This window comes from Oryza sativa, chromosome 6 (genome assembly GCF_034140825.1).
Source record: "Oryza sativa Japonica Group chromosome 6, ASM3414082v1".
In the NCBI taxonomy this organism is placed as follows: domain Eukaryota; kingdom Viridiplantae; phylum Streptophyta; class Magnoliopsida; order Poales; family Poaceae; genus Oryza; species Oryza sativa.
Genome location: NC_089040.1, coordinates 29,763,255 through 29,896,965, shown reverse-complemented (window position 1 = coordinate 29,896,965; position 133,711 = coordinate 29,763,255). Strand labels below are relative to the sequence as shown.

At 44.4% G+C, this 133,711-nt stretch overlaps 24 protein-coding genes, 1 long non-coding RNA gene and 1 other non-coding gene across 53 annotated transcripts; 12 read left to right on the top strand and 14 right to left on the bottom strand.

The window, feature by feature from the left end:
• Nucleotides 1–1,810: 1,810 nt before the first annotated feature.
• LOC4341933 (peroxidase 16) lies at nt 1,811–3,343 on the top strand. The gene is made up of 3 exons (XM_015786575.3): nt 1,811–2,294; nt 2,439–2,598; nt 2,693–3,343. The coding sequence occupies exons 1-3, from the start codon at nt 1,887–1,889 to the stop codon at nt 3,067–3,069; spliced, it is 945 nt and encodes a 314-aa protein (XP_015642061.3). The 5' UTR covers nt 1,811–1,886; the 3' UTR covers nt 3,070–3,343.
• A 3,449-nt stretch (nt 3,344–6,792) lies between these two features.
• LOC4341932 (peroxidase 16) lies at nt 6,793–8,605 on the bottom strand. Its single transcript, XM_015786592.3, has 3 exons — nt 8,131–8,605; nt 7,521–7,680; nt 6,793–7,426 (listed from the first exon to the last, which is right to left on the bottom strand). Exons 1-3 carry the CDS (start codon nt 8,536–8,538, stop codon nt 7,050–7,052), a joined length of 945 nt encoding a protein of 314 aa, XP_015642078.1. The 5' UTR covers nt 8,539–8,605; the 3' UTR covers nt 6,793–7,049.
• Nucleotides 8,606–10,945: 2,340 nt separating this feature from the next.
• LOC136357105 (uncharacterized) lies at nt 10,946–12,198 on the bottom strand. The gene is made up of 4 exons (XR_010742181.1): nt 11,979–12,198; nt 11,823–11,888; nt 11,601–11,732; nt 10,946–11,537 (listed from the first exon to the last, which is right to left on the bottom strand). It is a non-coding gene; the product is annotated as an uncharacterized lncRNA (long non-coding RNA).
• A 14,388-nt stretch (nt 12,199–26,586) lies between these two features.
• On the top strand, nt 26,587–28,092 carry LOC4341930 (uncharacterized). Its single transcript, XM_015785965.3, has 2 exons — nt 26,587–27,182; nt 27,659–28,092. The coding sequence occupies exons 1-2, from the start codon at nt 26,842–26,844 to the stop codon at nt 27,885–27,887; spliced, it is 570 nt and encodes a 189-aa protein (XP_015641451.1). The 5' UTR covers nt 26,587–26,841; the 3' UTR covers nt 27,888–28,092.
• Nucleotides 28,093–30,810: 2,718 nt separating this feature from the next.
• On the bottom strand, nt 30,811–31,464 carry LOC107276667 (putative ribonuclease H protein At1g65750). Its single transcript, XM_026026053.2, has one exon. It carries the CDS (start codon nt 31,462–31,464, stop codon nt 30,811–30,813), a length of 654 nt encoding a protein of 217 aa, XP_025881838.1.
• A 1,470-nt stretch (nt 31,465–32,934) lies between these two features.
• On the top strand, nt 32,935–34,389 carry LOC4341929 (pentatricopeptide repeat-containing protein At3g61360). Its single transcript, XM_015786942.1, has one exon. It carries the CDS (start codon nt 32,935–32,937, stop codon nt 34,387–34,389), a length of 1,455 nt encoding a protein of 484 aa, XP_015642428.1.
• Nucleotides 34,390–35,371: 982 nt separating this feature from the next.
• On the bottom strand, nt 35,372–36,496 carry LOC4341928 (nifU-like protein 3, chloroplastic). Its single transcript, XM_015788287.3, has 4 exons — nt 36,316–36,496; nt 36,153–36,237; nt 35,769–36,058; nt 35,372–35,621 (listed from the first exon to the last, which is right to left on the bottom strand). Exons 1-4 carry the CDS (start codon nt 36,406–36,408, stop codon nt 35,430–35,432), a joined length of 660 nt encoding a protein of 219 aa, XP_015643773.1. The 5' UTR covers nt 36,409–36,496; the 3' UTR covers nt 35,372–35,429.
• Nucleotides 36,497–37,315: 819 nt separating this feature from the next.
• Nucleotides 37,316–44,533, bottom strand: LOC4341926 (pentatricopeptide repeat-containing protein At5g44230). Of its 17 annotated transcripts, none has more exons than XM_066311623.1 (8): nt 40,938–44,533; nt 40,535–40,653; nt 39,777–40,450; nt 39,584–39,697; nt 39,388–39,502; nt 38,278–38,438; nt 38,121–38,198; nt 37,316–37,747 (listed from the first exon to the last, which is right to left on the bottom strand). In XM_066311623.1, the coding sequence occupies exon 1, from the start codon at nt 44,387–44,389 to the stop codon at nt 42,443–42,445; it is 1,947 nt and encodes a 648-aa protein (XP_066167720.1). In that variant the 5' UTR covers nt 44,390–44,533; the 3' UTR covers nt 37,316–37,747; nt 38,121–38,198; nt 38,278–38,438; nt 39,388–39,502; nt 39,584–39,697; nt 39,777–40,450; nt 40,535–40,653; nt 40,938–42,442. The 17 variants fall into 17 exon arrangements, with proteins under 17 accessions (XP_066167720.1, XP_066167719.1, XP_066167721.1 ...); XM_066311622.1 differs by having other exon boundaries at nt 38,278–38,407; XM_066311624.1 differs by having other exon boundaries at nt 38,121–38,203; nt 38,278–38,404.
• Nucleotides 40,211–42,061, top strand: LOC4341927 (uncharacterized). Its single transcript, XM_015788286.3, has 3 exons — nt 40,211–40,359; nt 40,582–40,829; nt 41,254–42,061. The coding sequence occupies exons 1-3, from the start codon at nt 40,341–40,343 to the stop codon at nt 41,716–41,718; spliced, it is 732 nt and encodes a 243-aa protein (XP_015643772.1). The 5' UTR covers nt 40,211–40,340; the 3' UTR covers nt 41,719–42,061.
• A 2,299-nt stretch (nt 44,534–46,832) lies between the features above and the next one.
• LOC4341925 (acetylajmalan esterase) lies at nt 46,833–49,185 on the top strand. The gene is made up of 4 exons (XM_015787694.3): nt 46,833–47,218; nt 47,392–47,604; nt 47,749–47,894; nt 48,264–49,185. Exons 1-4 carry the CDS (start codon nt 46,951–46,953, stop codon nt 48,774–48,776), a joined length of 1,140 nt encoding a protein of 379 aa, XP_015643180.1. The 5' UTR covers nt 46,833–46,950; the 3' UTR covers nt 48,777–49,185.
• Nucleotides 49,186–49,471: 286 nt separating this feature from the next.
• LOC4341924 (uncharacterized protein At2g39910) lies at nt 49,472–52,770 on the bottom strand. Of its 2 annotated transcripts, none has more exons than XR_010742040.1 (7): nt 52,227–52,770; nt 51,883–51,969; nt 51,612–51,749; nt 50,672–50,867; nt 50,471–50,535; nt 50,239–50,340; nt 49,472–49,728 (listed from the first exon to the last, which is right to left on the bottom strand). XR_010742040.1 is itself a non-coding variant. In XM_066311619.1 (7 exons), exons 1-7 carry the CDS (start codon nt 52,731–52,733, stop codon nt 49,617–49,619), a joined length of 1,260 nt encoding a protein of 419 aa, XP_066167716.1. In that variant the 5' UTR covers nt 52,734–52,770; the 3' UTR covers nt 49,472–49,616. The 2 variants fall into 2 exon arrangements, 1 of the variants encoding a protein (XP_066167716.1); XM_066311619.1 differs by having other exon boundaries at nt 51,559–51,749.
• Nucleotides 52,771–55,718: 2,948 nt separating this feature from the next.
• On the top strand, nt 55,719–60,747 carry LOC4341923 (adagio-like protein 1). Of its 2 annotated transcripts, NM_001421773.1 has the most exons (3): nt 55,719–56,228; nt 58,666–60,275; nt 60,366–60,747. In NM_001421773.1, the coding sequence occupies exons 1-2, from the start codon at nt 55,945–55,947 to the stop codon at nt 60,272–60,274; spliced, it is 1,893 nt and encodes a 630-aa protein (NP_001408702.1). In that variant the 5' UTR covers nt 55,719–55,944; the 3' UTR covers nt 60,275; nt 60,366–60,747. The 2 variants fall into 2 exon arrangements, with proteins under 2 accessions (NP_001408702.1, NP_001408701.1); NM_001421772.1 differs by having other exon boundaries at nt 58,666–60,747.
• Nucleotides 60,748–61,014: 267 nt separating this feature from the next.
• Nucleotides 61,015–62,447, bottom strand: LOC4341922 (putative cyclin-dependent kinase F-2). Its single transcript, XM_026026641.2, has one exon. It carries the CDS (start codon nt 62,316–62,318, stop codon nt 61,452–61,454), a length of 867 nt encoding a protein of 288 aa, XP_025882426.1. The 5' UTR covers nt 62,319–62,447; the 3' UTR covers nt 61,015–61,451.
• Nucleotides 62,448–62,667: 220 nt separating this feature from the next.
• On the top strand, nt 62,668–63,534 carry LOC112939445 (probable mediator of RNA polymerase II transcription subunit 26c). Its single transcript, XM_026026639.2, has one exon. The coding sequence runs from the start codon at nt 62,668–62,670 to the stop codon at nt 63,532–63,534; it is 867 nt and encodes a 288-aa protein (XP_025882424.1).
• A 1,176-nt stretch (nt 63,535–64,710) lies between these two features.
• LOC4341921 (uncharacterized) lies at nt 64,711–67,707 on the bottom strand. 2 transcript variants are annotated; one of them, XM_015787866.3, is made up of 3 exons: nt 67,556–67,707; nt 65,705–66,688; nt 64,711–65,083 (listed from the first exon to the last, which is right to left on the bottom strand). In XM_015787866.3, exons 2-3 carry the CDS (start codon nt 66,631–66,633, stop codon nt 65,062–65,064), a joined length of 951 nt encoding a protein of 316 aa, XP_015643352.1. In that variant the 5' UTR covers nt 66,634–66,688; nt 67,556–67,707; the 3' UTR covers nt 64,711–65,061. The 2 variants fall into 2 exon arrangements, with proteins under 2 accessions (XP_015643352.1, XP_015643351.1); XM_015787865.3 differs by lacking the exon at nt 64,711–65,083 and having other exon boundaries at nt 65,558–66,688.
• A 2,191-nt stretch (nt 67,708–69,898) lies between these two features.
• On the bottom strand, nt 69,899–72,104 carry LOC107277228 (cytoplasmic 60S subunit biogenesis factor REI1 homolog 1). 2 transcript variants are annotated; one of them, XM_015787867.3, is made up of 5 exons: nt 71,751–72,104; nt 70,938–71,031; nt 70,778–70,848; nt 70,451–70,661; nt 69,899–70,300 (listed from the first exon to the last, which is right to left on the bottom strand). In XM_015787867.3, exons 2-5 carry the CDS (start codon nt 71,006–71,008, stop codon nt 70,144–70,146), a joined length of 510 nt encoding a protein of 169 aa, XP_015643353.1. In that variant the 5' UTR covers nt 71,009–71,031; nt 71,751–72,104; the 3' UTR covers nt 69,899–70,143. The 2 variants fall into 2 exon arrangements, with proteins under 2 accessions (XP_015643353.1, XP_066167715.1); XM_066311618.1 differs by lacking the exon at nt 71,751–72,104 and adding an exon at nt 71,585–71,709.
• A 347-nt stretch (nt 72,105–72,451) lies between these two features.
• LOC4341920 (cytoplasmic 60S subunit biogenesis factor REI1 homolog 1) lies at nt 72,452–75,677 on the bottom strand. Its single transcript, XM_015787864.3, has 5 exons — nt 75,404–75,677; nt 73,983–74,531; nt 73,721–73,890; nt 72,970–73,185; nt 72,452–72,852 (listed from the first exon to the last, which is right to left on the bottom strand). Exons 1-5 carry the CDS (start codon nt 75,506–75,508, stop codon nt 72,693–72,695), a joined length of 1,200 nt encoding a protein of 399 aa, XP_015643350.1. The 5' UTR covers nt 75,509–75,677; the 3' UTR covers nt 72,452–72,692.
• Nucleotides 75,678–76,835: 1,158 nt separating this feature from the next.
• On the bottom strand, nt 76,836–79,497 carry LOC112939446 (uncharacterized). Of its 2 annotated transcripts, XM_066311115.1 has the most exons (3): nt 79,364–79,497; nt 76,971–77,297; nt 76,836–76,861 (listed from the first exon to the last, which is right to left on the bottom strand). In XM_066311115.1, the coding sequence occupies exon 2, from the start codon at nt 77,279–77,281 to the stop codon at nt 76,985–76,987; it is 297 nt and encodes a 98-aa protein (XP_066167212.1). In that variant the 5' UTR covers nt 77,282–77,297; nt 79,364–79,497; the 3' UTR covers nt 76,836–76,861; nt 76,971–76,984. The 2 variants fall into 2 exon arrangements, with proteins under 2 accessions (XP_066167212.1, NP_001411079.1); NM_001424150.1 differs by having other exon boundaries at nt 76,836–77,297; nt 79,364–79,468.
• Nucleotides 79,498–79,664: 167 nt separating this feature from the next.
• LOC9266781 (replication protein A 32 kDa subunit C-like) lies at nt 79,665–83,348 on the top strand. Of its 2 annotated transcripts, none has more exons than XM_015787070.3 (10): nt 79,665–79,882; nt 79,966–80,097; nt 80,190–80,287; nt 80,371–80,412; nt 80,509–80,586; nt 81,707–81,785; nt 81,880–82,383; nt 82,639–82,742; nt 82,820–82,888; nt 83,009–83,348. In XM_015787070.3, exons 1-10 carry the CDS (start codon nt 79,760–79,762, stop codon nt 83,091–83,093), a joined length of 1,314 nt encoding a protein of 437 aa, XP_015642556.1. In that variant the 5' UTR covers nt 79,665–79,759; the 3' UTR covers nt 83,094–83,348. The 2 variants fall into 2 exon arrangements, with proteins under 2 accessions (XP_015642556.1, NP_001411080.1); NM_001424151.1 differs by having other exon boundaries at nt 79,692–79,882; nt 82,660–82,742; nt 83,009–83,345.
• A 3,219-nt stretch (nt 83,349–86,567) lies between these two features.
• Nucleotides 86,568–89,048, bottom strand: LOC4341917 (probable receptor-like serine/threonine-protein kinase At5g57670). The gene is made up of 6 exons (XM_015786691.3): nt 88,316–89,048; nt 88,053–88,213; nt 87,710–87,789; nt 87,489–87,624; nt 87,251–87,400; nt 86,568–86,922 (listed from the first exon to the last, which is right to left on the bottom strand). The coding sequence occupies exons 1-6, from the start codon at nt 88,782–88,784 to the stop codon at nt 86,740–86,742; spliced, it is 1,179 nt and encodes a 392-aa protein (XP_015642177.1). The 5' UTR covers nt 88,785–89,048; the 3' UTR covers nt 86,568–86,739.
• Nucleotides 87,946–88,048, bottom strand: LOC112939464 (U6 spliceosomal RNA). Its single transcript, XR_003243176.1, has one exon. It is a non-coding gene; the product is annotated as a U6 spliceosomal RNA (small nuclear RNA).
• Nucleotides 89,049–99,559: 10,511 nt separating the features above from the next.
• Nucleotides 99,560–103,173, top strand: LOC4341916 (putative disease resistance protein RGA3). The gene is made up of 3 exons (XM_066311868.1): nt 99,560–99,705; nt 99,788–100,294; nt 101,057–103,173. Exon 3 carries the CDS (start codon nt 101,064–101,066, stop codon nt 102,624–102,626), a length of 1,563 nt encoding a protein of 520 aa, XP_066167965.1. The 5' UTR covers nt 99,560–99,705; nt 99,788–100,294; nt 101,057–101,063; the 3' UTR covers nt 102,627–103,173.
• Nucleotides 103,174–106,363: 3,190 nt separating this feature from the next.
• LOC4341915 (cysteine-rich receptor-like protein kinase 44) lies at nt 106,364–111,669 on the bottom strand. 3 transcript variants are annotated; one of them, XM_015785635.3, is made up of 8 exons: nt 111,145–111,669; nt 110,741–110,793; nt 110,200–110,285; nt 107,918–108,099; nt 107,639–107,840; nt 107,167–107,398; nt 106,926–107,079; nt 106,364–106,847 (listed from the first exon to the last, which is right to left on the bottom strand). In XM_015785635.3, the coding sequence occupies exons 1-8, from the start codon at nt 111,571–111,573 to the stop codon at nt 106,503–106,505; spliced, it is 1,683 nt and encodes a 560-aa protein (XP_015641121.1). In that variant the 5' UTR covers nt 111,574–111,669; the 3' UTR covers nt 106,364–106,502. The 3 variants fall into 3 exon arrangements, with proteins under 3 accessions (XP_015641121.1, XP_015641119.1, XP_015641120.1); XM_015785633.3 differs by having other exon boundaries at nt 106,364–107,079; XM_015785634.3 differs by having other exon boundaries at nt 106,364–107,079; nt 107,918–108,093.
• Nucleotides 111,670–115,314: 3,645 nt separating this feature from the next.
• Nucleotides 115,315–120,019, top strand: LOC4341914 (uncharacterized). Of its 2 annotated transcripts, none has more exons than XM_015788558.3 (12): nt 115,315–115,634; nt 115,746–115,884; nt 116,309–116,392; nt 116,672–116,788; nt 116,877–117,107; nt 117,202–117,396; nt 117,491–117,975; nt 118,269–118,368; nt 118,675–118,734; nt 118,823–118,915; nt 119,005–119,124; nt 119,447–120,019. In XM_015788558.3, exons 1-12 carry the CDS (start codon nt 115,549–115,551, stop codon nt 119,768–119,770), a joined length of 2,034 nt encoding a protein of 677 aa, XP_015644044.1. In that variant the 5' UTR covers nt 115,315–115,548; the 3' UTR covers nt 119,771–120,019. The 2 variants fall into 2 exon arrangements, with proteins under 2 accessions (XP_015644044.1, XP_066167896.1); XM_066311799.1 differs by having other exon boundaries at nt 117,476–117,975.
• Nucleotides 120,020–121,217: 1,198 nt separating this feature from the next.
• Nucleotides 121,218–124,827, top strand: LOC4341913 (receptor-like protein 2). 3 transcript variants are annotated; one of them, XM_026026317.2, is made up of 3 exons: nt 121,218–121,451; nt 122,228–124,051; nt 124,610–124,827. In XM_026026317.2, the coding sequence occupies exons 2-3, from the start codon at nt 122,383–122,385 to the stop codon at nt 124,618–124,620; spliced, it is 1,680 nt and encodes a 559-aa protein (XP_025882102.1). In that variant the 5' UTR covers nt 121,218–121,451; nt 122,228–122,382; the 3' UTR covers nt 124,621–124,827. The 3 variants fall into 3 exon arrangements, with proteins under 3 accessions (XP_025882102.1, XP_015644040.1, XP_015644041.1); XM_015788554.3 differs by having other exon boundaries at nt 122,228–124,652; XM_015788555.3 differs by having other exon boundaries at nt 121,218–121,478; nt 122,228–124,652.
• A 3,527-nt stretch (nt 124,828–128,354) lies between these two features.
• Nucleotides 128,355–131,881, top strand: LOC4341912 (tyrosine-sulfated glycopeptide receptor 1). The gene has a single exon (XM_015788552.3). The coding sequence runs from the start codon at nt 128,487–128,489 to the stop codon at nt 131,685–131,687; it is 3,201 nt and encodes a 1,066-aa protein (XP_015644038.1). The 5' UTR covers nt 128,355–128,486; the 3' UTR covers nt 131,688–131,881.
• Nucleotides 131,882–133,711: the final 1,830 nt, after the last annotated feature.

The following is a 133,711-nucleotide window of genomic DNA, read 5'->3' as shown; positions in this document are numbered from 1 at the left end:
TGGCAAATTTTCTGTACTTTACTTTTAAAGATTGGTATTTGCAATGTATTAACTCAACTGTCACCTACCATTCACCGTGATGTACAAGAGGAATAAGTGCCAAGTTGTAGCAAAAATTAACACTAGTATATACACTAGGTGATCTAGCTCTTAATATTAACTCCAAAGTCGAAATAATAATAAAGAGCATTGCCACAAGTACTTAATAGAAATTCTTGTCACAAAGAAACTTATCAACCGTTTGATGTAGTTTGTTGGGAGTCATAGAAAATCAAGACCCATTAGTAGTGTACGGTGTACGACATCATCGTTTGTAAACGTTTTGTAAGAAAAACAAATGTACATACAGCTTTCCTAACAAAAGAAACTCATGAACATAGGCTACTCTACAAAATATACACTATACCAGTGAAAGGGCATGTAGCCTAATAGTTGCAGTGACCTAAATAACACATTAAGGTCCTGAGTTCAAATCTACATAAGAGCGAATTTCAGATTGGATTATTTAAAAGCTAAGTTTCATGTTTGATAGGCTAGGTTTCTAAATTAAAATGGTTGCATATATCCGATTGAATATAGAGACTGGGTAAAAAATAATCTTCTCTTTAAAAAAAATACACTATGATTGAACATAGAGACTGGGTAAAAAATACCCTTCCCTTAAAAAAAATAATACGCTCTACCGAACTTCCGTGTGTGCATGTCCTTAAATCCAACGAACAAATGCATCGCGTCACATTCATTAGAAACCGTCCGATCAAAGATGAACGGCTCAAATTAACTTGAGTGCACCTTAAAAGTTTCCAGTAAAAGTAAAAAAAATATATTATGGACGAGTTCAGTGCCCAGTGTGACGTCCTGCAGCTCACAGTTTTGCACCCATTTTGTGATGTGTTCGTCTTAATGTTGACACCTGCGTGTGGCGATATGTACCAGGTCAGGTCTACCCACAGATTGCGATTGAACTTATAGTTTTCAAAAAAAAAAAAAAACTGCACTTATAAGCCCCTCGTCACCAAAGCAAATCATGGAGGTACACGTTACAGAACGAGTATGCAATGGGTTTTCAAACTCTGTGCTAGTCAATCATGCATGGCTATATTCTTCAACGGAAGCTACTTCAATTTCTTTTGTGAAGGTACAATATAATGGAAGCTGCTTTCTGGAATGCAGAACAGATGAATTTATAAATGTTTGTTTTAAGGGTGGAATTCAGAAATGCTGTTCCATCGATCCAAAGTTGAGAGAAACAAAATATCATCATTTTGTTTTTGTTACGGAATTACAGTAGTAGTATGATCAATATTCAGAGGGACAGATCTCACAAAAAAATTTCCAAAAAAAAAAAAGAATCCTACAAAAAAAATAATGTTTGTACACCGAAGAAGTGTATCATACCCGGATCTCAGTTCATCAGAGACATTCAGATCCGTAGGAATGTTGATTCACAAAAAAACAAAAGAGATTAAGATCTGTAGGAATGTTCATCTGATCAGAGCTGGATTAGTATATGCAGAAATGCAGAGAGTATATATAATAGAGCAGAAAGCCAGGACCCACAGTTTTGCCCATCTCGAAATCAGGTTTTGAGCTTAGCTGTGCGTGATTAATCATGGCCATTAACTACCAGTTGCAGATTGACCAGTTAAACCTCAGTTAAACAAATGATCATTTGCATTATCACCTTCTGAGTCTACTCACAACGAGGCAAAACCCTAATTAAACAAATGGATCAGAAGCTCTCAGAGCGAGGACGACACACGCCCTCACTCTCCTATATAAACGCCACTCACCCATCGCTTGCAAAACCACCTCGAGCTCAAACACAATTTATTACATTTCAAGCTTGTTTAAGCTCAAGTAGTGAAGAGAAAAACATCGACAGGATGAGGAGCTTCCATTTCGTCGTCGTCCTCGCGCTGGCGGTGGCGATCTCGTCGCCATTGGCGGTGGCGCAGCTGAAGCAGAACTACTACGCCAGCATCTGCCCGAACCTCGAGAACATCGTGCGCGGGTCCGTGCAGAGGTCGATGCAGCAGTCGCCGATCGCGGCGCCGGCGACGCTGAGGCTCTTCTTCCACGACTGCGCCGTCCGCGGGTGCGACGCGTCGGTCATGATCATCAACCCGAACGGCGACGACGAGTGGAGGAACCCCGACGACCAGACGCTGAAGCCGGAGGGGTTCACGACGGTGATAGCCGCCAAGGCCGCCGTCGACAGCGACCCCCAATGCCGGAACAGGGTGTCCTGCGCCGACATCTTGGCCCTCGCCACTAGAGACTCCGTCTTCCTGGTAACTCACACTCACTTATCTGTATCGAGTTGCATGCACCGACCAGTTTAACTCAAATGTTTTAGCTCATAAGAGAAAACTGGCAATTTAGTTTATATTCGAACACGCACGAATGGCCATTGATGGGTTGGCTGCATGATGCAGAGTGGAGGACCGGACTACGCGGTGGAGCTCGGCAGGTTCGACGGCAGGGTGTCGACCAGGAACAGCGTCAACCTGCCTCATGGCAACTTCAACCTCGACCAGCTCACCGGCTACTTCGGCAGCCTCGGCCTCAGCCCCACCGACATGGTCGCCCTCTCCGGTACGTTGCCATGGCAGCAGCTACGTGCACAGCAATGGCGGCGGCGGCGACGCGTGTGATGTGACAACGATGTCTTGTGGAATTTGTTTTTCAGGGGGTCACACCATCGGGGCGGCGTCCTGCAGCTTCTTCGGCTACAGGCTCGGCGGCGACCCGACCATGGACCCCAACTTCGCGGCGATGCTGCGCGGCAGCTGCGGCTCCAGCGGCTTCGCGTTCCTCGACGCCGCGACGCCGCTCCGGTTCGACAACGCCTTCTACCAGAACCTCCGCGCCGGCCGCGGCCTCCTCGGCTCCGACCAGACGCTCTACTCCGACCCGAGGTCCCGCGGCCTCGTCGACCGCTACGCCGCCAACCAGGGCGCCTTCTTCAACGACTTCGTCGCCGCCATGACCAAGCTCGGCAGGGTCGGCGTCAAGTCGCCGGCCACCGGCGGCGAGATCCGCCGCGACTGCAGGTTCCCCAACTGATGACATGGCACACGATGCGTTGCACACGTGCGACGTGACGTGATCTACCTCGAGGGGGATGCAGGCCTCTGCACTTGTGCAGGTTGCATGTTCTTGGAGGGCAATTGGGCGATAGATGGCAATCTTTCCTTTTGGATTTGGGGAAAAAACAATCGGTAGTACATTATTGTGTGTTCAAAAATTTAAGTTGTTTTTGTCAACGATCCGAATAAGTTGTAATATACAACGATGTAAAAGTGATTTGTTCGATTAATTTGTGTTTGACTTGACTTGACGTGCAGTTTGCCACGATTTCGTCGTTGCTGTTTTGTTTCCATATTTTTGAATTCGTTAGTCCTGACACACTGACACGTACTGGGAAGGAATTCGTTAGTTGAATTCGTTGCCTCACTCAACTCATGTACATGGTTGAATGGCAACCCTTAACGGTAAAACAGGTTATAATCCGTCCTCCAACTCTTAAAACCATTCCAAATCGACTCCTCGGGTGGTTACAGAGGTGGTTTTGTCTCACGTGGTATATTTGACCTTGTTGATTGGCTGAATCAGCTTGCAGGACCCCACATGTTAATGACAAAGATTAAAAAACGGTGGGCCCACTGTCACTGCCCACTGCCGTCGGACACGATCCCCACGCATTGCCTGCGCCGCCTTAACCGCATCGCCTTCGCCATGTTTCCCTCTTCCAATCCACCACCGATGTCGCCGGCTGATGCCCTCTCCTCCCCCAACGTCATCGCCACCGCCACCGCAGTCGAGGATGAGGCCGCGGTAGCAGCGGGCAGCGCCAAGACCTTAGCGGTGCCCCTCAGCAGCAAGAGTCCCCCCCCCCCGCCACCATGGCAACCCCAACCTAGGGATTGGCTTTGCCTCCTCCGATCACATGGTAGCACCGCCACCTCCTCCTTCACGCCGCGCCCTGCGTTTGCCCAAGCGGTGCCACGCAGGGGTCACCTCCTCGTCCCGCTCCTACCAGCCACCACCGGCGTCTCTCGTTGTGGCTCCGTGGAATCAGTTCAGCCACCTCCATCGCACGTGTCGCCCCCGCCATGCCGTGGGCCGTTACCGGCCATCCATTTGCGTTGCTGTGTAGACGAAGGTGCGGAAGGAGGAGGGAAAAGCGCGGTGGGAGGAACATACAAGTCATAAATCAGAATACAATACAAGATATGCATGATACTTCATCCGTCCCCTAATATAAGGGATTTTAACATTTTGCTTGCACTGTTTGACTATTCGTCTTATTCAGAAAATTTGTGCAAATATAAAAAACGAAAAGTTATGCTTAAAATACTTTGGGTAATCAAGTAAGTCACAAATAAAATAAATAATAATTTTAAATTATTTTAAATAAGACGAATGGTCAAACAGTGTAAGTAAAATGTTAAAATCTCTTGTATTAGAGGACGGAGGGAGTAACACATGAACTTACCAGTCAATCAACGTCTGCACTCTGCAGTCTGGACTTGCAAGTTGAAATAGTACTATCATATTGTACTACTGCTCATTGCCCAACTGATGAAAAAATTGCATAAATAAGTAACCGCTGATCTGACTTGCTTAACCGGTGCAAGCAGTCGTTCACCACCAAGAACTGGTTGTAATAGTAGCCGTCGTACTCCGCCTGCCGCTCGGATGTCCTGCTCCTGCACCGTGAGCCGCCCGGCACGGACCCACGGATCCAACACCGCCTTCACCTCCGGGTTGACGCCGCCGGCGTCATGGAAGACGAGACGTAGGGCTGGAGCTGCCACAATGCGACGAACAAATGTGAGGAAGGCGAGCGAGAGCACGAGAACGACTTGATGTTGACGCACGGGACTGACGAACACTCTGCCGCCCGCGTCTTTCATAGCTACTTATACCCTGCTGCGCGCCCGATCGACTCCCTTGCCGCCAGGCGCCGCCCAGCACGACCAGTGGCGGAGCCAGAAAATTTCCACGTCTAAGACTGAGCTAATGAGATCTCAAATATTTTCATAAATTATATAGCATTTTTTAAGATTATAATGGGTATTATGGAGCTAGGCATGGGGCCCAAGCCCTAGCTGCCCCATGCCTGATTCCGCCCCTGAGCACGACGAACCATGAGGCAAGGCAGATCGGCGGGCAGAGAAGGCAAGGTATATATCAAGACTCAAGAGGACGCGAAGGATGTGGATGGTGATGATGGGAGAGGCGGAAGGGGACGGGAGCGAAAGGGTGATAAGAGTATGAGACCGTTGGTGTTGCGCGTGAACTAAAACCCATTGTTTTCATTTTTATCCTCATCCCTGACATGTGGGCCCCATAAGCTGACTCAGAATCAAATATGTCATGTGGGACAAAACTACCTTCAAAACCGTTCAGGAGTCAATTTGCAACGGTTTTGAGAGTTGGGGGATGGGTTATACCCGGTTTTACGGTTGAAGGATGTGATTCAACCAAGGATGTGAATTGAGGGATAGAAATTGACTAATTACTACTGGAAATATAATACGAACTGGGCCTAGTGCGCCAGAATCTGGATTCGAGTTACGGGCTGTGGCCTATGATTCGGCAGCTTTGGAAGCCCATCGCATCTCATACTGTTGTTGCTGTTAGTTTCAGAAAAAGAAATGTGACTCCCATACAAAATGAAATTTTGAGCAAATTCAAAATTTCGAAAAAAATAAAAAATAATCATGGACGTAGTGCTTGATTTGCAGTGTACTATGGTGAATAAATTTATTGAAAAAGAGTAAGATAAATTCAAATTTGAGAGCAAAATTAAAAGTCAATTAGGAAATAGGAAAATGAAATAATGAAATGGGCCTAAGTTTGCACTGGTCATGCGGCCCTTTAAGGCCCATGTGGAGAAAATATCTCCTGGTATTCTCATCTCTCTAATTTTCTGTTATTATCCCTAAACTCTACACACATTTAAGTATTTCTCCAATTTAATTTTTACATTTTTTTTCATTTTGTTCTTCTTTCGGCCAAACATCTCGCGGTTACCACGCAAATACTACAGTAATCGCCTCAAACCGCGCGGTAACCGTACCAAAACTATAATACCGCAGTTTTTTTTGAATTCAAATTTTTGAAACCGAAATTTACAATGTTTTTCACGGTTATTGCGCGGTTACCGCGGGGGGTCGGTAACCACCCCAAAAAAAGGGTAAGGGGAACCGTGGTACCACATCACCGTTTGTAAATGTTTTGAAAGAAAAAAAAAGTATATATAGCTTTCCTAATCCTAACAAAAGAAACTCATGAACATAGGCCACTCTACAAAATACACTCTACCGAACTTCCGTGTGTGCATGTCCTTAAATCCAACGAACAAGTACATCGCATCACATTCATTAAAACCGTCCGATCAAAGATGAGCGGCTCAAATTAATTTGAGTACACCTAAAAAGTTTCCAGTAAAAGTAAAAAAAAAATACATCAGAGAAAAAAAATATGCTTCCTTTTGTTGCTCGAGGCATAGCATAGTACTGTATATTTGTACACATTTTGTATGGGAGTCACATTTCTTTTTCTGAAACTAACAGCAACAACAGTATGAGATGGGCTTCCAAAGCTGCCGAATAAATAGGCCACAGCCCGTAACTCGAATCCGATTTCTGGCCCACTAGGCCCAGTTCGTATTATATTTCCAGTACGTGTCAGTGTGTCAGGACTAACGAATTGAAAAGATGGAAACAAAACAGCGACGACGAAATCGATCGTGGCAAACTGCACGCCAAGTCAAGTCAAACACAAATTAATCAAACAAATCACTTTTACATCGTTGTATATTACAACTTATTCGGATCGTTGACAAAAACAACTTAAATTTTGAACACACAATAATGTACGACTACTACCGTTTCTTTTTTTTCCAAATCCAAAAGGAAAGATTGCCATCCATCGCCCAATTGCCCTCCAAGAACATGCACCCTGCACAAGTGCAGAGGCCTGCATCCCCCTCGAGGTAGATCTCGCACGTGTGCAACGCATCGTGTGCCATGTCATCAGTTGGGGAACCTGCAGTCGCGGCGGATCTCGCCGCCGGTGGCCGGCGACTTGACGCCGACCCTGCCGAGCTTGGTCATGGCGGCGACGAAGTCGTTGAAGAAGGCGCCCTGGTTGGCGGCGTAGCGGTCGACGAGGCCGCGGGACCTCGGGTCGGAGTAGAGCGTCTGGTCGGAGCCGAGGAGGCCGCGGCCGGCGCGGAGGTTCTGGTAGAAGGCGTTGTCGAACCGGAGCGGCGTCGCGGCGTCGAGGAACGCGAAGCCGCTGGAGCCGCAGCTGCCGCGCAGCATCGCCGCGAAGTTGGGGTCCATGGTCGGGTCGCCGCCGAGCCTGTAGCCGAAGAAGTTGCACGACGCCGCCCCGATGGTGTGACCCCCTGAAAAACAAATTCGACAAGACATCGTTGTCACATCACACGCGTCGCCGCCGCCGCCATTGCTGTGCATGTAGCTGCTGCCATGGCAACGTACCGGAGAGGGCGACCATGTCGGTGGGGCTGAGGCCGAGGCTGCCGAAGTAGCCGGTGAGCTGGTCGAGGTTGAAGTTGCCATGAGGCAGGTTGACGCTGTTCCTGGTCGACACCCTGCCGTCGAACCTGCCGAGCTCCACCGCGTAGTTCGGCCCTCCACTCTGCATCATGCAGCCAAGCCATCAATGGCCATTCTTTTTTCACGAACGCGCAAAAAGATTGCACGTCAATATATTGGAAGGAGAAGAGTTTTTTTTCTACACAACGTAATTGGTCAGACAGACCTATGTTAAAAGAAGAAAGAAAAAGCAAAACAAAAACTGTAGCTAGGAAAAAGAAAAACTACTGTGGCAGCTAAACGGAACTCCAATCAGCGGAAAGGAGGGCAGAGCCACACTACACTACCAACAAACCCCTCAAAATAGCAACATCAGCGGAAGACCACATACGGCCCTCCGAGAGAATGAATTCCAGAACCATTTGTGCGTGTTGGAATATAAAGTGAATTATTCGTTTTTTCTCATCAACTTAGGCTTTTAGATTGTAACTCGATACCGCGCAAAAATGGGCCGGTAAGGTAGGGTAGATACAGGCAAGTGAGTGTGAGTTACCAGGAAGATGGAGTCTCTGGTGGCGAGGGCCAAGATGTCGGCGCAGGACACCCTGTTCCGGCACTGGGGGTCGCTGTCGACGGCGGCCTTGGCGGCTATCACCGTCGTGAACCCCTCCGGCTTCAGCGTCTGGTCGTCGGGGTTCCTCCACTCGTCGTCGCCGTTCGGGTTGATGATCATGATCGACGCGTCGCACCCGCGGACGGCGCAGTCGTGGAAGAAGAGCCTCAGCGTCGCCGGCGCCGCGATCGGCGACTGCTGCATCGACCTCTGCACGGACCCGCGCACGATGTTCTCGAGGTTCGGGCAGATCTTGGCGTAGTAGTTCTTCCTCAGGTTCGCCGCCACCAATGGCGACGAGATCGCCATCGCCAGCGCGAGGACGACGAGGAAATGGAAGCTCCTCATCCTGTCGCTGTTTTTTTTTTCCTTCACTACTTGAACTTAAACAAGCTTGAAATGTTATATAAACTGTATTTGAGCTCGAGGTGGTTTTGCAAGCGATCGGTGAGTGGCGTTTATATAGGAGAGTGATGGCGTGTGTCGTCCTCGCTCTGAGAGCTTCTGATCCATTTGTTTAGGGTTTTGCCTCGTTGTGCGTAGACTCAGAAGGTGATAATGCAAATGATCATTTGTTTAACTGAGGTTTAACTGGTCAATTTGGAACTGGTAGTTGATGGCCATGATTAATCACACACAGCTAAGCTCAAAACCTGATTTCGAGATGGGCAAAACTGTGGGTCCTGGCTTTCTGCTCTATTATCGTACTCTCTGCATTTCTGCATATACTAGTCCAGCTCTGATCAGATGAACATTCCTACAGATCTTTATCTCTTTTGTTTTTTGGGAATCAACATTCCTACAGATCTGAATGTCTCTGATGAACTGAGATCCGGGTATGATACACTTCTTCGGTGTACAAACATTATTCTTTTGTAGGATTCTTTTTTTTTTGGAAATTTTTTTGTGAGATCTGTCCCTCTGAATATTGATCATAGTACTGTAATTCCGTAACAAAAACAAAATGATGATATTTTGTTTCTCTCAACTTTGGATCGATGGAACAGCATATCTGAATTCCACCGTTAAAACAAACATTTCTAAATTCCTCTGTTCTGCATTCCAGAAAGCAGCTTCCATTATATTGTACCTTCACAAAAGAAATTCAAGTAGCTTCCGTTGAAGAATATAGCCATGAGCCCATGATTGACTAGCACAGAGTTTGAAAACCCGTTGCATACTCGTTCTGTAACGTGTGCCTCCATGATTTGCTTTGGTGACGAGGGGGCTTATAACTGCAGTTTTTGTTTATTTTTTGAAAACTATAAGTTCAATCGCAATGTGTGGGTAGACCTGACCTGGTACATATCGCCACACGCAGGTCGGCAGGTGCCAACATTAAGACGAACACCGCACAAAATGGGTGCCAAACTGTGAGCTTAAGGACGTCACACTGGGCACCGAACTCGTCCATAATATATATAGTATCCTGCTGAATTTTTTTTTGTTTTTTCAGCTGAATTCCTAGCCACTAGATCGCTCCATGATTCATGCAACTATTACCGGGCCCGCAACTTGATTTGGGTTTGGATGAGGACGGATTTGGGTTTGATTCCCTGGCATCCCCGCCGGCGAATCTAGCCGTTTAGAGCCGAGGGATGTGAGCTACCGTCCATCTCGAGGACGAGGACGGAGGTGGAGCAAGGAGAGCGTAGCCAAGTGGTGGCATGAAGACGATGGGCTTCTTTTATGATTTCAAGCGCTTTTCTTTTGTGTGCGTGTTCTCTTCCGGGGTGGTCAGGGAGGCGGCTTATGTGGCCGTCGCTGATGAGAGTTCTACGGCAGTTGGCTTGGTGGATCAGGTAGTAAGCTTGGCGGCTTCCGTGGCGGCTGGTAAGGCATTCACACTGGTTCTTGCTGGATTTTTTTTTATTTTTAATTTTTTTTATTAAAAGTTTTACAAAAATAATTTTCCATTTTGAAAATTGACGGAAGTAGTCGCCTACCGCCCTCTGGGAAGGCGATTTTTAAAAATCGCCCTCCCAGAGGGCGGCGAAAATGACGTGGCAGACGGCCGTTCGCTCTCGGGCGACGGCCGTCAACGAAATTTGCAGGCGGCCCCCTTGCCGCCCTCCGCGAGGGCGATTTTGTACTGGGCGGGGGGCCGCCTGCAAATGGGCGGCGAGGGGGGGCATGGAATTTTGCAGGCGGCCCCCTTGCCGCCCTCCGCGAGGGCGATTTTGTACTGTGCGGGGGGCCGCCTGCAAATGGGCGGCGAGGGGGCATGGAATTTTGCAGGCGGCCCCCTTGCCGCCCTGGGGAGGGCGATTTTGTACTGTGCTCTATATTTTTGTATAAATATCAATAGTTATCAAATCTTTTTATATTGAAAACTATACAAGATTAAAATCTCCAAGACTGGTAAAATATAATTTTATTATTTTTTAGGGCATATTTGGATTGTTACCGTACAAATATTTTGTTACCGTACAAATATTTTATTAATTTTTAGGGCATATTTGGATTGTTAGTGCCAAATTTTTCTTCACGACCAAATATTTGGTAAGGTAAAATTGCATTTGATCATATTTAGTTTGCTGCCAAAATGTAAAATTGTAGTGAAGAATGTTCTACATAATCTCAAATATAGATTACGTATTACCAATGAATAGGCTTCCATTTTCGTGTGTTGTGTGCTAGTGGGAAAGAAGATATGAAGAGGTTGCCTTCAGATTGTCAATTATATAGCGTCGTTTTCACTGCAATATATGTGAACTCAATGAGATACATTATTCATTAGATGTGACAAGACGATCACGCGTGGGCGTGATTCACTTTATGTAAACAGGCAGCGCCGAAAGTTGATAGTGATAACTCGAGCTGCCGCTTTTCATGTGTGCTGTTGTGGACTGTGCGCGCTACTGGATCTGACACTACCGTGCAGCGCCGAAAGTGTGTTGTCGTGAGCATAAGTTGTTCTAGCACCATATGAATGAAAAGAACTATGTAGACGAGACAAACACAAGTAGTACTGCAGTAGTAATAGCAAAAGTAGTACTGCTTTACAAGTTTGTAAGCCAAAAGAAACGGTCACATAAGGACTGAAGAGGTAGAACACTACTGACGAGGCCTCTTACCCCTGTCCCTCCTACCCTGCGCCCTAATGTGCCCGTGGGAGTACGTGAGTCGGTCCGGGGGTATGGCACGGCCAACCCGTCCTGCCTGTACAGGTGTGACCTCTGGCTGCTCCTGAGTGTGCGCCTCTGGAGCTCCTCCAAGCTGAGAGGAGCCTAGTACGTCGTGGTGGTCTGCACCGTGCAAGTCGTCGTCGTAGAACTGGCTAGTAGGACCAGTCCTACCGGCGTGAGACGAAGAGGCCCCAGTACCGAAGATCCCGGCTGCAAATCCTGCTGGACAAGGACCATCAGTTTCGTACAGGTATTTAACAGTATTAATAAAAAGTAAAGTACCGTGTGGGCGAGGGATCGACGCTCCGTGAGAGTAAGAGCTGGCGAACGCGCCCGAAGAGGTGGCGAACGCCCCTGCGGAGCTCGTGGAAGCGCCGGTCGTGCCTGCGAACGCGCTCGAAGGCAGACGAGGTCCTGCGATGAGGAAACGTGCAGTTAAAACATGGTGACATAATCGTGCAAAAGCTGAAACAAAAATGAACTAATATCTGGGCTGAACTGTACCGTGCGAAACCGGTGCTGTAGGTCGCACTGATCCGAAGCTAGGGGCGCTCGAAGGCAAACGAGGTCCTGCGAGGATGGATGATCAAGTTACGACGGGGTGATGTTTTCGTACAAAAACAGAAACAAAACTTAAGAAACCTCTGGGCTGAGCAGTACCGTGCGAAATAGGTGCCGTAGGTCGAGGTCCTGCTCCGACGGTAGGCGCGCGAGGCCGTGGTTGTACCGGACCAGCTGGAGGTACGACGTCCACGGCGCTGCGACAGGAGAAGACGCGCATGACCGCACGCATCTTCTCCTGCATCCGGTCGAAGGTCACCCTCTGCTCAACGTCAGTCAAGTGCAAACCTCTGTTCAACCTCACTTGGACTGCGGTGATATCGGCACTAATATCCCGTGCGGCATCAGCCTATGCAAGATGGAAATAACAAATTCAGTAGTTGTCCTATATTATGCAAGATAAATGAAATAATTGTAAGAAGTAATACAAATTGGACGTACCGCCACGAAGTAGTCTCGGTCACGGTGCGTGGGATACGCGTCCGTGACAGCGGCAACGTGCGGCTCTGGGGCGTCTGGAGTGAAGGTCACACGCGCACGAGTGCGAGGAAGGTACCAGCGAAGGTAGTCACGGTAGTTCTCCTCCGTGTGTGGGAAGAGCTCGTTGATCACCTCCTCTGTAGCTAACACCCAGTCGTCAACGTACTGCTGTACACGTGGAGCCCAAAGTGCGCCTGCTAGCTGTCCCCGTCGAGTCAACCTGTGAAGAGAGGTAAATTATATGGCTCGATGAAGTAATTATCATAAAAATTTAGAAATGAACAATCCGAACTCACGAGTGGTCGGCAGGGAGGACGGTCGGCTGCACGTTGCCCGGAAACACCTGCCTAAGTCCGAACTGTCTCATCACACGCTGCGGGCAGTGAGGCTCAACGAAAATGTCGAACACCATCGGCAGGATGGTGAGCCAGTAAGCCTGGTCGCGTGTGCACAAGGACGAAAGTTCTAGCGGTGCTCTCGCAGCGACGGCCTCTTCTGTGTACGGCTCCCAGATGACGTCGCTCGGCTGGAGACGGTCAAACTCGAACACGAAGTCCGGGTAACCACGTCTCACCTGGACGTGAGCGTAACGACGCTGCAATAAACATGATCGGAATTAGACATGTTATGTGAAGAAAAAAAAAAAGACGACTGATAAACTTATAACGCAGCGAAGTTGCACTAACCCCACGTCGACACCAGTAAGTCCCCATCGTGGGACCGTCCTCTGGCCACTGCGCGCTGCGACCAACCCCGTAGGGTGCGCTGTCCACCACTGGTCGACCTATGGCAAACCTCTCGGCTGCCCAAAGCTGAAGCAACATAGGGCAGCCAGCGATGATCGCTCCCGCGTCAGTCTTCGTGCACGCCTCACAGAGGGCACGGTACGTGGCTGCTAGCACGGCAGAACCCCAGCTCCACTGCGGCACGTCCTGTGGCTGAGCATCCGCGATGGACCGTGCGTAGTGGACCAGCCGGAAGTCCACAGCGTGCCCGTGGGTGCTAGTGAACATCACCCACCCGAACAACCACAACAGGTACGCCTCAAGGGAGCGTCGGACCGAGTAATCATCAGCGTCAGGGTGCAGAAGGTCCGCCTACAATTAAGAATGAAATGTTAGTACAAAACACTCATTCGGTCGCAAATAAGCACGTATGATAATAACAACTTATTTACTTACAGTGAACTGGAGCAACCAAGCCTTGCTAGGCCCGACTGTAGAGTATGGAGGAAGGGTGGTGGTCGGTCCTAGGTGTGGAAGGCGCATCACCTGCTCGAAGCGCGCAGTGATATCCTCCTTCCACCCAAAAACACCGTCCACGGGACCAACTGCTGCTCCCGCCAGCGGTAGCCCGAGCAGGTACGACACGTCCTGCAGTGTCGGAGCCATCTCCCCACAGGGAAGGTGGAACGTGTGCGTCTCAGGTCTCCAGCGGTCTACAAGAGCGGCAAGGAGTGACCGATCTGCATCCCACCGCTTCGCTGGGTCACGGTCGTCCGCCGCCGCCTCAACAAGCCTACAAAGTGGTAGAAGGCCTGCCGCACGCAACCTGTATAGAGCAAACTTCAAACATAAGTACAACACAAAGCAAAGTTGAGTTGAAATGTGAACATACGCGTACCAAGGAACGTGACGGGGGTCGACACGCAACCACTCGCGCGACGTGCGTGGACGGAAGGTGCCGAGCTGTGCACCCTCGACTGCTGACAGGAACGAGCGGTGGTTCCTGTCAATCCCACGGTTCAACAGCACCGGTGTGTCGTACGCCATACCTGCATCAAATACGTTGATCAGAAACATATAAATAATTAGTTCAACATAAGTAATAAATGTTCATAAGCGAATTACTAACACATATTAAACAAGAGTACAAACAAACAAAAGTGTTTAGTCCGAACACTCATCACGATAACATTATGATACAACACCGAATAATTCGCAATACTACTAGTACAACAATAGTCGGAGGTACTCATTACAACAACATTGAATTGAAATTACACGATAGAAGTATTTAGTCCGAACACTCATTACATCACAACAGCATTTTATTTCCTAAATCGAAAGCATTGTTACACCATGGAATCGCCTGCTGCGCGACGACGCCTTGGCCTTGCGCGCCTGCTTGTTGTTCCTTCACCAGGTGGTCGCCTACCATCACTTGCCTGTCCAGATGGACTAGCATCTGCGCCGCTTGGAACTTCTGCATTCTTCGGGCATTTCTTGTAAGTATGGCCGCGCAGATCACACTTGCTGCAACGTAAAGTCCTCCCACCTGCTTCTGACTCATCCATATCATTTCTGATGCATCTAGTTTGGCGTCGACCCTTTTTCACCCTTAACTTAGATGGATCTGGAATATAAAAAACTTGGGCACTCAGCGTTGTGTAAGATCCTGAGATCCCGAACCCATATATCTCCTCACTCCATGTATGAAAGATTGCTTCTTTCCTGAAATAATTTGAGACGTACACATTGGGAGATATGCCACAATCACCGGCAGCAGCAAGAACGTGTGAGCAAGGAAGGTGATGAAGCTTCGGCTTCATACAACTGCAGGTACATCCACCATCCGCCTTCAAGACACATTCCTGCACGGCTTGCTTGTGATAGATACCACGCCTGCTCCTATCAACACACATTATTTCATACCGATGCACTTGTGTGCCTTGAGCAACAACTCGATGTCTCCGTGCCTTTTTGATTTTATCTTCCATGTACTTTGTCACTACGTTGCCAAACACTATGTTGTCATCGGCCATGGACGGACCAATTTTCTTGTATCAATCCCTAAAGTACGCTTGCGTGCCGTGAAGTATGAATTCAACAATAGCAACCAATGGAAGTACCCGAACTCCTCGCATTACCCAGTTGTACACCTCTGCCAAATTGGTTGTCATTATGCCATACCGAGATCCATCGGTGTCGAACAATAGAGACCACTTCTCCTTAGGCTCATTCTCAATCCACTGAGTGAAATTTCTTATGGACGACCCTGACCTCCTTCTCATTGTTGGTGGGTCATCATGTAATGCACCAAGAGGTATGGGAGGCTCGTCACCTTCAACTAGTGGTCTGCGAGATTGCTCATCTGTTTGCTTCGTTGTCAACTCATCCAACTTGTCCCACAACTCATTAAATTTCTTCTCTTGGTTCTGTGCACAGAGCCTCTTAAAGAGCTCCATAAGATGCTTGTTCTTGAATTGCTTGTAGAAATTTGCACCCATGTGACGCATGCACCACCGACTCCGAACATCAGGCCACTTAGCTGGAAGTCCCTTCTCATCCCAACCGTTCTGCAAGTAGTCAATAGCCCGCAACATACCCGCATGACGATCATGTATAAGGCAAACGTTGGGCCTCATACGCACCACTGCATTGTGCACTCTCTCTAGGAACCAGTACCAGCTTTCAGTGTTCTCACTCTCTACAAATGCAAAAGCCATAGGTAGAACCTGGTTGTTCCCATCACACCTAATTGCTGTCAATATCTGACCTCGGTATTTACCTGTCATAAAAGTTCCATCTATGCATAGAACAGGTCGACAATGCACAAAAGCATTGATGCAAGCACCCAATGAGAAAAAGGCTCTTTGCAGCACACTCTTTGTTCGATCATCAACCGATGTAAATGTATGTAGGTCATAGTACGTATTATTATTCCTCTGGGCAATGGTGGCTAACAAACGAGGCAAATTATCATAAGAAGCTTCAAATGTGCCATACCTCATCTCAATGATCTTTTGTTTGGCTCTCCAGGCCTTTGCATAGCTTATGGTGTACTTGAATTTGTTCTCGATGTGCCTAATAATTGATTTTGGTTCAAAGCCAATGTTACCAACAACACTGCTGTACATCTCACTTGCCACAAAAGCTGAAGTGATGTTTCGGTGATACTTCTCCACCCCTTGTAAGTAGCACTTGTGCTCGGTCACAATGCTAACTTTCCAATAATCATTCCATTTACCCTTATATGCATGGACACGCCACGGACAATCTTCCTTCATGCACCTCACTTCATACACATAATTTGTTGACTTGACCACCCTAAACTCTCTCTGCAAGGAAACTGCCCAATGCTTCACCGCCTCCTTCATCTCATCCTTATGAGCATATCTTGCACCCTCAATTACCTCGTTCTCCTTATACTCCCAGGGTACATGATCACCCTCTGATATAACAAGTCCAGAGAAGTCCTCATTTGCCCAATCAGTGGCCATTACATCACCTTCCTCATCGGATGATGCGTCGTCGTCCACTTCCTCATTATCCGAATCTTCCCTCTCCATTTCATCAACAATTATACCGACTCTCTCCCCCTCATCCGCCATGCCCATAGCCTGCTCCTCCCTTGGTTGATTTTCCTCATTTTGCATCGATGGTCCAACAACATCCCCTGCATTGATAGGACCCTCTACATCTTCGGTTTGCATTGAAACATTTATATCTTTCTCTTGTACCGACACAAATATAACGAGGGGCCATGACCGTTCAAAAGCCATTTCCACATACCGTCTCCAAGCATCAGTGCTGTCCATCGGCATTAGTTCCCAAAAATAACCTTCTGCTGCACGACTCACTACAACTGACACTGACATTGTGTAGACTTCTTGGTCTATTCTAAATCCTCTCAACAACCAACTATAAATTGACTGAAATGTTCTCTCCGCAGGCCTATCGATGCCCTTAGATGTCATTACAAAATCTGACAGATCAACACCATCTGGACCAAATCTAATATTTCCTTCACCGTGAACTATCTGAAATGTGACCTTACTTGACATTGTGCCTGATGAAAACAATAACTGCGTTAACCTCGCATTTCTGTACTACGCCCTAAGTTACATTCTCTACAATATTGTTCTCTAAATTTCTAAAATTACGTTACATTCTCCAGATCAAACTAAACTACATCTTACAATTAACACTACTGTCTATGTCTCAATTCATACTATTATATTCTATGCTCTGGATCTACACATATGTGCTGTGTGCTACAGATGTGCTAAAATATATGGAACTAAAACTAAAACGCAACATATATACTCAAACATAACATATTAGTACAAATACAAAAGATGTATGGGAGCATACCTGTGATGAATTGAGCGAACCAGCAGGGCTTCGCCGCTCCCCTTCTGCTGCCCTCCCCTCTCTCTCTTTTGTTTTTTTTGGATTTTTAGTGAATATAATGAAATTTCACAGAGGAGGGACTGGGCTTTATAGGGGGAGAGGCAAAAATCGCCCTCCCCCAGGGCGGCAAGGGGGCCGCCTGCAAAATTCCATGCCCCCTCGCCGCCCATTTGCAGGCGGCCCCCCCCCACAGTACAAAATCGCCCTAGCGGAGGGCGGCAAGGGGGCCGCCTGCAAAATTCCATGCCCCCCCTCGCCGCCCATTTGCAGGCGGCCCCCCGCACAGTATAAAATCGCCCTAGCGGAGGGCGGCAAGGGGGCCGCCTGCAAATTTCGTTGACGGCCGTCGCCCGAGAGCGAACGGCCGTCTGCCACGTCATTTTCGCCGCCCTCTGAGAGGGCGATTTTAGGGCGGTAGGCGACTCCTTCCGTCAATTTTCAAAATGGAAAATTATTTTTGTAAAACTTTTAATAAAAAAAATTATAAATAAAAAAAATTCATCTTGCTGCGGGGGCAAGGTGCGTATAGATGGCCAAACGGGTGGCACGGCCTGGCGGCCCGACCTACACACCGGGTCATGCCGTGCCAGCCCACGGGCCGCACACACAATCTAGGCACGGCCCAACACGACTCGGGTCGTGCCGGGCTGGCCCGAAGGCATGATGGCCTATCGTGCTTTTCCACAGAATAAGTCTAATTTTCCTCCCTCCTCCTGGACTGTAACATACCTAGCTAAAAAAGTCTATATTTTCTCCCTCTTCTTTGGGCTGTGACATATTAATAGCTAATAAGTCTATTTTAGGTCCCTATTCTTTGGACAGTGATATTCATATGTCTATTTTTAGTCCATATACTTTGTGTGCCGGGCCTAGCCTACCGGCCTATCGTGCCGGGCCAGCCCAACGTGTCGGTGGAGAGGCCCAAGCACGGCCCGATGGTTGGGCTGGGCTATCACGGGCCCGACCCAAGTCGTGACGTGCCGTGCTTGGGTCGGGTCAAAATGTCGTGCCGTGGGCCGGGCCTTCGGGCCTCGGGCGTTATGGCCATCTATAAAGGTGCGGGGAAAAGTACACCGAAGGTCCCTCAACTTGTCGTCCGGATAAAAAATGTCCTCGAACCGCAAAACCAGATATGCGAGGTCCTTCGATGGTTTTGAACCGGTTTTGGTCTATGTGGTGGCTGAGTCAGCGTGGGACCCATGTGAGCCCCACATGTCAGGTGTCCACGTCACCCTCTCTCTTTCCTATCTTCTCTCCCTTCCTCATCTCTCTCTCTCACTTCTCTGCAAGCTCGCGGGGGCAAGGCGGGAGGGCGGCGCCGCAACGGCCGCCGGCGGAGGCGGCGTGCGAGCGCGGCGGCTTCTCCGCTTTCTTCACCTCCTCGTCCCGCTCGGGCGACGTGGGCTGAGCATCTGCGGCAGCAATGCGGTCGCGGCGCCGGCGTTGCCTGCGGACGACGACATCGACTCCGCCGCCCCGCGCGAGGAGGAGGAGGAGGAGACGGGCACCGCGCGCGCCGCCGGCGCGTCGTCATCGGGCGGGTCGGGGAGCAGGAGCGGGAGCTACCCGCCGTTCAAGCGGGGGAGGGACGAGCTTGTTGACAGCCTTAGCAAGTTTGCCGACGAAACCCGGCCGTCGAAGCGGCCGGCGGCGAAGCACCGGACTCGCGCCACCGAGGTCCATAACCTGTCGGAGTGGGTAAAACCTCAAGAACACCAACCAACCATTGATGGATAGATGGTGTTGCCTCATTTGCAACAAGGTGAATGTTACTTGATTTTTTCTGTTCTTGCTGCAGAGAAGAAGGGATCGGATCAAGGTAAAATATTTTTTGCGAAAAATTGTGGGAAATTTTGTTATTCTGTTTCTGAAAGGGTTTTTGTCTAGAGCAATTATATGGTCTATGAGGTACCAAAAATTTAGTGTAAAATTTGGTACCTCATAGTACTTGGGTACCTAAGAGGTACTAAATTTACAATAGAAAAAATGATACCTCATGGTATCTTCTTAAGGACTGTAAAATTGCTCTTTTGTCTATGGGAGATGAACTGGAGGATCCCTTTGCATAGATAATCAAGACAACAGGAAAATGCTTCATATGATGCTACATGTATGGAAATGACATGCACCGGCAATATATGAAGAATATAGTGGCTGTGTGGATTCAGCTTGAGCCGGCATAGCAGCAGCTGCACAAGAACATCATAACAGTGACAGTTTCACTCTTCTTTTAGCTGATGTTACAGTTATATGATGCCTGAGGGACCTGCATCTGGTGAGTCCTTACAAGAAAAATTCTAGGAACCAAATGACAGTTTTGGTTGCTATGTTGATTTTTCAACTGGATAAGCATAACCATCGGTTCTTCAAGATTGCACATGGTCTGAAGCAGAAAGAACCTTCAAGAACTTAGGTAGACTGAACCATGTGCGGAGCGCGGCGGCTTCTCCGCGAACGCCCGGCACCCCACCACCGCGTCCCACCGCGCGTACGCGTCGCCGGCTCCGCTGACAGGGCTGACGCGTTCGTCGGCGCGCGCGACGACACGAGCGCGCCCACGTCGGCCGAGCGGGACGAGGAGGCGGAGAAAGTGGAGAAGCCGCCGCGCTCGCGCGCCGCCTCCGCCGGCGGCCGTCGCGGCGCAGCCCTCTCACCTCGCCCCGGGCAGCTTGCCGTTGCAGAGAAGTGAGAGAGAGAGAGATGAGGAAGGGAGAGAAGAGGGGAAAGAGGAAGAGGAGGATGACGTGGACACCTAACATGTGGGACCCACGTGGGTCCCACATTAACTCAGCCGCCACGTAGATTAAAACCAGGGTAAAATCATCGAAGAACATCGAGTGACCGGTTTTGTAAAGTTAAGAAACCCCGTATATCTTGTTTTATGGTTCGAGATGTTTTTTATCCTGATAACAAGTTGAGGGACCTTCGGTGTACTTCTTCCTAAAGGTGCGTATGACTCCTTTTTTGCTTTGCAGATGCTCTCTTGTTATTGTTTGTTCCCTGTGATCCATGTGTTTTGTTGCTAATATTTGTATATAGTAGTGTGGGTGATGTTCATAAATATATGGATCAGACTATGCACTTGTATATGGTAGCGGGCTGATGTTCTGGTCTAGTAGCGTCTCGCAGATCTGAAACCTTCTGATGAGTTCATGTTTTTGGGGTTTCTGTTTGGGTTGAAACTGAATCGAAGCATTAATTTTCTAGCCATGATGTAGGATTGAAATTTTTGCTTTTTGTTCAGCCAAAACTAGCTGGGTGGCCCGTGCAATTGCGCGGCTAGCACTTAAACAAAATCATATATTTTTAGTATGATTTTATTTAAAATTTATTAAATAGCTATCTCATTTTCTTAAGAGTTTGAAAGACCAAACCTTATCATCTCTGTGTTTCTAATTATATAGTTTTTTAAAAGTCACACCAATTGCTACCCCTTATGTCATCTCCTTTTTTATTTGCTTGTTCGATCTACCACTATTTCTATTCATTCTTCTTGGAACCTTTAAAAATTGGATCTTATAGTTTTTAGAGTTTTTTTTTGTCACGTTGGGTTTTGTTTTTATAATTTCTAGGCGTCCCGTCAAACGTTGCCATTATACTCCTCTATGGTCCGTTCACTATCTCTTCTCTTTATTGTCATTGAGATTTTAAAAATCGAACATAATTATCGTTTGGGTTCATTTTTACTTTCTAAAAGTCCTGTCAAACCGTCAGCGGCTTTGCCATTGTACTTCTCTATGGCTCGCCCGCTGTCTCCCTTCTTTATTATCATTGAGATTTTAAAATTAAACATGATTATCATTGTTTTTGTTTTACTTTTTAGAAGTTCCGAACCTTTAAAAATTGAACCTTATAGTTTTTAGAGTTTATTGTCTTGTTGGGTTTTATTTTTTATAATTTTTAGAAGTCTCGTCACACGATGCCACTATGCTCCTCTATGGCCCGTACGCCGCTTACTCTTTATTGTCATTGTGATTTTAAAAATCGAACATAACTATCGTTGGAATTCATTTTTTATTTCCTAGAAGTCCCGTCAACCGTCGGCGGCTCTGCAACTATACTCCTGTACACCCCGCCCGCTGCTTCTCCTTTTTATTATCATTGAGATTTTAAAAATCGAATATGATTATCATTGGGGTTTTTTTTTACTTTTTAGAAGTCCCGACAATCACCTTGTTCGTTTGCTTCACGGCCTTCCTACCGTCCCTCCTTTTAATCGTTATTAGGATTCTATTTGGTGTTTTATTAACAGTTTTTATATGTTGTATCAACCGCCACCACTCTACTCTACTATAGGCCTATTACTTAATTTATCTCGTCAGGTCTTTTAGATGGTCTTTTCTTTCAATAGTCTTTATTTTTATCATAAATTTTATTTAATTATAAATTGAAAAGTTATTTTTTGTTTTGTAATTTTATAAAAATTTTTCCTAAATTTTAATTAATATCGTATTGTGTTCTTTTAATATTTTTATTTTTTATTTTCAAGAGAAAAGCCCGTGCGCTGCAACGGATGACAACTATTTTAGTCTTAATTCACTGTGAGAATTCGCTTGGATCTATATATTTCTATAAAATCATAAGCTGCGGTTAGGAGTCTGTTCGTCTAAAGTCAGCATGCGAATTTTTTTATACGACTCCTATATTTCCAAAAGCGGACGAACTTAAGAATCAACTCAAAGGATATATATTTTTTCAAAAGCGAACAAATTTATAAACCGACTCATACACGGATGACATACCAAAATACCGACAAAAGAACATCTTAAATTTTTCATAATAGTAGAGGTTTTTTCAAAAAAAAAAGTAGAAGTAGAAGAGAAGAGAAGATTACGGACAAAAAGTCATTTTCGAGGCAATCGTACTTTTTTTTGAGGAATCGGTCGTTTTTATTTTTTTTATACGGTAGAAGTTTTTTTTCTCTTTTTTTATTTTTTCTTGCCTTTTTTCTCCACAGATAGTCGGACTTTTTTATGGAGTCGGACGTTTTTTTTTAACATAGAATTTCTTTTTCTCATTTTTTCTTTTTTTTCCACCGGAGGAGTCGGTCGTTTTTTTAGATAGAAGTTTTTTTTTTCTGTTTTTTTGATACCGGCAAAAACATCTTCAATTTTTATAATAATATAGATTTCGGTTGTTTCAAAATTGTATTCCTACTTGAACTCTCTTTTAATTTATCTAATTTTGGATATTATTTTATTTTTTATTCTGAATTTTAATTAATCACATATTGGGTTCTTATGTGGATTCTTCTTTCAATATTATTTTTTTTAATTCCGAATTTCAGCTAATTTTAAATTGTACTCCTATTTGAACTCTTCTTCTTTTTTTTCTAATTTTGGATTTTATTTTTATTTTTATTCCCAATTTTAATTAATCTCGTATTGTGTTCTTATATGGACTTTTCTTCTAATATTCCCTATTTTTAATTCCGAATTTTAGCTATTTTAAAATTGTATTCCTACTTGGACTATCCTTTTTTTTAATTTTGGATTTTATTTTATTTGTATTTCGAATTTTGATTAATCTCTCGTATTGGATTCTTATATTGAAACTTCTTTAAATATTGCTTATTTTTAATTCCGAATTTCAGCTATTTTTTAAACTGTATTTCTACTTGGACTCTATTCTTTTTCTAATTTCGGATTTTATTTTATTTTTTATTTCGAATTTTGATTAATCTCATATTGGGTTCTTATATGGACTCTTATTTAAATATTGCATATTTTTAATTCTGAATTTTAGCTATTTTTAGATTGTATTTCTACTTGGTCTCTCCTTTTCTTTTTTTTCTTTTTCTCCGATTAATGTGGGAATTTCTAGCCCTTACAGCGAACGCGGTGCCTCTTTTCAAAGCTGTTTTAATAATATAACAAATGTTAGTTATTAATTATTTTTAATATCAAATTTTAGTTATTTGTAAATTATATATATTCCTACATGGACTCTAGACTCGTCTTTTAATATTTCTTTTTTTTAATTCCAAATTTTCTGTAAATTGTATTTCTATATAGACTCTATGCTCTTCTTCCAATATTATTTATTTTTATTTATGAATTTTTATTATTTATAATTGTATTTCTATGTGGACTCTAAACTCATCTTTCAATATTTTTTAATTTTAATTTCGAATTTCAGTTACTTCTAAATTGTATTTCTATATTTGTATTTCTATATTGACCTTAAATTCTTCTTCCCATGTTTTTCTTAATTTCAAATTTTACTTATTTGTAAATTGTATTTTTATACATACTCTAAACTCTACTTTTAATTTTATTATGTTTATTTCAAATTTTAGTTAGTTTTAAATTCCTATATGGACTCTATACTCTACTTCTAATATTCCTTATTTTTTAATTCCGAATTTCTATTTTTTTTCTAAATTGTATTTCTATATGGATTCTATACTTTACTTCTAATATTCCTTATTTTTTAATTCTAAATTTATATTATTTCCTATTTGTATTTCTATATGTACTCTATACTCTACTTCTAATATTCCTTATTTTTAATTTCGAATTTCAGTTTTTTCCTAATTGTATTTCTATATGTACTCTATACTCTACTTCTAATATTCTTTTTTTTTTAATTCTGAATTTCAGTTATTTCCTAATTGTATTTCTATATGAACTCTATACTCTACTTCTAATATTCCTTTTTTATAATTCCGAATTTCAGTTATTTCCTAATTGTATTTCTATATGGACTCTAGTCTCCTCGTCCAATATTCCTTATTCTTTAATTCCGAATTTTAGCTATTTTTAAATTGTATTTCTATATGTACTCTGTCTTTTCTTTTTCTCCGATTAATGTGAGAATTTCTAGACCATGAGAGCGAACGTGGAGTCTCCTTTTTCTATTCCTTTAATAATATAATAGATAGATTTGAACGATGTGTAGCTCTAGCCCCTTTAGTAGGTCTCATTACCTTCTGAGGAAGAGCTAAACTCATACTCCTACATGTCTGTTGTGTGCCAAAATATTTGCTTTTTTTTTTGCTCAGCGCCAAAATCAATGCCTCTTTGGCACAGGTCAGCGCGGCTACAACAGTCATCAAGGCAGGCATAGCGTGATAGCGACTCCCTCCGTGAGTCCTGATTGATTTTGTTTATAATTTTGTGGCATTACATTCATCATCAGAAATGAGCATAGTTTCTGTTCAGACCAGTGTCAATTTTGTATTTTTGTCATTTTTTAAAACTTCTAAAAATAAGTGGTTTTGTCATATTTGTATTTTTATATTTTGTTGTTGTCAAAAAATAAGTGGTCGCAAATCCATTTATTTCTCTGTCTTTGTTTTTGTATTTGTTTTTGTCAATATTTTGTTTTTGTCTTTGTTAGATTTTTATAATTTGGTACATATTAATCAGTTTATCGCTTATTTAGGTCATAGCCTAACCACTTGAAATCGTTCTTAATGCCGCTGTTTGCTTGCCATAAAAATCTCTCAATTCTTAGTCCATGTTTTTGTCATAAACAATCTTATATCAAAAATAAGTGGTTGCAGATCTTGTTTGTACTGTCCTTTTCTTGGTCTTGGCAATCAATAAGCTGAAATTAAATGCCTTTTGACCATTGTTTTAAGTGATCTAGGATTTTATGTTTTGTCTTACCATATACTTAAGTTTAGCATCAAGTTAGGACCATTTGTCCCTAAGCTACACCAACCCATATGTTTCAGCTATATCTGACTGTCGGCAAGAGAAAACATAGGAGTAACATGGTTTCTCCTACCTAATTAGCAATTTTAGAAATAAGTATATAAGTAACATAGTTTACCTGTATTTTTCGCTGATAAGATCCTAGATTGTTCTATAGGAGAGCTTAGTGACTTTGTATCTTAGTAGCTGTTTTTGTTTCAACTTTATGTTGAAGCCCCATGGAGACTTAAATAATTCGTGGTTATTTGGATTATACAAATACACTTGTTCAACTTGCTCCAAGACAGTTATTGACATGATACATCAGTGAACGTTGTTAGATCAAGAGGTATCTATTTCTTCTCTACAGATTATATGTGAAGTGGCATGGACGTCATGCAAACTTGGTAATGACTACTAACTGAAAAGATAAGCATATTCACACAGCTGTGCTCCTGCTACCGCTTTCATGGCTCAAGTTTCTGTTTTTTGGTTTGCTGTTACTTCACACTGTGCAAAGTGCAAAAGCAGGAATTGTTTCAATTCTTAGGAATTGTTTCAATTCTTCTGTTCAGATATGCCTGATCATTGTGCAAACTACTATTTTGTCCTGTGTTTTTGCGGTGAGCATTTGTAAGCATCTTGTGTTGTCCTCTTATTTTCAGCCAAACAAAACGGATTTGAGGTTTTGTAAGTATATTGTGTTGGCCTCTTATTTTCAGCCAAACAAAACGGGTATTAAGTCCAGATCCAGCAAGCTGGGCCATATGGGGGACACGTAGACTTATTGGGCTACCGGGCTCTTTTGAAATGACAAAACGGGCTTTTAAAAAATTACCTAACCCAACAAAATGATCGGAGACAAGTACACCACGCACATCATGCTCTACGCGCACGTGAGGACAGGCAGGGGATGAGCGACACGTGGGGGTATCCTGCGGTAGAAAATTCGGCTGCAAACTAAAATTTTTTCAGCTGGCTGTCAGCTACTCCCTCCGCTCAAAAAGAGACAACCTAAGTGGAGATTTGACCTCACCTAAAACAACGAATCTGGACATAAGGTTATCTTTGGGGGGGGGGACGGAGGGAGTAGACAGTCCCGAAATTTTCCCCTTTTTTTCTCTGAAAGAAAAAAAGACGGAAATTTATTCACATTGCATGGGAGTAACAATGGGCCTGTTCGGCTGGCTGGTACAGCCACTATACGCAGCCGTTACTACTGCAGCTATAGACTCAACTTACTGTTTGTAAAGTAAAGTTAAATGCAGCCGAACAGGCGCAATGTCGATAGCACCGTAAAAACAACAGTCTGAAAGACTGAAACGCAGACTGTTTCTATGGAAGGTTCTGGAGATTTCAGAAAGACTCAAGCAAAAATGAATTTTATTTTCATAAATTGACGAAATTTAAGTGAAAAAGTACCGGACGAAGCCGTGCCAAGCCACAGTGTTCAAAACAAGTTGAGCTACGCAACAAAAACGAGCGCTCAAAAGATCTCTCTCTGCTCTAGAACGTTTCACCAAAGCCATTCGCATTTGGCCACGTGGTCGTTTTCTCATCTCAAGATAAGCCTTCTTCTACTACCTAAGCTTCGAGTTCTCTTCTCCCTCTTCCTCGCTGCAGCAATCCAAGACGAAGCTGAGAGAAAGAAGACGAATCGAGAGCAAAAGCTCAATCTAAGCTCGCAAGAAAGCTCGAGTAGCAGCCATGGCTTTAGCACCCACGTCTCTCCGGTGCTTCCTCACCGGAAGGCCACTGTGCAGTGCGGGCAGCACGGCGGCCGTGCTCCCGGCGCCGAAGCCGACGAGGCGGCGGCCATCGGCGAGGCTCTCGTGCAGGGCGGCCAATGAGGCGCCGTCGACGCGGGGTGATCTTCCGGTGAAGCTTGGCAAGCTGGCGATGGTCGCGCTGGCCGCCGGCGTGCTCGCGCTCTCGCCTGTCGACGATGCCATGGCGGCCAAGTCCGGCGGGAGGGTCGGCGGGCAGGCGTTCCGGTCTGCGCCACGGTCCGCGCCACGGCCGTCTGGTCCACGGATAAACAATTCGAGGTAATAAACGATGATTGGTTCCATGTCAAATGAAAATTTCATCACATTCACCATGGATAAACAATGATTTGTTCAGGCTAGTTGTTGTTTCTTTCAGTACGAGATCGATCAGATTTTGACTGAATGTTCACATCGTAGTAGTGTTGATTCATATCGATCTCTCAATTCGTTCTCAACTCGATCATGAGCAGCTGAAAGTCTGAACCCTCGAAAGATCAAAATTTTCGTGATACGAGTTTCTAATATCTGAAGGTTGTATGCTAATGTTCTGAATATTCAGTCTGGTTGATTTTTAATTTTCAGTACGAAGATCTGACTTAACTGAATGTTACAATTGTATGTTTTGCTCATCTCGATGATGAACAGATAAATGAAAGTCTGAAACCTCGAAAGATAATGGTTTTCTTCATGATATATCAATTTCTGAAACCTGAAGGCTGCTGATGCTCTGAACATTTTGTGACGCATTGGCGCAGGACGAACATCTACATCAACCCACCGGTGGCGCCGCCTCTGGTCGGCGGTTACGGCTATGGCTACGGCTACGGTTGGTCGCCGTTCTCGTTCTTCGCTCCCGGCCCGAGCGTGGCCGTCGGTGTCGGCGGCGGCTTCGACACGCTGGTGCTGTTCATCGTGCTCGGAACGATCGTTGGCGCTGTCAGGCGGTTTCTCAACAGGAACGACGACGACTACGATGATTACTGAATTAATTACTGTGTTGCTGATACTGTTAGGAACGATGTCATCAGATCATACCGTGTGTAATGTGATATAGCGAGGCTATTTTTTTTCATGTCAATTCTAAGGGAACAGATCGGTAAGCTAGAAGTGAAATACATTAATTGGTGCATGAGGAGCAACCTGTATGTATAATTTTGTTCTTGTGGAGTAAAACGAGAGTAGATTTGTATATCTGGAGTTAATCGATCTGAAATTGTCTGAAGAACTGATGGTTTAATTTGCACCAGTGTTTCCCTAGTATTGCAGCGGGCGGTGCAGCATGTCGTATAATTGTATAAACATCACGGCATTCGTGTCAGTTTCAACAAGCCATTAGCTAAAACCGTACGTAGATCAATTCACAAAATTACTGCCCACCTACTAACAACAAGCATAAGTGCAGAAGATATGGGGATTTTTTTCACACAACTAGAAAGATAACTCGCGCATCGTAGATTGTATTTGGAAAACTTATATAGATGGGATATCAACCGGATGATACCTACCATGTTTGAAAAGCAATATTTCTCAATAAATTTTCTACATCGCATTGCTTAGATAATTTTTCCAAACTATTTGCTAGCTTATAAAATATATGATATTTAATACATCCCTATAAATAATTATCTATGATCTCTTCAGTACATAGCTATATTTAATTTGTTTAGAAACCATTTCTAATTTAAAAGTAAGGTGTTTTGTCTTATTTAATTGAATGTTTAGTGTCATTTTTTTAACAAATCAAAAAAAACTATTATTATTAGTAAATGTGTTTTATTTGTAGAATCAAGTTAGTCATCCTTTTAGTTGGTTCTTATTGACGCAAGTTATTACATACTTAGTATACACTGCTACCTTAGTGTGGCTTCTTATATATGTAACAATATGTGGAAAAACTCATAGTCCTATGGTATGGTACAGTATAGATGTAAGGCCATTAATATCTAAACATTTAAAAATTGTTATGAAAATAAAACATGCAAAGGTTGGTCCAATTTTAGTAAAAAGTAAGAACTATTTTTTTTGAACTTATTAGACTTTCTCCAAATAATTCAATTTAGTCCTTTTGGCATTTGGCATTTTACTTCTATCATTATAGATATAATTTAATTATTGTGCAGTTATATACTCCGTAGAACGATAAAATATATATCATTTTTTTCATAATTTCATAATTGTTTGAATGTCATGGTAAAGTAAAAAAAAATATAACCCCAAAGTGGCATATGAAAAGTTAAATTACAGTGAATATGGGTTTCTAAATGTAAAACAATCTAAAGACATGAATGGATCGCGTGATTTAGATGCTATAGTTATTTATTTTGTAGTATAAGTTTGGCAGCATTGCTCATAGTTATATTCATTTTGCTTTTCTGATTGTAAATCTAATTTAAATAATGAAGTTATGTACGATTATTATTATTATTATTATTATTATTATTATTATTATTATTATTATTATTATTAAAAGTCTAAAAATAAAACCCAAAATGACATTTCTTTTCAGAGTTGAATTATAGTTAAATTTGTTCTTCAATCGAAAATTTAGTCATAAGATATAAGCGGATCAAAATTAGTTATATGATTTAGATTTTATAAAACATAATTTTTGCTTTTCTAACTAATAAAACATGAAAATAGGAGAAGTAACAGGGAGAAAATAGGTCATATTTTTCCTTAAAAAAAGTAACATACGTAAGTACATACATGCCTAGGTGGGCCCAATGTTAGGAGGTAACTTTTTTTCTTTAAGATAATTATAGGTTGTTACAATTTCAAGTTTTTCTTATCCATAATATTGACATACTTATATAGTAAATATGAGTTTTTAACTGTAAATTTTTTAATGATAAATGATTTAGATACTATATAAATAATCTAACAACATAAGAACATAAGCATATAAGAATACACGTATTATTTAAATGCTTTCGATGGTTATCATAGGGGTAGGGTATCCGTGTATGCGTCTTAGGGGATGAGTGTGTGCATGTTGTGAGTGTCTGCGTTTGTTTTGTGTTTCTAAAAAAAGTACTATAGTTACTTAAACGTTTAGATATAAATTTTGCTTTCCAACTAATAGAAGGAAAAAATAAGAGAGATAATGGAGTGAAAAGAGAAGAACATAATAGGATGGTACGGAGTACGTACATATACAAACGTCCATACAAATAGGGTGGGTTCAGTTTAGAGGTAGATTGGGTTTTTTTTTCATTCTAATCTAACGGTTTAAAGAATGGATCCATCAATTTAAATGAAAATCGATGGTTATATAGTTTTCTTCCACGTGACAGCTTAGGACCGTTTGTAGGGTGCCACATAACGGTCTAGGAGCGTTTGTAGAAAGTTTAATAAACTTTTTAATATATAATAGATTGCAATAGAAATTAATTGGAGACAAACAGTTCAATTCAATATCTCATACATTATACATTCATACATAAGTGGATGAATTGAATGCTTTGTAAACAAGCATTGATGTTACATCAGTGTGACGTTCAGACTTCAGAATCGATCATACGGCTGCTGCAGCTGGCCGACTCCAACAAGGGTCTTCTTCCTCCTCTGGTTCTCTCTGTTCCATGTGAGAACTTCTCCCATGAGACCTCCGAGCAAACCGTCGCCACCTTCGTCTTCCAATCATGGAGAGGATTCCATTTTGCTAATCCAAGAAGATCCAATAACTCTCATACATTCGCATCAACCAACGTCACAATTTAGCTTCTTCTTCCTCTTTTTCTTGGTCTGTTCTTGTGCTGGCTAGCTCCGATGTGAGTCAGTATAGATCACCATGTCACCAACACCACAGCAGCATCATCCAAAAGCTTCTTTGATGATCTTTGCACGCGCAGCAATTGCAGTTGACTCCGATCAAACGATCTTTGCGCCAATCCATGCTGATCAGTGATCACGCACGGACTCGCTGGTGAAGCACGCCGCGCCGATCGTCCTCGAGCTTCTCCCAGACGGGGAACGGGACCATGGCCGTGCCGGGCGTCCAGAGCCTCGCCGCCGGCGCCGCCTTGTACGCCTCGTGGCACAGCGCGTCGGCCACCTGGTTCCCCTCGCGGTAGGCGTGCTGCACCTCGCACACGCGGAAGGAGTCGAGCAGCCAGAGGATGTCGTCGAGCATCGCCGGCGGGATGCGGGTGTGGGTGGACTCGCATCGGAGCAGCCGGACCAGGGTCAGGTCGTCCCCTTCCACAAGCAGCCGGTCGTTCCAGCCGTGGTCGAGCGCCAGCTGCAGGCCGCGGATGAGCGCTCGCGCCTCCACCACCCCGATCGTGGCGTGCGGCGTCCGCTCGGCGAAGGCGAGGAGGACGCGGCCGTGGTCGTCGCGGATGACCCCGCCGATGCTGGCCCTGCCGGAGCCGTCGTTGTGGACTGAGCCGTCGAAGTTGAGCTTGACCCAACCGTGGCGAGGCGGCGTCCAGCGAACCAATGTGATTCGTGTGGGTGGGGAGAAACTGTGTCCAGCCGCCGGACGAACACCTCGGCAGTGGTGGTGGGACGATGGATGTGAAGCAGCAGCAGCGGGACATGAGCTCACCGGCGACGCCATGAGAGGGAGAGAGAGACCGAGGGAAGGAGAAGTGGAGTGAGATGTGCGAGAGAGTGAGACGGAGATGGTGGCCGAATGCTTGGAAATCAGGTGAAATTTATAGAGATGAGCTGAAACCGAATCAAACTTGGAGTCGGATTGTGTTACGAATCGGAGTCGGAGATCGGGCTACTCCCGCGCTCGATCACGCCGCTACGTCCAGGTGCCGAACGCCGTCTCGTACTGCGTGAGGATGGACGTCCAGGATTTTTGCTTAGATGCTAGGAAGGGAAAATAGAAGAATTCAAAGGATTTGTTGGATTCAAATTTTGAACTTAACTTTGAACCAGGGTTTCGGAAGAGGGGCTTTTGATGGAATTTTTAAACAAGGAGGTATTCAATGAATGATTTCGGAGGGGAAATTTGAATAGCAAAAATTCAAATTTCGAGATTTGAATTCGGATATGGTTTTTTGAATTTAGTACTAAGGAGGAATCTAATTGAGATATTTGGCGCTTATTCCTTAATGACACAGAGAGAACCAACTTTTTGTAATTAGGGTTTATGTAAAATATAGTATTTTTTAATGACTTAAAAATTGGGGTGTTACATATATCAAGAAATTAAAAAAAAGTAACACCCCAATTTTCAAGTCATTAAAAAAAGTATATCTAGTGCACAGCCCAATCTATATTTGTTTTTCTCCCTTTAATATGTACGTTGATTTTAAAGATGATTTTTTTGAACGACTCGCACGAGACGATGTGAAGTTCTATTAATAGAGTAGGAAAAAAAATACAAGATTATAACCCAGGAAGGTCGTAACCAGAAAAAAAAGAAAAAAATATACCACCACCCACACACCGACAGCACCAACACACAGGTCCAGAAGAAGGCTAGAACCAGACCGGCCGTAACTAAGCGTAACCGGACGCCGCTAGGCCAACAACGGATCACAGACGAGATCACCCAAAAAAACGCCCTTACAACCAACACAAAGCCCAACTCTATCCACATCTTCCGGATTTAGGGAGAAAGAGTGAGAGAGAAGATGGAACACCTCTCCCCCTAGGCCCTCCGACGTGGCCAACTTGTAGAAACTAGGACACCGTCATAAGAGGATGAGAATCTAGAGCGTGCTTGCACCAATTGCTCGAGTGGTTTTAGCAAGGGGATGCCTAAACGACGTCTCCAAGGACAGAAGCGACGGAAAACCGCCGTCGCCGTCCATCAAGGTCTCAAAGGAGCTAAGACTAGGCTTTTGCCCGGCAACCACCCTTTTGAAGATGATTTTTGGTCGAGTTAGATGTCAGTGTCACTATACTCTACAGCCAATTTTTTTAATCAAATTTATTTTACAATCACTTAGTCGAATTTGAATGAAAACGTTATACAAGTAGTACAACCCCCTTGAGTATCGGCAAAATTAGTAGTAGTAGAATCAATTTCCAAGTTTGCAACAGATCGGAAAGGTGTTCGCGCCGCGTCCTCATGCCCCTCTTGCTGGCGCCGCCGCCGAGCGCCGCCCGCCCGCTGCTCGCCCCGACCGTGCCCCACCTCGCGCGCACCCTCCTCGCCGGCGCGCCGGAGACCCCGCCGCTCCTCCTCGCGATACTCCAGGCCTCGCCGCCTCTCCTCACGCCGCTCCTCTCCCACCTCCTCCTCTCCCACTCCCCGCCCCTCCCGGCGCTCTCCCTCTTCCGCCGCCTCCTCGCCCTCCCGGGCTTCCCCGTCCCGGAGGCCTCCCTCCCCGCCCTCCTCCGCCTCCTCGCGCGCTCCCGCCGCCACGCCGTCCTCTCGTTCCGCCTGCTCGACTCCCTCCCGCCCACGCACCCGCACCTCCTCTCCACTCCGGCGCTCGCGGTGCTCCTCTCCACCGCGCTCTCCGCGTCCGCCCCGGGCGCGTCCTTCGACGCCGCTGTCACCTGCTTCGACTCCGCCGCGCGCGTGTGGGCGCGCGCCGGGCGCGAGTTCGGGGTCGCCGAGCTCAACGCGCTGCTCCGCGCGTTCTGCGCCCGCGGCCGCGTCGCCGAGGCCCGCGCGCTGTTCCACCGGTACTGCGACGCGTACCCGCCCGACGCACGCACGTTCAACACGCTGCTGCTCGGATTCAAGGAGGCAGGGAACGCCCAGGCGCTGGACCTGTTCTACCATGACGCCGTGCTTCGCGGCTTCGTGCCGGACGCCGTGTCGTACTGCGTGAGGATGGACGCCTACTGCAAGAAAGGGAGATTCTTGGACGCCCTCGACCTGCTCGACGAAATGCGTAAGCGGGAGAACTGCAGGCCGACACTGCAGGTGTTCACCACGCTGATCTATGGAGCTGGGATTGTGAGGAATGCGATACGTGCGCGCCAGCTTTTCGATGAAATGGGGCAGTGGGGAGTGACCCCAGACCGTGGCGCTCACAATGCGCTCATGGGCGCATATGTTAGGGCGAGAGACTTGCAGTCTGGGATGACAGTCATGAGCGAGATGGAGCGCAAGGGGATTGGTCTGGATGACGTTAGCTACAATACAATGTTGTGTGGATTTCAGAGAATTGGGGATTTGGAGGGCATCTGGAAAGTGTATAGCAAGATGGTTGGTTCAGGGTTCATGCCGAGGACTAGGACAACAATGTTGCTTATGAAGGTCTTCTGCGAGAATGCACGACCAGATCTTGGGCTAGAGCTGTGGGATTATCTGCTGGGGAAGGGATGTGTGCCTCACCGGCATGCATTGGATGTTCTGGTCACTGGTTTATGCTGCAGAGGTGTGGTTTTGGAAGCATACAGGTGTTTTAGGGAGATGATTGAGATGGGGATGACTCCTACAGAACGAGCTTTTAGGGTTTTGGAAGGGTTTTTGAAGCGGAAGCGGGAATTCGAAAAGCTTGAGGAGATTAGGCAAATGATGAAGGCAGCCCAATTGGATGAACATCAATGTGATGAAGAGGCTGCCTGAAGCCATGATTGGTTATTTTTAAGGAAACATTTTTAATTGTTTCCTGTGAAATTTGATTGCATAAAAACCGCAAGCCTCAATTTCTTAATAAGGCCAATACAATTGTTTGATGAACTGTGATGTCAAGGCCTTTAAAGGGTGAAATATTGCAATGACTAAACTCGTATCAGCAAGGAAAACAATGGGGATAAGGAGTTGGCCTGTGGTCAATTTGAGAAGCATAGATATGGCTAACCTTGAAATTATGAAGAGCTTTGGTACTACCCTAATAGGAATTTTGTGGTGCCAGGTTCCACTGAAGAGGCTGATGTTTCTAGTTTTATCAGAACATTTGCCCTTGCCAAGGAAATGCACTGAAAATCCGACAATTCTATGATACACAGATGTAAAACGCATATCTATTCAATGAAGTAACATTGGTTTAAAGTTTTATTGAATTATTTATCTTTCTGACATACAAAGTGCTGTGGTCTTTTTTCTTTTCCTTTTTTTTTTTGGTTAGAATTCTTCTGCATAAAGATTGGTACTGATCATCTCAGTACTTCGGTGTATACGACTGGAACCGAATATCGAAAAGTAACTCGAATTAACAGTACTTGTCATGCACTAATGTCTAATGCATGACTATTCCTGCCGATAATTTACCCCATGAGATCACTAGCAGCTATTCCTAGTGAAGCTGAAGGCGGAAATAGTGGAACAGTGGGTTCAGGAAGACCCTGGTGTGCCTCATTGCCAAGGAAATGCACTGGAAGTCTGACAATTCTCTGATAACCTGATGTAAAATGGGTTGTTGTTCTCTTCATTGAATTAATAGATGCTGAATGTTTTGTTGGATTATATCTTACAGACAAGAGACTTCTGATTTATTTTGGTTTTTCCTAGTCAGAACACTTGCATTTAAAGATGGTATGATAGGTTCAGACGTTCAGTACTTCAGTTTTGATTCAAAACCACAAGACTGAGACTGAATACCACAAAATCACTGAAAATCAAAGTTTTGTTTTCTCTTGAGTTGCTGCATAACTGAACTCATGTTTCTACTCTGTCAACTGAACAGCCAGGATGGATGGTATCTTTTCCCTCAGTTTTTGTGTTACAGCTACACGTACTGTCATTACACCCGCTGCAGGTCCAGTTAACCGAACTTTGACGACGGATTCATCAATCTGAACAAGATCAAGGCTTCCACCTCCGGTGCCGGAAAGGTATGGTCTGATCTCATCCAGCACCTGCAACACCCAAAAAAAAAACCTTCAGAATTACAGTGTGATAGTTCACAGGAGTAAGCTACTGAATTTGTCTGAACTGAAATTGGAACATGAACTTGCTGTCTAATGAACTTTGGAAATGCAGGATTACTGGAGCATTTCAGTGACCTTGTCGACGTTGTCGTGGTTGAGCTCGAGGCCGGTCTCGGTGTCGACGATCTGCTCGACGGCGAGGATCTCGGGGATCTTGTCGCGGAGGCGCGTCTCGATGCCCATCTTGAGCGTCATGGTGGAGCTGGGGCACGAGCCGCAGGCGCCCTGCAGCTTGAGCACGACGACGAGGCCGTCGATCTCGTGCAGCGCCACGTTGCCGCCGTCCGCCATCAGGCTCGGCCGCACCTGGTCCAGCACCATCTCCACGTTCTCCTCCGTCAGCGGCAGCACACGCACCGCCCAGCCTGACACAAACAAGCACCAATTCGCACATTTTCCAGGTAACCATCAAACGCTCAAATCTGCAGCTTGCTGTTCGGTGATTCTTCAGGTACTCACCTGTTCGTTTCCCGCGGTTGTTCGGTGACTGCAGCGACGTGTGGCTGAAGCTGAGCCGGCCATGGATAAGGGGAGCAGAAGAATTCTGTGGACAAGTAGGATAAGTCAGTGGAGGAAGAAGGGTAGTTGAAGATGAGGCAGAAAAGAATCGGAAGTGACAAACCTTGAGGAGAGCTGCGGCGAGGGGAGGAGCGCCAGTGGCCGCAGCAGCCGCCGCCGCCGCGGCTTGCCGGAGATGAGGGGAGAAGGGCCTCATCGGACGCACGATTTTTATCGTCGGTCGCGAGGCAGAACGAAAAATCCAAAGCCGGCGCGAGGCTCCCTCGCCTCACCCACCACCAGCTGCCGATTCCCTCGCCCCCGCAACCACTTGTGGCAGAGCTGAGCCGGAGGGGAAGATTTCATGGGCCGAGATGGGCCGGCGAGCTGGTTTCGGACGAGCCAAAAGCCCATACAGCCCATGGTCCTACCAAAATACTCGTACTTAAGAGTAAGAATAAGTTCATTTTGACTCCCTCACTGGTTGGTCCAATCTCAAATATATTGGCTCCCAACTATTATAACCGATTTAAAATAATTCCCTCGTAGTTTAAAGGCAGTTTAGTTAGTTTTTGCTGGCGTGGCTCATTGACCTAGTCTAACCGGCCGAGTCATCATGGGCCACATTAGTGAACTAGTAATAGCCTCATATGTACGAACTATACTGGAGAACAATTTTAGGGGTTCAAGTTGCCGTCAAATAAACATGAAAGATTGTGATAAAAATTTGCGATGTATAACATGGTAACATGCTCCACTTTATTTTGCAAAGTTTCAACTCAAAATTCAATGTACACGCAGTGAAAAAGTGATGCTCGTTCAATCAGGTGTTGATACGGTGATATACGCGTCTATCTAGCAGGTTAGTTGAACTCATTCCCAGTGGCCCCTTTTAGGTTTCAAACCATTGTTGTGCTAGTCCTACTCGTAGATACCGATATTCAGGACTCCGACTGTCGGATTGACAAGGAAAACACACTAAAATCCCGGATACTGATTTTTTAGTGCTGACAAAGAAAACCAAATAAATCCGGATTGGGCTGGAATAATCCATATCTATCCACACAGGAGAAATGAAAAAGAAAAGAGGTGCTTATCACCAGGCTTCACTCCTTGCAATCCACTAGAAAAAAAGCTAGACTTTAAGCAGCAAAGCATGCAAAAAAGATTGTCCATGAGCAGCATATCAGCGAGTTAAGTTGACAGATGTGTTTAACTGACGTTGGAGCGCAACGCAACACCCATAGTATCCTATGTCAAGAGCTACAGGACAAGAGCTGATCGGTATATCCAAAAAAATTGTGTGAATCGTGCACCCGGGTGTGCTGCAGTGTGGTCCCTGCAGTGAGCCAGCCAGTTTGATGTTGCTTGTTGCTACTGGCCACCAAGTGCATCTGCGTACATGGCTGCAGTTCCTCCCTCATCGAAGACAAGGATGAAAAGGATTAACGGCAGGTAGCCTGTCGGCACTTTGGAAGAGAGTATGTGACAGTCTTGCGTTCATTTGGCTTCTGCTCCTCCTTATTTGGAATCTTTCTACATTTTGATTCTCCTCTCTGCACCACAGCAACAGTGTTTTGCAAACGCATGAAGAAATTCCCATGCTCATCAAGAATTAATACACAGGAGAGCAAATTGTTCTAGAGTCTTGATTGAGTTTATATATGGATGAGAGCTATGTATATAATACGTACTTCCTCCGTTTCACAATGTAAGAGTTTCTAGCATTGCCCACATTCATATAGATGCTCATTTCTAGCGTTGCCCACATTCATATAGATGAGCATCTATATGAATGTGGGCAATGCTAGAAACTCTTACATTGTGAAACGGAGAGAGTAGTAAATTAAGTTAGGTTTCATGAGCTAATGATTATCCATTATGCATGCTAAAGAACAAACATGAAAATAAAGCTACCTATGTTTCTACCTTTTATTAGCAAGTTTGTCTATACCGTTGATGTATTTGCTCCTTTGACAGGAACAATCCAATATATGGCCTGCACGCCTGGTCTAGGAGTGCAACAACAACCATTAGATTGTTCTCGAAGTTATCCACATATATGTAGTTGGTGCTAGTGGCTTGCCTTTGAGTGGTACGTGGATGGCCATGACGTTGCAATGTTCCTTTCCGAGTTAGATATTTGGTTGTCTGATATCGGATGCGCATAACATATGGAGGAGAGCACATCAACATTCAAGTATTTAACACAGCTGCTGGAAAAAGAAAAGCTGTAGATTCTCTAACCTGACAAACAGCATGAATATGATGTACTTCCTCCGTTTCACAATGTAAGTCATTTTTGCATTTCCCACATTTATATTGATGTTAATGAATCTAGACATATATATCTATCTAGATTCATTAATATCAATATGAATGTGGGAAATGCTAGAATGACTTACATTGTGATACGGAGGGAGTAGCAGAAATGATGTAACAATACAATAATTACTAATGCCAAATAATACTAATTTTCATGTAGACCGGACGATCAAACATACATGCCATACATTAGCTTTAAACGCTTGAACCCATGATAAACTTCTCAGAAAGAAAACGAACAAAGAATCACATCACAGGGTCAGAGTTAGGTCATGCTATATATTATCCATGTGAAAATCCTTTTCAGGAACAGTGGCAAATTGATTTTCAGAATTCCTTATTTTGTGGATGAAAATTGAGAACTGGATGTATTTTATTTTTCTGTTTGAAAGATCACTTGAGAACAGAATGTAGTTTGTAGTCAGAGTAGCTAGTAAGTAGCATGGCCTAATATCATTTTCTACGTCATTAAGTCTTAGGTGTTGATCATAAGAATCTTGAAAAGCCAAGTGATGTGCAGCATAATCTTATCCTACATTGTACTGCTACAGTGCCACTATCCTATGTGTGTACCAGGGTCCATATCTGAAGGGTACATAAGCTCTTCACAAAAATCGAGCAGCTATATATGGATAATGTTCATGTGGTGTGGCTGATATCATGACATTGATCAATCAAAGACAAATACAACTAAAAAATGCCAGAGTCGATTTCCCATGGAATCAGCTGGGCACCAGATCAAATCATGAACTGATTGAAGTATCGAGCAACAACAGCCTTGCTAGCGTACTAAGTCAACTCAAACGGCAAAAAATAATAACAGTCAACTCGAATGAGATATAGAATAAGAGAAGACGCATAATAAATTTACCGTGTCGGTGTGATTAAGGTGTTAACAAGAGCTTAATCTGAGATCCAGACGTCCATAAATCTTGGTAAGGCATGCAGCAGGGTGGAACATGCTGAAGCAGAAGTACAGAAACAACCTGTCCAGCCGTCCAAGTTAGAAAAAAAAAACACAGATTAAGGGACTTGCAACTCACATGGAAACTTAAACTGCAATTTACTTTTCTGAGGCGGCTGTGGGCAGATCCCAGAGTTGGGATTGTGACGACGGTGAAGGACAGCCTAGGATAACTCATTGCCGTGGGCCCATGGTATCTCCAGATCTCTGCTGCAAACTGCAAACATGTGAAGATATGGGTGGCCAAGCTTATCTATGAGAGAGATAGAGAGGGAGAGAGAAGAGTTGCCAAGTACCTAGCCCAAACCTTTTGATATCTTTAGTCCCGGCAAGGCCTGCGTGGAATATCTGCTTCACATGTTTTTAGGTTGGCCTTGTCTTGTTTCATTAAACCAGCCAGATTTGCCTCTCCGATTGGCTGCTGCACTTCCCTGATCCTTCCTTGAGACCGTTAAACAAATACTTCACCTCCTGCCAACGATCTCAGCTTCTGAACCTTTTTTCTTTCGTGCCCTAGCATTCTGCTTAGCCACACACAGCCTGTCGACCTTTTCAGCATTACTAGTTTACTACCTTTTCTTATCTTTCGGTTGGCTCCTGCTGTTTCTAAAAAGGGATGTTGTTTGCTTCATAAGTATGAGAAAGAGCACCTGGCTGCTACATCCTACTCCAAACTGCCTTCCTCAGAAGTCTCTCATAGTTAGGACCTTCACTGCTGACAAGTGAAATGAGTCATGGGTGCTGAGGAGAGATTTGTGAAAGCTTCGTCCCATACTGTGCCCTTGCAAATATATGGAGGTTCCAAGTGTTCATGACCTGTAACCGAAGGGGAGGGAAAATGCAAGGCAAGCAGCTGGAACATGAGTTGCAAGCTTTCAGGTGAGTGAATCATCATGTGAATTCCCTTTGCTTAATTTCCTGAGATTTTGTTTTGCATCAGTAACAATCATGAATCGCTTTCCTTCATAGTCTGCAGTCAAAAAAATGACAATTACTTTGCAAATAGTCTAATCAACTCCAGTTGCAGTTTCACTTCAGATGACAATTAACTTACCATGCAGACAAATAGGTTATGATGATCTATCACTCTGATTGTTTCAGGGATGGCTACTGATTTATTTGGCCTTCATAGAATCCTCTCTTCATTGTTGGAGATAGAGGGAACAAGAACCACTAGAGAGATAAAAAGTAAAGATTCTATTCAGAAACTAGCCAAAGTATTGCTGAAAGCTAATTGGCAAAAGGATTTACACCACATCTTGGTAGAGCCAATGGAGAAATCCAAACAAGACAGCAGGGAATCAGTTCGGAGAACAATCATGGAGCATGATGAAGTCTTCAGACAGCAGGTAACAAGGAGTGGCTTTGTTTTTATTATCATAAAATACGAGATTCACTCAATATCAATGTAGCACAAAAGAGGAAATTGTACATGAGAAAAAACAAAGTTCAAATACCTGAAAAGGTGTCAAGCCTTTTGCATTTTTCAGCCTTCAGTGAGAAAAACAAGCTGTCCCAGTTCCTTTTTTTTTTCAGAAATAGTAGGAGAGCAACTAATTGCCTGGCATAGTAGAGAACAATCTTACATGGGAGCAAAGGAGCTGTTCCAGCTCCATAATATAACATAGTGCACAACTGCAGACTAAGTTAGCAATTCTTCATGCTGCATAAACCTTCATCTGAAAAGTTGTCAACCAACTATTATGCATCCTACAGTCGTTTTCTCATTCTATCACACAAAATCTCTACAACTCACGCTGTCTGCTGCATCAGGTGCATGAACTGCATCGACTATATCGTGTACAAAAATCATTGATGGCTGAACTAGGAGGTGAGAAGCACAGGTTTCAATCAAGGACAGGAGAAACTCAAGAAATGATGCAAGGGCCCCTGTCAAACCTCAAGAATAGCCCCTCTACATCAGAGACAACCCAATCTGCTCATCTTGGTAGCACACAACACTGTGCTCCAGAGCAAGTTCCTGAGCATTCAATTCTTCAAGAATACAAACCAGCAACATGCCTAAACTTCTTCACTGAAGAAACCTCAAGAACACAAGAATTTAGACGAGAAGGTGGTAGATCAACTGGAGGTGAAAATTGGAGTGCTTCTGACCCTTCCGTAGAGAATGATCTTGACCTCAAACTAACAATTGGCCCCAGTTTGCATGCAACAAAAGCACCACACTGGCTCTTCTCAGGAAGCAGGGAAAGAAATCCTTCTGGTCAGCATCGATGACAAAAAGCTGGCATTGTAGAACAGTTAGTTGGATGACAAAAAAAGAGAGGAAGCAGAAGCCTCCTAGTCCTAGCAATGGAAGGCAACACTTCCAAGATATATCATCAATGCAACCTAGCCTCCAAATTTTGATCAGAGTTAAGCCTCGATCATGAGTGATCTGTGTGCAAACCATAGAGTGTAGCAGAACTAGGATTTGCTAGGAGCACATTATTGTAATGTCATGATGAGCTTTACCAACGATTTGGCTCTTGTTTGTCCTCTCTTCAATTCAGACAGGAAGAGAACAAACATTACTGAGGAAGTATCAAATTTGAAAAGAGCAAAATAGTTCCTGACTTCAGTCTTCCTGATGCAGTTGTTATATCAGTCGTCATATCGGTCTTCCATGATTGGTTATTTCTTATTTACATTTCTTTGTCTGCATATCCATGTACTCAGGTAATTCTTCAAAATGAATATGACTTTTTGGCGATCAAATATCCAAGCTCTTTACTACCCAAAGTCCCAAATATTGCAGACTACATCTGCATTGTGTGATACTTCAACGTACAATGGATGTGCCATTGACTGCACTCAACCAATAAGCTGTATTCTTAAGTGTGTTTATCCTGCTCTTCAGAATCAAGTGGCCGATGTTCAAAAACTAGTCAAATAAATAATCTACCCCACATATCATTCATATCAAGATCCTGTTCTGCCATTTTGATATAGAGATCTGCTTTCACCAGAATCCACCACAGGAGCATTCTCCATTCTTGAAATGATGGAATCTCATATTGTCCCTGACTATAATCTCAACAGATTCAACTCTCGATACTAACTGCATAAACAAATGGCAATCATCACAGATCCTTAGATTCTTTATGATCCTAATTGTGCATCCAGATCCAAGCGTAAGCAAACCGAACGACAAAGCAAGCTTCTCACTATGACCCATCAACAGCCTTTCCTTCTCTTCATCGTTCACATCATAAACAATTGAACTCAAAATGGGTACATAACCTTCAAGTTTTAGCTTTGCCACTAACTCCAACAATGCTTTCTTTATTTCATGTGTCCTTGGGTGGGCATTATCACCAGCAAAGAACTGGTGGACCAAACCATCTCTGCCTTCAAACAAGCTAACAGCAGGATCCTTTTTCAGTCTCTGCTTTCTCATCAATATCCTAACCTTTGACACTTCTTCCCATTTTCCAGCTGACGCGAGTATATTTGATAATAACACATAGTTTCCTATGCTCTCTGGTTCGAGTTTAAAAAGATGTTCAGCTACAACCTTAGCAATTTCACTCTTCCCATGAATCCGGCAAGCTCCAAGCAGTGCTCCCCATACACCACCATGAGGCGTCACGGACATTGATCTAACAAGATCAAGGGCTTCATCCACCAATCCAGCCCGGCCAAGCAAATCAACCATGCAGGCATAATGATCTGCAGATGGCATAATCCCATACTTGTCCTTCATCTGTGCAAAGTAGTACCGACCTTCTCCCACCATCCCTGCATGGCTACAAGCTGTCAGTACCCCAATAAAGGTAACATGGTTTGGTTCCACATTTGCCCTATTGACCATCTCCTTGAATAAAGCAATCGCCTCGCTAGCCCTCCCATGCGATGCAAGACCAGCGATCATTGAGCTATATGTGTACACATTCTTTTCCTGCATCCCATAAAAAACCTTGGATGCCTCATCAATGAGCCCACACTTGGCATACATATCCACCAACCCTGACCCAACAACTACGTTATTCCCAAAGCCAGTCCTCTCTGCAATCTCCTGAACCCAAGCGGCACGTCTCAAAGCACCAAGCTGAGCGCAAGCTGAGATAGCACCTGTCAATGAAACCTCATCAATGACCATGCCAAGTTCTGCCATTCGATCAAACACTTCTAATGCCTTCACTGGCATGGCATTCTGCGCATAGCCAGTCACCATTGCTGTCCAAGCCACCATATCCTTCACAGGGCACCGCCCAAACACCTCCTCTGCTGATCGCATATCCCCGCTTCTGGTATAGGCGACCACAATACTTGTCCATGAAATGACATCCTTCTCCACCATTTCATCAAACACCTTGCGTGCAGCTCCCACATCACCACACGCAACATAAGCACCGATCAGCGAGTTCTCAACAAACCGGTGCCTATCAAACCCGCCGACGAGGACCGACACCGCGTGTGCGGCTGCGGCAGCGGGGAGAGAGCGGGAGGCCGTGGCGGATTTGGCGAGCGTGGAGAAAGCGAACGGGAGGAACGGGAGCTCCGCGCCGTGAGCGCGGCGGAGGTGGGAGAAGACGCGGAAGGGGAGCAACGGAGGCTGCGTGAGGAACGCGAAGCGCAGGAGCGCCGCCGCGAGGAAGGGGTCGGGGGGAGAGACCGCGGAGAAGACGTTGAGCGCGTACGGCAGCGGCGCGTGCGGTGGTGGTGGGAGCGCGGCGAGGCGGCGGAGGAGGCGGGAGAGGAGGAAGGGGAGGGAGGTCGCCGGGAGCGGCAGGCGCACGGCGAGCGCGTGCAGGTGGCGGAGGTGGGGGAGGGAGGGTGAGGAGGAGACGGCCTCGAGGAGGGTCGCGGCGAGCGCCGGGGCCGGGAGGAGGGGGAGCGGCAGCCCGGCTGGAACACGCGGCGGCGGCGGCGGTGGGGCGTGGAGTCGCGGGATGAGGCGCACCATGCCGCCGGCGTCACGGCGGCGAGGTGAGGCGGCGGGGCGGCGGCGCCATGGCGAGGAGACGGGTTCGGTAGATTGGCTTTGGCAACGCGCGGTTTTTGGTGGCCGCGGCGGCAAAAGCGTCGCGACTCGCGAGGCTGCGGGAGCACGACGCAACGGGAGGACAAAGGAGGAAGACAGAAGAGCCTTGACGGCCCATCTCCACCGCGTCCTGGGCCGGCGCAGGATCCATTGCTGAAACCGTGCTGGCCCAGTACTTTCTTGGGCTCCTGATGGCCTCATCCGAATGAGCGACTTGTTTCATAGCATTTCTAACCAAACTAAAAACTTCGTGTCAAAAAAAAAACAAACTTAAAACTTTTCTTTACGATTTTTTTAAAAATATATTTGAAGAGAGAGACATCCCTCCAAACATAAACATATTGAGGATTGAACACAAAATCTTAGGGTTGAAACCACACATCTCTTACCACTACATTACATTATCAAGTACATCTCTCCTTTACCTTTGCAATTACAAACTTGAACTTTTCAGTACAGTATGATTCATTCGGGCTAAAAAAATTTATTTCACGGGACAGCGCAGTCACAACCCGTAAGACAACCCATAAGAACATAATTTAAATATATCGTTAAAAAAATATTCCTTCCATCTAGTAATATGGTAACATGTCCTATTCTACTATTACGAATCAATCAGGATGTGATTTTGGAACAGATATAGTAGTACTCCCTCCATTTCACAATGTAAGTCATTCTAGCATTTCCCACATTCATATTGATGCTAATGAATCTAGATAGATATCATCAATATGAATGTGGTTCATTAGCATCAATATGAATGTGGGAAATGCTAGAAATGACTTACATTGTGAAACGGAGGAAGTATGGTTGTGTTTAGTTCAGCTCAAAGTTTGAAATTTGGTTGAAATTGGAGATGATGTGATTGAAAAATTGTGTGTGTATAACAAGTTGATGTGATGGAAAAGGACTGAAGTTTGGATCTAAACACAGCCTATATTGTAAATACCAGGTTTATTTTGACGCCAAACCAGGCATGCATGCCAGGTGTGTGTGCGCGCGTGCAAGCAAAAAGACAACAGCGAAGCTCTTGGTCAGGTTCTTTCTGATTCTGTGAATCGACATGTATGTCGCTCACCGGCGTCTTCTTCTCAGAACTCCTGGTTCATTTTCTCTTCATCTCCATCGCCCAATCGAAATCTCGAGTGATCGAATCTGTTATTTGCTGCATGCACATGATCCAAGCCTTCCCTGATCACCCAATCTTCTTTACATGCTAGTGACATTTTGTGACCAAATATACAAAGCCACTAAATTCACTTCACCTCCAAGACAAAATCAATTATTCGCCTCCCAAGCAGCCGACCATATCAAATGTACCTATCAATGCCCATCGAAGGAATGCAAAGATTCTCGCACTCTAACTGTCTCCAATAACCTACAAGATTTTGTTTCTGCACAGTGAACAAATCTATCATCCATTCGCCGCCATATCATATCTTAAAGATGAAAAGGGCATAGCACCGATCCTCCACTTAGCTCGAGCGTGCATGAACCATCATTTGAACACTATTGCACATCAGAACTCACATTCAGTTGCAGAATTTTCTGAATCTTGTCAGATTTACATATATAGTGTCAGTACACATCAGGATGCACCATTGCCTGCCTAAGATCCATTCTGTTGGACTAATGAGTTTTTTTTTTCATCATGTAGATCTAAAAAGACACTAAACAACTTAGCATTTCTAGTAACATGGTTGGACTGATACACTGTCCAACATAGGTGAAACCTGCCAAGAACCTTAACCATGAGAAAGCCTTTCTTTCGTGAAATGCACTATTAATTGCCTGTGAGGTGATACCAGTTGAAGCATTTTTCTGAATCATGTTAGGCAAGAAAAAAAGAAAGAAAAAGAAAAGGAAGGAGATGCCAATCAACTTAGCATTTTCTAGCACTACGGTGAATAGTGCATATGTTGGACAGATACACTGTCCAACATAGTACAACTTGCTAAGAACTAATCTCTATCCAATAAAAAATACCAATCCTGATAATGTACCTGGACAACGTGTACGTCTTAATACATTTTCAGGATTGGACTTTTTTTTGGAACTGATGGAGTATTAACTTAGCCATCATAAATTCCTTTCTTTCCTAATAAACTAACTGGGATCCCAACATGCCATTCTTCCTGAAGTAATTTCTCTGTGGTCAAAACGACTGTCAAAAGGAGGCCCCATAATCTTGGGCAGGATCACACTCTATGGCACATTCTTTTCACTTACAAGGTGACAAAAGCATGCGCTCAAAAAAGCCCTAGAAAAAGCTTCCGCGCACGCAGCCGACCATGCCGTCTGGGAGAAGAAGAAAAGCTTCCACCAATCCATGCGCTTCTAGAACCTGCGGTGGTGCGCCACATCGCCCATCCATCTTCTCCCGCATATAAAATGGCTCTTGCCAAGCATGAACTCGCCATCAATCGATCGACAAATCGATCTCTTTCCAAAACATTCAGTAGTAGTTTACTGATCAACTCTGCATGGCTTCCTCTGCAGCTTACTTTGCTTTCTCTGTGCTTGTGGCTTTACACTTGTGTTGCTGTCATGGACAAGCTCCTGATGCTGCTGGTAATAGCAGTGATGTAACTGCGATCTATAGCCTTGGTGACTCCATCACTGACACCGGGAATCTGATCAAGGAGGCGCCTCCTGGCATGTTTGAGACCATCAAGCATCTCCCGTATGGCATCACGTTTGGGTACCCGACTGGACGCTGCTCTGATGGCCTCCTCATGATCGATTTCCTCGGTATGCACAGTTAACTACTGAATGTCTGAAACTCTGAATACTGACTGAATTGCTCATCTTTCTGAAGTCAGAACTCTGAACTGATGCATTAGTTTTCAAGATATCTGCAGAATGACAGGATTAATTGTGTAATTAGCTTGCATTTTGTGACATTGAGCTCTTTGTGCATGCAGCTCAGGACCTGGGTCTTCCATTTCTGAACCCTTACCTGGGCAAGAACAAGAGCTTCGACCATGGAGTAAACTTCGCCGTCGCTGGAGCCACTGCAATGGACCCTACCGATCAGTTCAACGGGAGATTCTTCGCGCCTTTCTCTTCTAACTCCCTTAATGTGCAGCTTAGGTGGTTCAAGGACTTCATGAAGTCCACCTTCAGCACTGAAGAAGGCAATTCCCCTGATCAATTTCGTTCATTTTTTTTTCTGAAACCAATATATTTGATTTGAAATGAAATAAGCAAGTACTACTAAATGTTGCAGTTTTACCTGTGTCATGTGCGACAATATTTACACGTGACATTTGTGTCTGCAGATATACGCAAGAGGCTCCAGTCTTCTCTGGTTTTGATTGGGGAGATTGGAGGGAACGATTACAACTACGCCTTGTTTGGAAAAAGTGTCAGCGAAGTGGAGAAGCTAATCCCAAGTGTCGTTCGGACCATCATAGATGCAGCCAAGGTATCAAATATCATCTTTCACAGTAATTTAGAAACAGTGATATACTCGTTCCGTTTCATATTATAATTCGTTTTTGACATTTTCTCTAAAAAGTTTGACTAAGTTTATAGAAAAACATAATAACATTTTCAACTCAAAACAATATATTATCAAAATATATTTAATGCTAGATTTAATCAAACTAATTTGATGTTTTAAATGTTACTAAATTTTTCTATAAATTTGATTAAACTTATAAAAGTTTGACCAGGAAAAAAAGTTAAAAAATAACTTATAATATAAAACAGAGGCAGTAATTAATTAAGCCAAAGATAGTTAAAAACAAGATAAAATTAACTTTCTGTCGAATTGCTGCATCACTCTTCACAGGAAGTTCTTGAAATGGGCGCGAACAGAGTCATCATCCCGGGCAACTTCCCCATCGGCTGCATGCCGACCTACCTGACCAGCAAGCGCTCATCCGAGCCGTCGGACTACGACGCCACGGGCTGCCTGCGCGAGCTCAACCGCTTCGCCGCCAAGCACAACGCGAGGCTCCGGCGCGCCATCGCCGACGAGCTCCGGCCGTCGTACCCGGCCGCGGCCGTCGCCTACGCCGACTACTTCAACTCCTTCCTCGCCCTCCTCGACGCCGCCGGCGAGCTCGGCTTCGACGCGGGCAGCGCGCGCAGGGCGTGCTGCGGCGCCGGCGGCGGCGAGTACAACTACGACCCGAGGAGGATGTGCGGCGCCGAGGGGGCGGCGGCGTGCGCGGAGCCGGAGAAGTACGTGAGCTGGGACGGGGTACACATGACGCAGGCGGCGTACAGGGCGATGTCGAGGCTCGTCTACCATGGGATGTACCTGGAGCCGCAGATACTGAGTCTCGCGGATGCGCCATAGATCTCCTGAGGCTGGAGAGTGTGTCGTCATGCAGAAGCTGAGACGAAGATGATGGAGCTAATTTTGAGGCTTCTTCTCTCTGAGTTCATCTGCTCAGAGAATTTTATTTGAAAAAATTATAAAAAAAGACAAGTAACGCATAAAGTATTAATCATATTTTATCATCTAGCAACAATAAAAATACTAATTATAAAAAAATTTCATATAAGATGGACGGTCAAACGTTGGACACGGAAACCCAGGGTTTGACTTTTTTTTGGGACTGAGGGAGTATGTAGTATCAGTCACAGTCAGTCGTACTAGCATTTATATGCTACTACTACATTACGACTTACTATGTACTAGTAATATGTACTCTCTCTGTCCAAGAAAATAGCAATCTAAAATTGGATAAGATGTATCCGTACTATGAATCTGGACAACCCTCTGTCCAAGTTCGTATCCGTCCCATAATATAGCAAACTAAAATCTGGACAGTCCAGATTCGTAATGCTAGGATACGTCCCATCCAATTCTATTCTATTCCAGGAGGGAGGGAGTATCAACTATCCCGAGTTAGGAGAAAGTGACACATATATGGCAGCTTTATTAAGGGAGATTAATGATCGAGATGGCTCCGGTGGACAGGACAGTAAATGAGCAAATCGAAAAGCAAAAACAAGAGCAACAACGTTGAAAAGAAAACAGAGAAAGCGTAAGGGCATCTGACTAGATAGCTCGAACTCGAATTTCCATGGTAAAGAAATCTCATAAAGAGAAGGGACCAACGGCCAAGATTTTCAAGGCTCAATTTCATCTAACAGCTAGTATTTACAACAAGAATACCAGTCACACTGGAAATCAGGAAGAATGATTTTTGGTACATAATTCATTGAAACATGATAGCAACATCGTCAAGTCTGGGTCAACTTCGTGCTTCTTCCAAGCTTCCTCAAATTGCTGCCCCTTGCATCTGCATGAGGATAGCTTGCTGTCAGAGATATCTTGTAAGCACCAATGGTGAAATGCAACTATAAATGAATTTTCTATTATCAGAATAGGTACATAATGCAAGTTGAATTATGTTCCAGGGTATCTCCACCTCCAGGAACAGTAAGAGGGCTTGAGGTGCTCTGTTTTTTGGCCAAACAATATTTAACTGTGATGGATTTAAAAGTTGCACCAATTTGCATCATTTCTCGGTAGTCAGTACTCCCCAGCAAACAATGAATTTCTACTGAACATATACCGTATGCATATGCTGAATGGGCAAGTTCAATAGTAACTTCTCTTAGTGTAAAATGTGCAATACAATGCAATCTAAGATTTTGCTCCTTAAAGAGATAGAAGATGTGAACTCATATTAGTCTGGATTACTCTGAACAAAATGAAATCTGAAACAGTGAGTCTGACTGCATGGCATACATGCATGTGATGCCATCATGTAAATACTGGTATTTGCTACCAAATGAGAATATCTTACTTCTGGAGTGTAGCGAGCATTTCCAGGATGTGATTCCACACGACCTCACGGCTGCTCCTTGTGGCTGACTCTTTGTATAAAAGGACAAGCTCATCCACCAGCCTAAATATGCACAGCATGAGTTGCAACTCACCTTCATTAGCTAATAACATAAGCTTTTGATCATCATATTATAACAAGCAGAGCAAGAGGGCATTAAAAGAAGTAACTCATAACTCATATTTCCTAATACCTTGAAGTATAAGGTGATTTCCTGATCCATGTGAGCTTAATAACTTCATGGATTCGCTCTAAGACCTGCAAATGGTTAACACATAAATAAGCTTGATCGGTATGGTTATCTTACAGAAAAAGGAAGGAAAAGAATGTATCACTGATGTTACCTAATGGTCATATAAGTTTATTTTATCTACGATATGTAAAAATTCCTTACCAGAAGAACTGTCTTGTCATCATCGGCATGCATCCATTGAAAGAAGAGAGAGAAAAGGAGACGAAAATGTGCTAATAGGAAGAGGCCCATAGCTTCAAAAACTGGCCCAATAAGGGTAAGCCATGCAACACGGCGTTTTTTATTTAATGGTTGCCGCTCCAGGTGGCCCAACATCTCAGCTAGCATACGATCATACCTGGAACCAATGCAAAAGAACTGAAGTTGATGGAAAATAAGAGAGATTTTTTGGATGTTCATACTACACATGGACAACATGTCAATATCTACTAAGGCTATTGCGTGACTCATATTAAGAATCCAAAATATCAACCAGTAGATAGCTCACTAAACTTATGGCGGTGTCAAAGTTTTCTCTGTCCTTGCCTTCTCTAATAGTGACCAATGTTTGGGTCTTAGATTTTTTCCATCAATGAAATATAAGCAAAACAGTTTCCAGGTAAAAAAAATGCAAAACAAATATTATGCCAGACAACAACCTTTATGTTCTCCATTAATAGAGAAATTGTTGCACCTCCTGTATCTCAAATTACTTTATAGAAGTTATCTTTATCTATACTTATTTCTCAAAGAAAGACCAGTTTTCTAGGTTTTACACTCTTACATAAATGCTAATTCCAAATCATCAGGAAAGTTCAGGACCTGATTTGTACTCCCTAGTTGGTTCATCTTCATTTTTTGGTGCAAAGGGGCAAAAAAAAAAGATACCACAGTGATGCAAATCATAATAATCATATCTGTTCCTAACTACCTATACTCCATGCCAGGGTAAGGTTTATTTGTTCTGAGTTTGTAGAGGTAGAAATAGTAGTTGTACTCAAAGTAGATGACAAACAAAAACAATATAAAGAGCTAGAAAGAAACCGCACCAAGGGCTACGTGGATTACTTCTTTGAGTGCAAGTCAACAAAAGCACGGATACCTCAACAGCGCGATACCACAACTCATCATCGGCGGGAATGTTATGGCAGCATGCGTCAAGTATTGCATCTTCATACAAATTTAATTCTGTTGCTTTCACACTCTTTGCTATGTGCATGAAGCTAACCATTCCCTGTTCCTGTAAGCATATGGAGCAATGTCACTTAAAAAGGCTCATTAACAGAACTAAAGCTTGAATTGCTGTACACACTAGAACCCCTACTCTAGTATTATCTGCAACAGATAAACCAAACAGATAAAAGAGCACGTACCTTAACTTCCGGTGACCAATGGTCCAAGGCAGTCAAAGCACACGGAATCACTAGCCAACACAAGTCGCCAAGCTTAGGATAAGTAACCTGAAACATCCATACATGAAACTGAAGTGAACCTCTAGATCCCCAAGGTCATATCTTCACTTACTAATGCTTCTGTAGTTGTGCTGCTACTACTACAAGTTTGCAGCGTAAAATATTCCATCTCGACTTTTTGTTCTACCACAAGTATGAAATTCTATTGCCATAAGCTACTAACCAATTCTTACAACTCTTCCAAAGGATAACAACACATCGAATGCTAAAAACTAGTTCTTCTGTAACATCCACCATGGACAAACCTGAGACACCAGCCACCTGAACTGGTGAGCGGCGACAACGGCGTGCTCTTTGGGCGGCTTCTCCTTGCCAATTTCCTCATCCTCCGTGTCCACGCACGTGGCCTTCACAACATCCTTCAGCGGCGGCACCACCTCCGGCATCATCCCCACCACCATCTCCCCTACATCGCCCCAGCCGCCCGCCGCCGCCATCTCCTCCACCGCGGCGGCGGCAGCGTCAGAGAGCGCCACGGGAACCCAGTGCAGCGCGGGGTACTCCGGGGAGGCCGCGCGCGCGGCGGCGCAGAAGAGGAGGAGGCCCGCGGCCTCCTTGCTGCGGGCCCCGCCGCCGCCAGCCGGAGCCTGGGGATGGGACGAGGGGAGGAGGGAAGAGAGGAGGGACTTGGTGGAGGTGGAGGAGCCCTCCGGAGGCGCGTAGGGCGCCGCGGCGAGGGAGTCCCGGAGCGGCGCCGCGATGCGGAGGAGGGCGTCGCGGGGGATCGCCGCGCCGGCGGCGGGAGGGGCCATCGGCGGCGGACGCCGGACTGGACAGTTCGAGCAACCCACCTGCACAGTGAAAGCCCAGCTAATAAATGTTTGTGTCGTTGTGATTGTTTCGTGGGCCGGCTTGGGCCAGCGTTGACGCACAAGCTGGACGAGGTCGTCTGCGGACGCAGCGTGTCCTTGATTAGGTGGGGCCCACACGTCAGTGGCCCATATTTCTCTGACGTATGTCAAAGGAGCCTCATCCTCAGTCCGCATCTGCCTTATGTTTTTGCTATAAATTTGTTGACAAATTTGCTCATTGACTTTATAGGAAAAGGTCTGTATATACTAAATTTTGTCTTAGTAAGCTCTTACCATGTGTCACGATGAGTATATATAGATTTTCTATAAGTTTCATCTATTTAAATCAAAAGGTTGAGATTTATAAGAGTTTTGCAACGCTACAGACGCATGACCCAATGGCTCATGTCGTCGACCGTGCATAGATGGCATATGCATAGTAGACATAGGAGGCATATGCAAAGCCGTATATGTCCTAGTTTCTTGTTTGATGGCATGTATGGATTGAAACACCACCAAGTGATGAAAAATAGTCTTGCATGCATCTTTTCCATGTTTCACTGCACAATGGGCAGGAGAAAATCCCACAAACTATATTCCACATGAGCCGTGACACGTTTTTACGATAATCACCTGTAGATTATACCAAATAAGTTATGATCCTAAACTATCTTACAATTAGACCTATACGGCCATATCTATATGAAGAGGGCAATATTATCAAGGCTAGCTTTGTAGTATTTAGTTTTAACCCCTTTATATCATATGACGATCAATACTTTAGTACAACCCCTTAATCCCGAGATAGCTAGAATAGATTGATGTTGATGGCGCCACTCTAGTTCTCGAGGAAGCCCCTGGTGGCAGCGCTCAAAGTCTCAAGGAAATTCCCAATGGTGGCACTCACAGACTCAAGGAAGCCCACCCTCAACCGCTATTAAAAGCTCGATGGCAGTGGTTTGGAGCTTGGGGCGTCGTGATTTCCTCTCCCTCTCATCTTCAGTGAGGGGCTCTAGTGCCTGTTTTCGTAGCAAACATGAGTTTACATCATCAAATGAATCAAAAGGATTTAAATTCTTGTAATTTTACAATTGTCACATCAATCTTTGGTGTTTATAGCTGTAGCTATTGGATGCTATATTGTTGTCATAGGGGTAGGCTAAGGCCCTGTTTGTTTCAGCTTATGATTATTATAATCTAGATTATTAAACCAGATTACTATAAGTTGTATTATAATAAACTGACATAGAATAAGCTATGAGTTGTTTGTTTGTCTGGATTATTGGAGGCATGGATCATTGGGTTTGAAAGGCTAAAGTCTATAATGCCCTCAGCTATCTGTTCGGTTGATGGCATAGGTGGGTAATCTTTCTCAAGTATGTAGGGGTAGTGGGTTTTTAGCCACTCAATAATCTGAAAAAAGCTCATCTAGAGCAGCTTATTAGATTATAATAATCTGGCTTATAGATTATAATAATCTGCTTTAATAATCTACTTGTTTGTTTCAGCTTACTCCTAATAAGCTAGATTATAATAATCCTAAGCTGAATTAAACAGGGCCTAAATCTACGACCATGATTTTTTTTTCTTTTGATGCATTCATTCTAAATCTAAATGCTTATTTGTTTCAAGTGGACTAACATATCGTTAGAGGGATTTGTTTCAAGTGAACTAATATATTGCTAGAGGGAAAGGGCTAAAAGGGGAGGTTGTGATGTGAAGTTATTTGTTCATAGTAGTATATTAAGCTACAATTTTAATTATAGGGACAAACTATGGTTTAGAAAAGAAAGTACAACAATTGAGATTGTCTAGCAAGAATGTCACCAAGAAGACAGTGGCAATGTCGAGGAGGCGAGCCACGCCTATGGTGTGGAGAAGGAAGACAAAAGGTTGCATAAAGGCAGGGACCGGTTGCAGATTTGATTATTGTTTTTAAGTATTCTAATGTCGATCCTATTGTTTAGAAATTAATGGTCGAATGTGAGTGTACCCCTCAAAAATGGTTAAAGTCTCTTTTAAGAATATAGACAAGACTCAACATCACATGACATCCAGAAAGAAGAAAAATATTAAAAGGATGGGATATTATTTATTGACCTTTGTGATATAGGGCAAACAAATATTTTTAGATAAACTACAAATCATATATTTAGTGTTGTGGAGTTATACTCTTTTATAAAAAAAAAGTTTTATTGATTTCAACCGTTGTCGAACTTTTTATACGCAACTTTCATTGCATATATTTTACTTTTTCTAAAATATAAGTTCCATCAATCGTTTTAGCTATCGTCATAAGTAGTAGTTGTTGTACAGTACTTTTGCTAGAAAACTTGTTTTATTTATAGCTATAACCTTTAGAGCAATGCTACACGTACTAAATTTTTCTTACTAAACTTTTACTAACAATCATCTCAACCGTTTGATTTAAGTAGATGGAAGTTACAAAAAATCTAGATGCACTCATAGCATGACACATCAGTGTTAGTAAGAATTTAGTAAAAAAAAGTTAGTATGTATAGACTTTTCCTAACCTTATAATGTACCACCAAATGTTCTTGTGTACAATGACAAATCATAACGAAAGTCTCATTAATATATACCATTTATTATGAAAAAGTTTTCATTTGTCATCAATTCTATTACCTATAGGAAAGGTATGACCATGCTGTGTTGTACACCCAGCGAGGTACCAGCACAAAGGAACAGGCTCACCACCGGCCACGGCGGTTCCGGTGGGCATTCTCATCTGGTGTCCGTGGGGGAGAGCAACCAACTTCGATCCGTGCTCCGGAAACCGCCGATCTCCACCGTCCACGTACCCCGGCCGACCAAATCCAACGGCGCGGATCGACCGCACTGGACCTCGTCCAGTGCACGGCAAGGTCGGTTTCCCGTCCACTCGTTGGGTTTTTTCACCTCTTCCTCTCCAGCGACAGCAGCAGCAAACCCAAGCCCGAACCCACCACCTCCGCCCATTTCCGCCTCCTCTCGAAACCTCCTCCTCCTCTTCTCCTCTTCTCTCATCCAATCGCGAGCCACCAAACCCTAATCCCCAACACGCACACGCACACGCACACGCGCGCGGTCGCGCAGCAGCGCGCCATGGGATGAGCCGCGGCGGCGCGGGAGCTCGGATCCGGAGCTAGGGTTTCGGGCCGCGAGTTTGCCCATGGAGTGGGACAGCGAGTCGGACGGCGCCGGCAGCATCGGCGCCGGCGAGGAGGAGGAGGAGGAGGAAGAGGAGGAGGAGGGTGGTTTTGGGGGAGGAGGTGGTGGTGGGGGCGGCGGCGGAGGGATGTTCTCGTTCGCGATTGAAGGGATGCTGCGCGCTTCGGGGCCGTGCGGGCTCGTCGTCACCGACGCGCTCGAGCCCGACTGCCCCATCATCTACGTCAACTGCGGGTTCGAGGAGGCCACGGGATACCGCGCGGAGGAGGTGCTCGGCAGGAACTGGTTGGTTCATATCAATCTCGCATATGTCTCAGTTATTGGTTCGACTTGTTTGATTTGGGCGTTCGAATTGGTGGCACTTAGGATCGAATATAATTTGCATTTTATATGATTTAATCACGCCGTGAGCATGATCTTTTGAATTAAATGACAAACGGTGCAGCCCTTTCGTCATTTTTAGTATTCCCAGCGATTACTTGTGTCCATTTTGTCTATAAAAAAAATAAGAACTAGTATGTTTTTTTTTTCACTAGTATAGCTTACGGATAGCTGATGGCACTAATGGACCAGATAAAATAGAAATTAGCACTTAGCACCATAGGGTATCATGACCTGTTGCATCCTGATCTGGGTGAAGTTTGGCTTAGGATCGATTGACTTTGTAGATTAGACTTAGTGAACTGCATCTTGAGGCAATACTAGTTTTAAGAACATGATGCTTGATTTGTGTTGCTTGGCTCAGAAATTTTCTTTCTAATGCTACCAGTAAATATGACTTAATTTTGTTGCTAGTTTCTTTTATCTGACTCTAGGCTTGTTTAATAGCATGCTATATTTTGTGTTCACCAACACGCTAACTGCTAGACCTTTGTTTCAAGAAAAGAAATAAAGAGGAAAAAACACTAAGAGCATTTTAGGCTGCAAACATGTGCCTAGTTAGTGATTAGGTGGTCTGAGGCAGTATAAATTGGCTGGGTGGCCCTAGGGAGGAGGGTGCTTCTTAGCACATAGGTAGGCTAGTCAGGCAATTTTTAGAACATTGATTATGTTGTTATATCCTTAAGGAAGAATAGCTATTGCTTGTTGGTAGTTGGAACTTATGCTACTTATACCATAAAATGAAAATAAATTATTCAATGGAATGATCTCTATGTAAAGAAAATGATGGAACTGATTCAGTTAACGAAGTATCTGAAATAAGACTTCCCTAAAGGTTGTGAAAAGTTATTTTGAGATTGTTAGCCTGAACTGAATGAAAGGAGGTCCATAGGTCTAACACATTAACACAAGGTAGAACAAAGAAAAGTATTAAATGGAAATGGATATTGTGGCCCCAATTCCTGGCTTCCCCTTGGTCCCCCATCTTTGTTAGCGATCAAACCCCAAAAAATAGGATATCCGTGGACATAGGAAATGATAAAACCGTGACATGTTATAATATATTGCAGCAATGTTCTTTTTGCCTTTTTGGTCAACACCTTGGATCTTGAAGTTCATATACCAGAAACCTCTAAGCTTTTCCCCCCTGATATTACCTCCAAGGAGAGAGGATTTTTTCCATGCATATCTAAATGCTATATTAAAAAATAAGTCTACTTTGATCTATGGTTCTTACTAGAACATGTTAATATCAAATTTCAACTATAGGTTTGATTGATAAGATACATAGGAAAGCAAATCAAGTGGGTACTACTTTATGTGATGGAACAAATATACCACTGCAACAATTGTTTGTCTAAGTTTACAAAGATTGATCATGTAAGCGTGTGTAGTTTTTGCATATTTTGATTATCTGTTGTTTTTCATCTTCACTAACTTTCTAGTGGAGTCGAAGTGCTGTGAAGTTATTTTGTTATTAGGCACATGGTTTGACAACATGCTTGTGCCAAAAAAAAAATCTCCCTTTTTTGAAGAGTATTATTCAGATACCTCACCAGGATTAACTTGCTTGGTTCACTTTACACGTTTAGGGATCAAAATGCAACTCCCAAGGTCAAGGAGCCATGTGATACACCCATGCAAGTCTAGGGGACTACTGGCCTATGATGCACTTCTATTAATCATTTATCTTATCCTACATTCGTGGTAGCAGTTTAGCACTTACCTCTCCACTATTACTATCACAATTATTCAATACAAGTATACAACACACTGGCTAAACATTTAGCATCAAGTATCAGTTGGGATGAAGTTTATGGTGTGAAGTCAAATTCAGATGTGGTTATTAGCCATCCAACTCATGCACATGTTCTTTCTTATTAATTCAGAAACCTGCCCAAGATATTTTTACTCTACGCCCTATGAATATGAGTGAAAATTTTCACATTGTTCGCATATGAAGGGTCAAATTTTTGGTGGCATCAGAAAAAAGTTTTGGAAAGAACATATTCTGTTGCTGAATTTTTCTACATCGTTGTTCACATCAAAAAGATCATGAAAACTGAGCTAACACAGCATCTAGTACCAATGTGCTTTTGTGAGAAGGGAGACTGAGTGGTGCTTACAACACTTTGAATTTCCTCGGAGACTTGTGCTCAAAAGTAGTTGGAAATGGCACTCGCCAACTGAAAGTAGCATAGGATTTTTGCAAGTGTGGTTCACATTTTTTTCACTCATATTTCTTAAATTGTTCTATGTGTTTTACTTAGTACACACTTACTTGTTCTTTATGTACTTTTCTTGACATTCTTACACACTGATGTTTCTTTCCCACTTTCAGCCGATTCCTGCAATGCAGAGGACCCTTTGCGCAAAGGAGACATCCCCTAGTTGATGCCATGGTGGTTTCTGAGATTCGCAAATGCATAGACAATGGTACCGAATTCCGTGGTGATTTGCTAAATTTCAGGAAAGATGGCTCTCCATTGATGAACAAGTTACACCTGACCCCTATATATGGAGATGATGAGACCATAACTCATTACATGGGCATTCAGTTCTTCACCAATGCTAATGTTGATTTGGGACCATTGCCTGGCTCATTGACGAAGGAACCTGTCAGATCTACAAGATTTACTCCAGATAACTTTTTCCGGCCCATATCCACTGGACCAGGGCAGAGCAACTTCTGCCGGGAATATTCTAGCCTGTTCCAGTTGACTGATGAAGTACTCTGCCAGAGTATCCTGTCAAGGTTGTCACCAAGAGATATAGCATCTGTTAGCTCTGTGTGTAGGCGGTTGTATCTCTTGACAAGAAATGAAGATCTTTGGAGAATGGTTTGTCAGAATGCATGGGGCAGTGAGACTACTCGAGCTCTTGAGACTGTCCCTGCGGCAAAAAGATTAGGCTGGGGTCGATTGGCAAGAGAGCTGACCACACTGGAAGCTGTTGCTTGGAGGAAGTTGACAGTTGGGGGTGCCGTGGAGCCATCTCGATGTAACTTCAGTGCCTGTGCTGTAGGGAATCGTGTTGTTCTCTTTGGTGGGGAAGGTGTTAACATGCAACCAATGAATGACACATTTGTGTTGGATTTGAATGCTAGCAATCCAGAATGGAGGCATGTCAATGTAAGCTCAGCTCCTCCTGGCCGTTGGGGCCATACCCTATCATGCCTAAATGGATCGCTGTTAGTTGTGTTTGGTGGATGTGGAAGACAGGGCCTGCTTAATGACGTGTTCACATTGGATTTGGATGCAAAACAGCCGACCTGGCGCGAGATTCCTGGAGTTGCACCACCAGTTCCACGTTCATGGCACAGCTCCTGCACTTTAGATGGGACGAAGTTGGTGGTTTCTGGTGGCTGTGCAGACTCAGGTGTACTACTCAGTGATACATATCTTCTTGATGTAACGATGGACAAACCTGTGTGGAGGGAGGTACCTGCATCTTGGACGCCACCTTCGAGATTGGGCCACTCAATGTCTGTCTATGGTGGCAGGAAAATTTTGATGTTTGGTGGTCTTGCTAAGAGTGGTCCACTGCGACTCCGGTCAAGTGATGTGTTCACAATGGACTTAAGTGAAGAGGAACCCTGCTGGCGGTGCCTCACCGGTAGTGGAATGCCTGGGGCAGGAAATCCAGCCGGAGCTGGTCCACCTCCTCGCCTTGATCATGTTGCTGTCAGCTTACCTGGGGGGAGAGTTTTGATATTTGGTGGATCAGTGGCAGGTCTTCATTCAGCGTCACAGCTTTATCTCTTGGATCCAACTGAAGAAAAGCCTACCTGGAGGATACTGAATGTTCCTGGGCGACCCCCACGGTTTGCCTGGGGCCACAGCACCTGTGTTGTTGGAGGAACAAAAGCAATAGTGCTTGGAGGACAAACTGGAGAAGAGTGGATGTTAACCGAAATCCATGAGCTTTCTTTGGCTAGCAGCACAGTTTGAGGTTCGAAGTTTATTTTTTATGTTTCAGCGAGCTTCCTTCAGAACAATCATGATTATTCATGTGTGGCCTGAAACTTTTCTTCACTGGCAGGACTGGAACACTGGATGAGTATACTGAATCTTTTGGCAACGACTTGTATTTACTTGGAAGAGGTGGTTTGCCTTGAGTAGATCAAAACCTACATTTGGGGTTGCTTGCTTTATGTAGTCAAGGTGTAGTGATATGTTCTTTTTCTTGTTGTTTGTTTTGTCTTTTACCAGAAAATATAATTCATAAGCTACTCTTGTGAAATGAGTACCAATTTTATGTATTCTCAGACGCTTCTGACATGCATTATGTTAGGGAAAACAGAACAACGTTGTATAGCTGAATCATTTGTGATGTACTATGCTTCTTGAGCATCTTGCTGCCATCTCTGGCCTCTGGGACACAATTTGACGCTTATGTGATGTATGCGAGAAAAATTTTGATCGATCCTCTTTATTGTAAATCATGTAACATGATGTAGCTGCTTTGTCAGGTGAACTAAGCTCTCTATGTTTCGGCGTGACCATCAGACACTTCCAATGCAGCTGTTGCCTGAGAACTGTGTTTAATTATCTTCGCGGTGTCCTTTGTTTTTATCCTGGATAATATACTTCATGATGATTTATTGTAACTTATTGAAAGACTGCCTGTATTTTCCGCATGTGATTGGTTACTTGGATGTGTACAGCCATATATAATACAGTACAGCGATTGGATGAAATTGTCTAGCAGAAGTATATATAAAGAATGGACACTACAAAAAGGCACTCCATTATCTCGAGGACTAAACAGAATGAGTTACTCTGCATTTTGCATTACAATTTACAAATGTACATGTACAAGAATATTTGAAAGACCATCACTTCCACAAACTCTCGCCTACCCGGCAAAGCCGGTGCCATAATCACCACAAGGGATAGCGGCGAAGCTCGCCAGCGGCGGCGGCTCCTGCCTCGGGGACGCCGCCGGCTGACCGATCTTCGTCTCATCAGCTGCTGCTATGCCGTCGACGGTGGCGTTGAACCACGGAAGCCGAAGCGCCTCCGCCGCCGACAGCCGCGCGTCGGGGTTGCAGGTGAGGAGGCCGTTCAAGACCTCGAACCCGTCGCGCGACAGGCGCTCCTCCGGGAACAGGTCGCGCAGCCGGTTTCAGTCCCAGCTCCGGCAAATCGGCACCGCGCCGAAGAGCGGCAGCGACGGGTAGCTCGGCCATGTCTGGCGGCACGGCGCGCCGAGCAGGCGGAAGATTCTCAGCAGCTCGTCGGTCTCGCTGTGCCCCCGGAACAGCGGCACGCCGGCGAGGAGCTCGCCCATCACGCAGCCGGCCGACCAGGCGTCCACGAGCTCGCCGTAGTCCGGCTTCCCGAGGAGCATCTCCGGCGCCTTGTACCCGGGCGATCCGGCCTTCTGGTACGGCGGCTTCCGCGCCGCCGTGTCCATGGCCAGCCCGAGGTCGCACAGCTTCACGACGCCGCCGTCGCCGACGAGGATGTTCCCGGGCTTGATGTCCCGGTGGACGACGTGGCGGTCGTGGAGCCTCTGCACCCCGCTCAGCAGCTGCCGCATGACGCGGCGCACCTCCTCCTCCGTGAACGGCGGCCCGCCGCCGCCGCCGTGGCGCTCGCGCAGGACGCTGCTCAGGCTAGGGCCGACGTGCTCCATGACGAGGCCCCACATCCCGGAGCGCGGCTCGAGCGCGAGGCCGTGGTAGTGGACGATGGAGGGGTGGTGGCTGCAGCGCGCGAGGTAGAGCGCCTCCCGCAGCAGCGCGTCCTCGCCGACGGCCTTACCACCCATGCCGCAGCGGTGGCGGCGGAGGAACTTGATCGCGACGTCCCTGCCCGTCGCGCGGTGGCGCGCCCTGATGACGGCGCCGAACGCGCCCTTCCTGAGCCAGCACGTGACCTCGTAATTGTCGGTGCTCTCGATGCAGCTCCGCTTGCCGCCGCCGCCGCCGCCGGCGTGCTCGTCGGCGTCGGCGATGCCACTATCCGCAGCAGATCGCTTCTCGCCCATGGAGACCAAGAGAAGATGGTGTCAAGCTTAGCCGAGGTGAGTAAATGGAGGCCAAGGCTGGACGTGGGCGAGTTTAAATAGTCACCTTTCGCGCCATGAATCCGCGTCGAACTCGAACTCATGCCTCCGTTTCGCATTCGGTTTCTCGAATTCGAATCCGAATCAGCGCTCGCCTCGGCTGCGCGCCACAAAATACGAATCGGACTCCGTCTCGTGTGGCGATATAAGGTGGCCAGCGACGCCATGAGAGCGTGTCTCCACTCTCGCATTCCTCCTCCTCTCAATTGATCGCGCGCGCGATCGATTCCCCTCTTGTCGAGCGGCGACCAAACCCTAGTGCCCGATCGCCATGGCGGAGCAAGGCGTTCTCCGGCGGTGGAAGCGCTTCTTCCCGGCGTTCGCCTCCATCCACGCCGCCATCGAGGCCGCCGAGCCGGGCATCTCCCGCAGGGAGTTCCGCGACGCGACAGACAAGGTGGTGGCGATGCTCTGCAACGCGACGGACGACGAGGCGGTGGCGGAGGAGCTCCGCGTCGTGCTCGACGGGATGATGGTCGAGGCGCTCCTCACGCTGGAGCTGGTTCCGGCGATGCCCAAGATGCTGGCCTCCACCGACCTCGCGCAGGACGTCGGCGCGCTGAGGAATCACCCGTCGGAGCGAGTCCGCAGCCTCGCCATCGGCATCGTCCGCGGGTGGAGGGCCTCCGTCAAGGACGAGCTCCTCAAGGCCGCAGCCGCCATGGAGAAGCTCTCCCAGGCGATGGAGCCCGACGAGGCCGACGACCATCACGCCAAGATCCTTCAGCCATCGCCGCCCAAGAAGACGGCAAACACCTCACGGTCACAGCCGCCTTTCCCCAAGAAGCAGAGTGCTCGTCCGGTGGTCGGCGGCAGCCGTGTCACCACGATGGCCAAGATCGATCCGCCACCGGAGAAGGCGCCGGCGGCGGCTGCGGCTCGAAGCTCCCACCACCGCGAGAGCGTCGTGCCGTGCTGTACCGACGAGAAGGCCATGAACGCCGCGAAGAGGAAGCTCCGGGAAGGGTACCAAGAAGCAGAGGAGGCGAAGCGGCGGCGCACGATCCAGGTGATCCAGGCGCCGGACAGGCAGCGGAAGATGCAGGCGATCACGCGGCCGCGAAGCCGACCGAGCTTCGTCGCCGCCGCCTCCACGGCGAAGAAGAGCTCTGGATTCTCATCGCTTCGGAGGTTTTAGCTAGGGTTCTTGTTCTCCTCCGGTGTAACAGTGATGTGTCCATGATCAACTGATCATCCCCAAAGTGTATTGCGTCAAAAAAAAAACAAAGAAAATCCCCAAAGTGTATGTATGTAATTGGTTATCGAGTTTATCCTGCTCGTCCTGGATTACTCGCGTGTTTAATCTATCAAATCAATGATATATTTTTGTGAAAATTGAGCAAATTTCTTTATGTGATTGTAGTATGTGTCAATCTGATCGCGATCGGCTTGAGGGGCGAGAGCACTGTTTCTGCTCGGAGTGAAGCTTCGGCTTGTTTGTCCCGAATACCAGGCTTCTACATGGGCCTGAGGCTTAGTAGTCGTGGGCTGGAAGCCCGTTATAAGCATGGGCCAGCGACGCCCGTGACAAATGGGAATATCTGGGCCGGCCCATCAAGCCAGCTTTGGTCTCCGTCTCTTCCGGGCCCATCACGGAAGAGTCTTCTCGAAATCGCAGCCGTTCGACCACGATTTGACGGTCGCGATAGATCGCCGCCGTCGAAACGTAGCAGCGCTAGCCTTTGCGCACAAATGTCGCAACGAAACTACGAAAGCAACATGTATAAAATGGAAATGAAGCCCCGACACGATTGCCATGCTCTTCAATAATACAAAGCATCACATCAGGATGAAACATGCATCGTACATGGCATCGAATCGTGCTATTATTCGCATTTAGAATTGAAACCTTGAAGGAGATTGGTAGGATCAACACGGGAGATTCCAAGAAGATTGTAATTAGCTGTCCTGCTCGTGTCAACACGTCTTACTGTAAGGGACTCCTAAACAAATATAAACCACAACACACTGCATATTATAGATCGATCAGAGATTGCTGGTTTGGTTTGCTTTTGGGTGCCTTCAACACGCAAGTACATCAGCAAACGCTATCATCACAAGCAAAGAACAACTTTTCTTCAGTAATCAGCACAGCACTCTTTCCAGACGCTTGCCTGATGCGTCGTGAGCTCAAAGCTGCCAGCCACTGTGGCTGTTCACGGGTCAAGCAGCAGAAATCTTGTAACTGTTGTGGCTAAGGCCGTTTTGAGCAATTGACCAGTGGCAGTGGCAGTGGCAGTTGCAGTTTTCAGTTGTACAACTGAAAACTGTAACTGTCTACTCATCGAAACAGAAGCAACTCCAGGCAAACCACTGGGAATGAACTCAATCTTGTTCTGGGAATGTCCTATGAAGTCTGCTACATCCAAGCAGCATTTTTCCAGCATTTTCCAAAAACAGAAGTTTTCACCAACATCGCTATAGAGATGGGTGCTGGATATATACAAAATGAAACTAGAATCATGAAACCTGTTGCGAACGATCAATGGAGAGTTCTGTTGCTAATTTATATGCACAGGAAGTTTAGGCTGGGGGGCAGGGCAGCACCTAGCAACGATAGAGGTCGAAAAGAAATGTAAATGAGCAGAGGTACAATGTTCTCATGATCGCTGCATCACATAAAGACTATGCTCCTTTTTAATAGCTGGTCCTACAAGTACACCATTTATCGTCCATATCTTGTATCCCTGGATCCATCAAGAGAACATCATATATCAACTCGTCAGAAATGAAACAAGGACAGCGTCATGCTTTAGAGTTTTAAATTTAAAGAAAAACATGAACTATATTATTTACATCTCATGCTGAATTTGGAAGGTAGTATCAAATTGTTTTCTCCACAATGAAATCAAAATTTTAGGGTAGGTAGCCTCATGTTTTCAGTATTGTACTGCACATGCATGTCTCAGGCACTAAAATCCTCTCCTGAAACTTTACTAACCCCACCTAAACATACCAAAAGTCTTAACACCTAGCGCATAAATATGCAATAGATCGGTTAAAAGGAGCTACCTCAAAGATGCTTTCACTATGCATAATGCCATCAAGAAGAAAACAGGGAACATGACAAAGAGTAAAAAATGTAAACGGCTGTATTTTCTATGCATAACATGGCAGCTCAAGTAGGTACTGTAAAAGTAAGTGCATCAGGAACAAGAAGATTCCAAAAGTGCGGTATGTTTGTATTCCATATTCTCTACAACCTGAATATTTTTTCATTGGACTAGCATGTGTTCTTTGTTCTTACAAAAATGATAGATATAGCTCCAATAACTAAGGAAGATTAACAGTAGACTGTTTCTACAGACCTGTAATGGAAACTAGCCATTCTTCCAGGTGTTGCAATACTAGGTATGGCCCCTGTGACTATGTATTCATCATCAATTTCATCAAATCTGATTTCTCTCAAGTCAACAGATTGTGTGGGAACCTCGAGGTTAAAGCTTTCGAGATGTGCCTGATTGCTGTTCCTCCTTCCACTGCCTCTTCTTTCCCTTGCCCTTGCTCTTCTTCGTCTTCTTGAAGATCTAGAGAATCCCCTGAAAAACATAAAAGACCACCAGTGCCTTCTGACCCGCCTGAAAACTTCATATTCTTCTCCAGTTTCATCATCCCCATACTCAATGACATAATCTCCCAGAACAATTCCATTAGGAACTTGTGCATGAATCGTGCTCAGCACATCAACAATATCAGAAGATTGCTGGAAGTTCTCCCAATCAACTTGCCTAGCAGGATCAATTTCCGAAGGGCGTGAGTCTGGATGCTTTTGTTGTGTGTGCTTCTGAAGTTCATTGAAGTTGCCAACGAATGAACAACAATCCTCTTCACAGCATCTTTTCTTCTGGTTAAGATGTAGACGAGCCTCACCGATAACAATCCATCCAATGACATCTCCTCTACACAATGGGCAGCTTGGGCGGTTGTTCACATTAGGAGCCACAATATGGATACTATCAAGAGGAGCCACCGCAATGGTTGAAACTTTCATATTGGCAGGGAGCTCATATGCACCTTTAAACCTCTCAAGACAGTTTGAGCGGGTTTGATCTGTATCACAGACAAATGGCCTGCAACCTTTCTCATAAGATGTACATCTTAGCAGGACAGCATTGTGAGGGTAATCAAGACAGATTGGGCAAGTAACATCCTCTGTCCAACTTTTATCAAGCTGTATGTCGAAATCAAAAGAGCTGGGCCTCACCACCTTCTTCATCATCAGGTTTCCTGACCCCATGTTAGATTTTCTAACAAAACTAGTAGCTTTAACAAGTGCTACTTTTCATTAAAACCTGCATGACATCAAGATGAAAATAGATTAGTTTGAGACTCATCATTTCTAAACATAGTATATTTCCAATACACAACAAAGTTTAGCATTTCCATCGATCCAACATGAGTTTAACGGTATCACAGAATCATGTCAATGGATATTTGGTTCCAACTGGTTGTTTTGAACTGCACAAACTAGAATCTCTCCTACATCAACCCATATGATTGCCAAAAGGTTGAATTAGTAAGCCTTCTCCCAACAAATTCAACTACTCAGCGTTCATATCATCTTCCCTAAATCCCCCAAAACTACAATACCCACCTGGTCAAATCCACCAAAAACCAGTCTCCTCCAGGATGCAACACAAGCGAAAGCAATCCGCACAACTACAGAACGAGCTCTATAGTTAATCGCATGGGAACTACACCTAATTCAAATAAGAGAATCCAAACCAAAATTTCCATTCCCCAAATACAAATACCAGTAAAAAAATTGCAAAGCAACCCCCCATAAAACTCGATCTGGAAACTGATCAGACCCCAAACCCCAAATTCCCAACCAGCTCTTCCAATCCAATCTAACCTCGGGCACACGAACCACATGCAAACGAGATCAGGAGATCGCCAGCCCCCACCAAAATTACACCTCATCATCAGCACACTCCCGAGACTAAACCCCCGAGCTCCGTAACATCCACACCGAACGAACAAACTCCCCCAAAATCAACTACTCCCGCTACACCCGAGAACCCAAATCAAACCCCACACACAAACACATGAAGCCATCGATCGCCAGAATCCGAGAAAAAAAAAAGTCAAAATCGAACCAAAAAAATCTGGCGAGAAGGGGATGAAGACGAGGAGGAGGAGGGGGAGAGGAGACGTACCGCGGCTGCCGCTGCGGCGAGGGTAGGTGGCGCGGTGGTGGTGGGAGAGGAGACGAGAAGAGAGGGAAGGAGACTGGAGGGGAGGAGGGTTGAAAAGGGAGTCGAGACGCGAGGCTGCGAGGGGGGGAAGAGAAGATGCTGCCGCCGCTGCTGATGCTGTTGCTGCTGCAGCCTCCCTATCTATCTCTCTCTCGCTTCATTTCGGCTGTTTTTGTATATAATAAAAATATTTATTATTTATTTATTTGGGTCAGCATACTGGTGCTTTTTAAATTTGTATTTGAGCGGTTTTTTTGGATTATCTTGTGGCGAGGAGAAAAAACATGCGGACTGTGCAGGGTGAATGATTAGGCAAGGTCAAAAGTCAAAACCATGTTTGGATTTGTAGGAGTATGTTCTACTACTACTATCTCCGTCCCAAAATAAGCACAGTCATAAGTTTCCGCGCACAATTTTAGTCGTTCGTCTTATTTTTTTTTATAATTAGCATTTTTATTGCTATAAGATGATAAAACATAAATAGTACTTTACTCGTGACTTATGTTTTTAATTTTTTAAAAAAAAATTCAAATAAGACGAACGGTTAAAGTTTGACGCGGAAAATCATGGTTGCACTTATTTTGAGACGGAGAGAGTACCACGGGAGTATGAATGCAGTACGGGTTGAAATGTTGAATAGGTTGACGGGTTTGCTCGTCACGTTTTAACCATCTTTGAAATGAATTTGCATGATTTTCTTTCAAGGTAGTTCAATTCATATGAAAATTCTCTAGAATTCTTAAATCGAGATAATACAGTATGAGAGTTTTTTTTTCTACACTACATGAAAGACACATATGCATACACACCTAAAAAAAGAGCATATAGATCAATGAATATGTTAGCTGTGTACTCACTTAAAGAAATGAACACCAACGATAGCTCCGTAATCTTACTAATATTCAATTGAAAACACAAGTAAACTCTGATGGATGAAGTACTACAAACACTTCCCTTAAAATCGGTGAAATGTTTGTTTAGATGTATACATGATTTATTCCTTATTCTAAAATTGAAATAAAAAATTAATTTGTTTATTTTATTATTTTTTATCAGAAGAAGTAGACTAATTTTGTATTCCAGTGATCGCTCCTAACCGTTCTACGAGAGATAAATTAAGGTTAAATTCCCTAGACAAACCGAACTTCCATGCGCCGATCGTTAAAATCTGTATTCTAATGATCACTTCAAATCATCCATTGAAAGATCAATCAAGGCCAAATTCCATGGACAAACCGAACTCATCTTCACATATGGTCTTCTCAAATCTCAACGCGAAGACTATTATAAAGGGAAAGGGACTCCCATCGTTGGAAAAAAGATGTGAAAAGGACGGGCATGAATCATGAGTGACGCGTGGAGGACGAGAGCACGGCATATGGAGGAAACTCGTTTGCAGCTTCAGCGCTGCATACTTGTAAGTTGTAACAATCATCTGATGTGAAATGAACAAGTTGCATTTGCCGTGGAAAATTGGCTTCTGCTATGCAAAATAGAGTCCATACTAGTTTAGATACAAGTTGTGAAAGTCGGGCCTATTGAAATTCCGATCCTACAGTTAAATTTTGATATGTAGTTTGACCATTCATTTTATTTTTTTTTAAAAAATACAAGTATTAACTATTTTTTGTAACTTATATATAAATACTTTAATCATAATCTATCTATATTTACATATTTGTATTGTTTTTAAAAACAAATGACCAAACATTATGTTGAGGCCTAACTCTATATTAACTTGGGCACAGATGGACTGGGCTAGGCACGACAAGGCCATGGCATTAAATGGGCCACTTTTGGGCTAGCCCAAATCTGAATTGCACACGGCTGTGCCGGTTGCTTCAAGTTTGCTGAGGAGCACCTCAACAAAGTCAAATATATCTCCAATTTTGACGGGTTGAACTTCAGTTTTGTGTTCTAACATGACTAAATATCCTGGTTATTGTTGGAACATGTTTTGGCTGTCCTATTGTTCTGTCAGTTTTCAATTTTCAATATGCTCTTGTTGTCATTCTGAATCCCGTAACTGCTCTGACTGGATGGAGTAGTCTCTGTTTGCTTGATCAATTTTGAGCCCCTGCAGAACAGCAAAGTTTCTTGCACATGACTTTTTTTTGTTGCAATGCAGCTTCAAGCTTACAAAATGGGATATCTTATCTTCTAATTGGGTCATCCACATCTCAATTTCTTAGCAACTCGATTACCAAAAAGGGTAAAAATATCTTCAGTACGTTGCAGCCTCGCTTGGACAATAGAAGAGAGTGAAAAATCACAGTATAGAAACAACTCAAACATGTAATAGTATATAGAAACAAGCATGATATGATACTCTTATTCCAGGAGCAACTTCAACAACATAAAGATCTGTGTCCACTTTAACAGTTATTACAGAACTTGACAGTAAGGTTCTATTATTCGATTATTATTGCTTCTGTGCCATGACTAACAGAAGCACAGAAAGAACACCCATGGCCACAAGCACAAAGGTGATGCTGTAAGCCTGTACTGGAGCTCCAGGGACTCTTCTCTCACAACCAGAGTGGAATGGCCTAGTATGGGCAGTTCTTGGGCAGCTTGCGGATCACATTGTTCTTCATTCCAATCTTGGTACGCATGTTCTCCACAGTCTTGTTCATTGCTCGGAGAGATTTCAGCCTTGCAGCTTTCTCCTTCGACTGAAGAGTCACCAAACGCATTCCCTTGTAGCTGAAAATAAGAGAATCAGGACATGAGAAATAATAACAACACTGGGCTTCAAGAGTTCTACTGATCTTATCGATGTAGCATAGCACTGCAAATAACCAAATGGATGGGAATAATAGAAAAGAAAGAAAGAAAAGAAGAAAGGTTTCGGACCTGGAAGCCAGGGAAAGTGGAAGAACACGATCCGTTGCAACAGGAATATGTGGTTTCAGGCGATCTTCGTAAGAGAATCCCCAACAAGAACGAAGAGCCCTGACATAAGCTGCAAGATTTTGCTTAGTATCAAAAGACTCGAGATGATGCTCAGCCCAACCGCTTTCCATCTCAACTAACTCATTATCCTCTTCTTTTATCCGCTTACACCCTGTTTGGTAAATGGCAAATGGGTTATGGAGGTTGGATTGGTAGATGGAAATGAGTGAGTGAACAGTTAGGATTAACTGGAGGTGTAAAAGAATGGATGCTAGGATTGAATCTTACACCTTGGTTGGTATTCCCAAAGGCCAATGTTAAGCCAGCACTGAAAGTCCTCATCCTCTATATCAGCAAAACTGCAATGACAATATCAGAAACCATTGGCCGTTAGATCTACGAAGACTCCACTTCCACTCACCACAAAATGTAAATTGTGATCTCGAACCTTGGCCTGTAGTGCGCTTCTTCGCCCATGAGTTTCCTCATGGCCTCTTTGGAAAAGCTGGTATCTATCATTGCAGTATAAAATCACGCTTCACCTGTAGGTAGAACAACCAAAACAACCTCATTATTGAAAAAAAGGAGTTAATTTACTCAAAAAGCAACCCCATAGATGATAAAACTCGATCCGGAAACTGATCGGAAGCAGGCCCAATTCCTAACCAGCTCTTCTCATATCCACATGGAACCAGGACACCCAAATACATCCACCAGCTATGGAAAGGAGATCAGGAGAGCGCCTCAAAATTACTAACACAGGAGTATAACTCCAAAGCTAAAACCCTGAGCTTGGTAAGAACTAGCCAGACCGAAACGGAGGAAACAACCCAAAATTAAATTGATCAAAAACTCAATCCAGAAATCATATTCTGCGACGACAAGAACCTAAATCAAACCATGAATAACAATCTAATCTCAAACGGGCCGCCGTCGATCGCCAGGATCCCAGGAAAAAAAGTACTTCCTCCGTTTCACAATGTAAGTCATTCTAGCATTTTCCACATTCATATTAATGTTAATGAATCTAGGTATATATATCTATCTAGATTCATTAACATCAATATGAATGTGGGAAATACTAGAATGACTTACATTGTGAAACGGAGGAAGTACAATACAGAACAACAATCTCATGAAAAAAAAGAAGAGGAGGCGTACAGCCGTGGCTAAAAAATGCCAATATAGAACTACAATATTTTTAAAAAAGCTAATATAGAACAACAACACGATGAGAAGGGAAGGAGGAGAAGAGGAGTACCGGAGCGGCGGCAGACAGACAGGGTAGGTGGTGGTGGTGGGAGTGGAGAGGAGAGTGAGGGTCCTTTTAAAAGGAGCCAAGAACCTGGAGGCAGAACGCAATCCGAAAGGCCAAAAGCCCAGAACTACTCCAACCCACGACCTCTTCAAGCAGGCTACCAAACCAAATCCCACATCACTCCACCAAAGCAGGCAGGTGAGGCCTGGGGGAAACCTCATCTAACAGCTAGGATTAGGATTGCTAAATAACCATTTTACAGGCTGAAAAAACTGCAAATCTTTCTTTATCTCTCCTAAAGCAGGCAGGGCGAGGCCTGGGGGAAATCTCATCTAAGAATCAGGATTAGGATTGCTAAATAACCATTGTGCAGGATGAAAAACTGCAAATCTCTTTTATCTCTCCTAAAGCAGGCAGGCAGGCGAGGCCTGGGGGAAATCTCATCTAAGAATCAGGATTAGGATTGCTAAATAACCATTTTACAGGCTGAAAGACTGCAAATCTCTCCTGCTAAGTCATAGGTGACGTCATGCATGTTAATATTATTACTTCAGCACGTCATAGGTGATGTCATATATGTTAATATTACTTCAGCATTATCTTGTTGGTGTATTTACTCCATATATACCACTTATGCTTCCCTAGTTTCTTGGATTATTTTGTGACATAAAAAAAAACGAATGCAAACATGAGACGAGTATGCATGTTCAAAATCACAGAAGGTGATGTGTTTACCGAAGTCATAACTCTTATACCGGATACAGTCTTGTTTCCAGTAAGCATGATACTCTCATTTGAGGTGCAAATTAAACAATATAAAGATCTATTGTTTTTGCGAATATCACAAGCTCTCTGCCATGGCTAGCAGATGCACAAAAAACAGCCATTGCCACAAAGATGATGCTGGAGCTCCAAGGGCTTTGATCCTGCAACAGGTGGCATCGACTAATATGGGCAGTTCTTGGGGAGATTGCGGATCACGTTGCTCTTCATTCCAATCTTGGTTCGCATGGTCTCCACACCTGTCTTGTTCATTGCGCGGAGAACTTTCAGCCTTACAACTTGCTCCTTTGACTGAACTGTCACCAGACCCATGCTCTTGTAGCTGATGAGGAGAAGCAGAAATCGTGAATAACAGCATCAAACTAAGGAGTTGCTAAGATTTTATTGATGTAACATGGCAGATAACCAAATGGAGGAAAAGTGGACAATAGGTTCAGACCTGGAAGCCAGAGAAAGCGCAAGAGCACGATCTGTTGCAACAGAAGGACGTGGTTTCTGGCGATAGTAGCGAATAAATTCCCGAGAACCAAGAGTTCTGACACGAGTTCCTTTCTCACTCTTGTTCGTTATTACAAGCTCAGCCCCACCACTTCCCAGTTCAATGTTATCCTTGTCATCTGCAGCAACCAACTCCTTACCCTCCACATCAGCATAACTGCAACGAGAATATCAGAGACCATTGGCCGTTAGATCTACAATGATTCCATGCATTCAACCAAATAAAGAAATTTTGATCTCCAGTGCTAACCATAGTACCTACAACTAGGGCTCTGTTCAACATGATTATGATACATAACGGAGGAAGAACTAGTATACCCACTATCTATATCATCCCTTATGGAGGAAGAATTTTGATCTACCACATGATTTTTCAATTAAATCTATAGTGCTAGGATTGTTCTATTATAAAAGTCTCACTACCAGTCTGAGAATATAATTCAGTCATGGAACATAAGGGTCAAAACTCAACAGACAATAGCAAAAACTATTCAGTCATCAACAGCAGATGCTCGGGGTCTCTATTATTTGTAAAACATGTCAAACAGTAGCATGGCACACAAAATGTTAGTGAGTAAACCAAGGTACCCGAAACCCACAGTGCAATTCATTTATGTTTAACTCAACATTCAAACATAATAATGAAAACAAGCAATATTGAACTATTGTAAGAGGAAACTCTTAATAGAAACCTGCTGCTGTAATCATAGAAATCTTCAAGGTCAGCATCTTCATCATCCCCACCATCTCCATATCGTACTTTGCAGTGTCCTTTTGCATCCATATGCTTTCTCACAGCCTCTAGACTTTGGAAAGGCTGGCATCTGTCATTGCAGTATAGGCATATAAAATCACGCTTCACCTGCATACGATAATCAAAGCAACCTTATGATTAAGATTATAGTACCCAAGAAAAGTAAAAGAGAAGACTTTACACAAATGAACAATGCCTACCTTCAGACCAACATATATAAGAAGACCATTTGGATCTTTCAAGTATTCGCTATCAGGTATGAAAAACCCATGCTTTTTGTGCATGTGGACCATGCAATTCTCAATGGTGTCATGCTCAAGATCACACATGAAGCAGAATGTGGGATCCAACTCTTCAAACTCATCTATCTCATCATCTGATTTGGAGGAATGCTCATCTACTTGCATTTCCGAAGTCGACTCTAACTCACTTGGGTCCACTTCAACCCACTCTTCCTCCTCATCTTCATCTTCATCCTCTTCTACTGCAGATGGAGCCCTGCGTTGAACTCGCTCAGGACGAGGCTTGACTATGGTAATTCCAGCAATGGATGCATTAGGCTCCTGAGAAGCTTTCATGAGATGTGATCGTGAATTAAGATGTTGGGCATGAGCTTTTGAGCTCCTGTACTCCTTTCCACAAAGAGCACAACTGTAGAGCATTGGAGTGCTATCAGAGTTGCTCCCCTCTGCTAAAGCAGTTTGTCTAGCCAAAAACAGAGCCTCAGTCACTCCAGGAACTCCAGCCACCTGACACAGAAATAAATGTCTCGGTCTTAGTCTCACAGAAGTTCAATTAATAATTCTCTAGAAGCATGTTTTCCAATCATAATGCTCAAGATAGACAAATTTCTAGCAAGTATGCTTCTACAACATAATGTCACACATCGACTTGCATCTATGTTGCTCCCTAAGAATTTACCCAACAGGAAGCATGCTTTGCAAGGATAATCATAATGAGTAAAATAGTTTGTCTAAAACAAAAGATGTAAATCTACATCAACTATCCCATATAGGTTTTTGTAACAACATGCGGGATATTTCTACTGGGAACACGACAATGCTTTTTTAAAGGGCATCTCATGCATGAACAAATTCACCAAACCACAGCCACTCAATGAAATCTCTGCCAGCGCCAAGAGGCCAACAGAGATGCTCGTGTAAGTGTAACACATATAGAAAGCTCTCCTCTCGAGTTAATCAAAGCATTAGAGCCTCCAGTTCAAATTTCGGCCACCATAATTTTACCACTAATATTGCCTTAATAGCCATAGGAAAATATTCATCCTGAAATTCTCCAAAATCCAGGACTGACCAATTTCAGGTGGAAAAACAAACTATTTCCAAATTTCCAAACTTTTAACAGGCGACTTCAAAACAAGAGCAAAATTCCATCACTGAAGAGTTCGCATGGGCTTTTCCTACACTCAAAGTTTCAAATTCGGTCCATATACGCGCAACACACCAAAGTGCCTAACTAAAGAACGAATCATCTCCTACATGAACGGAAAAAAAAAACCCTAAAAACAAAACACGCTCCCTAATCGACCTAAAACCCCGAGAGGTCGATACAGATAGGAAGGCGGCCAGGCCACCCCACGGTGGAAGGTAAACGATAGTACCTTGCGCTTGAGGTTGTAGCGGTGCCACTCGGAGCGGTAGTGGAGGCGCTGCTGCTCCTCGTCATCGAACCCCGCGTTGCACGCGTTGCAGGTCACCGTCGGCATCTCTCCCTTCCCCCCTCTTCTTCCTTCCCCCTCGCTCTTGGCCTCGATTGGCTTTGGCTTTCCTTGCCGGAGGCGGAGGCGGTGAAGCTCTTCCTCTCCTAGTCTCCTTCGGGTTTGCCTCTCCGCGGCGGCGCAGTGAGTTGCGGGAGAAAAATCGAGGAGTGGCGGCGGCGGCGGCGGGTTTGATTGGGAGAAGTAGAAGAGAGGAGAGGAGAGGTCGAGGCGAACACGCTCTGTGCTGACGTCGGCGCTTCGGTGAGGCCTCCACCGCCTTTGGGTTTAGGCCCATTGGTATCAGATCCAGGCCTTTCTAAATGGGCCCTCAATTTGGACTGGTAAGGTTACGGCCCAGTATCCTGGTTACCGAAGAGAAAAGAAAAAAAATCTGAAGGTTCTCCTCCCTCCCCCAAAGTGGGAAAATGAAATGAAAGGGAAAAAAAGGAGTATTAAAAAAAACTAACGTAAGTTTTTTTTTGTTAAAAAACTTTCAAATGCAACTATAGTATAGTTGAAGTGTAATTGCATTGTAACTGTACTATAACTATATTGTAACCATGATATAACTTATATAAAACTTACATTCAACTATGGTTTAGTTAACTTATATAAAAAACTTATGAAAGTTTTCTAGCAAATCCGAAGGAAAGAGAGTACTCACGACAACGCAGCATCTCTAAATAATTACAGCACACAAGGATAGTGACTGAATAAAAAGTGAACATAGAAGGCCACCATATGATGATTTTCTTTCTTACGGATCTGTATGGCTATATGAAACCTATGAAATTCCCTTGATTCAGAACCAAATCACATCGACAGTAGTGGAAAATGAGCATTGTTTCTCCCCAGGTGGAAAATATTTGGATTTTTTTTAAGGAAGGGCAAAAGCTTTGACACTTTTGTAAAGTTTGGGAATATTTGATTATGTGAACCCAAAACAGAGAAAACATGTTGCTGTTCTATTATTGAAAAACAAAGGAAAAATGCCGCTGCGCAATTTGCAGCCTAGAACGGTTAAAAAGAGAAAAGGGAAAAAGAAGGAAAGAAGAGAAAGCCTCAACGAGTATAAATCATAGAACACTGTCACTGCTACTCCATTGTAGTCAGTTCCATCTAAAGTTTGGAAATAATGAACCAGAAATAAACAATCAAACAAGTGCCTTAGGTGTCTGTCAGTCTGATATGAATCTCAAGTTCTCTCAATCTTAAAGCAACTTTTTTTTTAAACCGTATCTTACAGCAACTAGCAGGTATAGCAACAAGCTTTGCGGCCCATAGCTCAACGGGCACCGGGCAGCTAGCAGGTTTCAAGCACCGAATCCAACAATTGAAGAATAATTTTGAATCGCATGGCTACAATATGACCAAATATTCTGTTACAAAGGCATGAAAGGTAAAAATGTTGCTAAGAATTCTTATATCCTAAAAAAACAACATGTGTTATAGCAACATACATACTTACAGGCATGCATTATACTATTCTTCGTCGTCACTGCTTTGCTCAATCCTAGCCTTCTTCACTTGTATTTGCATGGCAGTTTCTGGTCTTCTCTTAGCACGATGGACCCGAGAAGGTAATCGAATCGTTGACAATGGCACCATGACTGGCTCAGCATCGGGTGTCCCTGTAACTCTTACAAGACAGAGTCCCCTGTGATCGGCTTGTCTCAATACAAATGCTCGTTTCCATTTCTGATCAATTTTCACTTCAATAGGCACCCAGGGTGGCATGGCATATGCACCAGAGACCAGCCTCCTTGGGCCATGACCCATTTGAGCACTCGGTTCCCTACACACAAGTTATTTTGCATCAAATCATTTGATACAATTACACTTACAAAATAATTGTACAAATCTGCCATATCATGTTCATGCAAATATGGTAGGAACTACCATAAACACTTATTGTTATGCGTGATCCTACGAGGCAATACTAACAACGGACTTATGGACATAGTGCAAGCACAAACATATAAGAATAAAACAAATGCAAACAGCCAAACATTATAATCTGTAAAAGTGCAAAAACTTCTGGAATGAATGAAAAATAAAACTAATATCAGAGCTTCAGGAAAGCAATGCACCATGGTAGGAGACAAGGAGTCACATCCCGGCAAAAAGGAGAAGTGGTAACGATCTAACTGCAGGAGTATTTGCGACTTCAATTTTTTTTAACGCAGGATTGATATAATAAAAGGGTAACAATTAATAACTCCTATAATTATCACCTATACCTTGTAATAAAGGAAACTATGCTTCGACTGTTCAGAAAATACAGCAGATGGATCTTCACGCATTGATCACAAGGTTGTTTGAACAGTTGTTAAATTAAAAAATAAAACGGTCCATGAGGATTCTTTAGTATATCGCATGAACTTGTTCCACTCATCACTTGGGAGAGAACATTCAGGGATGATATTCTTGTGGAGAACTTTTTTTTAACCAATTGTAACTATGTAAAAAAAAATTCAATCCTACATTCTTATCGCAGTTTTCATCACTGAAGCCAATGCTCTAGAATTCGGCCATAGACGCACGCCTATTAGGCGTTAGGCTGCAGGCATCCACTGCGATCAGGCATTAGATGGCTAACCTGCCTTGGGTGCCCTTGGGCAATATGCTTGCTAATTGCTTGGAATTCACTAGTCGAGTTGGTCCTAGGTGGTAGATGCCAACACTGTAGATGTTTAGTGTCTGGCGTGTTCATGAACCATGATTCAAACAATGGAGCAACATCACTTCTTATGGTGTCACTGCACGATTTGTCAGATAGTATCTATTTCCTTGCAAACATATCTGTTACCACATATTTCTAATATTCAACAGCAGTCTAAAGCAGCCCACCGGAACCATTAAATTGCCAAAAAAAAAGTCAGGGGCGGGAGGCCAGGAAGCACCAAAAGCCATGCACCCAAGCAGTTAGGAGAATATGAGGTAAAAAAATAAAAATCACCACCACTTTTGTAGGAGGGAGGATTTGAACACGGGTGGGCTAGCACACCAACCATTAACTAACAAATCCATACTGTTGCAAATTTCAGATCGAATAACTGCAGTATCATTAGGTGCATAAATGGTAACATGAGTAGTTCAGGTTGCTCATATATATAATCATTCCAGGAATGGAAGAGAGCATCAATAAAGCTGCTCCTATGGCTGCTCGCATATAAGCAGCAGACATCGTTTCATTAATCACAGTATCACAATCACCTTATGCCTCAACGGCACAACACAGAATTTCCTTAATAGGGAAAACCAAATTTCAAATGTGTTGTCTGACTATGCACAGACACTTGTAATAGCTTAGACCTGACACTTTAAAACACAAGGAGTAGTGGAGTACCAGCATTGCCAACTAGGTACAGGAGGCAATTCTGTGCTCCTCCTTATGTTGATTTCTACTGAATCTTAAATCAGAATTGGAACATGGGCACTACCTGTTTTGATACCCCTACAACTCTAGTCCTAGGATGAAGTATACAAGCACTCCAGCACAGGCCTCGATTTAGCCATGCAATGCGAATCGCAGGCTCACAGCAGCAACACAAAGCAGAACTGCAGTGACTTTTGTGGCGTTCCGCACACAACAAGACTCGTACCTAGTGAGATCCTACAGGCCCTCCCAAATTGACTTTCACCACAAACCAAATCCCAGAACCAGATAAGCATCTCGAGCAAATCGGAGATTCGCACCACGGATCCATCCAATTCTTTTGAACTCAAACTGCGCAATCCCCATTGAATTGAGTACAACATACTCACGAAGTACCATTTCACACAAATCGCAATTCATGGATTAATTAACAAGAGGTCCTATCATCATATTATGAGATGGGAGGAAGAGAGGGATGATACCGAGACCCGCCGGCGAGGACCGAAAGAGCGCCGCCGCCGACGACGACCGCACGGAGCTGCAGCGGCGAGGCGGCGAGCCTCCTCTTCGCGCGCCGGATAAGCTCTCCTTGAGCGCGGCGGCGGGGCGAACTCTTGTATTCCTTCTCGAAAGCGGCTTTCCCTCTTTCCATGCTGCGTTTCCGCCTTCCAGTTCAGGACGCGCCCAGAAGGGTGGGAATTCGAACCCGCCTCTCTGACACGGAGGCCCCACCTGCGGGTGACAGCTGCAATTTTCCCCATCCCCCACGCCACGTCATTTTTCTCACGCGGCTCCGATTTTTTTATTTTTCCCGCTCAAACAAACTCCGCCTCGTCTCGTCTCCTCCGAAACCGCCGCGCTCCGACGCCGCCGGCGAAATGGCCGCGGCCGCGTCCTACTTCTCCGGCACGGCGCTCATGCCATCGCAGCGCAGCGGGGCCCCCGCGCCGGAGTACTCCGCCGCCGGCACCGGCGCCGCCGCCGCTCCTTCCCCTTCCAAGGTTCGTGATCTTCCGTTTCGTCGTAACCCTATCTCCGTCTCGTTCTCCCCCGAACCCTAACGCCGTCGAGGTTTCCTTGTCAGCCGCGCGACCCCCGCTTCTCCGGATGCGTCCCCGCCACCGTGCTCCACATTTCCCGGTCCTTCGCCGCCGCGCTCGCCGCGGACGGTGGGGGCGACCCCGTCTTCTCCATCGACGGCGTCGAGACCACCAACGTAGGCTACTCGGCACCTCCACAGCTTCCCTCAATTTATTTTCCGTGGCCCCGCGTAATCTGTTTTTTTTTGGGTGCCGTTGATGGTTTTAGGTTAGGGTTTTGGGGAGGGTGGTGAGCGTGGTGAGCAGGGATACTGACGTGTGCTTCACTCTCGATGACAGCACCGGGAAGATCCCACTCGTTCGGTGGTGAGTTGCAATTTTGTTTCCCCTTTCGCATTGAATGCTGTTGCGATGCAGTACATGTGACATTTTTTTTTCTGGGATTGTAGGATCACTGATCAGTCGGATACTCGAGACACGTCTTACATTCAGTATGTGATGTGTATTAGTGTATAGGCTCTGAGATGTGCTTATTTTAGTTTCAGCGATTTTATATTCTGTTATTTATATTTCCTGTACATATGAAGGGAGGGAGTGTATGTGAAGGTTCAAGTGAACCTCATGGGATTTCAAGCTAAGAAGCAGGGTCTTGCTCGATCTATCAGGTAAGGTACTTGAATTCCTTTTGTATTGATGTGGTGGTACTCTGTTAATTCACCTAGAAAGCTTCTGCTCATTTGAATGAAGTACTACTATGTTTTTTAAAAGTTTTACCTCTGAAATTCATAGTTCTACTGGAGTTACATTAATTTTCAATAGCAATTATGCACGCTCTGAAGTTTGCATACAATGCTGGCAATCTTTGTTGTGCACTTGCACCCAAATGTCTTGGCCGTTTGCTTTGTTTGAAGATCATGGGCTCACAAAGTATTATTTTGTGGATAATACTTGAACTCTGTTCTTACAGTAAGTTTTCTTGAAATATATTATATCATTTGAATGGAGTGCTAATCTTGGATGACTTGATTAGATACATGGTGGATGCAAATTTAGAAGTGTTTTGAAGAAAGTATGGGGATGTTTGAGATAAAGGTTTTATTGTATGTGTAGCGGCTATCTTTCGTTTTCTTTTCTTTTTGTATGTTTGTGTGTGTGTTTGATTCTTAACACTATCCTCTTTCAGAGTAGTTTTCTCTGTTCATCTAAGTTCAACCTGGGTATGTCTTTTGGAACTTGTTGCTGATTTTTTTTCAGATAGTACCATCATTAGCTGTTCTAATTTATTAGATCTTTGCATAAAATGTGCTGATTTTTCCTTCGTTGCACACTACCTTTTTCTTCTATTTCTTCACCTCAGGTGTTTTGGAACCTTTTCTTTAACTTGTTCAGTTGGTGGACATGTTAAATCTGTTGCACTGTTATTGATTGATGTGTATTGTATGTACTTCCTTAATTGCACTCTTTTTTGTCATGTATTGCATAACCATGTTGCTATCGTGTATCTGTATTCTATCTCTGTTATACCTTTTCTGAAGTGTACTGTTGGATGAACTACTGATCCTACGAACAAGCTGGAAACTGAATTAATCAATCCTTGCTTCGCTGACTTAATTCAGTACATTTCTAATACAAGTGAAGTAAATGGTCTGTAGAAATACTAGCTCACTATTGTAGTGTTAGTTTATGAGTACTTGAGGAAACTATATATATTTGCTCATTTCTCTGTTATTTACTAAGAGTACTTCTATTCTATTAAGCTTCAAATTGTGATTCGTGTATTTGCAGGCCTATTAACAATTTCAACGAAGTGGTGCTACATTTCATTGAGTGTATGCATGTGCATTTGGAAAGTGTTCAATCGAAGGTACATAAAGCAAGTAATTCAATATTATGGCAATTCTATTACTAATTTGACAATGCTAGAAGTCATTAATGATCGCTACCTTTCCATTTTGAAGATGCAAAGGCAACTCCCTCCTTCAGTCCAAACCAATGAATACACTCATGTGCCCTCATCTGGTGGAGTGAGGGATTACCAAGTTCATTTCACTCCTCAAGTAAACCAAGGACTACCCCCTGCAGTTCAAACAAATACATCTACTTATGTGCCTCTTTTGGGTGGAGTTAGAGATCATCAAGCTCATTTTGCTCAAGTAAACCAAGGGCAGTTTTCTCCGGCAGTTCAAGCAAACACATCTACCCATTTGCCTTTTTCTGGTGGAGTTGGAGAACATCAAATTCATTTTACTCCTAAAGTAAACCAAGGGCAATTTCCTCCATCAGTTCAAACAAACACATCTGCTCATGTGCCTTATTCTGGTGGATTTAGAGAACATCAAGTTCATTTTACACCTCCTGTAAACCAAGGGCAATTTCCTCCAGCAGTTCAAACAAACCTGTATAATCATGCGGCTTCTTCTGGTGGAGTGAGAGAACAAGTTCATCTTACTCAAGCAAACCAAGTATGAAATTTTACATATCGTTTTGAGAATTGCTTGCTTATAAAAAATATAACATATTAATAGTATATGATTTAGTTGGTATATCTGAGAACTGAGATTTGGTTTTATTTGATAATTTGTGTCAGTATTATGGAATTGAGATTTTTATTGCCTTTTCCCTAGCATAGTTTTTAGTGCCTTCCGTTTAATTCACCAACATGCATTCTTTAAGGCCCTCTTTCTTGTTACATGTTCACTCTTACCTGATCTTGTTAGATCTTTTATTTCCCGGCCCAGTTTTCAGCTTACTCAAGCACTGGTGGACTACAGCATGACCCACAAAGAATGGTTTTGGAAGCTCTGCAGCAACCAGATATACTGTAAGTGTATTGTCTTAGGCACTGTTAACCGATGATAGCTTATTTTGGATATTTGGACTGACTTTTTATTTCCACAGTGCTCTCGAACATGGAGCACACGTTGATGAATTGGTTAGAAGAACTGGAATGCCCAAAGCAAACATTATGTACTCTCTCTCTCTCTCTCTCTCTCTCTCTTATGTATATTTTTTTTTCTTGTGTGTTACTAGTATTATTATTTTTTAATTGCACATGAATGATGATAAGCTCGACCGTTTACAATGCAGGGGGGTTGTCAAGCATCTGGCTGCAGCAGGCTTCGTCTATTGGACCATTGATGACAATCATGTCAAGTCTATGTGTAATGGTTGATCAATGCAATCATCCTCAAGACTAGTATAGCAGTGTGAGATTAAGTGCCCTGCGGATACTAAAACTTCGTGGCACATGCTGTAAGTAACTCATATAGGGTGTGACTCAGTCAGTCTTTCCTTTCAATAATCAAGTAGATCAAGTAGGGATATTATGGCCCTTTTGCACTCGGAAACTGTGATTGCTGAATGGATCTGTTTATTACTGCATACAAAGGTCACTGGCTTCTTCAATATACAATTTACACTTTTCATACTTAGGTTTGCTAAGCTTGGTTGTCTGCATATATACTTATTATATGTTATATCACTTTCTTACTATGTCAATGATTCTTTTCATGCTTATGGGATTTTAATTCTTATTTTAAAATAATCTGCTGCTTTAACCAGATATAGACTTCGGTAAATTCTGATTCCTCAGCACAAGTGGCTACTTAGGTTTTGATAAAAGAAAAACCTTTTGCCTGGTGGTTTGCGGTTGTCCTTGCTTATCAAATACATTGTTTATGTCTTGTCCAATTCATTGCACCATGAGAATGGAATAAGAAACAGTAGGAATGATAGATAGGGGTTTGCTTATCAATGTCAGGTCAACTACTATTTGTTTTTACTGTTCATTGTGCAATGCATTTTGTAAGTTTTAGTTATCTTTACTCTTTATAGGTTGTCTTCTCAAAAGTATGCTTATCTTCTTTGGGCATTGTATAAGAGCTTTAGTGTACTTTTCTGAGGTGCATTTCTTAATTGCTATCTAGTGATCATAAAGGTACACGTGCTATCCTAAAGTTTGTGCACCAAGGATTCTTAATTTATCCATCTAACTAACACTAGTTTGCTAATACGTGCACTAGCACTGGAACCCCCTACATCTTATTCTTATCCTAGATCATTCGGTATTACATTTATTCTGAAGATTACATACAATAGCTATGATAAATTGACTATAAAACGTGTAGAAAGAAGTCAATATCTTGTTTGAGATGGTTCTAAAACACCCTTGGATTAGGTACACTGTTCGATTCTCTGTCGTGACCTGTTTTACCACGAATATGCAAAAGATTGGCGCTGTGCATCACTTCAACTTTGTATTTCGAAAAACCAAAATACAACGTTTTACATGAGAAACCTTGGCCTGAAAAAAGCATCTAAGGCTACTACTCTGAAATAAAGTTGCGGTTCTGCTGTTTTGAATAATCACGTGTCCATTTTTCCCCTGTATTTCACTCACATCGGTAAAGAAATATCTCAAGGCTGCACATAACATGATGCATTTCTGTCAGGTCCATTTGGTCTTGTTTTCCCTGTAACTCTTTTTAGTTTTCTTTTGAAATGAAAGTAGTTTCTTTTCTGCATTCTTATCAGCAGATTTCCTTTAGTTGTCCATGCATAAATATGTTACGATGCTCAACATACTGAAACCATTATGGAGATGAAAGCAATATGGCACTAGTTCTTAAATGCACAGGAACGTCCTTACCAGCTTATTTTCTTCTGGTGGTGCATTATGTGGTTTCTGATAATATATTAAGAAAGATATAAGGATGAAGGAGTAGCAACCAACTGGACATGTTTATCTGGATCTTTCTATTGATAGACAACTCTCTTTAATATTCTTTAATCATGTCACAAACATTTATACATTCATCTTACACCTTACTGGCCAGCATTATCAATGTGTGGTCCTTACCATGTCTAGATGCCTTCCTACAATCCAGCATCGTCAAACTATACCACGGGAAAAATGGGCTGATGCATTATAAAAAGTGTAGTCTTGCATTTATCTTTGTGAGGGAATTTTACCATGATACATTAATAAATAAATTAGGTTAATGAGAACTTTTTTCCACTAAGTGCTAATCTTAATAATTCTAGCTATATTTCAGAGAAACTTATGGTATTGTTGAACATCGCATTCTTCCATTCCTGTCTAACATTTGCTGGTGGACTGTCAGCCACTGGGTCAACAGTTTTTGTCAGGCATTTAGTTGCTATAGCTTTGCAAGTGATTACAACTTACAAGAAAGAGATGGACAAATTGCTCATTTCAATGTATTAGGTCCATGCTGAAGTTAATCTTATGATAGCTGAGATTCGTTTTCCTACTGATCATGCAAATGTTGCTGGTAATTACAAAGTATTTATATTGTCGTTTTCATAGGATTCTTTTTCCTGCCTTGCATTTTTTTTTGTTGCTGGAAAATGGGAATGTTTGCCTTGTGGTTTTTTCAGGGCATTTCATCTCCAGGTTGCTCACTGAACCTTCTGTTTGTCTTAGTTTAGGTAAGCACTGGGAACTGTCCCACTCTGGTTTGATCAGTTGATCTTTTGAGTATCTCATATCTGCTAGCCACGGTAGGTTTGACTGTGCTCTAATTCTGAACCCCTCACTTCTCATTTCTTGGAACCAAGCCCTTGTTTCTTTCTCCAACGAGTCAGATTTGGTCAGACCTTGCACGCTTGGATAAGCGTTAGCTAAGCCATGTGTATGTAGGTATTTGGTTCTAGGATACCTAAAAGTCTTGAGGGCCAATTATTGAGAGCTGATATATTACATGCATCAATTCTTTCATGTACCACCGGTTTCTCCTTTTTGCTGGATTCTTTTCTTGGGACTTCTCTCACAGGTGTAGAAACCACCTCAATCTGTCAGAGAACTATTTCAGACCAAATCATTTGGCACAACACTGAAGCAAGCACAAAGGTTTCAGGTTTTGAGTGTAACTGTTCATAGTGTAGTACCATTAGACTTAAGGAACACGCACAAACTTTGCCCAAAAACAAGCACATTATTAGTAAACCATACGCTTGGAAACCAATGTATTGTATTCCCACCTTTAAGCTTTTGGACCAAAATCTCTCTTTCTCAAGGATGTTTTTCTTGTTAAGTTCTAGGCACACGCCTAGACATGCTCAACAACTTCCAGAGTCTAGAGAAGATAAAAACACACCTGCTGCACTTCACAAGTTCACAATTCACCTCAACAACTGCCACAACCATTAGGATTCATATCTGAAGGAGCATCCAGCAGCAGGCAATTTAGGTCAGGATGGGGTCCAAGAGTCGTACAAATGGATGCAGCACCAGCACGTACCCTGGCTTTAAGGGGGTACAGCTCAACCTGTTCCAAACTGCCATGCCACGGCATTGCACTGGCCTTGAGAAATTGGCACAGCAAAACAAAGCCTACTTGGCCACGAACCCAACTGCCCGCCTTATAAATTAGTGCCACGCTGTGTCGCCTTCATACACCTGTAACCCAGCTGAGGTTGCAGGTAGCCTTGACTGGTACTCTTTCTTCAGAGGGGGGGGGGGGGGGGGGGCTCTATCATCAAGGTTTAGGTCAGCCTGTGGCCGACAAAATCTCAGTTTGCTTGCTACTATTCCGCTGCCGAATTGATACATTCATCAACACACTTCCCCCCCGTATTTTATGCGTGAAAGTACACTATCTTTTGATGTTCATGTCAAGATCAATTGGACTGGTACTCTGGTATTGGTACTACTTGCTTTTCATAGCCTGTTGGATGATGATAAGATGAAAATCCTTTCTATTTACAAGTGGGCCCAGTGGAGAGTAACTATCAAAAATTTCATCTTGTAACAACATCACAAGCTTACTCACAATCTTAGATACTATTACTAACTACTAATTGCTCAAAGATGATGAGCAAGAAGATGGGGATGCAGTGTTGAACTCCTCTTCATCTTCGTCATCTTCGTCATCCAGGTCATCGAATCTCCATAGCTCCTCGTCGTCGTCGTCCTCCACTGCCTCGGGCATCGTCCACCGTTCTTGCCGGATCTCGACGCCTTCCAGCAGCTCCAGCACCTGCTACCACAACCAATTTATGGCCTACATTACTAGTAGTGCTGTTGCAAATTACTTGTGTTGTTACACGTAAACCAAGCAACATCATCAAAGGAGTAGTTTGTGGGTTACTGCTACATGGAGACATGTGCTTGGGGGGCACCCTGTCATGAATCTCTGCCCTAAATTATGACTGTTTACATGGAAATGCTAACCATGCTGATGAAAAAAATATTTGCAAGTAGGTAAAGCAATGTAGTGTTCCATCGCAGCAATCCTACTTGAGAAATGGGCAAGCGTTCGTTGCCTTCTGATCAAGGAACAGAGTGTGACCAATCATGTTTGTTACCTCGGTCATGGATGGCCTCCACTTCGCCGACGAGCGGATGCACAGCGACGCCACGAACGCCAGCCGCCGCGCCTCCTCGCCGTCGTAGTCGCCGCCGATCCTCGGATCCACCAGCGACTCGATCCTCCCCTCGTTCAGGAACGGCCTCGCCTGCAAGTGCAGGGTCACAATTCAGTGACAGTTTCAGAATTTTTCAGTGATCAAACAGTAGTTATACTGATCGCGAATGCTGAATTACCCAGCTGAGCAAGCTCTTGTGGCTGCCATCCACCGGCTTTCTCCCGGTCATGATCTCCAGGAGGAAGACGCCGAACGCGAACACGTCCGTCTTCTCGTCGACGATGCCATGCGTGTAGTACTCCGGTGCCAAACACCTGGAAGAAACCATGTCATTTCAGCCAAAATTCACCGTCAAACCCAGCAAGAATTCGACTCGACCATGAGCACAGAAATCTTTACCCGAATGTTCCTTCGATCGGGGCGATCGCCCGGTGCGTCCACTCCGACGGCAGCCACTTGGCGAGCCCGAAATCGGAAATCTGTGATAATACGATCAGTTCATGTCAATTGAAACAGAGGAGGTGAGGAAAAAATGGAAATGTGGTGGATGAGATGCGCCTTTTTTTTTTTGAACGGAACCAGCACAAGATTGTGCTTATTCATTAAATATAGCATGAGAAAAATACAGCTCCTAAAAAAATTTGGATTATTTCTCCATTTGTGCGTGTCATCCTTGCGTAGTGGCCATGCTAATCTTTGTTGTATCGTTCCAATTTTATCGGATGTCTCCGAAGAGACTGACCTGAGGCTGGAAGTCGTCGGTGAGAAGCACGTTGGATGCCTTGATGTCCCTGTGGATGATCCTCCTCTGGCACCCCTTGTGCAGGTACTCCAGCCCCCTCGCCGTGCCGACGGCAATGGCGCGCCGCACCGCCCACCCCATCGCCGGCGCCTTCTTCTCGTCTGCGATGCAGCAATCAAATCAAATCAAGAAACGTCAAAACGCCATTAATGGCGGCGCGTTCGTGCTGTTGCTGTTAGGTGTCGCGTTCGTGTCGCTGGTACCGTGGAGGTTGGCGGAGACGGAGCCGCGGCCGGAGAAGTGGAAGACGAGGTAGAGGTCGCGGTCGACGCAGCAGCCGAGGAGGGCGCACACGTTGGGGTGGCGCGCGTGCCCCACCGTGCCGAGCTCCGCCAGGAAGTCGCGCTCCCGCCGCTCGCACGCCCACGCGCCCATCAGCCGCTTCACCGCCACGGCCCGCCCGTCGGGGAGCTCGCCGCGGTACACCTCCGACGACCCGCCCTTCCCCACCAGGTTGCCCTCGTGGAACGCGTTCGTGGCGCGGTGGATCTCCTCGTAGGAGAAGCACCGCCACGCCGGCTTCCGCGGCGACTCCGGCGCCGCCGCGGCGGCGGCGGGCGTGTATCTCTCCTTGGCGGCGGCGTCGCCATTGCCGTTCTTGGCGCCGCGGTGGCTGATGGAGAGGAGCAGCTTCTTGAAGCTGCCGCTGCTGCGCAGGTACAGAGGCCTCATCTCTCCCCTCGACGACACAATGCCCTGCGGTGCGGTGGCGATCGCGGCGTCGCCGGCGAGCGAGGTGATCAGAGGAGGCGAAGCGGAGGAGGGAGACGAGACGGCGAGCTGGTGGTGGTGGCGGAGGAGGAGGAGGAGGGAGGCATTGATGGGTACTAACGCCGAGGTGCTCTCGCGAGTGCCGCGCGAGCCGTGAGCAAATATGAACGCGACGAGGCGTTTCGCGGGGATACGCACGCGCTGGTCACGCGTGGACACGGTCCTCCAAGGACCGCCTCTGCATAATGCTATAGCAGATTAGCAGAGCAAACATTCTCCTGAATTTGACACTGGATTTTGGTAATCTGTGTGAGATTTGAGAAATTCTTGTACTGAAATCTTGATTCTGTCCGATGCATATGATCAACAGTTCATATACAACATGTGCTCAACAGTGTTAAGGCCTTCAGGGTCGTTGATAATAATAGCGAAGTTGGTGATCCATGACCATGTTGCGCAACATGTTTATAGGTTGTACCAACACAAATAAGAGCGTCATGACCTTCTTGAAGCATCATCTTCAAGATCTTGTTTTTCCATTGTCATGCGCTTCTCTCAGTTTGGTTTTCATCGTTTTGTCAGTTACCGTTATTGGGTTGTCGTGAGCGACGAGTAGATATTTTCTCTGTGAGGATAATTGGAGCCCACTGTATATCTTCTGTTTTAGCGCTTGTGTTGGGTGAGGCGTTTATGACCATTATAGGTTAGCGGCGTTCGATCACACATAGCAGTGATCGGTATGGTGCTAGTTTTTTTTTCTCTAGGAATGTATTTGGAGCTGCTAGCATGTGATGGCGTTGTGTTCGTCATAATCTTGTATTTTTCATCGTGATTTGCTTTGTTAAGAAAAAAAAAACATCTGGACCACTCTGCTTTCCCTGGTCTGACGGAGTGTGCACATACACAGGTCACAGGTGGTGCCGTGGAACATGTCTAGATGGGAGTGTGACGACGGGGACAGGCGGCAGCGTGGAACGGCAGTTGCTTATAAACAAGGGAAGGAAGCGTTTTCAGCAGCAGGGGAAGGGAACGGAAGGGTGCACCTCCTCTCTCTCTTCTGTCCGTCTTCTCTGTCCTTTTTTGCTAGTACCGGTTCCACTGTGCAAAGGGAACCTGTCTCGTGCCATCTAGTACTAGTGAACAACACAACACTCGCCACCTATGTGCCTACGTGCACAGTAACAAAAAAACGTACCGACGGTGCGTAAAAAAAATGACCAGGCATGTGAGCTAGTAGAATCAGCTAGTAGTAGGAGTATAGTCACAGTAGTAATAAGCATCGTCACAGATGTCAAACGTGTCCTTGTAATCTCGCCCGTGCTGACACTGTCGCGAAGAAAGAAAATTTTGTGCTTTGTACATGTTAGATTTAATTGGGTAATTAATCCATTTAAATCAATTAAATTAAATAAATTCCAATGCTCATTATGCTAGGAATTCATGTGAATTCATTCTTCTATGGGATATCAATGGGATGAAGAGTTTTGAGAATTAATCCATTTGATTAAGGAATTGGTAACTTATATCAATTAGTCCTAATTGATGGATGGTTGATGGTTGTGTAGTGGAGGATGGTTCATGGTTAGTTGATGACAATTAGTTGCTCTATTCCTCTTCCTATTCCATTGGTAACTTACATCAATTACTCTTAATTGATTGTTGGTTGATGGTTGTGTAGTGGAGGATGGTTCATGGCTAGTTGATGACAATTAGTTGCTCCATTCCTCTTCCTATTCCATGACTCTTACTCTTCATCTTCCATTCCTCTTATAAAATGGGAATGGATTTGATCTCCCGCGAAAAAAAGAAGACACACTTTCATCCATTTTCCAAAGCTGTTGTTGCTACGGTAATCCCATCCCGACGAGTGTGTGCACACGCGTTGGGAGAGTAGGCCTCCGAAACCACGCGTTGCTGCGACGTTTGCACAGACGGGCGGGCGATCAGGTTTTTGGGGAGCGCAAGGCGCGACTACTCACTGTTCGTCAACATCTACTTCATCTTCACCAACATGTCGAACACTGGAGACAAGGAGAAGGAGACTCCCGTCAACACCAACGGAGGCAATACTGCCTCAAACTCCAGCGGAGGACTATTCTTGGGGTATAACCTTATTACATTATTTCAATTAGAAGTTTTACTGTTAATGTTCATCGCAATGTCAACATTGTGTCATTATGTGATTGTTGATGCTTATTCAACGTTAAGCATGCTCATGTTGATTACATTCACCACTATCACTGGATCAAATCCTATTGTAAATATCATGTTTATTATCTTGTTATTTTGGATTAAAATATGCCGAATTATGACCAAATTTCCAACAATCCAAAAACCTGATAGGTCATTTTCGGTAGTTGGCTTTGCTGCTGCACTGAAACCACATGCCTTTGATGGTTCAAACTATAAGAGATGGAAAGCACGTGCACTATTGTGGTTGACAGCGATGCAGTGCTTCTATGTTTCACGGGGCAAACGAAGTGAACCACCTCTTTCTCCTGAGGAAGAGGCTAAGTTCGAGGCTTCGGATTGCCTGTTCCGTGGAGCATTGATCAGTGTACTCGCTGACAACATAGTGGACGTGTACATGCACATGCCTTCTGGGAAGGACATGTGGGATGCACTTGAGGCCAAGTTCGGAGTTTCTGACGCCGGCAGTGAGCTGTATGTTATGGAGCAGTTCTATGACTACAAGATGGTCGATGACCGTTCTGTAGTTGAACAAGCTCATGAGATTCAGATGCTGGCTAAGGAACTTGAGAACAACAACTGTGAGTTGCCGGACAAGTTTGTGGCAGGTGGCATTATTGCCAAACTACCACCTTCTTGGTCGGACTTTGCCACTTCTCTAAAGCACAAGAGACAAGAGTTCAGTGTTCCTGATCTCATTGGCTCTTTGGGTGTTGAGGAGAAGGCGAGGGCAAAGGACGTCCGGGGCAAAAAGGTTGAGGGAGGTTCTAGTGCCAATATGGTACAGAAGAAGAACCCTCATGCATCCCACAACAACAAGAAAGTCAAGCCTGATGTCAAACCCAAGGCTGCAACCAATTTTAAGAAGAAAAGCAAGGGAAAGGCAAAGGGAGACTGCTTTGTGTGTGGCAAGTCTGGGCATTGGGCCAAGGACTGTCCTAAGCGCAAAGACAGGAAGTCTGCCAACATGATCATTAGCGAGGGCGGAGGAACATCGGGGTACGGTAAAATATTACCTACAGTTCTCTCTGTTTTTCATTCACCTGATTGGTGGGTGGACACTGGTGCTAATATTCATGTATGTGCTGACATTTCTCTATTTTCTTCTTATCAGGTCGGGAGAGGTTCCTCCTTGTTGATGGGAAACGGGTCGCTTGCGGCTGTTCATGGTGTTGGTACGGTCGATCTGAAGTTTACTTCGGGAAAGACCGTGCAGCTGAAGAACGTGCAGCATGTCCCTTCAATAAAGAAGAATCTAGTTAGCGGCTCTCTATTGTGTAGAGAAGGTTTTAGACTTGTGTTTGAGTCCAATAAATGTGTCGTATCTAAATATGGGACTTTTGTTGGAAAAGGTTATGACAGCGGAGGCTTGTTCCGCTTTTCTTTGAATGACATGTGTAATAATCATAATGCTGTGAACCATATTAGCGAGAATGATGAGTCTAATGTGTGGCATTCGCGACTCTGTCATGTGAATTTCGGTTGTATGACGCGCTTAGCTAACATGAGTTTAATTCCAAAATTCACTTTGGTAAAAGGTTCCAAGTGCCATACTTGTGTTCAATCGAAACAACCTCGCAAGCCTCACAAGGCATCTGAGGCGAGGAATTTGGCACCTCTAGAACTTGTTCATTCCGATTTGTGCGAAATGAACGGCGTGTTGACTAAAGGGGGAAAGAAATATTTCATGACACTGATAGATGATTGCACTAGATTTTGCTATGTGTATCTATTGAAAACAAAGGATGAGGCATTGCATTTCTTTAAAATCTATAAAGCTGAGGTAGAAAACCAACTTGAAAGGAAAATCAAACGGTTGAGGTCTGATAGAGGTGGGGAGTATTTTTCCAATGAGTTTGCATCCTTTTGCGAAGAGTTTGGAATTATTCATGAGATGACGCCTCCCTATTCACCCCAATCAAATGGGGTGGCCGAAAGAAAGAACCGTACTCTAACTGAGATGGTGAATGCCATGTTAGACACTGCGGGGCTTTCCAAGGAATGGTGGGGTGAGGCAGTTTTAACTGCGTGTCATGTCCTGAATAAAATTCCAATGAAGCATAAGGAAGTAACACCATTCGAGGAATGGGAAAGGAAGAAATTAAATCTCTCATACCTACGAACATGGGGCTGTTTGGCCAAGGTAAATGTACCTATAGCCAAAAAGCGGAAACTTGGACCAAAAACTGTTGATTGTGTGTTTCTTGGTTATGCTATCCACAGTGTGGGTTATAGATTCTTAATAGTAAACTCTGGAGTACCCGACATGCATGTTGGTATAATTCTTGAGTCCAGAGATGCTACATTCTTTGAGAATGAATTTCCTATGAAATATACACCTATCACTTCTAGTAAAGAAACTGTCATGCCCCATGAGCACTTTGCACCGATAGAACACAATGATCAAACGCCTGAGGAAAATCCTGAGGAGGACAACATTGTAGATACTCGCAAGAGTAAGAGACAAAGGGTTGCAAAATCCTTTGGAGATGACTACATTGTATACCTCGTGGATGACACCCCAAGAACCATAGAAGAGGCATATTCATCTCCTGACGCTGACTACTGGAAGGAAGCAGTACGCAGTGAAATGGACTCGATTATGTCTAATGGTACTTGGGAAGTCGTTGAGCGTCCATATGGGTGCAAGCCCGTAGGATGCAAATGGGTTTTCAAGAAAAAGCTTAGGCCTGATGGTACAATCGAAAAGTACAAGGCAAGGCTTGTGGCCAAGGGTTATACCCAAAAGGAAGGCGAGGACTTCTTCGACACATACTCACCAGTTGCTCGCTTGACCACGATTCGAGTACTACTTGCTCTGGCAGCCTCTCATGGTCTTCTCGTTCATCAGATGGACGTTAAGACAGCTTTCCTAAACGGAGAGCTGGAGGAGTAGATCTATATGGATCAACCAGACGGGTATGTACTAGAAGGTCAGGAGGGAATGGTGTGTAAACTATTGAAATCCTTGTATGGCCTCAAGCAAGCACCTAAGCAATGGCATGAGAAGTTTGACACCACGCTTACATCTGCAGGCTTTGTTGTGAACGAAGCTGACAAATGTGTATACTATCGCTATGGTGGGGGAGAAGGGGTGATCTTGTGCTTATATGTCGATGACATACTGATCTTTGGGACCAGCCTTAATGTGATTGAGGAGGTCAAAGACTATCTGTCCAAGAGTTTTGAAATGAAAGATTTGGGAGAGGCTGATGTTATTCTTAACATCAAACTACAAAGAGGAGATGAGGGTGGGATTACACTTGTGCAATCCCACTATGTGGACAAGGTTTTGAGTCGCTTTGGATATAGTGACTGCAAGCCAGCTCCTACTCCTTATGATCCCAGCGTGCTATTAAGGAAAAACCGAAGAATAGCAAGGGATCAGCTGAGATACTCTCAAATCATTGGTTCATTGATGTACTTGGCTAGCGCAACGAGGCCTGACATCTCATTTGCTGTAAGCAAGCTGAGCCGGTTTGTCTCAAATCCGGGAGATGATCATTGGCAGGCTCTGGAAAGAGTAATGCGCTATCTAAAGGGTACTATGAGCTATGGAATTCACTATACCGGGTATCCAAAAGTACTAGAAGGGTATAGTGACTCAAACTGGATATCTGATGCTGATGAGATAAAAGCCACAAGTGGATATGTGTTCACACTTGGAGGTGGCGCTGTTTCCTGGAAGTCTTGCAAGCAGACCATCTTAACGAGGTCAACAATGGAAGCAGAACTTACAGCACTAGATACTGCGACAGTTGAGGCCGAGTGGCTTCGTGAACTCCTGATGGATTTGCCGGTGGTTGAAAAACCAGTGCCAGCTATCCTAATGAACTGCGATAATCAAACAGTGATTATTAAAGTGAACAGTTCAAAGGACAACATGAAGTCATCTAGACACATCAAGAGAAGACTGAAATCTGTCAGAAAGCAGAAAAACTCCGGAGTGATAGCATTGGACTATGTCCAAACGGCTAGAAATCTGGCAGATCAGTTTACCAAGGGGCTACCACGTAATGTGATAGACAGTGCATCGAGGGAAATGGGCTTGATACCCACCTAAGGTTGCATAATAGTGGAAACCTGTCCATTATGATCGGAGATCCCGTGAATTTGGATGGTGAAACAAACTATTGTGTGACTGAGAGAAGAGACCCTTGAAAAGGGCTCATTTTCATGATGTGCTTCTCTTCTTTCCTGCATGGTAGGATGGCTTATGTCTTAATGTGATCCGAGTGGCTTTTCCAAGCAGAGATGTTGACCTGCAGAACATCTTAGAAGGAACACACCTATATGAGTTCGACTGCTAGTCACAGTCTATGAGATTTGGGTGATCTCTAGATACTCATGAAAGGCCTGGAGTATGACTTATAAGCTCCAACCCGAGGGAATACTAATGGTTGCCTAGTATCAGTTATGGAATTGAGTGAAACCTAACTGCACAAGACTGACAATTCAAGGCATAGTCCATTGTTCAGTTGTGGTCAGGTGTAGCTCCTTTTCTAGGTGAAAGTTCAACTTAACAGTCTTCACCGAAACACTGGTATATAAAAGCTGCTATGGAATAGAGAGCATTCTCATGAGCCTTGAAATTTGGTGGGGATTGTTAGATTTAATTGGGTAATTAATCCATTTAAATCAATTAAATTAAATAAATTCCAATGCTCATTATGCTAGGAATTCATGTGAATTCATTCTTCTATGGGATATCAATGGGATGAAGAGTTTTGAGAATTAATCCATTTGATTAAGGAATTGGTAACTTATATCAATTAGTCCTAATTGATGGATGGTTGATGGTTGTGTAGTGGAGGATGGTTCATGGTTAGTTGATGACAATTAGTTGCTCTATTCCTCTTCCTATTCCATTGGTAACTTACATCAATTACTCTTAATTGATTGTTGGTTGATGGTTGTGTAGTGGAGGATGGTTCATGGCTAGTTGATGACAATTAGTTGCTCCATTCCTCTTCCTATTCCATGACTCTTACTCTTCATCTTCCATTCCTCTTATAAAATGGGAATGGATTTGATCTCCCGCGAAAAAAAGAAGACACACTTTCATCCATTTTCCAAAGCTGTTGTTGCTACGGTAATCCCATCCCGACGAGTGTGTGCACACGCGTTGGGAGAGTAGGCCTCCGAAACCACGCGTTGCTGCGACGTTTGCACAGACGGGCGGGCGATCAGGTTTTTGGGGAGCGCAAGGCGCGACTACTCACTGTTCGTCAACATCTACTTCATCTTCACCAACATGTCGAACACTGGAGACAAGGAGAAGGAGACTCCCGTCGACACCAACGGAGGCAATACTGCCTCAAACTCCAGCGGAGGACTATTCTTGGGGTATAACCTTATTACATTATTTCAATTAGAAGTTTTACTGTTAATGTTCATCGCAATGTCAACATTGTGTCATTATGTGATTGTTGATGCTTATTCAACGTTAAGCATGCTCATGTTGATTACATTCACCACTATCACTGGATCAAATCCTATTGTAAATATCATGTTTATTATCTTGTTATTTTGGATTAAAATATGCCGAATTATGACCAAATTTCCAACAGTACATGACTCGTGTCGCTTGTCAGTGTCCTAGCTTATGCTGCGTCTCATTTCAGCATTTATGCTCTTGTCTTGGGCTGTATCAGAGCCTGGGCCATGAGCCCACGATGTTGAGAAGGCCAAGGCCCGTTTGACGCACACTCCTCGATTGGACTTGGGCATCCTACCTTTTGAATTTGGGTGGATGTGACCCCTATCATCCTAAACACCATCCTAATACTATGAATCTAAACCAATATATTATATTTATCTAAAGTTCTTTATATTTTAGGACAGTGAGTACTACGTAGTACTACTAACTAGTACTAAAAGCTTGTTCACTTTGCTACCATTTTTAACATTATCAAGTTTTGGCAGTGCTAAATTTTAGTAAGGTTACTTAAAATTTTGGTAAGGTTATCAAATTTTGGCAAGATTTCATATGTGGTTACTTCCTCCGGTTCCATATTAATTGACGTTTTGGACAAGGTTGAGGTCAAACTTTTATAACTTTGACCATCAATAACTTTAAAAATATTTAGTTTAAAGGAACTAGAACAACATATATAGATTTGTCTTTTAAAGTGCTATAATAAAGTAAACATGTATTTATTTATTATATATATTATAATAAAAAAATAAGGTCAAAATATATCTTATAGACCGTGTATTGTTAAAAACGTCAATTAAAATGAAACCGGAGGGGTACTAAAATTTGACAACCAATCGTTTTTTTATAACTTTGCTAAAACTTAATAATGTTGAAAATGGTAGCAAAGTAAACAAGTCCTAATAAACTGAGTCGTTTTAGATCTATGCTTCTCGTAGCTGCTTTGCCTATCCTTGCAGCTGTCAACCGCTAGCCACTATCTCTGCTATCTTTCACATTAGTTGTTTTACGGGGTGTTTAGATCCAGGGTATAATATTTTGACGCGTCACATCGAATATTATATATGGTATTGCATGGGGTGTTTTGATACTAATGAAAAAACTAATTACAGAATCCGTCAGTAAACCGCGAGACGAATATATTAAGCCTAATTAATCCGTCATTAGCAAATGTTTAATGTAGCATCACATTATCAAATCATAGAGCAATTAGTCTTAAAAGATTTGTCTCGCAAATTAGTCGCAATCTGTACAATTAGTTATTTTTTAGCCTATATTTAATACTTCGTATAGGTGTTCAAATGTTCGATGTGACAGGGTGTAAAATTTTAGGGTGGGATCTAAACATGCTAGTAGGCTGGTAAAATTTTAGCCTATATTTAGTTTGTCTGTTCTTTTTTCTCCAACTGTGATAGACTGGTAGTTGCTTTAATTTAGTTTGCCTAGGTTCTAAATGACTTCTCCATGGTAAAGCATGTGAAGTCTGTATATCTCAAAAGAACTAATAGTGCTTAAAATTATTACTCTCCTCGTTCCAAAATATAACAATTTTTAACTATCATTTTAGACATAACCTTATCTAGATTCGTAGCTGAAAGTTGTTATATTTTGCGACGAAGATAATAAGAAATTTTTTGTCAACGCATGAAAAATGTTTGTTCACTGTGAATATCAGATGATCATGCTAAGCATGGCAACCAAAGAGATGTTACCTACTGTTAGACATTGTCTTCGTATCTTTCTTAATAAAAAATGGTGGGACCCACCTAGGAGATGGGAGAGAGAAGGAAGAAGAGGAGGGGTGAGTGACATGCGGAGCACACGTCGGCCCCACCATTTTTATTAATTTGTGTAAAACTGACATGTGGGTCCTATGAGGTTTATTATTTTTTTAAATCGAATTGACATGCAAGCGCTACGTCAATTGCACATCAAATGAATATCAAGTTAAATTAGCTACGTAGTCACTACGTCAGCCAAAACCGCTGTCCAAACTGCCGAGGGACCTTATCTACACTGGTTTTGATAATTGAGGGACCTATTATATCTGGTTTTTTGGTGGAAGGATAAAAATCAGATTCGTTCACAAGTTAAAGGATCTCATATAAACTTATTCCAGGTCTAAAAGAGCTTGTGACCGATCAGCCACTGCCCAGTGCCCACTGGAATTGCAGGAGTACTAAGGCCCCTGTTCTTTTCTCCAATAAAAACTAGATAAACTTTTAGATAAAAGTGGCATTTTTTCAAACGGTTAAAAAACTTTCATATAAAGTTTTTTAAAAAATATAAGATTAATCAATTTTTAAGTTTGTAATAATTAAAACTTAATTAATCACATGTTATTACCACCTCGTTTTACGTGAAACACTTAATCTTTATTTTTATTTTCATCTTCAGAAGATTTAAACACAATCTAAATGAGTACATTGAATTTCTTGGGCAGGAAAGTGGCAACGGCTCTGCGGCCACTCGCCACTTCGCCAGCCAGTCTGCCGGCGTAGCAGCATCGCCAGTCGTCGGTTCTAACGCTAGCAGAATGTTTGGGCCGTAATCGGTTGCACACGTCTCACGAATGGGCCTAGTTGTATCATTTGGGCCGGTCGACTTGGCAAACAACCGGGCTGAATGGGCCTACTCTGGTGAAACACGATGCGTCTAACAGCCCAAGGAGAACGAAAGCCTTCAGCTTCCTCCTCTCCCCCTGACTCCTGGTCTGTTTCTTTCTCCTCCCCAATCCTTCGTTCCCAGACTCTTCCCTAACAAATCCTCCATCAAATCCCCCCAAAATCCCTAGCGGCCTGTTTGGTTGGAGGGAGTTATTAGGAGGGATTGGGAGTTTAGAGGGATGAGGCTATTAAGAGTTTTGTTTGGTTGGGATACATGGGAATTTTGGTAGGATGGGGATGGGGAATTGAGGAAGGAACTCCCTCCTTTTCAATACCTGGGTAGAGGCAGGTAATTGGGAGGGAATTACTCATTTATTTTTTCTAAGCAAATCTCAGCCATCTATTTTTATTAATGACATAATCTCCAACTAAACTCCCTATCAATTTCTATCACCTCTACCAAACAAGATATTGGGATTAAAAATCAAATTCCCATCTTAATCTCATCATCAATTCCCTCATGCAAACTCCCAATCCCCTTCTCTCGAGTTACCAAATAAGCCGTAGAAGTTTTGTATCAGGTGATGAAGCAACCTGACGCTCTGCCTTCCTGCAGCGAGGATCCGACAGATTTTCGATGGCTGATGCGGTTCGTTTCTTTCTTCTTAGTAAGCCCGTGGTTACTGGTTACCATGTGTTCATGGCTTAGTTTTTGCATGATTCCAATCCAGGAGCATTAGCTTATGGTGTGCCATGGTCGTGCCTAGGTGCCGGCAGTGAAGGCGAGCATGCTGACTGTCACTCAAAATGCCGGTGCAGCTGTGGCTAGCTTCAGGGAACTTGCCTTGTTTCTTGTTCTTGTTCATTTCGACCGTTGTGCCACCGGAATCACCGAATGGTTTTTGTCCTTCTCACCGTCCCATTTTACCATCTTGGAATCGTTGCATCTCTCAGACTCTCACAGAAAAATGGAGAAGAAATGTTGGTGCTCACTCAACATCAACAACTTGGAGACTTGTTTACATTTTGGAAAATGGCATGGAGTCGCTGCGTCCTGGTACAGTATAGAGGAGCCCGCTTGCCAGAGGAATTTGGAGAAGATATTTTGTTCACGCGCCGGCGAAAGGTCTATATATATGCTGCCAACCATGTTCTTATCCTTAACCTTATGTATTATGGGACCAAAAAAAGCTGATATGTGAGCTCTGAAGCGAATGTTGAGCCCCTCGGCTGTGAAGGTGAGATCACTACCTTGTTTTTGAAGTCCTTTACTTTTATACTGTTGCATATCTGTAAGATTATGTCTGTCTACTTGCGTACAATTGTTCTAGTTGGATGAATCGGATCCAGAATTCACTTGATAGTTCATTGACTAAATTTCTTGCTATTACGCATGTAACCAGTAGAGTTTTACATCTACCGTTCCTATAGCTATTTTTCGTGGTCCTTGCAGTGATCAGCTGCTAGCTATTTTAGATAATGGATTAGATTAAACCCGGCCTCTACAAGCTATTATCTCTGCTCTCTTATATTTGTCCAACTGTGGTAGACAAAGATATTGGTTTTAGTTTCTTTACGTTCCAAACGACTTTGCTCTTTCACACTCCTGGACGTGGAGAATATATTTCTAAAATTGTTAAGAAAAAAAATTCCACGTCATAAAAATGTTCTTCCACTGTCAATATGAAATGGGCATGCCAAGCATGGCATCAAAGAAACGTATCTACTGTTGTACATTGCCTTGAATCTGTTGGTTACGGAGTATTTTTGTAGTACCCACAAGCAGGGTTTGAAATTTTGGTAATTTCGTCCCCCACCGGCAAGCTCACATCTCGCCCGAAATTTTCGTTTTTTTTCATTTTTTTTGTGAATTTGGTCAAAATTTTATTCAAAATCAATCAAAATTTCAAATAATTTCGGCAAAAGAATTCGAAATTTTCAAAATTTCGCACCCCCCAACGCAAAAATACTAATTTTGAAATTGAAAACCCTGCCCACAGGTACACTATGGCAGAGGTGAGTATATCGAGCTTTGCAATCACCGTTCTTGAAAAAGCTGCGTCTTTTGGCACTGACTGGGCTGTTAGTGAGATAAAGTCAGCTTGGAACGTCAAGAAAGAACTAGAGAAGTTGGAAACATCACTGAGATCCATATGTGCTGTTCTTAGAGATGCCGAATGCAAGCAGTCTACTTCCCACTCCCTTCAAGAGTGGTTGGACAATTTGAAGGATGCAGTCTATGACATAGACGATGTTCTGGACGATGTTTCTACCGAAGCCCTAGAGCAAGAAGTTCGGAATAGTTTCATCCATAGAACAAGGAACATGCTTACTTATCCATTCAAATTGAGTCAAAAAATAAAAGAAGTTCGCAAAAAACTTGATGAGATAGCAGCCAATAGAGCACAGTTTGGACTAACTGAGCATGTAATTGATGTCCATACATCTGGGAGCAGCAACAGGGAAACACATTCTTTCATAACTGAACCAGAAATTATTGGAAGAGATGAAGCTAAACGTAAGATTGTTGAGACGATTTGTACAGCTACAGAATCAAATCCTTTGTCTGTGCTTCCTATTGTTGGTTTAGGAGGCATAGGAAAAACTGCACTGGCACAGCTGATTTACAACGATGTACAAATTACCGAGACATTTCAGAAGAAGTTATGGGTATGTGTCTCTAATGTATTTGATCTTAAGAAGATCCTGGATGACATAATGCAGTCAGGCACAGGTAAAAGCAACAAACATTTAAACCTAGAGATGCTACAGAGTAAGGTGCGTGGGTTTTTATGTGAAAAGAGATATCTGCTAGTATTGGATGACATGTGGAATGACAAAGTTAATGAATGGGACGAGCTAAAATGCCTACTATCCAGTGGAGGAAGTGGAAGTGTGATTATAGTCACCACACGCAATATGAGTGTTGCATCGATAGTGAAGACCCTAGAACCATATGATGTGGCAAAACTAACTGATGATAAGTGCATGCAAGTATTCATGCATTATGCATTTAGAGGTGGCGGGCCACATGACCCTAAGTTATTGGAAATTGGAAAATCCATTGTTGAGAAATGTTGTGGTATTCCCTTGGCAGCAAAGACATTGGGTTCCCTATTGTGCACTAGTCATGATGTTGGAGAATGGCGGCGCGTCATGGAGGATAAAATTTGGAATACTGAGGCAAAAGTATATGGTCTAATCCCTGCATTAAAACTGAGTTATGATGCACTTCCTCCCCATCTGCGAGCATGCTTTTCTTGTTTATCCATTTTCCCAAAAGACCATCAGTTGTTTTATTCTACTACAGTCATGTTATGGATGGCATTGGGGATGTTGAATACAGGCAAGGAAAGCAAACAAATGATATCTGCTGGAAGTAAGTGCTTTCATGATCTCCTAGGAAGATCGTTGTTCCAAGACCAAATTATTGTTTATGATGAAACCATTCAAAGCTGTAAAATGCATGATCTTATTCATGATCTAGCACAATTCGTTTCAGAAAATGAGCATGCTGTTATCAGTTGTGAAAAGACTGCTTTCTCTAAAAGGGTTAAGCATCTAGTGTGAGATTGCAAGGACTTCTCAGGAGAGCACGAATTTCCTAAGCAGTTGAAAAAGGCATGTAAGGTGAGAACATTTTCAAGCATATACAATTATGGTACCGTGAGCAAACCTTTTCTTGAGGTCCTCTTCTCAACGTTCACGCTTCTGCGTGTATTGATTTTTTCCGAAACTCACTTTGAAGAGCTGCCAAGTTCCATCAGAAATTTGAAGCACCTACGGTACTTAGATCTACAATGGAACCGAAAAATCAAACGCCTACCAAATTCTTTATGTAGGTTGGTGAATCTGCAAACGGTTCATCTTGCTCAGTGCGACCAACTAGAGGGCCTACCAAGAGACGTGCATCAACTTGTCAGCCTTACATATTTGAGCCTCACGTCAAAGCAGAAGTATCTACTAAAAAGTGGATTTTGTGGTTGGCCTAGCCTGACGTTTCTATATTTGCATCACTGCGTTGAGTTAACATCACTGACAGAGGGATTCGGCAGCCTCGCTGCCCTGCGGGAGCTGCGCATCTTCAACTGTCCGAAGTTGGCTTCTCTCCCCTCTGCAATGAAGCAGCTCTCCTCACTTGAGAAATTGGTGCTTAATAACTGCAATGAGTTGGATTTGATGGAACCAGGGGAAGCCTTGAGCGGCCTGGGCAGTCTTCGTGCGCTCAACCTTGTGGGGCTTCCGAAGCTGGTGGGTTTCTCAGCGAGCTTCCAATCTGCTGCGTCCTCTCTTCAATATTTTTGTATCGGCGATTGCCAAGGGCTGGAGAAGCTGCCAGATTTCATCCAAAGTTTCACTTGTCTTAAGATAATTGGGATTCGTGACTGCCCCGAGTTGAGCAGGAGATGCACGGCTGAATCCGGCGAGGATTTTCATCTCATCCACCACGTTCTGCGGATTTACATCGACAATAAAATCTGGGAAAAGGTAAGTCCGCCAGCTCCAAAACGCTTATTGCGTGTTGATCTACTCAGGATTTTACTACTGTATGAAAGGGAGTTAGTTTTTGTTTGTCTGCACTTTTGTGCATTGATATGTGATTATCTCCTGAACATGAGCTTACCTCTTTATCCGTCTCATTTTCTTGCACTAGAATCGTACGTGATGCCCCCCTGACGCCAGGCCTGTAGAGAACCGGCTGGTTTCAAGACTTTCCGCTCAAAGAAAATTGCATTCGAATATTTGGTTGGAGTGGCCTTCCAGGCTGGGCGTCCATACTCTGATACTCCTCGTGTATTGAAGGCTTGAAGCGCATCATGTCTGTGTCATTTGTGCTGCACCCTATTGTGTACGCATACATGTTCGTTCCATGCATGCATACTTTGTGTGTAATAATTGGGTACATTTGCTAATTGCTACATATTTGTGCAACTTTCATGTGTAACAAACGGCACAAACGTACTATGTACGGATGTTTGAACTGGATACTCATGTTTGTAACTTTGTATTTCTAATATCACATCATTTATTTTGCTGGTAACAATGTGTTTTCTCCTCTCTGAACGAGTGAGCTTCAGAGGAGTTACTGGTAACAAATGTATACTCGTGTTTTCATGGGCCAAAAGAGCTGGATCGTGTTTGACAGAGCTGGATGGGCCTGTTTGATGGGACGGATGCAGTCATAGGCCCAAAATGAAGATGGAGAGAGGAATAAGTTTACTTGAGATCCCTCAAGTTTTCGCCGAATTTGTCCCTGAACCGAAATAGGCAGGAATAACTCATCTCCCAAATCACAATACCATGATAACTTTATCACTCGACAGTACAGTGGCCGATCAACTTTATCCCTTGGCTGGTCGGTTTTGTCTGATGTGACGAGTAAGACCCACGTAGGCTCATATGTCATCGGCCAACTCTTCTTCTCCTCCTCTCCCTCTCCCTCTTTCCTCTCTCTTCCCCATCTCTCTAGGGCAGTGCGTGGCGCCTCCGGAGGTTTTGCGTGTTGGGTGCTGCCATGCGCGCCGTCGGCTCGCGGACGCCGAGGACATGTGCGAGGACTATGTGTCCGCGACAGCGTCGTCGTTCGGGAAGGCGCTCCTGTCGTGATCTCGTGGATGAGGCGAAGCGAGCTCAACGCTGCCTCCGTAGCCCGCCACCCGCTCTCGACGGTTGGGAGCAGCAGCAAGGCAACCTTCCATCCTCATCCCGCTTCTCCTCCTCTTCCTCCTCACCGTTTCGACACGACTAGTTCTCTCCTGCCGCCATGCCTCGCCGGCTCGTCGCCACTGAGATGCTCGACATTGTCGCGTCTCTGTCTCGGGTGTAGGCCTTAGTGTCCACGGAGACCGTGTTGCTCCACCAGTCCACTGTCGTGTCCACAGAGGTTGTGAGGGAGCATGAGGAGGGACTAGCTCTGTGGCTCCACTCCCGGGCCTTCTTGTCGAGGAGCAAGGATGACACCAGAGTCCAGAGCTACAGGTCCCTCGTGTTAGTCCGCCTCCGCCGTGACTCGGCATGCACCGTGGCGATGGTGCCGGAGCCGGACGGGCGAACAGGGTGACCAGGTTCAACCTGATGCCGATGAACGTCATGGCTTTCGAGGCATTGGCGACTAGGCGGTGGAGATACCCGATGACGATAGAGTTGTATTGATGTTGTACAACAATGGTTGATGACCCTGTCTATGATTCGTAGCAAAGCAGTTGGCGGTTTGATCCGATTGGATTTTTGATGGCAGATGCCAGTTTGGAGTGGTCAAATTGGACCATCTACTGGGCAATATATGTTAAGTTTGATGACCATTATTGTTTAGACTAGGTTTTGGACAACTTCCACTCCCTCGTTTTTCACGTGCACACTTTCCAAACTACTAAAAATTTTATATAGGAAAGTTATTTAAAAATATATATATTAATCTATTTAAATTTTTTTAGCTAATACTTAATTAGTCATGCGCTAATTCACCACTCAGTTTTGCATTAAGGGATGAAGGATTTTCAACCTCTACCATCGAACGCTTGATTAAAATAGCAGCCTGTATCGCGGGCTTGTGGCCTACAAGCCCACAAGGAGATGAGCTCTTCGATCTTGTGGGCTCTAACATGTGATAATTAGTCAAAAAAATTATTGTTTTTCGTTTTTCATATCATCTAATTAGTCTCTACTATTATAAAAGTTGAAGATGTTTCCCTCGAAATTTTGATACGTCATCCGTATTTGAATTGGTTTTAATTTTATGTTTCGGTTTTAATTTTAATTCGAGAAATTTAATAAAAAATTTGTAAGGCTTGCTTTTTTTTTCTCCGTCCGAATGTTTTTCGTCGTTGTTTTTCCTTCGTGGTTTTTTTATTTTCCGGTTCTTGTATGGTCCGGATTATTTTTTTGTTGCCATTTTCTTCCGTCGCGGTTTTTTTTATTTTCCGGTTTTCCCGCCGCTGTTTGTTGCGTTGCGTTTTTTCTCTCGAAATCAGCGAAATCAGGCATCCATACTACGGGACCTAAATTACACGGTTTTATATAATTTAGGGGCGAAGATTTTAGTATTGAAGATAAAGGATATCAAACAAACTCGACGTAAAGTTAAGGGACAGCAAGTGAACTTATTCCCCATCGATTTCCACGTGGGGGTCTAACGAAATCACGGTCCGGTTCATTAGCACATCACGAAATCTGTGGGCCATTGTTGTTGTGTAGTTCGGCCTAATCAGATGGAGCTGACTTATTAGCTAGCGATGGCCGGGTTGCTGAGCTGAGTAAAATAATCAGCTTTGTGTTGAATGGCAGCGTCACACACCATACATAGTGGATAGCTCTGATCACTCTCAGGAGCACAATCTACATTACTTGCAGTATTGCATCACCAAGGCACGCCAATATGGACGACTCAACAAAACAACTCTTTTGTACCACGATCTCTATCTACAGCAGGTGTTTTTCCACCTCAAATCAAATTTCTGGGTCAACAATGATGCGAACTCTGGTGGACACCGGAGCTGAACTTGTGATGGTTATGTCTATCGTCTTGCTCGACTGGCCAATATATGTCGATGGCCTGTCAGTACTAGCACCTCCATCAGTTAGCTCAGTTGGCTTCTTTGGATCTGATAATAGTATGCTTTGAGAGTTCAGAACTCTAGTAACATCTGTCATTGTGGGCCGTTCTGTTGGATCTTCTTGAGCACAAAGAAGCGCCACCTGAGTGCATCGCATTATCACAGGGCTTTCATATTCATCACACAATGCTGGGTCTACAAGCTCATGCAACCTTCCATCTCTCCACATATGCCATGCCTGAAATATGTTACAGTTAGTCAGGTGCCCAACACAAATACTATTTGCTAGAAGAAGACCATTAAAACAAATACTCACGTCTCGAATGAGATTGCCAACGGTATCCCCTTGTTTCTCCATTATGAAATTCTTTCGTCCACTAATGATTTCTAGAACCACGACGCCAAAGCTAAACACGTCTGTCTTAAGCGAATAACGGCCTTCCGATGCATACTCCGGAGCTATGTAACCACTGGAAATGGATAGCAGAGGTAGGCATGAGAAAACTGGAACATATATGTTGCACTGCACCATTCTTTATATTTTGTTCAGCTCATACCTGGTTCCCACGACTCTCCTTGTACACTCTTCTGCTACATCTGAAACCAGTGTTACTGCAGATCCAAAATCAGCAATCTTTGGGTTCATGTCATGGTCTAAGAGGATATTATTTGGTTTCAAATCCCTATGTACAATCAAACAGTGCTTGTGCAGGTAAAGAAGCCCCTCAGCTAGCCCTTTAATTATCTGAAGTCGCTTAGACCAATTTAGCAATGCGCCCTTCCTTTTGTCTGTAGAATGATTGCAAAAGAAATGTACTTTAGAGAACATAGTAATTGCTTACATACTGTTCTTTATCAAATCAACATAGTTTTGGAATCAGACTTTTGTGTGTGTGCATGTGTGTGAAAGGTGTTTCAAATGTGTTGTTATCAGAAGCATAATAACTGCTTTAGTATGTGCACATTTATTAGGAATTGGATTAAGCCCGTCTCGCAAAACGTATTAAAAAGAGACTGTTTAAAACTTACGGAAGATAATATTGTCTAAACTGCCTTTCTGCATGAACTCATACACAAGAATCTTTTCTTTTTCATGAATGCACCATCCCAATAACCTAATTAGGTTGGTATGCTGAAGCCTTACAAGCTGCAATTCACTTTTGAAATCAAATATTGCTGCATCCACAACAAATCTTTTGATAGCAACTGTATGTCCATCAAGTAGCTGGCCCTGCAATAGAATTCATGTAGCATTCTATTATAACAAATCATATTTTGGGTAGACAAGGAGTATCTAACATTCATCACCTTGTAAACAGTACCGAATCCACCAATTCCGACATTTCTGTTCTCTGAAAAACCATCTGTAGCATCCACAAGCTGAAAGAAACCAAACTTCCTAAATCCTGGATAGTTCTCTTCAGTTTGGATACAAAGTCTCATTATTGCCTCCATGTCCATTATTTTCTGTTCTTGCAGGTCCACTGTTACTGGATGAGTGGTAAATGACCCCATGTCACCAACGCAATTTGGACAAAAGTTCAATAACTAAAAATGAGAAATGCTCGACTTCTTTGTACAATAATTAGTGACTTCATGATGTGCAAAAGATATATTACTTATGTGAGCAAAAGATATATTCATGGTGTGCGAAAGATAAAACTTGATGAGAACAAATGATTTTCATCATGCACTTTATCTACTTCACCTAGTGTAAAAAATGTAGAGGTTTTTTACTGTCCTTGGGGTTGTGCAGTACCAAATCCTAACCGTTGATCTGGCATCATCTAACGATCAGAAATCGTTCATATCTCATGGTACTGCACCTCCTTATTAAAGCGGTATCATGGGTGGAAGGGTACTTCTGTACTTTCGCGTGGGGCATCTCTTTCTTTCGCGTTTCGCTTCCTTCACGAGAGGGAAAAATCGTCGGGGAAGAGCAGCGAGAGATGGCGGCGAGGGCACGGGCACATTCCCGGCGGCGGCCTCGATGCGCGACGGCAGCAGCGCGGCGGCCTTGATGCGCGATGGCAGCAGCTGTGGGCTCGAGGCGGCAGCGGCCTCGATGCTCGGCGGCAGCGGCGAGCTCGATGCGCGGCGGCGGAGGCGGCGGCAACGGCGGCCTCTCTCTTCCTCCTTTCTGCTGTGAATATTGTTGACGGCCGCGGCAGCGACGGCCTCTCTCTTCCTCCTTTTTGCTGTGAATTTTGTTGTTGAGTTTGCTGAACCAAATGTAAATGGCTAAATGGTTGATTACCAGCTTACTGTTGAATTGCAAGTTTCGTATTGATGAACTAAAAAACAAGGTTCAGAAATTGGATCTGCTGTAAATAATATCGATTCAAGTCTGGTGTACTTTGAGTTACGCATTGTTTTTCCTCCTGATTCCTTCCTCTATTCAGATTAAAGTTGCACTTATGGGACATTATTTTTCCTCCTCCTGTATTTCTCTGTTCAGATTAAATCAGCAGACTCAAATTGGGTGTCTCCGAGCAAGGCAGCCTCGATGTGCGACTGCAGTGGCGCAGCGGCCTAGATGCGCGGCGGCCTTGATGCGCGGCGGCACGGCGGCCTCGATGCGCGGCGGCACGGCAGCAGGCTCAGGGGCTGTTTGGTTTACAGGGACTTATTCCAAGTCCCTGTCACATCGGATGTTTGGACACTAATTTAGAGTATTAAACATATACTAATTACAAAACTCATTCCATAATCTTGGACTAATTCGCGAGACGAATCTTTTGAGTCTAATTACGCCATGATTTTGACAATGTGATGCTACAGTAAACTTTTGATAATTATGGATTAATTAGGCTTTAAAAAATCGTCTCGCGGATTAGCTCTCATTTATGAAATTAGTTTTTTTATTAGTCTATGTTTAATACTCTAAATTAGCGTCCAAACATCCGATGTGACATGAGCTAAAAAGTTTTAATCCCATCTAAACACCCCCTCAATGCGCGACGGCCTCGATGCAACGGTGTCTCTCCATTCCTCTTTTTTTTTTGTTAGCCCGATCATACCCCTACTAAATCAACGGTTAGATTAGATTGGTACCTCGTAGTACCTCGTACCTCATGATAACTCCTAAAGGATGGGAAAGATGCTCAGAAATATATGATATCTTTAGCATCTTTACGCTTCTTCTCGCTGAAATTCTGCTTTTTGATAGATGAAGCTAATGTTGCACATTAGCTGCTATTCTTGTTCAAACTGTGCTTAGTCATTTTTAACTACATTGCAGTGCTATGATGTGATCCAAATAGCCAACACTTGGCCACAAGTCATGATGCTATGATGGATGACTAAAATTTTTTCGAGGGAATGGGCAGGAGCTCTGCCATTTCAATTATAGAAGGAGAAAAACAGAATGGTTTGGTTCAGCGATGGATGACTAAAATGGAGTGGGGATTTTCTCTGTTCCAACGCATTTTCTAAGCATCAGCGGTACACTGTTACATTTATAAAATAAAGTACACTGTTACTGCGACAAATGCAACAATAAGATTATGTTCTTGATGATGAGAACATTTATTGCAATGTGGTTTTCAATTCATAATTAACAACTGCAGGAAACTCATAAAAGTAGTCACCTTCTAATGATTTCCCCCTGATTTCCCTAGGTTTGGTGGCTCCTTGAACATGTATTTCAGTGAACGCCAATATTCTTCTTGGAAACCTAAGATTGGTCAAATATACTCATTATATGCTAGAATCATGAAAAGAGGGTTCTCATTTCAGCCCTAACAAAATGGTAGTCATAACAACTGAGTTTTGAATATAAATAAATATAGACCATATATGGGGTGTGTTTAGTTCCTGAAAAAAGTTGAAAGTTTGGGGAAAGTTGGAAGTTTGGAAAAAAAATTGAGAGTTTATGTGTGTAGGAAAGTTTTAGATGTGATGTGATGTGATGAAAAGTTGGAAGTTTGGGGTAGTTGGGGGTGAACTAAACACGGCCATGGTCAATGATTCTCTGGTTCCAGCATGAAAATATTCAATATCGGCGATAGTTCGCCTTCAATGTTGACAGTTTTTTTTCCCCAAAAACCGTGATAAGGACATCAGCTCCCGGATTTGATATGGAAAGAAACATTAAGTAATCAGTTATGGGGTACTGAAACAATATCTAACCTTGTGTGATGATCTGAATAACTTGGGACTACACTGGGCACCCCCTCGGTTGCCTGCTAGACAACTGCAGATATCATTCACATGAAATTGGCTTGCACACAAAGTGGACTTTTGGAACTAACAGTGCACAAGTAAGGAAAATCTTATGACTCCAGAACTAACAGTTAGTACATGTCAAGTTGTTTGACTAAAAGTTGAAATGGCTATGTACCCCAATTCAGGTACAAGTGCACAGCAGAAACATTGACAGGAAGGATCACTTGAGCATATCACTTCGATCAGATGAATCATCATAAAAAGAGATCAGCAATTTCTCCTCCATCTCGATACGCCATAATCTTCAGTTTTAAGATGAACCACCCAAATTATCTTATTACTAGAAAAAGGATGAAACAAGGGCTTACCGTGACACGACGATTATTGTTGCTGCTGTCGACTAGAGAGATGAGAGGGATGAGGCGTATGTACATGTCAATCTCGTGCTGCGCGGCGCGGAGCTCGTCGGCCATCCGAGCGCCGAGGAGCAGGCGGTGGAGGTAGCCGCAGTCATCCTGGCACGCCCTGACGAGTGCGTAGCACCGCCGCAGCGCGCCTTGGAGCCGCTCGAGGGGCCGCCTGGTGGCCTCCCGCCGCATCAGCTCGGCGAGCTCTAGCTCCCGCAGCAGGCCGCCGACGAGGTCCACGTGCTGCCCCAGCCGCCGGCACGCGTCCCGGTGGCGGCGCGCCGCCAGCGCCGCCTGCACCACCATGGAGACCAGCCCCAGCGCGTCCACGCCGACCAGCTGCGCCACGCTCGACGCCTGCCCGAGCGCGCCCCACAGGCCGCTCGCCATGGCCGATCCCCGCCGGGAAAGCTGCTTCGCCCGTTGCCGCCACCGCCATGGACGGGTATAGGCGTCGCGACTCGCGAGTGTGAACGTGTCGTGGACGGCGACTTTGACCAAGCGCGCTGCTGTAAATTGTGGTCGTTCGTCTACATGGACTCAAAAGGCCCGTCTCCGTCGAGATGGCGTAGGGGGCCGAACTAAATCACGGCCCGGCCCAGAAAGACCATCGCGAAATTTATATGGGCCTTGTCTAGATCATTGTAGTGTACAGTGTCAGGGAGCATTCAGGTGTACCGAGCACAGGTGGCAAATCAGACGTGATGAGATCTGCAGTGAAAATAAATACAGAGCCCAGAGGTTTTGCACTGCATTATTACTGACATTTTTTTGTACTAGCTTTATACAGGCGTACAGCTCGTACCTGGTTCGATCCCATAACTCTTCTTTTGTGCTCTTTTTTTAACACCTAAAAGATTTCCCGGCGAAAAGAAAAAGAAAAAAAGAGAAACATCTGTAAGACTGAAACCAACGTTATAGCTGATCCAAATTCGTTCATGATCTGAAGGATGTGATTCGGTTTCAGGTCCCGATGTTGCATAAAATTTTCACAGGAGAACACTATCAGATGAGTAGGAGTACATCTTCTTTTCACGTTTATGTGTACTAACGAGTAACGAATGATCTTACAAATGCATTTCCTACTTGCAGTGGGCATGATCACGGATGAGAGGAGGGATCCTAGACTCCTGGTCCATATGGACCACGCACAAGAACTGAGCAGAGGGCAGAGGCCATCACACTCCGTGCTGTTTGCATTGAATCCAATTCAATTAGCTCGCGTTACTCCTACTCCTCTGTGCTTCGCATGAACACACAGCTACAACACTAGTAAAGAAGAACAGTAGCAAAGTAGCAGGCCAGCAGCAGCGGCGTACTACTCCTGGTCCCTGATTTCGCGCGTTAGAGAATCCTCTAACTTATTTTCATCTAATTTTGAAATGTAAATCTATTGTATAAAGAATCCATATATCAACTTTAGGGCACTAGCAATGCAACCCTCAATTTGCCATGCCTAGGCTGCCAAATAGACTGAGGAACCTCGAAGGACATATGATTCACAGCACGCGCGGGAAGGAACGTGAGGGGCGAGAGCACTCGGGGAGGAACGAGGCCGAAGCCACTCGTTCCACAAGACCACAAGACGGCTGCACCGCGCTCTCCCTACCACACGCGCTTTCGTTGTCGCCGGAAATTGGGGAGCCTTCTTTGGACACGCGTGCTTAGTTTTGGTAGGCCCAGTTAATAACGTGATGTCAAAATTCCATTCCGCGCCGACGTTGGATGGTGAGGTCAAATGCCATGCCATCACACCTAGGGGCGGATAGCGAGCCGGCTCGGCTCGGCTCGGTCTAGCTCGTTAGGATAACCTAATGAGCTAGAAACCTAGCTCGGCTCAGCTTGTTTGAAAGCTCGAGCTAGCTCGTTAGGCTCGCGAGCCAATCAACAAGACGAGGACCAAGGAGGAGGGACCTGCGACTCTACACGTGCGAGTGCGACCTGCGCCTTCTTGCAGGAAGTGCGGCGGCGACAGCGTTGGGGAAGTGTGATGGCGGAGGGCCCTAGCGGCTTGCGGCGGCGGCGGCGCGAGCGCCTGGCGACGGCGTCGGCGCGGTCTCGTGCGGCGGAGCCAGAGAGAGATGCGGATGTGCGGTCTCGAGTCTCTCGACGTCTCGTCTCGTACTCTCGTGTGGTGCGGCACTGCGGCGGATGAGGAACTGAGTGAGGAGACTAGGAGAGGATAGGATTTTGCACTTTTGCTGTTGTATTGGGCTTGGGCCTTTGCTATTGTATTGGGTTGAGCCTTTGCGTCTGTCTGATGAAGTACTGTCTCATTAAGACTCGCGAGCGGCTCGCGAGCTAGCTCGAGCTGGCTCGTTATCCCTAACGAGCTAAAATGCCAGCTCAGCTCGTTAGGAAAATCAAACGAGCCGAGCTGAGCCTGTCATGAGCCGAGCGAGCTAACGAGCCACGAGCTTTCTGTCCACCCCTAATCACACACCGCACAATGAAGGCCGTTATGTTAGAGAAAAATAAATAAGAGGATCTCAATCCGACTACGCGCCATTGATGGTGCAGGAGCTCGACCTGGCTGGCTGGCACTGAGCCAACTGGCCTAGTGACCTGGGCATGGATAAGGAAGGAAAAAAAAACGGCTCAGCTTTTCATGGCCGGCGAGGCCAACGGGAAGACGCAACGAAAGCGCGTCGCCTCTCCTCCTCCCGGCGAGGAAGAAAAGCTGCCGCTGCTCGGCGGAGATCCCGATCCTGCTAAAGCCATCGCCCAGGTGGCGTAGCAGGGGCGTCACCTACCTAGGAAGTTTCATCCTTCATGTGCCACGCAATGACAGTTTTAATTCCTCATCAGATCAAGATGATTAAGTTTTTCTTAATTCTTTTTTAGCTGAAGGTGATTAGTAGTAGTAAGATTCAAGATGGCAGCAACGGCATGCTAGGACCATATTTTAGTGCTGGTCATCTGCTACAGGCTGGAGTACCTTAAATCCAAAACGGATGCAATTGGTGCTGATATTTTCGGAGGCAGTACAGCACAGTACCACCTAGGATTAGTGTAGTACTGGTACTTTATTTTAGCTGACATAGGATTAGTACTACCCCCAGTGACATCATTAAACGCTCATAAATCGAGCACTGTGTGACCACCAACCTTGTCATTTAAGCGCACACCAACATAAACCATACTCCCATTCTCCTACTGGAGTAGTACCATAATAAACATAAAACACAACAACCCACATAAGTAGAGTACTAATCCAAAATAGTACTACCTCCGTTCATTTTAAACGCAGTCGTGGGTTATTATGTTCAGCGTTTTAACGTCCGTCTTATTTAATTTTTTTATGATTAATATTTTTATTGTTATTGATGATAATTTTAAATAAAATACTCTATTCGTCTCAAAATATAAGTAATATCTCCGTTTCAAGTTATAAGACTTTCTAGCATTGCCCACATTCATATAGATGTTAATGAATCTAGGCACACATATATGTCTAGATTCATTAACATATACATTGTGGACAATGCTAGAAAATCTTGTAATATGAAACGGAGGAAGTATTTTTAAACTTCGACTAAGTCTTCGAGATGGTACTATTATCAACAATATCTATAAAAATATGTTTTAAATAAAAAGTGTTGCATATTATGATAGTTGTTTAATGATAAATCTAGTAGCATCAATTTACATGATTTATCTTTTTATTTTTATGTTATAATAGTTAAAATTTAAAAATATTTGACTTGATATTATTCTTAAAATGTTTATATTTTGAGACGGAGAAAGTAAGACGAACGGTTAAATATTGAAAAAAAAACTCACACCTGCATTTTAATCTGCACTTAAAATGGATCGGGGAGTACTAGCAGCAAAGCCAGCAATGCGTTTCTCCTCTACTGAAACTGCAACTAACTGACACGATGATGATGTAGGTGTATCTGCCTGCCCCTCGTCGCCGGCGGTCCACTCCACACGACGAGTATAGGAGCAGCTCACCAACTCCACCAAAATCTCGCACGCTTTCACTCCCTCCCCTGTGGCTGTTGGGCCTCTGCTCCCTCTCCCGCTGAGCAGCGGGCCCCACATGGCACGCGCGCAGCGAGCGCACACCCAACAAGATTTGACTAATTGCTCGCCCTTTTTTAGCTAGAGTGGGGTGGTTTTGCCTTTGCTGCCTCCCCTCCTCGCCAATGTCGCGCCGGAATGATTGTTGCAGCGCAGCAACACAGGCTAGCAAGCAGCTCTAGTCATGGCGGCCATCATCACCAACTCCTCTCTACTCTAGTCTCTGGCCTCTTTCCTCTGGATCCTGGCATTTTGCATTGTCGTTTGCCGTGTTAGTTTAGTGAGCAGATTGTACTTTGGGGGTGGTTAAAGAATCCGGGGGTATTTGTGGTGTGGTGGATGCTGTGGTGCGTCCGCGCGGAGGACGCATTGGCCGCCGCTGCAGCCGTGGCCGTGGCGTCCGACAAGATGCGCTCCGTGACCCTGTCAGTCTCCTGCTGCTTAATTTACCTGCTTCTCATGGATGTTTGCTGTTGGCCCGTCTCCTCAAGGTTTGGTTCTTTCCTCGCTGTGCGCGCGTGTGTGTGTGTGTGCAGGGGCGGTTCGATCCAGAGGGTGATGCGGAGGATTGGCGGCGGCGGTGGTGGCCGGAGATCGGCCGGGTCGAGGGGCGCGCCGCAGCGGGCGGAATGCCTGGGGGCGGGGAGCGGCGACGCGTCGGCGAGCTGCTCCGGGGTTGGTTTTTGTCTTTGATCAAATTAAAACCCACTTCTTTCTTGTTGCCAAGCATTTGTGCAATGGAAGTGCAATTTCTTGGTTCCTCCTGCGAAGATTGTTTGTTCTGAAAACCCGAAAATGTGGTGTTTTTGGGTGCATCCTGGGCACTGGGCAGCTTCAGACAAGCTAGCTGTGTTCGCGTGCCAAATTTGAGGGGCCCAGATGAGATGAAGTGTCACTTTCCCCTCTCTGTTCTTCGCATTTCTAGTGTAATAGATGCAGAGGTTTTGACTGCTTGTTTGCTGCATTCTGAACTAAATTTCTTTTGGATGGATTCTGTCCCGGCAGGTGTCCTAGACTGGGGATTTTGTTTGTTTCCTGTTTTTTTGGACAGTTTCAGGTGATATGTGAACCTGATTGCTCTCTTATCTTTCCTCTGTAGGATGATAGTAGCAATGGCACTGGCAAGAGGGATGGAAGCAGAAGGGTAAGGATGCGGCGGTACAGATCGGAGCTCGAGCAAGAAGTGAGTGCTTTTCTTGGTGTAATTCTGCTCGTGTTTGAGTTCTGACGACTTTTGTTCCTGTTGTTCAATGAAAGTTGGTACTGATGGGGTTAGCTAGTATAGGCTGTGGCATTATCCAATGCTTCATTGAAAATTTATTCATAGAGTGGTCCTCAAATGAAGTCTAATATTTGCTACCTAATGTTTGCTAAAAATTTAGTTACTCTGACGGAACTATATTTGCATTTCAACTGAGTAAGGACTAAGAGCTAATATTTTCAGATGTTATACATGTTTCAGGTAAAGAAACTGCAGAGGCAACTGGAAGAAGAGATTGACTTGCAGTTGGCATTAACAGATGCCATCACAAATAATGCTACACTGATACTTGAGCCCTCTGCAAAGCTTCCAAACAAGGTACGGATTGCATTTTAGTGGATATTTTGCATGTGTATCTAGGTAGCCACTCTTTAATATATTTTCTACTTCAATATTTCACGTGCAGGCACAGGAGCTAATAATTAGCATAGCCTCCTTGGAGAATACTGTCTCAAAACTTGAAAAAGACCTAAATGACTTATGTTACCAACTGTGTCATTTAAGGAACAATACGCGACTTGCAGAAAATAATTCCAGATACTTAGAAACTCTAGCTGAAGAAAATAATTCCAGAGGTCTACTGTCTACATCATTACAGTACCAACCACCGTCAACTTGTAAATGTACAGGGGAGGAAGTAAGTCTTTATTATAGAAATGGTCTCATTTTATAGTGCTTCTTTTGGCATTCAAATACCAACCGTTTTTTTTCCCTTTTCTGAACTTTTGAAGGACATTTCAACACTAAGAGATATAAAGCTCGGAGAATCTGAATCAATGCAAGAAAATTTATTCCCTGGGCTTGAGGACCAACAGAACATTCAAAAAGAGAGTGAAGGGAGAGAGATAGTATCTCAAGATGGGCTTCTCGAAGAGCATCAAGATGTTCCTTCAAATAGATTGTTGGAAAAACACTGGAACGAAGAGGTTTATATTTATCAGTATTAGGCAAACATGAATTTATGCTTTATCAAAATATTTTAAGTTATCAAAAAGTAAATTTTAGCTTGTTTCTTGGCAGATGCAAGAGTCCTATCCTATGGAAAATGGAGGCAGAGAATATCAGATAATAGATGCGTTATCATTTGACCAATCTCATCAGAGGAAAAGCAGCATCAATGGTAATGTGTGGAATGGCAATCCAAATAAGCTCTCTGAAGAAATGGTGCGCTGTATGAGAGATATCTTCCTTCGTTTATCTGACTCATCATCCGAGATATCACCAAAAGGGTCTTCTGTTAATTCAATTTCATCAACAGAACGTCTATCTGGCTGTACATTGACATCTGTATCAGATTCATCCTTGATGGCATCAGTGATGCAAAGCCCTTCAGTTGATTCAAACCATGACAGTATTGATGAAGTTAGATACTTCGATCCCTACAACGTTAATGGCAAGGAAGTTCGAAGAGACATTGGGAACTATTGTTCAGTAGCTGAGGTGTCTTGGATGTATGTTGGCAAGGAACAGCTTGCATATGCATCTGAAGCTCTAAAAAATTTCAGGTTTCCTTATTAAACTCTATCTGTAGCTATCAACACTAATGGATTTCATTTCATGTCTAAATAAATAGCCTAGACCAATTTACAGAAGCAAAAGTATAACAATAATTAAGCATGCGAGAAAAATGCTACAGCGGAAGATTCAGTTATAACAAAAAATTCTTCAGTGTTTGTTTCTACCTTGTAGTGCAAAGTAGCACTGCTTGGTATTACGTTTATGAATAAATGATGGACATTATATTATACATGACTTTGATACGATTGCTATTAATTGTTTAAGTTACTCTCGTCTGCAGGAATCTCGTGGAGCAACTATCAAAGGTTGACCCTACATGTATGACCTGTGCTGAGCGGTTAGCATTTTGGATTAACCTGTACAATACGTTGATAATGCATGTAAGTATCTGTTCAAATAAAAATGCATGCAAGTATTATCCGCTAGATTTCATGGAAATATGATGTTATAATTAGTTATTAGCAAAACAATGTGCCTTTTTTTTTATGAAGTGACAATTTTGAAGGCAGTGTTGTGTAGTATATGCCACCGTGGTATTCTGTTGTAATTTCAGTTTCTTAGTGTATGCTACCGTGGTGATTTCTCATTGAAATAGCAGTTCCTGTTCTTTGTTTGCACTGTTCTTTATTTTGGGCCATGCAGTACACATTCTCATGTGTTGTGCATATTCTATTGGAGTTTACCAGGCATATTTGGCCTATGGGGTTCCAGAAAACGATATCAAGCTCTTCTCACTAATGCAAAAGGTTTGTCATCTTTGGCTCTTATTTAAAGATACCATTGGCTTTATAATCATGGTTCTTTAATAAGATGTTAACCAACTTGGTATTGCAGGCCTGTTACATTGTTGGTGGGCAGTCCTTCAGCGCAGCAGAAATAGAGTTTGTGATTCTGAAGATGAAGACTCCAGTACACCGGCCACAACTTGTATATGCACTCTGCTCTTCATTGTCATCTCCTTTCTTCCTTTTCGGCATGCAAGTCGCAGTGAAGCTTATTGTTTTCTCGTTTTTCAGTCGTTGATGTTGGCCCTTCACAAGTTCAGAGTTACCGAGGAGCACAAGAAATATTCGATCGATGATGCAGAGCCCCTTGTGTTGTTTGGCCTTAGCTGTGGAATGTTCTCATCACCTGCTGTAAGTATATTTACCTTTTATCTTGGTTTGTCATCTCAACACTATTTACCTTTTATCTTGGTTTGTCATCTCAACACTATTTACCTTTTATCTTGGTTTGTCATCTCAACATGTATACACGGACGGTCTTTTAAAGAAGCTAAAAGTCACCAGTATGTTTCAGGATTACCTTATAATGTTTTACGCCACTGAATATATTCACTCTTAAGCCTGAAACACTTCTAAATCATCTTTTATGTTCCAGTATTTATAACAAAAAAAAACTGTCATTTTCATGCCTATCCTCATTTCCAAAATGAAATGTGCGTTTGCTGTCAAACAGGTCAGGATTTTCTCAGCCGGGAATGTTCGGCAGGAGCTTCAGGAATCAATGAGAGACTACATCCGAGCATCGGTTGGTATCAACGACAGCGGGAAGCTCATCGTCCCAAAGCTGCTTCAGAGCTATGCCAAGGGCACCGTGGAGGACTCTCTGCTCGCCGACTGGATCTGCCGTCACCTCACACCAAACCAGGTCGCAGCTGTCCAAGACACTTCGTCGTCGCGGAAACAGCGGCTTCTTGGTGTGCGCAGCTTCAGCGTCGTTCCATTTGACTCAAAATTCCGGTATCTGTTCTTGCCTGACAACAGTAGCTCCCAGCACTGAACCAAGCTTGCCCTGCCAATTGTTCAGAAAGAAACCAAGAGTAGCATTTTGACAAACTGAAAAAGAAAATGAAGAGATCAGCTGTACATGTTGTAAATCTTTTAGGGTGATTCTTTTTTTTTTTGGGCTTGTAAAGATCGTTTGTAAGCCATGCATGCTTATATAAAAACTGTAGTATAAAGGTTTGTGTATAATTTGCTTGTTTTTAGCAACAATCAAGATGGTAAAATTCAGACAGTTTTTCTTCTAGCTTCCTGCTGTCCTGACCTCCTGATTGTAGGAGCCCCGACCGTCATGCTCAACACAATAATTGTTTGGCATGACCGTTTGCATTATTGCATGGCACTAGCAAATGCTGATAACTTGATAAGACATTCTTTGGTGAGCAGACAAAAGGTTTCCATGATTAGTGCTATGTCTCCGGTGGTTCAGTTTCTGATCGGCGCATTGACTAGAACAGCGCATTGCAGAGGACTCCCTTCGGGGAAATTAGATAAACATAAGCTCAACCAGGAAGATGTATACTAAGGGTTATCTAATTACTATTAGGCTAAATTTATTCCAGCTTAGTTGCTATCATTGTGATCCGTGCATATGCATACATGAAACGAGTTGCAAATTGTCATACATATGCATACCATACCATCGATCTACCGGCTCATGTAGCCCGGTGATTATTGGATGCACTTTCCTTGTCATGCAAACCTAAGGTAGAGGAATTGAAAAGTCAATAATCTAGATTGACCTCGTCGTCTTGGGCCGTGTTCAGTTCTCTTGCTAATTTTTTTTTAAGTATACAGATATACATTTAAAGTAATAAACGTAGATTAATAACAAAACAAATTACATATTCCACCTGTAAACTGCGAGACGAATTTATTAAACCTAATTAATTCATCATTAGTAAATGTTTACCGTAGCATCATATTGTCAAATCATAGCGTAATTAGGCTCAAAAGATTCGTCTCGCAATTTATATGCAAATTGTGCAATTAGTTTTTTTTCGTTCACATTTAATGTTTCATGCATGTGTCCAAAACATTTGATATAACATTTTTAGCTAATTTTTTTTATCTAAACACACACTTGGTTGAAAAATATATGTAGCACAGTTGTCATGCAGGGTTGACGAACAAACCACAAGTGGCCACGTGCCACTGCCAACTTTTCTTTTTCTTTTTCCTTTTTAACAAGAGTTGGTGAACAAAATACGACCCACGGAACCGCATCGCACAGCCTGCAGTAAAATTTTTGGAAAAAGCTATATTTACTATTCTTTTTTATTAAATTCTTATTAATATTGATGTGTTATGCTACGAGTGTATCTGAATTTTTTTATAACTTCTATCTATTTATTGTAGCGGTGCTCAAAATTTTTTTATCTATCTAATGTAGCGGTGCTCAAAATTTTGGGGGTAAAAGAGAGACAATTGACTGGACTTTTGTCGTGTTGACCACAGCCTAATCCTCCTCGGATGTCTCCTCCTCGAGCGGATTAGGGTATGGTGGCGCCGTGCGCGGCCTCGCCGACGAGGGAAAAGGTCTCCAGTGACCTCCCGTGCGGCATGACCGGCGAGCGCGGCGACCTCCTCGCCCGCCTCGCCGGCGGGCGCGGTGTCCTCTTCGACGGCGTGACCGCGCGAGTAGTAGCGCGGCAGCATCTCCCGGCGCGGCGTGAACGGTTAGCCGCTTCTCCATCTGAACTTGGGTAACATTTGCCTGGATTTTTTTTTTCGACTTCGAAATCTACCTATAATGTTATTCAGGAAAATCCTGAAATAATCACTTTACGTATACTAAGGCTGTAAGGCATAGCGATTATCAGTTTAGCACACTAATCGCAGAATAGGGGAATATGTCGTACATTGTCGCTGTGGATAAATTTATAACCGTGGAGATCCACTGTTACAGGCTTACGGGCAGAAAGCTCATAACTATACTGTATATAGTTATATAAAACATATAATTCCACTTCAAATAAAATTAAATATAGTGCCCACAATTACATGGAAAATTTAGCTTATCGCATTAAAAAAACACATTTTTTCTCTTTACAAATAGATCAAACCTTCATGCAAACAAGTAGTATAAAAGAACATAAGGCTCACTGACTCGCTGTGTTGAAAACTGTACGCTTTCTGGCATCATGAACTGAGACTGTATGAAAAAAATAATCTGTTGACTGCGTCCATTTGTTTGGTATGCAAAAATTCTACTTTAAGCCAACTATTTTTCACTAATCAGTACCGCTACCAATTCAGCTCAAATAAAAAATTCTGCAGCTACTCTTCATTTTACATTTTATCCGTTTGGGTGAAGCTGAAGGCCCACATACCCTCGTGCTCATGGCTTCAGCACTACAACTCTCAGGCATCTTTTATCATGGTGTTTGGATCAATACAGTTTGATATATGGTTTCAATTTTTCTCTGACAAGATACATCGTTTCAATTTTCAGGCAAGATCCACAAATCAGCCGCGCTGTTCTTTGGCCTTGCTGTTGTTGTTCTGCTCTCCTTTACCTCTCCGACCAGCTCCTGCACGGAGCAGGAGGAGAGCTCCCTCATCGGCTTCCTAGATGGTCTCTTGCAAGGTGGCAATGGCAGCCTCTGCATGTCATGGGTGAAGAGGACAGACTGCTGTAAATGGGAAGGCATCACCTGCAGCAGTGATGGCACAGTCACAGATGTCTTGCTGGCTGCTAAGGGCCTCCAAGGGCACATCTCGCCATTGCTCGGCAATCTTACTGGGCTGTTGCACCTCAACCTGTCTCACAACTTACTCAATGGCAACCTACCGATGGAATTGTTGTTCTCCAGAAGCATCATCGTCCTTGACGTTAGCTTCAACCGCCTAGATGGTTCTCTGCCAGAGTTGCAGTCCTCTAGTGGTGGTTTTCCTCTCCAGGTACTGAATATCTCAAGCAATTTATTTACAGGGCAGTTCTCATCCAAACTGTGGGAGGCGATGAAGAATATTGTTGCTCTTAATGCAAGCAACAACAGCTTTACAGGACAGATACCATCTTCTATCTGCATCAACTCCCCATCACTTGCTATCCTTGACCTTTCTTACAACCAATTCAGTGGCAGTATTCCTCCGGAGCTTGGAAATTGCTCCAAGCTGAGAGAGTTCAAGGCTGGCTACAACAATTTTAATGGAGCTCTCCCTGAAGAACTCTTCAGTGCTACCTCGTTGGAGCACTTGTCTCTTCCTAGCAATGATTTACAGGGAGTTCTTGATGGTTCTGACATATTAAAACTCGTCAAGCTGACTGTCCTTGATCTCGGATCGACTGGGCTCAGTGGGAACATCCCGGATTCTATTGGCCAACTAAGCACATTGGAGGAGCTCCGGCTGGACAACAACAACATGTCTGGTGAGCTGCCATCGGCCGTAGGTAACTGCACAAATCTGAGGTACCTCAGCCTCAGAAACAACAAATTTGTGGGAGATCTTAGCAAAGTCAATTTTACCCGGTTGAATTTGAGAATCGCAGATTTCTCAATTAATAACTTCACTGGTACAGTTCCAGAAAGCATATACTCATGCAGCAATCTAATTGCGTTGCGGCTGGCTTTCAACAAGTTTCATGGCCAGCTCTCACCAAGAATGGGCAATCTGAAGTCCATGTCCTTCTTTTCAATAGCCGATAACCATCTCACAAATATCACAAATGCACTTCAGATACTCAAGAGCTGCAAAAACCTTACCGCCGTTCTTATTGGAACCAACTTCAAGGGTGAAACCATATCAAAAAGTGAAACAATTGATGGTTTTGAGAATCTTCGGGTACTGACTATAGATTCCTGTGGATTGGTTGGACAAATTCCCACTTGGATATCAAAGCTCAAAAAACTGGAGGTGTTGGATTTATCAAACAATATGCTCTCTGGAAAAATACCATTTTGGATTAGTGATCTGCCTGTTCTTTTCTATTTAGATATAACAAACAACAGTCTTACAGGGGATATCCCAACTGCGTTGATGAACACGCCGATGCTACAATTAGGAAAGAATGCTGCCCAGTTGGACCCAAATTTCCTTGAATTGCCTGTTTATTGGACACGATCACGTCAATACCGCTTGCTCAACGCTTTTCCTAATGCGTTGAATCTAGGTAACAATGGTTTCACAGGAGTGATTCCCCCAGAGATTGGTCGGTTGAAAATGCTCGACGGCTTCAATATCAGCTTTAACAGGTTATCTGGAGAAATACCACAGCAGATATGCAATCTCACAAACCTGCAATTGCTAGATTTATCAAGCAATCAGCTCACAGGTGAACTACCGTCTGCACTGACTGATATGCACTTCCTTTCTAAATTCAATGTTTCTAACAATGAACTAGAAGGGCCAGTTCCAACTGGAGGACAGTTTGATACATTTCTTAATTCTAGCTATAGTGGGAATTCGAAGCTATGTGGTGCTGTACTCAGTAACCTTTGCAGTCCCACTACAAGAAAAGAAAACTTCACCTCACAGCGGCGCAACTTACGGTGTGCATTAGTCACTGGAATCACCTTGGGAGCACTCGTCGCTCTTGCTTTGCTTGCATGCTTCTTGATTGGGCGGTTGGTATATGATGATCACACCGAAAGCCTAACTCACCTTCAAATGCGGTACCGAAGATAGATGCTTAACAGACTCAGTTTTTTTTTAAATTTTTTTTATTTGATTCTGATGCCAGCATTTATGGTTTAATCACTTTTAAACTTCTTTGTATGGCTGCTCATATTGTTTTTTTTTTGTCTCTCGGATAGCCTGAAATAGCATGCTACTAAATGGTTGTGTGAATTTACTGAATCAACTGTATGAACCAAGTTGTAACCAATTTCAGGAACCAGATGAGGAGCTTTTGCTAGGCTTTGCATTTGGGCCAACTCTGAACAATGAAGGAATGGGTGAAATGAGTAATGTACAGTGATGACTAATTTAGGTGATGGAAGTTCTGTTTCTCTCTGTCTAGGCCGTAGGCTTGCAAGCTCAGAACATTGCGTTCAAGGTGATTTTAAGTTCAAATCTTCTCGAATATGAGAGCCACTGGAGATTTGAATCCTTGTTTGCTTGACCTCTTCCGCCGTGGATTTGTTAATTGGAAGTTGAGTAGTTGTCCGCCACTCTGCAGACTTTACTTTTGAGTTCACGCGAGTGTCTGAATCCTTCGGACTTGCGACGCGCTAGCCCACTGCACTGTCGATGAACAAGTGGTCAGAGTTGCTTGTTTTGTTCCTCTGATCACAGAAATGAAAAGAGAATGAATATTATGGCCTTATGGCATGGCAGTGCTTACTGGTGTTGATCAGCTGGCATTAGAAGACGAATCACAAGCTACAGTTCAAAATATGTGCTGTGCACAGCAAGCAAAACTTTTCTGTGAGCCATATACATCGTGTAAAAGATTATCTACTACTACTACCACTATACCTGTGAACTTGAAATTCAGAGAAATACTCGCTTGCAGAAATTATATTTGGCAATGCACTTGGGAGTACAATGTCCTCTCAAAAATCATCAAACAGTCGCCATCCGGAGACCTATAGCGAATCAGCGATTGACATCGACAAAACTCTGCTAGCTGCTCCAATATTCTTCCGTTCTTAGGTAAGCAGACGAGGTTTCCATAATTACTGTTCTCCGTGCCCGGTAAGTCATTTCCTGACGGCGCATTACTGGAAGGACATTGCGGTTTGCAGAATTTTCACGCATATACCCTACCAAACAGGCCCTCCAAATGAGCGCCGGCGCCGGAGTCCGGGGCGGCGGCCGGCGCCCGATCTCCTGGGCCAATTAACGCCAGTCGAGCCGAAAGACCACGTGGTCCAACTGATTGAGCAGGATTTAGCCATGGGCCCATGGTGGGCCCATGGGCCTATCTTGTGGCTGCATCTCGCGGTTTAATCGATCAGTTACGGCCCGTGTAGGCGTGCAACCCACCAGTGCACCGGCCTACTCCGCATAGGGTTCCAGCTTACATCACGGTAACGTAAGTTGGAATCTTCTGGAGTGTGAGAATCACCCCGGAGAATTGAGAAGCTTCTATTCTCAGCTCTGCACCGTACGTTGACTCGTCACCAGTCACCACCGATCGAGTTGGGTGAAGGGTTTACAAAACCGCACACCGCACAGTTACCACGCGGTTACCGTGGTTATCACGTGCGGTAACCTTTTCAGTTTTTGAAACCACGGTATGTCTCGCGGTTATCACGCGGTTTTCGTGGTGGTCACGCGGTTACCGCGGTAACCGTCTTACCATGGGGTGCGGTAATCGTGTAAAAAAGGTAAGAGAAACCTGGTTGGATGCACGCGAATGTCTGAGCTACTCTAAACGCAGACTCGCCCTGCCGCTGTCCCACTCGCACTTTGCCACTGTCGATAAAGTCGGTACTCCCAGCCTATACTGATCAACTGTCAATGCGAGGATAACACTAGTAGTAACTACTCCTATAAGGCCAAGTTTAGATCTAAAGTTTTTCTTCAAACTTCCAACTTTTTCATTACATCAAAACTTTCCTACACACACAAACTTCTAACTTTTCCATCACATCGTTCTAATTTCAACCAAACTTTTAATTTTGGTGTCAACTAAACACACCCTAAGCCAACTATATGTCTATATAAGATATACAAACAATAAAAAATATTGGCTCTATTGCAAGAGCAAACTCTACACATATTTTAAAATATTTATAATATAAATTCAAAATGAGAGAAAAGAAAATATAGAGCCAACCTTATAGTCTACCTATGTTAGCTTTAACATAAGCTAATAGCTAATGCAACTTATGTTTTTTACTCCCTCCGTACCAGAATATAGCAACCTAGTACCGGATGGGATGTATCCTAGTACTACGAATCTGGACATGCCCCATGCCTAAATTCGTAGTACTAGGATACGTCTAATATGGTCCTAGGTTGCTATATTCTGGAACGAATGGAGTAGTTTTTTCAAAAAAAAAAAATTAAAATAAGAAGGATGATTAAAGTTGGATACGGAAACTCATGGCTACCAACTATGGAAGTAACGAAATTCCAGAGTTTTCGACCCTGCACTCTCTTCGGTCTCAGAGGTTCTAGAATCCATCCTTTCAGAGAGTCATCTGGGATCATTAGCTAGCATTGCTACTTTTGGAGATTTTTTGGGAGTGTAATGTGGCTCTGCCCCTTCCCGCTGATTGGAGTTGCGTTTAGCCTGTCACAGTAGTTTCTTTCCTTTTGCTTGGTTTTGTCTTTTTTTCTCACTTCCCCTGGCATAAACCGATCTGGTTGATTTGCGTTGTGTAACAAAAATTTTTTCTTCTAATATATTAATGTGTAATTCTTTTGCACATTCACGAAAACTTATAGCTACGTTTATTTTGGAATGGGAGAGTACTATATTCTCTAAAAATACGTGAAAAGTGTCAAATCAGTATGGTTGAAAGTTTCCTAAAAAAAATGTCTACTGCTCTGAACTCTGAACTTCAGGAAACATGTACTCGCTCGCAGAATTGCCCATGCACTTTGGAAAGTCGGGCGGCAGCAGAATACAATATCCTCTGAAAGAAACATCAAACAGTCGCCATCACAAAGCGTGTGGTGATTGACATCGACAAAACTATACTACATGCATTAGCAAATTTCATCTGATCAGCAACTAACCACAACGTACAAACACTAGAAAATTTGCAACTTGAGTCTTAAACAAATTAACCGCCCTTTCCGCACCCAATCAGCCAGAGAAACCCAACAGCCAAAGTCAAACGTGCTGCCGGAGCATAACATTTTTCTATATTGAGATCAAATCCAAAAATATACTCCTATAAACTTGCAAGAACTATCCTGGTATCTCCTTTTTAAATATCCAGATTGCAGAGTTCATTATTCACATTATTTGTTGATAGAATAGGGAAAAAAAATACAAGATTACAACTTTATAACTAGAAAAACAAAGAAAAAAAAGGCCACCACCCACTCACCGGTAGCTAACACATGGACCTAGGAGATCGAATGCCCTACATATATCCACTGCTTGACAATAAAATCCAATATCCCCACAACGAATTGTCAGAAAACTTTTACAAGTTTTTTTTACCTCCAATATATTCAGATTTATGACCATCAAATATTCTCGAGATTTATGCATAAAGGAAAAAATTGATAGAAAATTTTTTCACACATGTCACGTATAAAATCATGGTTAGAGTGTTATGTATAAGTTATGTCTTAGTTACAGTGTAATCACAATGTAATTACATTTTGACTATATTATTCTTCACCGTAGTTAGTGTGCACCTCGCCGTGGAAGGAGAAGACCGGCAGTAGCGACGACGTCGATTATTAAAAAAAAAACCAAAAATATATGCCGACTCTTCGAGTCCAACCTGAGCCGGATCATGAGTTGATGACTTCTCGCGATGCACCACGCGAACGCGGCGCTGCCTGCCTGCCGCCCTGACTGCACGTACGCCGCAGTTGACTCGCATTACAATATGCAGCTCAGCTTTCAGTTACAGCGTCAGATAACGTTATACAATGGCGACCTCTCCAATCTTCTTGCGCCAGCTGATACTTAATTTGACAATCTCTTCTCCTTCCTCGATTTGCTCCCTGCTCCATCGCCATTCGCCAAGCCTAGCTATCAGATCGGTCGCGGTGGACTTGGGAGCATGCGTGGCAACTCGGCCTCTTCGCCGCCATGCACGTCGTGGTGATCTTGCCACGGCGGAGAGCCGGAGATGAGTAGCCGGGTCGTCGTCGTCTCGGGAGTTCTTGTGCTGGTTTTGGTCGTCGTCTCCGTTTGTGGCCGGGCAGCTGCGTGCGTTGAGGCGGAGAGGGAGGCGTTGCTGTCCTTCCTCGCCGCTGCCGCGCCGCCGGCAGGGGATGGCATCGCCGCCCAGTGGCGAGGGTCGCCGGACTGCTGCGCGTGGGACGGCGTGGGGTGCGGCGTCGACGGCGCGGTCACGCGTCTGTGGCTGCCGGGACGCGGGCTCGGCGGCACGATCTCGCCGTCGATCGCCAACCTCACCGCGCTCACGTATCTCAACCTGTCCGGCAACAGCCTCTCCGGCAGGTTCCCCGACCTGCTGTTCGCGCTGCCCAATGCTACGGTTGTCGACGTCAGCTACAACCGTCTCTCCGGCGAGCTACCTAACGCGCCGGTGGCGGCGGCGGCGGCGACGAATGCCCGCGGCAGCCTCTCGCTTCAGGTGCTCGACGTGTCGAGCAACCTCTTGGCGGGGCGGTTCCCGTCCGCGATCTGGGAGCACACGCCGCGCCTCGTGTCGCTCAATGCCAGCAACAACAGCTTCCATGGCTCGATCCCGTCCTTGTGCGCGAGCTGCCCGGCGCTCGCCGTTCTCGACCTCTCCGTGAACGTGCTTAGTGGGGCCATCTCCCCCGGGTTCAGCAACTGCTCGTGGCTGCGCGTTCTCAGCGTGGGCCGCAACAACCTCACCGGCGAGCTCCCCGGCGACATCTTCGACGTGAAGCCGCTGCAGCGTCTGCAGCTACCGTCCAATCAGATAGAAGGCCGGCTTGATCCGGAGCGCATCGCCAAGCTGACCAATCTGATCACGCTTGATCTTACCTACAATATGTTCACCGGCGAATTGCCGGAGTCGATCAGCCAGCTCACGAAGCTGGAGGAGCTCCGGCTTGGCCATAACGACTTCACCGGAACTCTCCCACCGGCGTTGAGCAACTGGACCAGCCTCCGATGCCTCGACCTCCGGTCGAACAGCTTCGTCGGGGATCTCACGGTCGTTGACTTCTCCGGCCTCGCCAACCTCACCGTCTTCGACGTGGCCGCCAACAACTTCACCGGCACAATCCCGCCAAGCATCTACTCCTGCACGGCAATGAAGGCGCTGCGTGTCAGCAACAACCTCATGGTCGGCCAGATCTCGCCGGAGATCGGCAACCTGAAAGAGCTCCAGTTCTTCTCACTGACCGTGAACTCCTTCGTCAACATCAGCGGCATGTTCTGGAATCTCAAGGGCTGCACGAGCCTCACCGCGCTGCTCGTGTCCTACAACTTCTACGGCGAGGCGCTGCCGGACGCCGGCTGGGTCGGCGACCACGTCAGGAGCGTCCGGTTGATGGTGATGCAGAACTGCGCGCTGACCGGCGTGATCCCGTCGTGGCTGTCGAAGCTGCAGGATCTCAACGTCTTGGATCTCTCCGGCAACCGGCTCACTGGCCCGATCCCGAGCTGGCTCGGCGCCATGCCGAAGCTGTACTACGTCGACCTCTCCGGGAACCAGCTGTCCGGGGTGATACCGCCGTCGCTGATGGAGATGCGGCTGCTTACATCCGAGCAGGCCATGGCGGAATTATACCCAGGCCATCTCCCGCTCATGTTCACCCTGACGCCGAACAACGGAGCCGCGAGCCGGCAGGGCCGCGGATACTTCCAGATGTCCGGCGTCGCCACGACGCTCAACTTCAGCGACAATGGCATCACCGGCGCGATCCCGCCGGAGATCGTGAAGCTAAAGACGCTGCAAGTGCTCGACGTCAGTTACAACAACCTCTCCGGCGGCATCCCGCCGGAGCTGAGCAGCCTCACCAGGTTGCAGATTGTGAACTTGCGCTGGAACCGCCTCACGGGGACGATTCCTCAGGCGCTCAAGGAGCTCAACTTCCTCGCCGTCTTCAACGTGGCGTACAACGACCTCGAGGGGCCGATCCCGACGGGCGGCCAGTTCGACGCGTTCCCGCCACGGGACTTCACGGGGAACCCGAAGCTCTGTGGCGAGGTGATCTCTGTTCCCTGCGGTGACAGATTCGACGCGACAGACACCACTTCGTCCAAGGTCGTCGGGAAGAAGGCCCTGGTCGCCATCGTTCTTGGTGTCTGCGTTGGCCTGGTTGCTCTCGTCGTCTTCCTCGGATGCGTTGTCATCGCCTTCAGAAGAGTGGTGTCCAATGGAGCCGTCCGTGATGGCGGGAAATGCGTGGAGTCGACCCTGTTCGACTCCATGTCTGAGATGTACGGAGACAGCTCCAAGGACACGATCTTGTTCATGTCGGAGGCCGCTGGCGAGGCGGCGAGCGGAGTGACGTTCGTGGACATCCTTAAGGCGACGAACAACTTCAGCGCGGGAAACATCATCGGTTCGGGCGGGTACGGCCTGGTGTTCCTCGCCGAGCTGCAGGACGGCACCCGGCTCGCCGTGAAGAAGCTCAACGGCGACATGTGCCTGGTGGAGCGGGAGTTCCAGGCGGAGGTGGAGGCGCTGTCCGCGACGCGCCACCAGAACCTCGTCCCTCTCCTGGGCTTCTGCATCCGCGGGCGGCTGCGGCTGCTGAACTACCCGTACATGGCGAACGGCAGCCTCCACGACTGGCTGCACGAGCGGCGAGCCGGTGCCGGCCGCGGCGCGCCGCAGCGTCTGGACTGGCGCGCCAGGCTCCGCATCGCGCGCGGCGTGCTCTACATCCACGACCAGTGCAAGCCACAGATCGTGCACCGCGACATCAAGTCGAGCAACATCCTCCTCGACGAGGCCGGCGAGGCCCGCGTCGCCGACTTCGGGCTGGCGCGCCTCATCCTCCCCGACCGGACGCACGTCACGACGGAGCTGGTCGGCACGCTGGGGTACATCCCGCCGGAGTACGGCCAGGCGTTGGCGGCGACGCTGCGCGGCGACGTGTACAGCTTCGGCGTCGTGTTGCTGGAGCTACTGACAGGGAGGCGGCCCGTCGAGGCTTTGCCGCACGGGCAGCAGCGGGAGCTCGTCCGGTGGGTGCTCCAGATGAGGTCGCAGGGGAGGCACGGCGAGGTGCTCGACCAGCGGCTGAGGGGCAAGGGCGACGAGGCACAGATGCTGTACGTGCTCGACCTCGCATGCCTCTGCGTCGACTCGACGCCGTTGAGCCGGCCGGCGATACAGGACATTGTTAGTTGGCTGGACAACGTCGAATTCATCGGCTGATCAGACGTCTGAATGTCTGTGATCTCCAATGGCGAACATGTCGGATTGTTCTGCCAAAATGGAGCATTTCTGTATGCTGAGCAGGTGTTGAAAAATGCAAAAATGACTGTAATCTGAACAGTGGAAAATTACGTATCGGTGGAGCAGTGAGTTGCTTAACAATCATTAATGGACTACAGAATGTAGATGGATTCTAATCACTCGGGTCTCTGTCTCTCCGCGCGACACGAAGCAGCAGCAAGCACGTCCATCTGTCTCGGCCTGTGAAACATGTCGAAACTTTCTCTAGGCCCATTTTAAGACCTTGTTTGGATTGACATGGTCCGGTGTTGGACTGGTAGATTGCATGCATTGATTAGGAACAAGTTCATTGTGCGTCCCTCAATTTGTCGCCGAATCCGAAATTCGTCCCTAAACCAAAATACCAGATATAATGAGTCCCTCAATTTACAAAACCAGATCACCTGAAGTCCTAAGCAGTACCCAATTTTAACTGACATGGCAAGCTAAGTCAGCGTGCACCCGATATGTTAGTGACCTCATCTCTCTTCACCTATCTCTTTCTCTTCCTCTTCTTTGTTCCTATCTCACCAGTGCGGCAGACGGTGATGAGGATGGCACCAATGACGGGCACCGGCGGGTGATGAGGAGGACGGCAGCTGGCGACGAGCGGTGAGGAGGATGGCAGCGGCAATGTGCATATGTAATTGCTGTTGCAGTGAATGGGAGGAGAGGTAGTAGGGATGGATCTGAAGGATGGCATGGGTTAGAGAGGAGGGCTAGAGGGGTATGGCGGCAGGTGCAGTGCCACTGGCGTTCAACGAGTTCCATAAACATGGATGAGCTGTTGTTAACTATCTAGAGGGCAATGGAGAGCCACTGAGCCAGACAATGGCTTCGGCGTCATGGGCGCGGAGAAGGAATGGGAGGGTGTGCGTCGGGGGTGAGGTTATGAGCGCGCCGGGGACAAGGGCGATGTTGAAGTAGATGAGCAGGTATGCGAGGCTCGCTAGGGGGGTGGGGGGGTGGTTGCTAATGCGCGCGCTAGTTGGCCTCCCTCCTCGCGCGCCTCTTTTTTTTTCTTTATGTTCGTACTTTTTTTCCTCGGTTTTGGCGCCTCCGAATGCGATTTTCTTTTTGTTTCGCCTTTTTTTTTCTGATTTTTTCAATCTTTCGCACACCTATTTGCAAATGTAGAATTGAAAGTTTTTAAATTTGAGTTGAAAATTTTCAAATCTTGACTTGAGAGTTTTCAAATTTTGTGTTGCTAGTTTTCAAATTTGAGTTGAAAGTTTTAATATGAGTTGAAAGTTTTAAATTTGAGTTGAAAGTTTTTTAAATTTGAGATGAAAAGTTAAAAATTTTCAAATTTTAACTTCAAAAATTCAAATTTCGAGCTGAAAGTTTTTAAATATGGGGTGAAATTTTTCAAAATTTAACTTCATGTATAATTTCTTTTCAATCTGTTACTTAAAAAAAATCTTCCGAAAAGAGGCAAATTCTACCTTAATTATAGTCATTATTTGAAACTAACCGCACTAGCTTCTTAGTTACTTTAGATGTACACGTCTCAAAAAAAAAATTTCGGAAAAAAAGAAAGCTCGCAGGGTGATGAGGGCTCGCCACTGACACACGCGCGACTTAGAGAAGTTGCGCGTACGCGCTAATTAGGCAAACCGCTCGCTTGGAGCACCGACTGCCGCATGTACTCGCTCCACCCCTGCCTCATGGTACCCACAGCCTCTTCCACTGTCAAACAATTGATCAAGAAGCATCGCCAAACATTAAAAAAAAAATCTCCAATCTGAATATCTGATACTGATCGATGAACAGTTGTAGAACTAGGCTGCTAATCACCTGTTTTTCCTATGCTGAAATTGGAAGCAGGAGGAACAGGCAGCATGTGAGGTTGTATTCTCAATTAATTGCACTGGCCCATAATTAATGCTACGAGGATTAATACCACCATGTAAACTTAAGTGAGGAGATCTCAACTTAAATAAGAAGCTACTAGAGAGCCCCTA

Bases quoted from the DNA above. Each gene is read 5' to 3' on its own strand.
- LOC4341933 (XM_015786575.3), top strand. From the start codon at position 1,887: ATGAGGAGCTTCCATTTCGTCGTCGTCCTCGCGCTGGCGGTGGCGATC. The intron at 2,295-2,438 runs GTAACTCACACT...TGCATGATGCAG, and splicing joins CTAGAGACTCCGTCTTCCTG to AGTGGAGGACCGGACTACGC. The intron at 2,599-2,692 runs GTACGTTGCCAT...TTTGTTTTTCAG, and splicing joins CGACATGGTCGCCCTCTCCG to GGGGTCACACCATCGGGGCG.
- LOC4341932 (XM_015786592.3), bottom strand. From the start codon at position 8,538: ATGAGGAGCTTCCATTTCCTCGTCGTCCTCGCGCTGGCGATGGCGATC. The intron at 7,681-8,130 runs GTAACTCACACT...TGCATGATGCAG, and splicing joins CCAGAGACTCCATCTTCCTG to AGTGGAGGGCCGAACTACGC. The intron at 7,427-7,520 runs GTACGTTGCCAT...TTTGTTTTTCAG, and splicing joins CGACATGGTCGCCCTCTCCG to GGGGTCACACCATCGGGGCG.
- LOC4341930 (XM_015785965.3), top strand. From the start codon at position 26,842: ATGGCTTTAGCACCCACGTCTCTCCGGTGCTTCCTCACCGGAAGGCCA. The intron at 27,183-27,658 runs GTAATAAACGAT...GCATTGGCGCAG, and splicing joins CCACGGATAAACAATTCGAG to GACGAACATCTACATCAACC.
- LOC107276667 (XM_026026053.2), bottom strand. From the start codon at position 31,464: ATGGCGTCGCCGGTGAGCTCATGTCCCGCTGCTGCTGCTTCACATCCA.
- LOC4341929 (XM_015786942.1), top strand. From the start codon at position 32,935: ATGCCCCTCTTGCTGGCGCCGCCGCCGAGCGCCGCCCGCCCGCTGCTC.
- LOC4341928 (XM_015788287.3), bottom strand. From the start codon at position 36,408: ATGAGGCCCTTCTCCCCTCATCTCCGGCAAGCCGCGGCGGCGGCGGCT. The intron at 36,238-36,315 runs GTTTGTCACTTC...ACTTGTCCACAG, and splicing joins TCGCCGCAGCTCTCCTCAAG to AATTCTTCTGCTCCCCTTAT. The intron at 35,622-35,768 runs GTCACTGAAATG...TGGGTGTTGCAG, and splicing joins ACCACGACAACGTCGACAAG to GTGCTGGATGAGATCAGACC.
- LOC4341927 (XM_015788286.3), top strand. The intron at 40,830-41,253 runs GTAACAAGGAGT...CTGCTGCATCAG, and splicing joins ATGAAGTCTTCAGACAGCAG to GTGCATGAACTGCATCGACT.
- LOC4341926 (XM_066311623.1), bottom strand. From the start codon at position 44,389: ATGGTGCGCCTCATCCCGCGACTCCACGCCCCACCGCCGCCGCCGCCG.
- LOC4341925 (XM_015787694.3), top strand. From the start codon at position 46,951: ATGGCTTCCTCTGCAGCTTACTTTGCTTTCTCTGTGCTTGTGGCTTTA. The intron at 47,605-47,748 runs GCAATTCCCCTG...TTGTGTCTGCAG, and splicing joins CACCTTCAGCACTGAAGAAG to ATATACGCAAGAGGCTCCAG. The intron at 47,895-48,263 runs GTATCAAATATC...CACTCTTCACAG, and splicing joins CCATCATAGATGCAGCCAAG to GAAGTTCTTGAAATGGGCGC.
- LOC4341924 (XM_066311619.1), bottom strand. From the start codon at position 52,733: ATGGCCCCTCCCGCCGCCGGCGCGGCGATCCCCCGCGACGCCCTCCTC. The intron at 51,970-52,226 runs GTTTGTCCATGG...TGGATGTTTCAG, and splicing joins TCAGGTGGCTGGTGTCTCAG to GTTACTTATCCTAAGCTTGG. The intron at 50,536-50,671 runs GTAAGGAATTTT...AACCATTTGCAG, and splicing joins ATGACAAGACAGTTCTTCTG to GTCTTAGAGCGAATCCATGA.
- LOC4341923 (NM_001421773.1), top strand. From the start codon at position 55,945: ATGGAGTGGGACAGCGAGTCGGACGGCGCCGGCAGCATCGGCGCCGGC. The intron at 56,229-58,665 runs GTTGGTTCATAT...TCCCACTTTCAG, and splicing joins GAGGTGCTCGGCAGGAACTG to CCGATTCCTGCAATGCAGAG.
- LOC4341922 (XM_026026641.2), bottom strand. From the start codon at position 62,318: ATGGGCGAGAAGCGATCTGCTGCGGATAGTGGCATCGCCGACGCCGAC.
- LOC112939445 (XM_026026639.2), top strand. From the start codon at position 62,668: ATGGCGGAGCAAGGCGTTCTCCGGCGGTGGAAGCGCTTCTTCCCGGCG.
- LOC4341921 (XM_015787865.3), bottom strand. From the start codon at position 66,633: ATGGGGTCAGGAAACCTGATGATGAAGAAGGTGGTGAGGCCCAGCTCT.
- LOC107277228 (XM_015787867.3), bottom strand. From the start codon at position 71,008: ATGATAGATACCAGCTTTTCCAAAGAGGCCATGAGGAAACTCATGGGC. The intron at 70,849-70,937 runs GTTCGAGATCAC...TTGTCATTGCAG, and splicing joins GAAGCGCACTACAGGCCAAG to TTTTGCTGATATAGAGGATG. The intron at 70,301-70,450 runs GTCCGAAACCTT...TCTTATTTTCAG, and splicing joins CCACTTTCCCTGGCTTCCAG to CTACAAGGGAATGCGTTTGG.
- LOC4341920 (XM_015787864.3), bottom strand. From the start codon at position 75,508: ATGCCGACGGTGACCTGCAACGCGTGCAACGCGGGGTTCGATGACGAG. The intron at 73,891-73,982 runs GTAGGCATTGTT...TATCGTATGCAG, and splicing joins TTATATATGTTGGTCTGAAG to GTGAAGCGTGATTTTATATG. The intron at 72,853-72,969 runs GTCTGAACCTAT...TCTCCTCATCAG, and splicing joins GCGCTTTCTCTGGCTTCCAG to CTACAAGAGCATGGGTCTGG.
- LOC112939446 (XM_066311115.1), bottom strand. From the start codon at position 77,281: ATGGGTCATGGCCCAAGGAGGCTGGTCTCTGGTGCATATGCCATGCCA.
- LOC9266781 (XM_015787070.3), top strand. From the start codon at position 79,760: ATGGCCGCGGCCGCGTCCTACTTCTCCGGCACGGCGCTCATGCCATCG. The intron at 80,413-80,508 runs GTATGTGATGTG...GTACATATGAAG, and splicing joins CGAGACACGTCTTACATTCA to GGAGGGAGTGTATGTGAAGG. The intron at 80,587-81,706 runs GTAAGGTACTTG...GTGTATTTGCAG, and splicing joins GGTCTTGCTCGATCTATCAG to GCCTATTAACAATTTCAACG.
- LOC4341917 (XM_015786691.3), bottom strand. From the start codon at position 88,784: ATGAGGCCTCTGTACCTGCGCAGCAGCGGCAGCTTCAAGAAGCTGCTC. The intron at 87,790-88,052 runs GTCAGTCTCTTC...GTATTATCACAG, and splicing joins CCGACGACTTCCAGCCTCAG to ATTTCCGATTTCGGGCTCGC. The intron at 87,625-87,709 runs GTAAAGATTTCT...GGTTTCTTCCAG, and splicing joins CCGATCGAAGGAACATTCGG to GTGTTTGGCACCGGAGTACT.
- LOC4341916 (XM_066311868.1), top strand. From the start codon at position 101,064: ATGGCAGAGGTGAGTATATCGAGCTTTGCAATCACCGTTCTTGAAAAA.
- LOC4341915 (XM_015785633.3), bottom strand. From the start codon at position 111,573: ATGGCGAGCGGCCTGTGGGGCGCGCTCGGGCAGGCGTCGAGCGTGGCG. The intron at 107,399-107,638 runs GTAAGTTTTAAA...ATCATTCTACAG, and splicing joins TTTAGACAATATTATCTTCC to ACAAAAGGAAGGGCGCATTG. The intron at 107,080-107,166 runs GTATGAGCTGAA...ATCCATTTCCAG, and splicing joins AGGAGAGTCGTGGGAACCAG to TGGTTACATAGCTCCGGAGT.
- LOC4341914 (XM_066311799.1), top strand. From the start codon at position 115,549: ATGCTGTGGTGCGTCCGCGCGGAGGACGCATTGGCCGCCGCTGCAGCC. The intron at 116,393-116,671 runs GTGAGTGCTTTT...TACATGTTTCAG, and splicing joins GATCGGAGCTCGAGCAAGAA to GTAAAGAAACTGCAGAGGCA. The intron at 118,369-118,674 runs GTAAGTATCTGT...GGAGTTTACCAG, and splicing joins ACAATACGTTGATAATGCAT to GCATATTTGGCCTATGGGGT.
- LOC4341913 (XM_015788554.3), top strand. From the start codon at position 122,383: ATGTCATGGGTGAAGAGGACAGACTGCTGTAAATGGGAAGGCATCACC.
- LOC4341912 (XM_015788552.3), top strand. From the start codon at position 128,487: ATGAGTAGCCGGGTCGTCGTCGTCTCGGGAGTTCTTGTGCTGGTTTTG.